Source organism: Anolis sagrei, chromosome 3, assembly GCF_037176765.1.
Source record: "Anolis sagrei isolate rAnoSag1 chromosome 3, rAnoSag1.mat, whole genome shotgun sequence".
NCBI lineage: Eukaryota > Metazoa > Chordata > Lepidosauria > Squamata > Dactyloidae > Anolis > Anolis sagrei.
Window position 1 is genome coordinate 249355694 of NC_090023.1, and position 144179 is coordinate 249499872.

The window sequence follows — 144179 nt, forward strand, 5'->3', positions numbered from 1 at the left end:
ATCTGAGGGTTAGATCAATAAACCATGACAATGATATCTGGGTTATAGCCAGACTTCGTTATGCATTGAGGAGACCCTCTGAAATTAAAATGGTGTATGTTAGCTAATAGCTATGCCTAGTCTAAGATGTGTCTAATGTAATGTAATCCACCTGTATATTCTGATAGACACAATGTAATATAGGGCTTGTAGTGCTGGTGTGAAAGTATGGTTATTGGTTTAACATGGGGTTTGTAATATCTCCATTTAAGCCTTGACATCCTCTAAATATTAAAATATTAGAAGTGTGCAAAATGGCAGAAATCTAGTTTGATTTCATTTTGAAATTCAGAAAGATTTGGGGAGATTTGGAGGGGGGCATTTCAATTCGTAATTCAAAACCCAGAATTTCTTTTTTCTTTTGGGAAGATTCTGTCCATTAGTGCCAATGGGGAGACTTGCAAGACTCATTTTTCCAACATTTTTATGGCTAATGGGATGACACTTGTCACACTTGTAGAACACATTTATGATTGTAAGCCTGCTAAGTTTCATGATGTTTTGCTCATCCACTGATTTTTTAAGGTTTCTACAAATAAAATTAGTTTTCTGTATTTTTTTAATATGTTTTGAGGGGAGAATAGGCTCAGGCTCTTTACGTGTGGAGAAAACGTTGGCAATGCACAGCTCGTGTGTGTGCACATGGGCACACATACATAGAGAGAAGCCAGAAAAATACTATGAAAATAGATTACAACAGAGTCATCATGCTGAGCTAACAAAGGACCTTTTTGGGGGGTAATTTTTAAATATTTGGGGGAAGGGGGAAGAATAGGCAGCTTGGGTGTGCTGCAGGAGCACACACACAAGCCAGAAAAACTGCAAGATAGGTAGGGCTGGGGAGGGATTAGATAGCTATTAGGGATGTGCCATCCATAAAAATGGTTCAAAGGTCATTACAAAACTGGAGGGCACTGTCATTTCATTTCTAAAGAGCTTCTGAAATATTGTTAGTGAAAAATCCATTTTGTTATAGTAATTGTGCATAATTACTAGAACCAGTGCAAAAGATCTATTTATTTAAACACATTTGGCATATGATTAAAATTGATCTTGACTTGAAAATTTTGTTTCAATTGTATTTTAATATATTTTAAACTTTTAAATATTAGTATAAGTTAATTGTTTTGCTTTTATAATACAGGGAGTCCTCAACATCCACTGGGGATAGGAATGCAGGACCTTGACAATAATGGGAAAAAAAACACAAATTAAGAAACAATATTTTCTTAATTGGAATCTAAAGATCTGTTAAAAATTGAGCATACAGTTGCATTGGGAGACCTAGTGTTCTGTTAACAATTGAACATAAACTCATTCTGGCAGACCTATATATGCCTGGAGAAGTGGATAGTAAAATGCTGCCTGGAAAAGCTCTGGGTTCAATGGCAAAGTAATGTGTTCAGAACTAGGGACACTGGTGGGTGTCATACAAGGTATTCCTTTGTTGATCCATGAATTTGTCCAATTCTTAAATATAGCTTTTATTCATCTTATAAAGCATGCTACAAGCTTTATGCATGATTCACATGCATGAGTTATCTTGTCCAAAAAAAGCTGAGGTCACACCGCTCAAATGTTTTCTTTAGAGCAGATTGTCTCTCCAAGATTGACAAGAGAATGACAGTGAATGTACAGTGCTGTGTGAACTCTCTTTTGATAGTACGTGACCTGACTCAACATAACACCAGCAACTGAATTAGTAATTGAGTAAATTTTGTTTGTCCATTATTTTTTAAGTCAGTCACCGTTTTCCATTTACTTGTCAAATTCTCATGCAAACTTTGGATTCCATTCCTTGCTACAGGCTATTTTTAATCTGCAGGCTCTACCGGTGAAAAATATTTGTTGTAGGTCTCTTCAAGATTGTCCATCTCAGACAGTACATTGTGAAATGGAAGTTGTCGCATTCAAATGCTATTATATATTCCTCCTATCATGTACTGTAACAAAACACCCATAAATCCCTTAGGCAACATTATAAAAATAGCCAGCCTGAGCTTGTGTTGGGAAAGAGTCAGACTAAACTGGGTGATCAGGGCTGTTGCCAGGGCCCGGGGGGGGGGGGGGGGGGGGTTGGGGGCTTCACCCCCCAAAAATATATATATTTCAGGTTAAAAAAACTGGTTTACTCATGAATTTTAACTGTTTAACCCAATCCCCATGCTAAGTCTGAGGAGAAAGAAATGAGTCCCTCCAGAACTGTAAGCATTATCCTTGCTTGCAGCAATAGCTGATACAGCAGAAGCAGCCAAGTTGACCCACCCATAACAGGCAGGCAAAGCCTAAAGATTTGGGGGGGGGGGGGGGGGTTGAAGGCCCTCATGAAGCAGACCAGATTTGGTAGGAGCAGCTGACAGGGGCAGAGCTGCAGGCTATTTAAGGCTGCTCTGCCCCCTGCTGTGGTCTTTGCTTCAGCATGAGATAGGAGGCAGGTTCCTAATCGGAAATTTGTTATTTCCCTCCTTGCCCCCTCCCATTTTCCAGATAGTAGGGTTCTCATTGCTATGCCTTTGCCCCAGGGAGTTTCTGCCCTTTACATTTATTGGCAGGGATTTCCCAGCAGAGCATAAGGGCTGGAGGTTTGGGTAGCTACACTAAGCAGAGTTCCCTTTCTGGGTTGCTTCAAGGAAGGCACACTCTGTAGCAGATGAGGTTTGTCCTCCCTCCCACACTTTAGAATAAACTCTTTAAATACCTCCAAAGAAGAATCCTCTACCACATTCTGAGGCGGTGAATTCCACTGCTGAACCGCTCGTACAGTCAGGATATGTTTTTCCTAATGTTCAGGTAGAATCTCTTTTCCTATCATTTAAACCCAAGTAATAAATAAACAATAGTTTTAAAAACCTCAGACAGCTGGCTCCAGAAGCAGATGTCCAGTACTGATGTTGATAAATGGTAGAACTGTGGGACTTTGGAAGGATGAGGTAGTCCACACCATTGACCTGTCTTTAGGTATTAGCACTGGAGAAAGTTATATCAGGGCTGGTAGGGAGATGGACTCCCTTCTTCCTGCTGGTCACACAGACATCCTGTTTGGACATAAGCAGATGAGATTGTGATGCCCAGGCACTTGAAAGAAGATCCACAGTCAACTAGGAGAGCAGCGGTAGCAAGATGGAGGATGAGATGACATCTTAACAGGGCCAGTGTGGTCCCAGCCTCAGATTCAGCATGTCTAGGCATGATTTACACTGGACTACACTGTCTCGTGAAGAGGAGTGACTCAATGAAACCTTGGTCAAAAGTTTAAAAAAGCAGCTAAAAATGGCAATGTGATTCTAGGATGTATCGATAGGAGTATAGTGTCTAGACTGAGGAAAGAACAGTACCACTCTAGTCTGCTTTGATCAGATTGCATCTGGAATACTGTGTCCAATTCTGGGCACTACAATTCAAGAAACAAGAATGTGTCAGGAGAAGGGCAACCAAAATGGTAAAAAAAGGATAGCCATGCCTTATGAAAGAAGGCTTTGGGAAGCTGTGACTGATTTCTCAGAAAAGAGAAAGTTAAGAGGTGATATGTTAGCCATCCTTAAATAATGGAAATCTTTGCTGCTTTAGAGATTAGAACAAGGAACAGTGGATTTAAACAACAGAAAAAACATATTCCACTTAAATATTAGGAAGACCTTTCTAACAGGAAGAGCTGTTCAATAATGGAATATGGTTCATTGGAGTGTGGTGCAGTCTCCTTCTTTGGAATGTTAAATAGGAGCTGAATGGCAAACTTTCAGGAGTGCTTCGATTGTGTTTTCCTGCCTGGCAGAGAATTGGACTCGATGCTCCCTGTTTCTCAGCCAATTCTATGATGCTAGGATTCTAAGGTGAATGAGAAGTGAGCCATAGGGTCAACCTAGAAAAGAGGTCTATCATAGTTCATAACTAAACTATAGGTCTATGCACTTATTTCAATGCCTTCTCCCTTTTCAAGTGACTAATTTCAAGAGCTGCTATAATATTAAACAATGGTAGCCAATACAGCTATGGCAGCCATTATCAAACCTTCAAAGTGGTTTATATTAAACACACCAGTTTCTAGTATTAGGTTAAAATGGAGCTGTAGTCCATGATAGGAAAGGCTCTGTATTATTTTCTATTCAGGGTTTTTTTTAACATGAGCCAACACAAATGGAAGGATAGCAGAAGCAAGATGATGATTCTGGAAAATCGACATAAAATCCATTTAAAAAAAAAAGGTATATTGGTTTACTTAATCTGCCTTACCAGGCATAAGAAACCTTATAACACATCACTCTCTAATCTCCTAGAAAGTAAAACATCAGTATTTATCTGTCAACACTCTTGAATATATAGTCAGCAGAATCTGAAATCACCCTGCATAAAATAAAACCTGGCAAAGTAAAGGGACTGGTTTCCATCTAGCACTTTCAGATTGTCATGGAGTGACATATTATTATATTTTGTAATAAGGAACACTGCCAAGGACTGTGAAATTTAAACAGTCATGTCATCTTTGATCATATCCATCAGCTAATTAAAGCTTCTTGTTTAGGAAGACCTTAATAGAATATAAGTTACTTAGCCTACCCAAGAAAGGGCTCATGAAGGTGTGGTGGACAGATCAATAAAAATGTCAGAACAAAGCAGAGCACAGTGAAAATCGCATAGTCCATGTTGGAGACCATTAGGGAAAGAATCATCAGAAAATGGATAAAGGAGAACCCCTTCCCAATTTTGGCTTCAATAATAGAAATATAGTGAATTGAAGATAGTAGTTTCTTTATGACCTAGTGCCAGTCCAGATGCCATCACTTAATCTCAGCACTTTGGCACCATCACAAACATACGCCTTACCATTTATAGCAGTTTTGGAAAACTGACCTAGCAACAGCAAGCAACAATATTTGGGAGACCATAGGAGGAAATATATTAGTTGATTATGAAAAAGCAGTCATTAAGCCACAATGGAAAATTACATGGCACAAATCAAGTAAAATTATTCACATTGAACCTCCCTTTGCATTACAGATTATGCTATTAGTAGTGGGGGAAAACTATTCACTGATGATAGGGTCAGAACACTCCCATAATCTTTAATCTACTCTTCCTAGACATTCCTAAAAGCTTATTAACTGTAATTTATTTATTCACAGATTTTTTTTAGCATGCTTTACCATGGCCTAAAGGTAAACCTCTTGCCTTTCCATTCACATGCCACTATCAATCATGGATTTGATTATTACATATCCAAAAGGATATTTCTGAGTTGGAAAATAAGCTGGAAATGGTAAGAAAAAAAATCAGTGGACTCCAACAATCCACCTTCTCATGGACACTTATGAGCAAGTGACATCAGAGGGTGTTTTAGATGGCAAAAGCTATAAATAAGGGATAAGAAGACACAAAGCTTTAGCAGATCACTTTGGCCTGTGCCTACTAGGAATGGCAAGATTCCATGTCCTCTCTTCCCAATGAGTTAACTGAGCGAAAACTGCTTTTACAAATTGTACTCACGGCTTTATCACGGCAGCTTTTTTTCTCGTTACGATCATATTAGTGTGGGAAATGAAAAGATACTAGTTTTAGAGGATTGAGTAGCATACATCTGTGCACACTGGCACTGATTTGGCAACCTATAGTCCCAAAAACTGTCTTCCGTATAGCCTTCACAATCCTGCTTTCCTATCCTACAAACTATCCAGCATACATTTTGTTTTCAATGGTTTTTTTGAGTCACAGTTTTGCAATTATGACAACATGAAACATTTTAAAAATAAAATGTAAATAAATGAGACAGGGAGGAAAGAAATGAAAGCGGCTTCTTGGGAAAAGCAAGAAGGAGAGGAGGAGCTTCATGCCCATGAATGTCGCATGACTGCTGGCATATTGAAACAGAAGTGGAAGATATTTACTATCACACATAAATAAGTAATTGAAAGGCAGATTATTGGAAGACATTGGTGGGTTTTACTCATCAATTAAAAAGAGCTCCATCGTCACTTTCTCAGCTGCTTTTAAAATGTCCTGTTTGACTACTCGCATAGCATTTACGTCAGAATCTAAGGTTTTCTGACATTTATTGTTATTGAGCTGCTGTTGGTTTACCAGGGCTACTTATGCAATTTATTCGTCCAGTTTCCTCACCTGCCCTTTTGTTTGGTTTTCAGTCCCAGGAACAAGCTTTCCTTCAGTTTGACAGTCATGTTACAATACCAGCCTACAAAGGGATAAGAAGAGGCAGTGACGGGCAAGAGGAGGAGAAGGTGCATAGAGTTGAAACCACCAGCTACAGTTTGGCCAGGTAGTCTGCAGGCTGAACTACGAATCATATGTTAATGAATGTGCAAGTCTGGTCAGAAGCCAGTTTTTGCTGCTTCGGTTTGCATGTACTGCAAGTGCCATCAATCAAACCACTTGCAAAAGCAGCAGTGGAGCTTCTTTCTCTATTCTGGCAGTGACCAGGGCACAATTTTATCCCTTCTCTCTTCTCCCCAAAGTGCACACTACTTTTGCACTTTGAACTCTGTTTTCAGAAACTGATATAAGCTGAGTCCAAAGGGGAAAAGTGGAAGGGGGAGAAAGACACTGGGATACAGTTGAACCTCTACTTAAGGGCATCCCAACTTAATAGCATTTTGAGCTAAGAGCTGTCACTTGACTTGGGGTTCACATAAGAGCAGCATTTTGAGTTGAGCTAGCACCAGAGGGAGTACTAACTCGTGAGTACAGGGCTTTAGAGCTTCAAGGGAGCCACCTCCTTGCCTCATGCTCGTGTCCACTTTTAGAAACCATTGGGTTAGTTGATTTTTGTGGTTTTTATTCCTGGTATGTTTGGCTTCATGAAGAGAGAGAGGGAGAAGGAGAGAGGCAGGAATGAGTACAGCATGAAGAAAATCTAAGATGCTTCTGCCTTTTCACTTTGAGGAGGAAGAAGCTTTTCCCACAAAGGAGGTAATTGGGGGGGGGGGGGATGCTTGGATGGATGGCCAGGAAGAAACCCCTCTGCACATGGCTGGCTGAGAGAGAGAGAGGCAGAGACCACTCTCATATTGAGGCTTTAATGTGGGGAGTGAGCAGAATTCTGAAAAAAATGTAGTTTAGGGCAGAGTCTTTTGAATTCTCTGACACTGATGACCTGGAGGCAATACAGCACCTCTGTTTTAAAAGTAACTTCTCCGGGGAAAAGACAAGCATTTTAACATGGGAAGCAAGCAAAATTCTGGGAAATGTAGTTTAGGGCAGGGCCTTTTACATTATCTGCCACAGGTGTCCTCGTCTGCCCAAACTTCATTTTCCAGAATTCTGCTTGCCACCTTGCAACTTCTCCTCATCCTCCTCCATCTCCATGTTTGTTCTCTAAAGGGATTTTTAGATAAAAGAAGGGGATTGTTGGAAGTTGAATCAACCGTGTGAGGTAGGCAAAATTGATAGGCAGTAACTTCAAAGTTTACCCAGTAGGTTTGTTGTTGTTGTTGTTGTTGTTGTTGTTGTTATTTGAAAGGTTGATGTGTGGTTCCATTATTTCCCTCAATCTACACGCTATACTCCTATTAATGCAACCTAGAATCACATTGGCTTTTTAGCAGCCACATAACACTATTAATTTCTACTCAGCTTGTGGTCTACTAAGGTTCCACATATTGGTGTTAAGCCAGGTATCATTCATTCCATTCCTTTTTTGTCTAAGTCTGTTACTTTATATTTCTTCCATCATTGATGGATAGAGGTGGAGGTTTCTCCTTCTTTCTTCCATATCCAAAACAGTGTTCAGTGGATGCCCATCTTTTGTTACTTAGCAAGGGAAGCTGCTTGCAGGAGAAGAAACCTTTGGTGCCTCCTGCATGTATACTGGTAATGATGTACATTTTATGAGTGTGATATATTAACTTTAGAAAGACATTGCTTGGTAACACAACATATTATTTCAGATTCAGATCCTTAGATGTCCACACATACCAACACATAATCATAGGTAAGAGGAGTAAGAACACTTAGGTGGTAGCACAGTTGTTTTCAACCCGTGGGTCCCCAGGTGTTTTGGCCTACAATTCCCAGAAATCCCAGCCAGTTTACCAGCTGTTGGGATTTCTGGGAGTTGAAGGCCAAAGCATCTGGGGATCCACAGGTTGAGAACCACTGAGGTCTCAGTGAAACAGAGAACTGATTCCATATATAGCACCATTCTGCTTTGTAGTAAAACTAAAACAGTGGGTCCTGCCAAAGGTGCACAATCTAAAATACATGTATGCATGTACACACATGGGGGAAGGAGGAATAACAAAAACACAAAAGTATACAATACAAATGCAAAACAAATAATCCAGACAAGATATTAAAATACACCCAATACAGTGCAAAGTACACTGATACATAAATCTTATCAAAACACAGAAAACTACAAAAAAGATGTTAAATCAAAATTCAAAAAGCTTTAGAAACCATCATTGGATGGACAATGGCATGGGTCTTCAGTTTCTCAGCCTTCTATTGTGGAACAGGGACCCCATCTGCCTCAATCCAGGGCTCATCTGACTCAGACTATTTTCATCAGATGATGCAGATTCCTGGAACTCTGTATCCTCCTTTCTATTTAAATTGTCCAGTTCTAGAGAGTATGTTTCAACACTGATATAACAACAACTACTCCTACTCATACTCCTAATATACAATTCATATATCTAGTTTCACAGATGCAGCGATCTGTAGGTTTCCATAGCACAGTCCAACAGTGTTTTCTTTGGAGCACACATGTCAAATCTGAAAAGGATGATTTACTAGCTGTATGTAAGAATTTCTAGACCAAACCTGAACATGTCTTCCAGAGCTTCAGGTAGTTTGTCATGTCACACTTCACTGCATGAGCAGCACATTAGGTTCTGTTTGCTGCACAGATCTGGCACATATTCACCAGGACATGCTGAGCTATGGAATCTGAAAAGCTGCAGTTTGCTGATGGCTGCAACTAAAAAGCATGATCTTGCTGTCTTTTCTACTCCAGCCCTTGAAATATATGTAGAATGCAAAAAGCTGGATTCCCAGCCAGTTTGTTCCTGTGAGGTTGGCTTTTTTTCAGCACTTGCTGTTAGTTATTGATCTGGGTCATGTTATAACTACTTTAAAGTTCCATTGATTTCTATGGCAGAGATTTTAAAATGCACTTAACTCTCCCATTGAAGTGAGTGGGGCTTAGAAATGCTTAACTGTGTCTGACTTGAGCACCCAGATGTTAAATAAAGTGAGAATAATTACATTGTGTCCTTGGTTTCAGGCTGAGAAAAGTGAGGTGGCAATCATTTGTTGGCACAAGGGTTTCAGGCACACACAGTTTTCTCTGCCACTGCCACTGCCACTCTCAATTATTATTAACACGGAGAAATCTCCTTTCACCAATAGCAAAGAGTATGCTCACTGACATTAGTTTTGCAAGAGGGGCAACAGCTCTGTAGTAAGGTATATGCACCAAATGCTAAAACTCAAAATTAATTTGTCTGCCTCTATGTATCTATATATCTATCATTTGCCTAATAATTGATCGATTGACTGAATAATCGATTTTCTATCTCATATATCAACCAATCCTTCAACTAATGTGGGACCAAGGGTAGCTAACAATTTGCATTATAACAGTTATAACACTTGACAGTAAAATGTAAAAAACAAAACACCGTAATGATATTAACTAACAAAACAGTAAAGGGGCAATATATTTCTTAACTTTATTAACGTTTTTTGCTTTTCTCAATATATATATATAAGTATTAATATAAAAACATCCTGAGGAGTGAGGTTGAATGGGCCTTAAGAAGCATTGCTAACAACAAGGCAGCAGGAGATGATGGGATCCCAGCTGAACTGTTTAAAATCTTAAAAGATGATGCTGTCAAGGTGATGCATGCCATTTGCCAGCAAATATGGAAAACACAAGAATGGCCATCAGACTGGAAAAAATCAACTTATATCCCCATACCAAAAAAGGGAAATGCGAAAGACTGCTCAAACTTCCGTACAGTGGCCCTTATTTCTCATGCCAGTAAGGTAATGCTCAAGATCCTGCAAGGAAGACTCCAGCAATACATGGAGCGAGAGTTGCCAGACGTTCAAGCTGGGTTTAGAAAAGGCAGAGGAACGAGAGACCAGATTGCCAATATCCGCTGGATAATGGAGAAAGGCAGGGAGTTTCAGAAAAACATCCACTTCTGCTTCATTGACTATTCTAAAGCCTTTGACTGTGTGGATCATAATAAATTGTGGCAAGTTCTTGGTGGGATGGGCATACCAAGCCACCTTGTCTCTCTCCTGAGGAATCTGTACAAGGACCAAGTAGCAACAGTCAGAACTGACCACGGAACAACAGACTGGTTCAAGATTGGGAAAGGCGTACGGCAAGGCTGCATACTCTCACCCAACCTTTTTAACTTGTATGCAGAACACATCATGCGATGTGCGGGGCTGGATGAATGCAAAGCTGGGGTGAAAATTGCTGGAAGAAACATTAACAACCTCAGATATGCAGATGACACCACTCTGATGGCCGAAAGCGAGGAGGAGCTGAGGAGCCTTCTAATCAAGGTGAAAGAAGAAAGCGCAAAAGCCGGGTTGCAGCTAAACGTCAAAAAAACCAAGATTATGGCAACAAGAATGATTGACAACTGGAAAATAGAGGGAGAAACCATGGAGGCCGTGACAGACTTTGTATTTCTAGGTGCAAAGATTACTGCAGATGCAGACTGTAGCCAGGAAATCAGAAGACGCTTACTTCTTGGGAGGAGAGCAATGTCCAGTCTCGATAAAATAGTGAAGAGTAGAGACATCAGACTGGCAACAAAGATCCGCCTAGTCAAAGCCATGGTATTCCCTGTAGTCACCTACGGATGTGAGAGCTGGACCTTAGGGAAGGCTGAGCGAAGGAAGATCGATGCTTTTGAGCTGTGGTGTTGGAGGAAAGTGCTGAGAGTGCCTTGGACTGCGAGAAGATCCAACCAGTCCATCCTCCAGGAAATAAAGCCCGACTGCTCACTGGAGGGAAAGATACTAGAGACAAAGTTGAAGTACTTTGGCCACATCATGAGGAGACAGCAAAGCCTGGAGAAGACAATTATGCTGGGGAAAGTGGAAGGCAAAAGGAAGAGGGGCCGACTAAGGGCAAGATGGATGGATGGCATCCTTGAAGTGACTGGACTGACCTTGAGGGAGCTGGGGGTGGTAACGGCCGACAGGGAGCTCTGGCGTAGGCTGGTCCATGAGGTCACGAAGAGTCGGAGACGACTGAACGAATGAACAACAACAACATTAATATAAATATTAAAAAATATTGGTGTCATAAAGCATAAAAATTAAAATACAATTAAAATTACAGTTAAAATTAAACAACCCCCGCCCCCAGTTCTACTCACACTATTCCCATTTCTAAAGGGGCATGAACTTGATGTGGATTAAGCCTAGGCAGTAGCCATCTAGGACCTACTCCTCAACCAATTTGGGCATAACACCTGGGTACCTGGATGCAATAAACTGTACTATTTCCAGGGCAACCACTCAGGGAAATGTAACTGAGAATTTTACCCAAACTCAAAAAGATTTACTGAGGCAGTACTCTTCCCATTCCAAGGCTATTTCTGTTGTCTTTAAATATATGCTTTAAAATGGTGTGTTAATTGGTGTGATGGTTTAATGCTTTTCAAATGTTTGTATTCCATATTGATTCACTTGTTCTGTTTGGGAGAAAGTCTGGAAAGAAATTAGAAACATAAATGCAATCATTGCCATCCCCTATGTGAGTATCTTTTTGTATAGGTTTCATTTGTTCTTATTGCTTTCTTGAACACTTTTGAGCTCTCTCACACACCTTTTGAATTAAAGAGTGTAAATAAAAGTAAATTTTTGTGCTTCTGAAATGTATTCATGCACTGGAAGACCATTGTAACCTCCTCCAACTCTATGATTCTATTCATATTCAATCCTGTCAACATGACGATCTGGACAGAAATTACCTCTACTCTGTGTATACTAGAAGAAGTGCAGACCAAGACAAGCTCTTCAAGACTTGGCCTGATGTCAGATTAGTTGTGTCTCTGGTGCCTCAGACAGAGGAAGGTATCATTGCTTCAGCTGCCATTAACCTAAAGGTATGACTTCCATCCCCACTGACAATCACTGCTTAATCAGAGTAGCAGAAAATAAAACTCTGGTCCTGAAAGCTTGTGAAACTTTGATAAGATTATGGTCAAAACTGTACTACTCCTTCAAAGATTCAGCTTTATATCCCAATATTTGTCCAGGCAGGTCTTGGCCTCTATAAACATTTTTTTCCATGTAGCTTCAGCCTGAAGGTGATTATTCTCTGATCTGGTATGCTAATAATCTGGCCCAATTGGATGCTGAAAGTCATAGAATGGTGACTTTGGTCACATCTTCTGCTTGCTTCCTTTTCTTCTTAAAGTGAGACAAATGCTGCATTTTCATGTACAGTAAAAGTAAGCCATCATTAAGACATGAAACCTCTGGGTTGGGATTAAATGTGTTTCTTTGAAATGCTATAGCTGAAAATATCATACTTGTTCTCCACTTCTTTACTCCATACAAGATCTTTACCATCTATTTGACAAGAATTCTTGTTCCTATATGCCTTCAAGTCAATCCTGATTTACGGTAACCCTGTCATTAGGTTTTTATAGCTATTGCTTTCCTGTTAGGCTGAGAAGATATAACCATCTTGACTTTATAAGTTATCTTTACCAAAACAAAATATCCACAAGGATTTTGCATGCCACTTGGAGGATTTGTGGAATGGTGGGTCAAAAATAAACTTTCCCAAGCTTTGTTTTTGCCTTAAGAGGCAGGAATAGGGAAGGTATGGCCTTTCAACTATGGTTGGGTGACAATTCCTATCAGCACTATCAATGATGAGGAATGAAGAGAATGAATATTCAACAATTCTCAGAGGACCATATATTTACCATCCCTAGTATACATAAAGTTAGGAAGGCTGTGTAAGTCCAGCCTTAACCATGACCTGAAAGAGTCAAGAATGAAATCTTTTCCCTTCCTTTTAAGTTTTGAATGTTCAAGATTGTGAAAAACTCTCAGGCACAGTGGGATGGACAGAGAATCCCATTCCCTAAGCACTGATAAGTGCTGCACTAAGACATATATTCTAAGTCTTGTTGCATCTTCAGAAACAACTGTAAACCTGTTATCTAGCTCTGTCTTCCCTCACTTATCACTTGTGTACTAGAGAAGACAAATGTATCCCTAATAGATATTGGCATGCTAACACATTAATAAAATTAGCCAGAAAAGAAAAGGGAGCTAGCAAACTTTCAAGTATCTGCTCTGGGAGTCTTTGTAATATTAGAACATATGAATCCAAAGTGACACTTCTTTCCAAATGTGTGACTCTTTCTATACTGCTATAGGCAACCTCTTATGAACAATGTGTGATCTGTCAATCAGCATCAATGGAGGTGGCAATCAGAGCTTAGTGCAAGATGACTGCTGTCCTAACCTAATTCTTCTTCGTATTATTAGAGGAAACGGGGCACATTTCCTCAGTTGCCTCTCTTGGCTGCCTCCTAAGAAAAGATGGCAATATTATGGTGGAAACAATGGGAGCCCCACTGTAAGATTGAAAGTCAAAATACTCCGCAAATGGATTAAAAAGAAGCCCAATAATTCTGGGAAGGGTAAATGAAAAGGAGTGGAGAGGCCAGATGTGAACCGTGGAAAATAATTTTGCAATGTAGAGCACTCCTTTTTGGGATCTCATGCCCATTCCATTCCATTCTGCTTCATCACACCCCAAGTTTCCATTCCCTTTCTGCTTTGGTCAACATTACCTACCCAACCTTCATAGTGATACTTGGGGGTATTTCTCCATTTAAATTCCTCTCTTTAAATGCGTATGTACTTCTGTAAACTCTTAATTTTCACCCAGGATTGTTGATACCTGGGTGTTTTATATGGATGGTGCCTATTTGTCTGCAATCACTTAAATACCTACACAATATTATTGTTAGTTATTAGGAATGATTTCTAAAGTCCATTTCAAAATCAAATGGGTGACATTATGTCTGCAAAAATTGCCTGGTAATTATTTATATTGTATTACTTTATGTTTGTTATTCATTTATAAGAAACATAGGAAGTGCATTTTTAGGAACAGAGGAACAACAGCCCTGGGTTCAGTGCAAACATGCCAGTTCCAAGGCTTCCCCGGAGAATAGTTTCACCAGTCTAAACTGTGTAAATAAGCTCTTAGTCTCTAAGGTCTTACAATATTCCTTTGCATACTGTTATTTCAGATTAACATGGCTATGATTTTAAATAAAAAGTAGACAACGTGTTGTCAAAGGCTTTCATGGCCAGAATCACTGGGTTGTTGTAGGTTTTTTTCGGGCTATATGGCCATGGTCTAGAGGCATTCTCTCCTGACGTTTCGCCTGCATCTATGGCAAGCATCCTCAGAGGTAGTGAGGTCTGTTGTAACTAGTAGACAGTTCAAAGTAGACAGTTCAAAGTAGACAGTTCAAAAGTAGACAGTTCAAAGAGCTAATCTGAAACAAAAAAATTGCAATTTCAGTTCAGAAGGAGATATACAAAGGTAGAATTTAAAAGTTACAATTTAATATTCAGAATGATTGATTGCTAAAATTTATTGATTAGGTTTGGTATCTTTTTCCACTAGGTATCTTTTTCCACTTCCTCACTAGTTCAGAACGATTGTGTTGGTGTTTATGACACCTGTGTGTAACCATTAATCTTTCCTTAAAGAGTATATTAATGATATCATCCTAATAGGTGGGAATCCATCATCTTTGATTATAAAAATCTGCCTGAAAATAAATGGAGCCAATTAGCAGTAAAGAGAGCACTCTCAAGTAATGTCAAACAAGGACAATCTATTATACGTATGAACCATGTCCTTAAGGCAACTAACAGCAAACACGTAATTCTTCTCAAGTTAAACAAGGCAAACATTTCCACAAAGTTTTATGGAGTTTAAATATCAAGAAGACTACTTGATTGGGCAAATGCCATTCAACAAAAAGATAAGTTTCTCACAATGACACACTTATATGGAGGAAATATTTCATGAAAATATAAGGTAACACTTGTATCTACAATGGGATACATATCCAGACTTCACACTGATATTTGAAATTACAGATAGCAAACCATATTGAAATGAATGACTTCTAGCCCAAGAATATCATAAAGTTATGCTGGAGAAAATGGATAAATTATATTGGGAATACAGGCTTTATGTATGGGAACCATAGCATGGGAACGTTTATCCCTTGCCTAAGGGATAGAGTGGTATATTAATATGTGTGCTTGTAGAATTCTTACAGTATTTATGTGTTTTTGATTGTGCTGTGACCCACTCCAAGCCATGAGGAGAGAAGGTTAAGAAATAAATTTATTATTATTATTATTATTATTATTATTATTATTATTATTTCTACATGGTAAAGGATTGGACTAGATGGTCTCTTTCATCTCTTCCAACTCTAATGATTCTATGAATCTATAAATATCAGGATGAAAAGAGATCTTGTAGGATATTAAGTGGTAGCATAAGCTTTCATAGACTAAGGGTGCATTTACACTGTAGAATTAATGCAGTCTGGCACCACTTTACCTGCTATAGGAGTTTTAATGTTCCAAGGTCTTTAGCCTTCTCTACCAAAGAGTGCTGATGCCTCTCCAGACTACAACTCCCAGGGTAGATGCACTCCAGAACCACTTCTTCAGATGAATTTGAGGAAGTAGATTTACAACTTCATCAAATGGGGCTTTTTCTGGTGGCATATACTGGTTGAGTACTACATGATCCATGGAGCACACTGGCTTCATGACCCATGTCTTTTGCCTAAGTTACCATACAGACTATTACTTGTTCTTCACTTGTTCAATATGTCAATAAAATTGATAAATCCTTCTGATAACGTTTATTTCTTTCTGGCAATATTTGTTCCCACTCGGTTATTTCCTTTTCAAAACCATACTGGAGATCCTCTTTAAATTTCTGTTTAATCTGCTCATAAGTGAACCATCCCATATTTATTGCTTCAATTTTTCTCTTGATTTTTGTTGATTTAGTAGGAATCGAATCCACTGATACTATTATAATGTTGTCTGCTTTTCTATTTGTCATTGTTGTTGTGTACCTTTACATAATGTCTGGCTTCCATTTCATTTTCTTTGTATGTCCTTCTATTTTGTCTTTCTATAATCTTCTTTGGTTGATATTTACATTATAAGGTCACCAGGACCCAAATTAGCTTCACTTCCTCCTCTCTACTTTAACTACACAAAATGGTGCTGTATCAATCTTAATATGTGTAGAAATCCTTGCACTCCATGTGCTGTGACTCCATGCTAGTGGGCAATGTTCCAGTTGAAGATTTTTCACAAGCTTATATGATTTTCTGGGATCCTTCTTTCTGGAACAGTCTGATTTAATGAGCACTTTCATAGAGATGAATCCTACCCCACCCCCTGCCCTAGTTCCTTTGATTTGTTTGTCCTTGGGCAGGAGGACAAGTTGCATGGAACAAAACAGAAACTGCAAACAAACAAAATCCCCTTTTTGCAGTTCATTTCTTTTTGATGTTTTTGTGTGGAAAATTGTAAATAGTATACCTTAAAAAATGAAAGGGGTCCAAAGCACATAGATGTATGAGTTTGGCATGATACCATTTGCTGAAGTTATGCCTGAAAAGTGTATGAAAGAATATTTCCCCAAGGAAATTGGAATCTGTGGACATTTTAGAACTCTGATGGTTTAATGAAAAGCAGAAATGTCATGGTAGTGTGAGACATTCTTAGCACGCGAGTACAGAGTAGATTAACAGGGAAAGTTGTTCATAGGCATGTCAGGCACATCCTGCTTGACCACATATCCTGCTTGCTTCTCCTTGTTATAAATACATTTCATAACTGCTACCTGACAGCCAAAATGGGGGCCCATCTGTGCCGTAGTCAAAGCTGCATTGAAGGTCAAAATAAGGTTTTGCTGACAAGTCATGTTTGGAGCAGAGTCAATTGCAAAGCTCTTTTCATCTTCATTGGATTAGGACATGGCATTGGAATTGAAATTCTTTGGGGGAGTAGGCATGGGGGAGGATAATACTAAGGGGAACTTAAAGAGACCTAAATGGAGACCAGCGCTCAGTTCCAATACAGCTGTGAATCCTGTTATACGAACTGCTGATGGCAATGACGAGGTCATGGATAAGGTCTTGGAAACCAGAGTGCAATTGAGCAGTTCTGCTTATTCTAAAGGTTTAAACAACAGGAAAGAGAAGTCTCTCTGAAAGATGTTTGCGCACAGCTGAAGCCCACGTACTGGCAACTGCTATGGAAAATTGTTTTGCCAGCTTTTCATTCCCCTTTAACTAGATAAAGTACTAATGGAGGAAAGGGATTTTGAGAAGTGTTGCCAATATCTTACAGTAACATGATCACTGATTGACAATGTAATGAAGGGAGGGAAAAAAACAATCCTGCAAAAAGGAAAAATAAGAAGGAAGGAAGGAAGGAATTAGGAAAACAAAATCACTTCTATTAAAGTGTTAAGAGAATACAAAATAGTCATTTCTGAGTAGAAATTAGCACTCTCTCTCTCTGTGTGTGTATGTGATGTACAAGACAGAAAATTAATCAACAGCTTTATTTTCTAGAGATACAAAGAAGAAACCGTTTGTAACTACTGGCAACAGATACACTGTTTATAGCCTTTAGGAAAAAGTGGGGTTGAGAGAAAGAAGAACTGAACTATTTTGGCCAAGGGGAAGCTAAAAGTCTGTTGATCTTACAGATCCCTAAGAGCTACTGGCAGAAAGAAAAAGTATTGGAACTGCCCTCCTATTAAGAGAGCCAAGACTTGCTGCATGCTAGATTTTAGTTACTAAACAATGGGCTGGGAAAGCCACAGTGCCAAGAACTCAAGGGACAAAACCTTATTATTGACTCATTCCACTTCAGGCTGCAGGTGGTCATGGTGAATGTGAGGGCTTACTAACCGAACATTCTCTTGCAGAGGTTAGTATTGTGAGTTGTGCAAAAAGTGTAAGACCTTTTCTGTTGTTTTGTGAAAGCGTACAATGACATTTTTCAATTAAACATAGTTGCCACAGAGCTCTCAAGCCAGCTCAGAGGCACTCAATGAGCCTCCAGCAACACTGATCCAGAGTACTCCACTCTTGTCAGCATCCCTGTTTCTGGCCAATGTAAATGGGGCTTTGTCGGGGGTGGGGGGGGGGTGTGCATTTTTAAAATATATCTAAAATAATTATGTGACTGTTAGAGACAGGAGTGTTTGGAGGGACAAATAATATGTCTATTGAACAAAGAGGATTCAAAACAGAGATCTTTGGAATGGAGTTGGGCAAAACTGATTTGAAGCAGGGATCTATTAAAGGGGATTAAAACAAGAGGATATAAATCAGGGATCTGGTGCTCCATTTCATACGATGGATCATTCCTCAGATGCCTCCTTTTTTCTTTAATTACAGATTTCTGTAATTAGAGAAAAATAGGTTGAATGATTTTGTGAGGTGTGGTAGTGATGATTTGATTTCAGCCATCCTGTTGCCACCTGGACCCTCTGTGCTATTGCAAATATGAAATCTAATACATCCTGTAGACCAGTGGTGACCAACCTTTTTTTGACCAGGGACCACTTTTGCCAGGGACCACTTGACCAGGGACCTCTTTGACCAGAGACCACTGTCTACTATTATTACCAAAAGGTTTATGAATCAGTTTCTGGTCAATTTTAGATTTGGTTTGGTTATTTGAGGGTGCTGATTCAGAAAATTGCATTGGAAAGACCACATTAGCTCTAGTTTCTGATACAAAACATATGCCATGCAGTAGTCACCATCTGCTTGCCCACAGAAAAACATTTAATAAGCCTCAATATTATAAGAGGGTTTTGCAGGACCAGTCACTCTCGTTATAATGGTATAGTAATGGTGAAGCAGAGGACTATATTTTAGTCCTTGTGGACCATATTTCAGTTCTTGTGGACCACTGGTGGTCCATGAACCACAGGTTGGGAACCACTGTTGTATACCATGAGACTATAGGAACACACCAAAAACTACATAAGATTTCTGCATTTTTTCTTGGCAAAGGCCTTTCTTCCTCCCATTCTTACATCTGTTTTATTTCTATGACTCTCCCTTGTGTCTCAGAGAAAATGAAAGTGTCTCTATACTAAAACAGGTTATCCTTAGCATGTGCTGATAAGTAGACTACCTATTCTATTTATATCTTTATGATGCTGGTTAATTATAGGCTTTTCCAAACAATAAGACCCTGTTCTTTTTGTTGAAGTCAAAGGCAAACTTTTCACTCATTTAAAAAGGGAGAGGAAACTAGAGGCCATGGCATAAGGTGATTTGCAAAGATAATAGATGACTATCAATCATTATAATTGCATTATAATTAGAGATTTTGAATAAAACACCTCAGCTTTTTATTTTGTCTGTAATCTTCAAGACACTTTGCACTTGAACCCCTCAAAGAGAAAAGGCACAGGTTTTAGAGTTTTAAAGGGGCAACAGATATATTTTACTATAATAGATCTACAACTAATAAACAACTGAACATAAGTTGAGTATCCCTTATCTGAAATTATTGAAATTGGAGTATTTTGGGTTTCAGATTTTTCCCAAATTTTGAAATATCTGCATTTGTATAAACTTACATAATGAGATATCATATGGTGTTGAAGACTAAACATAAAATTCACTGATGTTTCATATGCACCTTATGCCATAGTCTGAAGGCATTGTTTACAATATTTTAAATAATGAAGCAAAGTTTGTGTACAATGAACTATCAGAGGGCAAAGGTATCACTATCTTGGCCCACCGATGTGGATAATTATGTGTTTTAGAGTATTTTTTATTTTGGAATTTCAGATAAGGAATACACAACTTGTAGCTTCGTCTCCAATGCTATCAAACCCAGCTGGGAGGAGTTTTCCCCATTTTACCTTTGTCTTATGCTGGATCTACATTACCATATAATCCTGTATCTGATCTCGAATTATCTGCTTTGTACTGGAGTATAAGAGTCTACACTGTCATATAATCCAGTTCAAATCTGGGATCAGAAACTGGATTATATAACAGTGTAGATGGGGGCTTAGTGGATTTCAATGACAATTCTTTCACCTACTATGGCCCTTGATTGATTGATTCCATTCCACCATTGATTCCATATTATAGCATTTCTAATCAGTTACATGAAAAGCATCTATAATATTAATACACAAAATGTGAAAGTATAGATATTTTTAGATCCCCCTTCCTAAATTTATGACAGAAAACTGTGATACTTAAAGTTGGGTTATAATGCTATAATTGTTGTGTAACATCCCCCACCCCCCACCCCGAAATATTTATCATCTTATAGGAACATCTCAAAAACCAAGACTTTTATGGACACAGTGTAAACTGGTGTTTTTCTTTCTTTCTTTCTTTCTTTTTAAATGATTGGTATGTTGTTTTATTTTCAAGTTACATATACATAAAAACAATTAAACAAATGTATATACATGTATATATGCATGAACCAATACAATACAATATCATCTATTTTGTATTTGTGTGCTGGTACTGCTGTACCAGGAGCTCCAACTTTATTTTCTTTCTGTTATCTGTTTTGCAGTCGATGGACAGGCCTCCTGTCCATCATAGTTAAGCTTTGGTTCCACCCCCTGTTCTGGGCTCTGGGAGGGCAAGGAGCCATTTTTTGGTCAGTCTCACACAAGGTAGCTAAGCTATAGGATGTAGACCAGCTCGTCCCGTAGAAAAGCTTCCTTTCTTAAGAGCATCCAGGGAAAAAGGAGCATCCAGGGGAAAAGGAACATCCAGGGAAACTGATCATCCAGGGAAACTGACCATCCAGGGAAACTGATTCACTGAAAACAGCTGAAATATCTTCAAGCCTCAGCCGGTAAGGTCTGCTCGATAGCCAGATGCACTTGGAAACGGTAGTAGCACCCACACTGATGAGGCATAGATAGAAAGCAGCCTGGGAGAGGTTAAAAGGGGGTTTTTCCTACAGAGAAGATTCAGTTGATCGAAGTCAGGTGCCAGTCCATTGAAGACTAGACTAAGAAGGCCTTGAAGTGTTGTTTGAACTATTGAAGATTTGTTGTTTGTTACATAATAAAGACTTTGTTGTATCTTTAAAGACTCTAAAGACCATCACTTCAGAAAAATCCCTGAGAACCTCTCTTTGAGGTGCCCCTGGCTTCCCGCTGGGCTTAAAGTATACGTCCTATAGAAAAGTACAGCTATTATAGGCCCAGCGCACGACAGAACAATTTGTATCCCAATTTAGTGACTTCTTGTCCCTTGAGTTAGAGGCATAAATATATAATTCAATTCTTCTTCCTTTCTATTATATTGTTTTTCTATTCTTCCTTCTAGCTTGATATTATTTATACACAGATTCCAATAGGTTAAATTATGAAGCCTTCTATAAAAAAAAAACCTTTTCCTTCTACCATTTTATTACAAAGTTTAGAAATGGTTCCCAGACCTTGATAAAGAGGATGGAGAGCGAGGGAGATTGATAGAGGGGTAGGGGCATATGGGGCACAAGTCTAGGGGACTGTGGGGGGGGGGGGGGGTATTGATTTATATTTCAGTTAACTGATATCTGAAAATTAAATTGCTAACTTTTGGAGCCAGCCATGGGGTTTTCCTTTCCTCCTGCTTTCTAATTGTACAAAACTTCAAAAATATCCTAAAATCAGTTGATGGGTGAGACATTCTGAAACTGGGAGGGTTTTGAGTAATAAAAGTATGCTACAATTGTACCAAGTTTCATAGCAATGGCCCTAAAACTGAGGGAGGGAGGAGTCCTGTTAATGTCCCCATTGGCCCAAATGGGCAAATATTGTAAGGAAAAACTAATTACCAATGGCCATGCTTTCAAAGGGAGAGGGAGAGAAGGAGGTAGTGTTCCTATTCCTGCCATCCCAACAAAAATAAATTGGACCTCTCTTGCTGATGCTTCTGCTCCTGCTTTTGAGGTGAGGGAACAGTCTCACAATCTGGGCTGGCAGTGCCGATTAGTGCCCATGGGTAGTTAGAGGCTAAGAAGGAGGCAGAGCTGGATCAGGCCCTTGAGCTTAACACAGGAACAGAGGTCTGAGGTGGATTTTCAGAGGGAGTCCTCCCAAAGCTCTCCTACATGTGGGCATGCATCCACAGCTAGCAGTGGGCAGCTGATGTGGCTGCACCTGTACCCCTGGAATCTGGAAGGCCTAGGTCCATTGTCTGGGACCACTTCCAGTTACTGTGGGATGATCCCACGTATGTAATGTGCAATCACTGCAAAGTAAAAATCAGAAGGAACAAAGACCTAAAACATCTGTCTACCACTGGGATGCAGATGCATCCCAAGAGGCACTAGCCCCTTCAAATTAGCATGGCTCCTTGGGCTGGAATGTTGGCATCCTATTTGCAGGCTGTGGTGATGTGCTTGACTGGTGCCATCATCAAATGCCCGGAGTTGATCTTCAGCAGCTGGGCACACATGTTTTCTGGCATGTGCGGTTCATGCATGAAGGGCACCATCTGTCCAGAAACACTGCACACTTAAAGGCAGAACTGGTGTCAGTAGTAAGGGTAGCATATCTGTGCAGGGCAAGAGAGGAAGAAGGTGGCACTAGCACCTTGCCACCCTCATCTGCACCAGGGACCCCAAGTAGCACTGCCAGTGGGGAGGCACCTGTCCCCATGGCTGGCAGACAGCAGCATCAGGTTCTTTGCCAGGGCCTTGGCAAAGATGGTTGGGCCTGAGTATGCCCAGCCACCCAGGGCAGACTCGGCTGAGGTTTTTATCAACCAGTACCTGGAGAGCCAGTGGTGGGTCAGTCATGCAACCTGTTGGCCAACTGGGCATCCTGGATCCAGATGTGGCAGGATCTCATGATAGTTGCCAGGAACACATTAGCTGTCCACCGACAGGCATGCCAAGTGAGAGGGTGTTCGGCATGGCTGGAAATATTGTCACCCCTCACCAGACCACAGTGGGCCCTGCCTCAGTTGAACAGCTGGTGTTCTTCAAGGCCAATCCCCACCTCCTGGGCTTCCCAAAGCTAGACCTCCAGCTAAACTGTGAATGGCAGGGACTCACTGCACTGCTGCAGCAAACGTCTCACTCCACCAATGAGGTTGGCTGGCCTCCTCTTTTATTCCCCCCCCCCCCAGCTTTAAAAAAAACACTACCCTTTCCCTGAACTACCTTTCAACTCTGACAAGTACCACCTAAACTATCTCTCAATTGACATACCAGTGAGCCCTCTATTCCCACACCCAGATCTGCAAGATCCCACTTACTACTTATCTGACTGATTCCACTGACAGGACCAGCATTTCACTTTACAATTATGCTTATTGCTGTCTTATGAGTCTCGTTGATATGGAAGTGATTTAGATTAATCACATGTGCTTAAATTGAAAAAAACACCTTAAAATCAGTTGAAAGACTGATTGTTCTAAAACTTGGTAGGGTTGCTGCCCTACTCATGTTGTCTCACTATGCCACAATTTAGGGGAATATTTAATTTTTTAATAAACAATTCCCAAAACATTCTGAAACTTGGCAGGCTTAAAGTCACAAAGGTTGCCTACATGTGTGCTAAGTTTCATCCTGACAGAGAAATGAGGATCAGAATTTTCTCCATTGCCACTAATGAAACTAATCTTATCAAAGCAATTATGAAGCATCTGAGATTTGGTTACAAAACGAAATGGGACCCTCTGAATCTTTACAAAAATGAATTGGGGGCCATCCAAATATCTGAAACGAATTACTAATCGAATTTCATCTGCTTCACACACCTCTAAAAGTAATTATCCACCTGTACCCTTTAGTACTAAATACTAAATGTTTCACATTTATTTGTTATATCTTGCTGCATTCAAACAAATATATTAGCAGCCATGTACCTATCAGTGTTGTTTAATCACTCCTAAACCTGAGCAAACATGTATATCTAAAACGTATAGCTGTATAATTAGTCAGCGAAAGATTTAATATTTCAGAAATATTACTTTGGATGTTTAATTTTCACTGGTTCCTTGCAGACCTAAATAAGAATCCATGTGAATTATTTTCTAAACAAACTCTGATAGATGATCAGTCATATCCCTCGGTGTTATCTCAGGTTAACACTTTAAGTTCATCCAAGATGAAATGATAATATCAGCTCAATCCAGGACCATTTTTCAAAGAAAAAAATCTAGTTGTAATAAAGAGATTGGTGATGAGGTGCCTTGAAAATGAGTAGACATGCAGTAAAAATATATTTAATTTGGGAGATTGAGAGGTGGGAAGATAACTGATTTCTGCCTACACACTTCTGCCATTGCCATGTATAACTAAGACTTGAAATAGTTTAGAAATTGAAGAAACTAAACACAGAACGCCTGAAATGAAGGAACCACCTACACCATTTGTGCATTTGTTCTATTAATAGTGTGCCACACATTAGCTGTGAAACCCTGGAATAAATTTCAGGAGAACATGAAGAGATGAGCTCTGGTCTTTTTCTTGTCCATTTATGTATGCTAATTAGGAAATACCAGAAAAAGAATATGATAGGTTCTTTTTAAAGGTCTCACTGATGCATGCAAGAAAATTAGAATAGATGAAGTAAGTAGTTTTAACAAACTTGGAAGCATTACTTTTTCAGATGACAATTCACAGAGTTACATTTTTGCCAAGTGCTGCTCCTCTGGTAGGAAAATATCTTAACCTTTGAATAATTTTGTGAGAATATTGTGGAGAAGATAAAAATGTTTGATATTTGTATTGACATGGGGGAAATGGCCAGATCCTTGTACTGAATGGCTTGAAGTGAAGGGCACCATAGTAGTACAGTTTGTTAGCAGATTGTTTGCATGTTTTAAGTTTTGCATTTCAGGTAGGTGTGCAACGGGCATATACTAAAGCACAAGTGAGAAGAAAGGGCACTAGTCATCCTATCTATCCTTGCATCCAGTCATCATGGTGATGGCAAGAATGAAGGAAGCCATGTGTTGGGGCTGTCAGGGACCATCTTAGCCAATCTTCATTGTGGCACAAGATGAAATTTGGTGTTTGAACCTGTCAGTATCGGAATATATGAGGTTATTTATATATATACCATGTTTCTTTTCATAGTAGACGCAGTTAAGCATAGCATAATGTTTTCATAGAGATATAGTTTCTGTCTGAAGTAGGCTTGGTTGATCTGGTTCGGAAGTTTCTAAAATCGGAATGAATTCGTATTTAAATGACTTCTAAAACAATTTCGAGCCATGCTGGAATAGTGTGAGGAGTAATAACGAATTGAAACAATTTACCCATTTTTTGGAATTATTTCCGTATGTCTGGTCAAGGTTTACAATCTCGCAGTTTCCCTGGCCCCGCTGGCAACAAGCGGCGATGCGGAAGGGTGAGGTGGGTGTGGCCACGCCCAGCTCTTCCTGAAGGCCATGCCCCCAGTGCCTGCCATCCATTTCCCCTGCCTGCCATCCATCGCCCTTTGCAGCCACACAGAGAAGGGAAACTGCAAGATTTTAAAAGTAATCTTGCAGTTTCACTTCTCTGTGTGACTACAAAGGGCGATGGATGGCAGGGGAATGAGGTGGGCATAGCCATGCCCAGCTCTTCCCCTGCCTACCATCCATCGCCCAGCTCTTCTTGACGGCCACTGGGGGAAACCGCATCGCCACTTGTCGCTAGGGAGGCCAGGGAAACTGCAACCTTTTAAACTAACAGGGGAGGGCACCTTCCATTAACGAAGTAAACAAAGTTATTCAGATTTTTCCAATCTTTTTTTCAAGAAAATTTTAAAAATAATTTTGAAATCGAAATGACAGCACCCTATATATGAAACGAGTTTAGAACCATTTTTTTTCTTGATCAACCAAGCCTAGTCTGAAGTCATGAGTGAGAACAACAATACTCAGTCATGGAACAATCAGCAGCCCTGAATCAATACTTATTCCTCCAAAAATCTTAAGTTGGTTAGTTGTAAGATTTCTTTAGCATTCCAGTTTTCATTTCCTAATGTAGTTAATTATTCCTCAAATAATGTTAAAGATTTATTTGTAGATGTTCTTATGAATTAGACCTCTGGATGGACATTCAGCATATTCTTATCTTAGGACATTGATTCTGCTCTAAGGACCTCATCACATGAGGAATTTTTAGCATCTTAGGATGCTTCTGCCCCAATTGAGGGATGGATGAGCACATAGCCACATTTTTAATCTACCCACAACTGGCAATGAATGTCATTTCTGGGAAATTTCTAGGTCCTCCAGAGGGGGGGGGGGGTTCTTATGCTATGCTTCTGCCATGGAATTATACTTACCCTGTTTTAACTTCTGTTGGAAGTCATTAGTTTCATAGGATTTGAAGTTGTGGGAGTTGTTTTACAAGGTCTTTAGTCTTCTCTATTCCAGAGTGCTGGTGGCTCATCACACTACAAATCCAATTCCAGTTGCAGTGTGAGTATTAGCACTGCCCCACCACTGTTCTTATCAATGGCCAGCTACAGACTAAGGGCCCTTCCAGACTGGGTATCAGTATCACAGGCTGTACTCTACTTTTTTATGTACCTTAACTTCCAACAGAGTCTCCCCAGGTGCCTGCCATTTCACCATACTTGCTAGCTAAATGGCACTGGTGTGTGTGTGTGAGAGAGAGAGAGAGAGAAAGAGAGAGAGAGAGAGAGAGAGAAGATCCTAAGAGTCTGCCTCAACTTTGATATCTTTAGGGGACATCTGTTTTTTCCACCCCGGAACAATGGCTTCAAACTACAAGAGAGGAGATTCCATCTGAACATTAGGAAGAACTTCCTGACTGTGAGAGCCGTTCAGCAGTGGAACTCTCTGCCCCGGAGTGTGGTGGAGGCTCCTTCTTTGGAAGCTTTTAAGCAGAGGCTGGATGGCCATTTGTCAGGGGTGATTTGAATGCAATATTCCTGCTTCTTGGCAGGGGGTTGGACTGGATGGCCCATGAGGTCTCTTCCAACTCTTTGATTCTATGATTCTATGTTTGTTAGGCATGAAATAAAATAATTTTAGAAAATATTTTCTTGATGTCTTTCCCAGGCTCTAGATCTCACTGGACTGTCCCCTCTCTGTGGTTTTTCCACCAAAACCCAATGCCTTTTATGTAGACAGATATTTGGCAGTTAAGCAGGGTTGTTATAAAAAGGGCTTTTAATGTTGCTATGTTTTGCAATTAAAAACAAAACAGAAACTGATTTGTTTCATGACTGCATTAAAATTGTTGTTCTCATAAACTATTCTGTTTTATTGTTTTAATCAATACTTGTTGTTTCACTTTATTGCTAGCTTTGCTGAGTCCCATTTTACAGGGGGAAAGGTAAGATAAAAATCTAAGTAACAAATATGACAGGAAAAAATGAAACTGGTGTAGTAGAATCCTATTTGTTACTTTCCCCCAGCTGCTATAATACAGATATGCAATGTTGTACATGGTGAATGAAAGAAAAGGTATCGGACATTGGGAGAGGAAGTTGTCTCTGACATGTCTCTTTGGGATTATTGCCTCCTTCCATTGGAATATATGGGACCCACTTTGTTCTCATGCACTTCCTGACTATTTATAAACTGCAGTGTAGGATAGCCAGTTGTTATAGTGGCTGAGCAGAAGTTTTTCAACTTTTACCCATACCCAAAGATGGGTGAGAATGGAGCTGCAAGATCAATGTTAATGCTCAGAGCTTTTTGTTGTTCATTCGTTCAGTGGTTTCCAACTCTTCGTGACCTCATAGATCATCCCACACCAGAGCTCCCTGTCAGCCATCACCACCCCCAGCTCCTTCAAGTTCAAGACAGTCACTTCAAGGCAACTATCTATTCATCTTGCCCTTGGTTGCCCCATCTTCCTTTCTCCTTCCATTTTCCCCAGCATCATTGTCTTCTCTAAGCTTTCCTGTCTTCTCATTATGTGGCCAAAATACTTCATCTTTGCTTCTAATATCCTTCTCTCCAATGAGCAGTCTGGCTTTATTTCCTGAAGTATAGACTGGTTGGATCTTCTCATGGTCCAAGGCACTCTCAGAACTTTCCTCCAACACCACAGTTCAAAAGCATCCATCTTCCTTCGGTCAACCTTCCCTATGGTCCAGCTCTCACATCCGTAGGTTTCTACGGGGAATACCATTGCTTTTACTATGAGAATCTTCGTTGTCAGTGTGATGTCTCTACTCTTCACTCTTTTACCAAGATTGGTCATTGTTCTCCTTCCAAGAAGTAAGTGACTTCCAATTTCCTGGCTGCAGTCTGCATCTGCAGTAATCTTTCAATGCCAGTTTGCCAGTTTGGAGGCTCAGAGCTTAGATCTCCTTCATTGAGGTATAAGGGAGGCAAACTGGCATTGAAAGAGGTTTGCATGATGTGGTGTGAATCCCACTGCTGATCTCTCTCCTTCCCAAGATTAAGCTGTCCCTCACTATTGAAAGGTAAAACCAATCCCACAATGTTCTCATCACCTGCATTCTGTGGTGAGGCCATTCTACATTTCTCCTAGTATTTCTCCTAGAATTCCTTTCAGAAGCAGAAACTCAATGAAAAATTAGGACCAATAGAGATGTAGCACAAAAGGGGGCAAAATGATGAAGAGAGAATTAAAACAAAAACAACTGGTGCCAAGCAGCAATCCATAAAGTTATAAAGTTTTTAAAATGAGTGGTATGGAAATGGCTCAGGAGATAAAAGACCAATGAGCCCTGTTTGCTCTGTTTCTACAGGGAGGAAGTAATGCCACTTCTCAATTTTGTCTCTGATTCAGCATGGTGGAGTATTGTGTGAGTGTTTACCTGGTCTAGGAAGCCTTTTGTTAGAATTATTATAATGGTCCTACTTTCTGTTGTCTCATTTCTGTCTCTTTCTGTTCTGTAATTTTGGATCCAAAAGCAACCAAGGTAGAATTAAAGCTAGTTTATACAAGTACATTATGCAACCTTTAAAGCTGTAGGGACACAATTCTTCACTAATTCATTGAAGGAAACAATAAGTAAATTTCTAACTTTCTTCCTGCTGAAAGAAAACCTTTGAAAACCACTGAGTTTTGGAAGCCTGTTCAAAGTTCAAGACTTCTGTGTCAAATTCTCACATGGTTGTGTGTGTGTGTGTGTTTGCTTGTTTGTTTTTACTGAAGAAAACTGCATTTTTCATGCAGGAAAGTGCATTCTATGCAAAAGAAACATGTTTTTCCCCTTCCCACACATAATGAATCCCCAAATTACAGCAGTTTTCTGTTTAGGAAATAATATTTCTAAGTGTAATATTTTTCCCCACATAATATTTTATTTTCTGTGTATGCAATCATATGTGTGTTCGGTACATTAAAAGTCCTGACCTATGAAGATTCCCATTAATCCAGGATTCCCTCACTTGTGTTTCTTGATACTCTGACACATTATCTTAACATTTTTTTGAATATTTTCATCTCTAGCAATTTGCTTAATATTGAGCCTTTGTAGGGAAAGTAACTTGGTGTATCTTAGATCTTGAAAACTAGTTCCCTTTCACTAGTTTGTCATTACATTTTTCAGTTGTAAAGATATACTTGTCTTTATGACCTTGTTTTCTCTTTCTATTTTTAATTTACATTCAGCCTCTAGCTGATGGATTCTGTCACATAGTTTTATGTTCTCTTCCATGTCTAAGACTTCCACCCTTATCTGTCTTTTGTCCAGGATAAATGTTCTGAATCTTTCTGTTCAGACAAGTTTTCTCTCTCCATATTTCAACATCACTCAGTTCCTGTTGAGTAGGCTTTAAATCCAGCTTTGTTTACAAAGGAAGGACTTCCATTCCATTTTATCCTTCCCACCTCCTTCAAAACACATGCACAATTTGGCTCACTTGATTTTACAGATGCTTTTGACTAAAGTGATATTATTGTTGCTGTTGTTGCTGTTATTGTTATGCTTATTCATACCCCACTTTTTTGTTTCCCTTTTATTTTTAAAGTAAATGCCATCCTTTTTAACTAATATAAATAATATACAAAATAATAGTCCAATTTATTTGGGTTTTCCCCTCTACCTGGAAAACAGCTGCAAATTACTTCTTGTGCGATGCTAGTGTTCATGCACAAAATTAAGCCTCCCTGTCTTCCTTTGGCAGTTTCAATGAAAATCAACTGCATGCATGCCTTTTAATTTTTTTTTCCAAAAAGCCACCAATTTCAATGCTACAGGACTAAGATGGCATCATAGCTACAGTGGCGTTTCTTTCAATTCCTCAGAATCTCCTGTTTTTTCTAATCTTTTGAGATGCACAAATGAAGAGGAGTATCAACAACAGTCTGATAAGTTTATGATAAGTTATCATAAGTGGAGCTTTGAATCTAACCAGCAACATTATTAGTAATCAACTCTTAAGAGCAAAAGAGGTGGGAGTAAGAAAACTAAACTAACTCACTTCAACTTTCTGAGAAATGGGAAGCAGATACAAACATAGGCCTAAAATCACTGTACAGCAAAAAATATTTCTACTACCAGTAGTTGTTTGTGATTAGTCCTCCCTGCTGATGTTTATTTATTTATTTACCTGATTTATACTCCACCTTTATCTACACCAAAGGGGACTCAAGGCAGCTTACATATAGGGAACTATTCAATGCCTTAAAGCACATACAATTCCAATAACACTAAAATGAAAATTAAATTAAAATTAATACATATTAAGCATTTAAAACATTTTAAAACATTACATTAAATATAGATCACACCATCCATAGTTGTAGTCCAAAGACATTCTGTAGTCATTGCACATATTCCAAATCTGTTATTGCACTGCACTATTATCTGAAAGCCTGATCCCAAAGTCAAGTTTTTACTTTCTTTCTGAAGGCTAGGAAAGAGGAGACTGGTCTAATATCACTGGGGAGGTAGTTCCCTAGCCAAGAGGCCACCACTAAGAAAGCCCTGTCCCTCGTCTCCACCAGTCATGCTTGTGAGGAAGGTAGGACTGAGAGCAGGGCCTTCCCAGATGATCTTAATCTCTGAGGTAGTTCATAGGAGGAGATACAGTACGTTCAGACAGGTAAGATGTTCTCAGTTTCATGGTGGCTTTGGAGTCAAAAGTTTTTGGTTGCTGTGAGCTTTATCCTAAAGATGTGGAAGAGTAAGAGGAAGGAAAAGAAGCAAGATGTAAGGAACAACCAAGCAAGCCTGATCCTGAAGTTCGGTGGATACTTACAACTTCAAACAAAGTCGACATAAAGTTTGCTGGTTTAGTGAAATCATTCATTCATTCATTCATTCATTCATTCATTCAAAGACTGGATATTCCTGCTACAATTAAAGGAGCAATATAACCCAGATTATCACATCAGATAATCCAGATTATCTGATTTGAACTGGATAATTTTTGTCTACACTGCGATATAATCCAGTTCAAAGTAGATAATCTGGTTTTTATATGGTGGGAAGGTAACGGCGCTCCATGCAGTCATGCCGGCCACATGACCTTGGAGGTGTCTCTGGACAACGCCGGCTCTTCAGATTAGAAATGGAGATTTGCACCAACCCCCAGAGTCAGACATGACTGGACCTTTACTTTTACCTATGGCAGTGTAGAAGAGCTAAATTAAAGTTAGAAGACCTCTAATCTGGATGGTGTGGTATATATGTGGAGGAACAAACAATTTTAGCATCCTAATCTGGACTAGTGTGCTTGTGTTCATGTCAAAGCAAAAATAAATAAACCTGGAGTGCCATAGCTGTTGGTTACTGGTTTAAAGTAATGTTTATGCTGGTACATAGAAAAAGGGAAGAACCCAGATAAGCTCCAGTAATGGAGTGACTGGATCAGCAACTTTTACAAAGTTTGGAGCTAAATGGCAGTAGTAGTTGGAAGGGTGTGGTTGCAAAATGTGGCTGCGAAATGATCTATGTTCACCTAATCTATGCATTGAGATAAAAATAAGGGTAATCAGAAGAAATTATCCTTGTTTTATCTCTGCCTTCCTTTCTGGGATGAAACATAGGGCGCATCCACACTGAGTGGAAAATGAGCACCCTCATGCTTTTTCCCTGGGGTCTTCCTCGTTGTGGGCACTGTGTGGATTGGGTCCGGGGATAACATTCTTCTGGTCCCAATCCACATAGCTGTCCTGAAATTTTTGGGCTCCTAGGGCCCGGAAAATCCAAAACAGACCTCACCCCCTCCCAAAACCACTTTAAAAAGCCTTTATAAGGAAAAAACATACCTGGCCAGCATTTCCCTACTGCCAGCCATCTCATGGCATGTAGAAGTGATATGCCAGGAAAAAGAGGGGAGAAGGAAAATCACTCCTGCCCCCCTTCTCCTGGCACATCATTTCTACACATAAGGAGAGGGCCAGTAGGATAATGCCAACCAGGTAAAGATTTTTTTTTTTTTACCTTTTAAGGCTTTTCTGCGGAGGAGGGTTGTTGGTGTCTGAGTGCCCTCCTGGAAGGTCCGGCAGGGCATGTGGAAAGCGCAGGGTTTTTTTTAGCAGTGTGAGAACAGAAGTTTGGTCTGATCCAGGTATTTTAAACCCGGGTAGGAACCAGATTTTTCCCCTGTCTGGAACCACCCATAGATTACTTCAGATAATCCCTAGCCAGAAGAATCGCCATGAATGGAAAAATGCCTTTATGCTAATTGGAGGCAATGCAAGAGAACAACCCTGACACTGATTTGAACAAGACAACAAAATATTTGAATTCTGCCTAAAATTAAGGAATTGTTATTAGACCGCATAATTTCACTTTACCTCAAAGGAGCCTAAAAGAGGTAAATGATAAGACTATTCAAGAGACAAAAATAGGGTGATAGAGAAAGAAATGATTGTTAATTATTCCTTGAATCAAATGGATTCAAGATCTCATTCCACCCATCACAAACCCATTGGCATGTGGCCTTTACTACAGATGGATCTGTCTTCCTAAGCGTGCCCAGCTGCAAATGTCTGTACCACAGGTACTTGAGTTTGTAGCTATGAGACATCCAAAGGCAGATGGGCTTATTGGCCTTTCGGTTGCTTTTCACTGGCACTGTGAAGACGGAAGCATGGTGATAAAAATAGATGTGATATCCTGCTTTGCACGTGTGTCTCTCCCTTCTCTCTCTCTCTCTCTCTCTCTCTCTCTCTCTCTCTCTTACTTTTCCTTTTCCCTCCCTCTCATTCTGTCTGCATGGTGTGAAGTGTGGCATGCAGACAAAAGAAGCTCTGAAATGAACAGCCACTGTCAGTACATGAGCTAATTTGCAAAAGCCATTTTTAGTTAACCAACAAAAAGTACAGCTATTACATGACAAGTTGGAGCAGACAGGCTTCTTTTTACATGAGATGTATAGAATATTTTAGAATGAGTTTTAGCCTCCTCCTCCTCCTCTTCCCTCTTGATCCATTTTGTGTGTCACTCTTGCAGTAGATTGTGGTTATCTGCACATCTTTCAATCACCAATCAATAAGATAATGATTATATTACTTGTCATGCCATTAAGGTACAATTCTAAAATTTGAATTATTGGCTTTTTTCTTTCAGATTTTTCTTCTATGGCCCTGAGAAAATAATTGTGCCTATTCTGGGCTTCTGATGTTAGACAGGGAATCAAGAATTCATACAGGTCAAGAGATGAAGCTATAGATCTACAATTCCATGGAATCCACAGATAGTATGTTGTTTAAAACAAGTGCTGGTAAGTGAGGCCGTGTATACAAGATGCAGAAATGACATTTGTATATTTTTGCTTATGTTCCAATTAGATGATGGGTTTCTGCTGCTCCTGGGGCAAAATAATGATTTTTGGAGGGCAAGCAAACTCTGGTCTGTCTCTGGTCAAGTTAACCCCCCCCCCCTGCACACACACACAATTCTTCATCATGCTTTCTTATTCTGACTTTGCATGCAGAATTGGGTTATTTTTACAGACTTAAAGCATGTGAAAGTGTTTTTAAAACCTCAATATCATCATTGTATTATGTGTGCTTTTGAAGTTAAAAGCTGAAATGAAGTCTTCTGATGATCTTGTGTGCAGGTAGGATGAAAAGGACTGCTGTCACTGACATTTCATGTTATTTATAGCCCACTCTATCTCCCTGGGAGAGATAGGGTGGGTTATTACTAAAGTATTATTATTATTATTATTATTATTAATAATAATAATAATTAGGTTCTTCTGGGTTTTTCCGGGCTATAGAGCCATGTTCTAGAGGCATTTCTCCTGACGTTGTTATTATTGTTGTTGTTGTTGTTGTTGTTGTTATTTGGAACACAACAAAATTGTGTTATTTGGAACACAGCAGACACTCTGCTGGCTGTTGAATTGGATCACACTTTGGACACTTCCCAAGTGTCAAGGACTGTGTGATGTACCGGCGAATAATGCGTGCAGATCCCAGTAAGGTGGCCTTCTGCAGCTGGCAGATGATAATTTTGTCAGTGCCGATTGTGTTTAAGTGCAAGCCAAGGTCTTTAGGCACTGCACCCAGTGTGCCGATCACCACTGGGACCACCTTGACTGGCTTCTGCCAGAGTCTTTACAGTTCGATCTTTAAATCCTCATATCGTGTCAGCTTTTCCAGTTGTTTCTCTGCAATCCTGCTGTCACCTGGGACTGCGACATCGACAATCCATACTTTGTATTTTAACACAATTGTGAGGTCAGGAGTATTATGCTCCAAAACTCTGTCAGTCTGAATCCGAAAGTCCCCGAGGAGTTTGGCATATTTATTCTCTGTAACTCTTTCTGGCTTTTGATACCACCAGTTCTTTATTGCAGGCAGATGGTATTTGAGGCACAAGTTCCAATGAATCATCTGAGCAATGGTGTTATGCCTCTGCTTGTAGTCTGTCTGTGTGATCTTTTTGCAGCAGCTGAGGATGTGATTTATTTTGTCATCTGCTTCCTTGCAGAGTCTACATTTGTGATCTGTTGTTGACATTTCAATTCTGGCTTTGATGGCATTGGTTCGAATGGCTTGTTCTTGGGCTGCCAGAATCAGGCCCTTCATTTCCTTTTCAAAGTTCCATTTGTGATCCACAGCCACATTTTTTTCTTTGTCAATTTGGCTCTCAATTTTTCCAGGAACAGTCCATGGAGAGCTTTCTTCCGCCAGTTTTCTCTTCTGCTCTGGATTGTGTTTATTATTATTATTATTATTATTATTATTATTATTATTATTACAATATGAGTCCACAGCAACAAAATCACTCTGCTGGCTGTTGTATTGGATCATACGTCTGACAGTTCCCAAGTGTCTAGGACTGTGATGTATTGGCAAAAAAAAAAAAATACTCATACCTTTTCTTTTCCTCAGTTAGAAATGGTGTCTCAGCACTCCAATTTTAAAAGATCATTACCATTATTTTGTGCTAACATTCATGTTTTCATGTTTAGTACAAAAACCAGTGACCTAAATATTTTTGATAGTCTCAATTAAAATAGACTCACTAAGTCAACAAACAAATAATGAATCAACAAATACATAATGCCTGCAATTCAATGGGACTTTTGAACTCTACCTGGGACTAACTAGGTTTCCAGCTAGTGCTTTTTGTGAAAAGTGGCATATCAGTGTAATTGTGGAGTATGTGGGGTTTTTTTTGTTAATGCAGAGGTAGGAATTCAACTTCTTTTTATTCATTGACATCCAAACTGCTCAAAACTCACAGGACTCATGATGTCCCCTCAAACATGATAATTTGATGGTGGGATTAGGGTGGAGCACAGAGAAGTAGCAATATCTCTAATAGCTGATGTTGCATTTCTCTGCAAAACAATATGATTTTTTTCAGTGACATCATTTTTTTTCTCAGGGTTCCAAAATGTATGAACTCCATTCTTCATTTCTGTATATGAGTATGACAGAAATTGAAGGTTGACATCCCTAAACCACAATGGTGTGGACAATTGTTGGTGTACAGTAATCCATTACGTTCATTCACCATTTGATGGGACAAAAATGGCAGATGAAATCTGTCTTCTTATCACCAGAGTGTGTACCTTCTTATCACAAGAGTGTGTACCACATCGATATCTTCACGGTCATCCCTGAAGGTATTGATGTGGACCCACAAAGACATCCAGCAGAACTCAACTCTTTGATACTGAATGCTATCTAATGGGAATTTAAGTCAAAACAATTAACTAACAACTATTCAACTAAAAGTCTGGATCCCACCCAAATTATGTCACAACTAGATCAGATTCCAATAAAATTATATAACTATAACATTGTCTCTTGTTTGAATCAGTTTGCTCTTTGTAGCTTCCTTTGTTTCATTTTTCTATGATCCATTTAAAATAAAAAAAATATTCTGCTTCTACAAAACTTAGATGTACAAGAAACAAAAATCACTAGATGAAATCAATGAGGCAGAGGTGCATGATATTTTGTTTTCTAAAATGCTCCCTGATGCATGGAAAGGTAGAACTACACAATATACGCAGATCAACAACACTTACACATCAGCATCTCAGCTGAATGGATTTATGTTGAATTTTATTGTGGTTATTTGTTGCTGTTCTTTTTGTTCACAGCCTATCATTTTATGAAGTCTCTTTTCTACATGAGATTGCCTATAACCTTTGTAGAGTGTCATTCTCAAAATAAACTCCCTTATACCTTTTAGCTTAAGGGAAAAATAGAAATAAAAGTACACAGGGTACTGAAGTAGTAATATGAGGGATGCAATTTCCCTGCCAACAAGCATTGGTAAAATGCCTAGAGGATTTAAATTTGGCATCCGCTCCCATTGATGTAATGTTTGATCCAGGCAAGAGATCTGATAGAATGAATAGACTGTGAGATTTAAAAGTCAACTCCAAATATGTAATCAGAGATGCCACATTCCCTGCAGGAATAAAGCCACAAAGGTTTCCATAGAAATCACTAGTATATTCTGAAAGAGTGTTGGCATGGATTATGGATGCCGTGGCATTCAAATCTTACATTTTTTTTAAGCCTCAGGAAAGCCATATTTAATATAACCTAGAACAGGAAGAGGAAATGTGTGGACCTCTAGATGTTTTTCCTTTCTATCCTGACAATGACTTTTAGAAGCTGAAGTCTGAAAATATGTAAAGGACTGTGTGGGGTATAACTACAAGGAAAGCTATATGAGGGCCTTATTCCCCAAATGCACATTTTATTTTCTCTTTTTGAAATATAATTTAACTCCTCACATTTCTATCTTTATAATAATTTAGAATTTTAATTGAACATTTAGACATACAGTTTAGGCAACCAAAGAAAGGGGCCAGATGAACATACCAAGGGAATGTAAAAATAGGAAATAGAAGAGTTCTTGAGCTGCAGAGTCTTACTCTCTGCAAGGCTAAGAAATGGAAGGAATCAGGATTCTTATTAGAGAGCAATGTTGCATGCCTGGCTATATGTTTATCACCCTGAGCTAGCCTATGTCTATCTAGGACCACTCTCAATCACTGTGTATGGAAGTCATCCCCTGAATTTTGGGATATTATTCCCTTGCATTACTGTATCATGGCCTATTGTGTGACAACTTGTCCTTTTCATATTTCATTTTTTTTTGTTTATTTCACGAGGTCTTTTCATCTTAGATAGAAAGTTATTTTTGAATTTTGATAAATGCTTCAAAATATGCCCTGACCATATTAAATAATGGCATCTATCCCCAGCCTGGAGAGGAGCATTTGTGTCTTTGTGAAATGTATGTATTAAAGATGAGGAGTGCCTAAGAGCAACAACCCCAATTCACCACTAAAATGATTGAATACACAGAATTTCAACATAGTTTTAAACCTGGATGAATAAATAACTCAGCTATGGTCTTCCCAAATTGAATTTTAAAAGCTTTAAATGTGGTAGGGATTATTTACATAGGCAACTGAATGGAAGACAGGGGGGTTAGAAAAACACCCAGCATTACTTTGAAACTCTGACACAACTAAGGACCTCATCAATACCCAGTTGTGTTTCAGCTGCAATCATAGGCGAAATGGAAGGTGTATGTGGCGCCTCACGGTGACCTGGTGCACCTTCCCTCCTTTCCCCATTACATGGGGCATCAGGACAAGGTGCATTAGCATCCTGTAACTCCCCCCATCAGACATGGGGAAAAGGCCAAAACAACAGAAAGCTCTGTTGGAGTTACCCAAAGGACAATTTACCTTGCGTTGTTGGTGAGAAAGCATCTTGCAACACTTCCTGGCCACTTCAGACATGAAAGGGGCTGGGGCACAGCCTGCTTCATGTGACACCACCCGACAGGCTTCACACCTGAAGAGGATCAAGGGGCCAAAAGCCTTTTGTGTGATAAAATGATAGATTATGTCCTGTCACCTTCAGACTGTAATCCTTTGCACATTTATTTGGGAGTAAATCTTACAGGAAGTATTAAAAACTACTGCTGAGCAGGCAGATCTAGGATTATGCTCTTAGTCCCCAAATGCTACAGTGATACTATAAATGGTCTATAAAACAGGGAGATAGCAAGAACAAATAAACTGATGGCTGCAAATTAGGAATATTGAACAAAACAACTGGTAATAAATATATGGACCCGTAATCTACATTGCCTCTCCTGGCATAGCAGTGTCCCACAAATTTATGGAATTGTGATTCAGTCATACTTTCATTATTGGCAAAATGAACTTACTTCCCTCAATACAGCTTTTGTCCAGTAAAGAAGGGTGTGGGGAGTGGTAATAATTTCACAGTTGTGACAAGCACATTATCACACCAAGGCTTTAAAGGGAGCACCCACACATTTCTGCCACCTGCAGAATTCTGAGAAATGTAGTTTGGGAATGCAAAGACCTCTGCAGCTGAGAATTCAAAATGCTACATCATAATCTACATTTCCCAGAATTCTGCAGGCAGCCTGCTTTAAAGTCCTGGTGAGATAACAGTCATTTAAAGATACACAAATATTTTCATATGAAAGTGGAGGAAGAATTTACTCTTGAGGACAATCACATTTCACTCATTTATGAAAATATTTATATCTCACACAAAATCATGACATTCCAGAGTAGCGTACAAGTAAAATTTATTTAATCAGAATCCCTTTTGCAAGTTTTGCACAAATCTCTTAACCTATGTTTCTCTGACATCTCAATTATGATATCAGAGGTGGAGTGGTATTCTTCAGATATACTGAGAAAGGGAGTTGAATCAAAGGAACAGCAGCTTTTCAGGATCCTAATAGTTCTCCCCAGCAGCACATCTTCATTACCATATACCTTCCCTCACCCATGCAGCCAAGAGGTGAACTATATCAGATTTTTATCAGACCCCACCCCCCTTAAAACTAACAGATTGATTTTAAGGATCCTTAAAAAGTCGAGAAATGTGCAAAATTATTACTGTTTGACTATTGGCACAAGCCCAGTGGGGCCTTGGGATCTTTGATCTTTCCAATATTGCTCTACAAGTTATTTTGTGTGTCCTGAAGCTTCAAAGGGTAAGAAATGAGTTATAATATTTTTGTCATATAAATAGCAATAGACAAGGAAGACCTGTATATTTGTGATGTGTCACTGAACTTGCATAACATGTTTTATTGCTGGATATGCTCCATTATTTATTTCTGTATATTTCTTGATCTTTGACAATACAGGCATTCCGGAAAGGCTGAAAGTTTTAATTAGAGACTTGAACAGCTTTCCCTCTTACTAGTGTACTCATTAAATTGATTTTTCCAGTCCATCATGTAATTGTTCCAGCGAAGGATTCCTGCTTTCCACTCTTGTTCTGCTTCATCAATTGTTTCTGTAAAACATGAAATGGGTGGCATTAATCTAAATTTAAATCTCTTTGTATATTAATTGAAAAATAATTCTGATTACCAATGCCATTTTTTCTCTAAATAAACAGCACACTTTTGCCCTCCCTCTTGTCACCTGATTTATTGCAAATTCAAAGGGTATTGTTTTATCTTTAGATCATTGGATAACCAGTTAAAATGGGAGCAGAGGGACTCTTTATTTTCAGGCCAATATTCAACATCATATTGGAAGTGTGTTTACAGCTTTTACGTTTGACATTTGCTAAGTAGCTTAGGGCGCATGAGAAAAAGGCAATTAATTAGTCAACTGGGGTACAAATATAGACTTCGAACTAGAGGATGCAATGAAGTGCACTAATTTTTATTTCTGGGAGTTATCAATCAATCAATCAGTCAGTCATAAAATCAGTTGCAGACAAATACACCAAATGTAGTAACAGGTTTCCCAGAAGGGGAAAAAAGCCCAAAGGATTGAAAGGAGACTGATGACTTATTTGCTCAGTACAGAATCATGAAAGATGACAAGAGTTGCAAGAAATAATCTATTTACCAACAACAATAGTAAGCCATCCTGCAATTTTATTATGGAAATACAATAATTTAGCCTATTTTACCTTAGCTAAGATCTAAACAAGGAAGCAGCAACATAGTTGCCATAAAAGCCTCACTCCACAAGCTGTCATTTGTATGGACAACCATTCTAAGCATGTAAAATAAGCCTGAAAAACCCACAGCAACCCATATGAAGTAACTTTTTACTGAGGCAAAAAAATATTCACACAATTCAGAGGATAGAAGCTAACTTTTTTAACCTCCTCCATGTAGGTACACCATGATGGTGATAGAGTTTCATAGAATCATAGAATAATATAGTTGGAAGAGACCACATGGGCCATCTAGTCCAACCCCTTGTCATGCAGGAAAAGCACAACCAATTTTCCATGACAGATAGCCATCCACCCTCTGTCTCTTGGATGATCTTCATCTTGAGCTAGGATCCAATGGTATTGGTTGTCATGCAGCTTCTATATGTCCAAGTGGTTGAATGTTTCCAAAATTTGTGTTAGGAGACATCCACAATGCACAAGTGGTTCTCAATTCCCTGTTTAGGCCAAGCATCTATAAATTGAGATGACCATTGGTTGGTGCAGAGGGTAATACTGGATGCATCCAGGCAGGTCTCTAGATTCCAGAACAGCCAATGCTGTTCTAGCAACAACTTAGCACATCTTCAGTGAACAGAAGATTCAGTGCAGGCATGCTGGCAGGGTTTATTGCTCCCCAGTGGTATACTAGATTGTAACCTTAATGTTGAGTGCATGTCAAGGAGCTGGATTGGATTGCCCTCATGGTCTCTTCCAACTCTATGATTCTATTTATAATATCCTATCACCTTTGTTTTTAGATTAATGGCTAAATATTCTCCCTTTTTTCCATAGCTCTCCAAATAGAAATATGAAAAATATGAAGTGAAAAAATTCATTTAGAACTTGTGAAACTGTAAATTGTGTATGCAATTAAGATACGCTGTAATTTTTATAATTATGATTAATGACTTTATTCATACCCCACCTTTCTCGCCATTGGAACTCAGGCTGGCTAACAATCCCACATGTCAATTTTTAAAAAAATGAAACACAAAAGTTAAAAACAAATAAATAGTACAGTGTGGTAAAAACAGATTAAAATATAATAAATACATTTAAAATAGACTTTAAAACTCACAGTCTCTCTCACCCTCCCCCCTCACTCCATCTCATCTGCAAACTCCCCAAAGCCTGACCCTTATCCTTCCCCAAATGCCTGCGGCAGAAGTAGGTCTTAACATGCATGTGGAAGGCCAGCAGGGATGGGCCCATCCTGATCTCTTTCTCTCTAATTTGGTTATTTGTCTGAAATTTCAACTGGTGTTTTTTCTTCAGATTGCACTTTTTCATGTTTCATTACTTCATTTAAAAAAGCTTTAGCAGCAACAGCCTTTGGAATCACTTATTTTTGACTCGGCTGTATACTAAAAGATGCCACTGCACTACAATCTCCCTACTTGAGCTAGCAGTGGTGGTCTCAGGCCTGGCATTGGAGTCCCAGTGGCTTTTAATGCTGGGGAACTTCAATGTCCATGCAGAGTCCACCCTTTCGGGAGCGGCTCAGGACTTCATGGCTGCCATGGCAACTATGGGGCTGTTCCAACTAGTATCTGGCCCTACCCACTGTGCTGGACAAACATTGGATTTGGTTTTCTGCCAGGGATGGGAGAATGGTGGCGGTGTGGAGGAGATTTCTATTGCCCCATTGCCATGTACCAACCATCATCTGATCAGGTTTAGGCTTTCTGCACCTCCCAACCTCTGCAAGGGTGGTGGACCCATTAGGATGGTCTGCCCCAGGAGACTTATGGATCCAGACGGATTCTTGACGGCTCTTGGGGAATTTCCCATCACCTCGGCAGGTGATTCTGTCGATGCTCTGGTCTCTCTTAGGAATAGGGAGTTGACTAGGGCAATAGACACGATTGCTCCAGAGCGCCCCATCTTATGTAGCCGAGCTAAACCATCTCCCTGATTCAACGAGGAGCTGGTAGCGATGAAGCGAACAAAGAGGAGGCTAGAGAGCGTGTGGTGGAAAAAGCCTAGCAAGTCAAACCGAACACAGCTATGCTTTTATCTAAGGGTGTATGCTGTGGCAATAGAAGTCGCAAGTAATTTTTTCTATTTGGCTAATATTGCATCTGCAAGGAACCGTCCGGTGGAGCTGTTTCAAGTAGTCAGAGGGCTGTTGAACCCCACCTCTCAGGACGGGTCCCCTGACGATTCGGCAGCCTGCTGTGAAGCATTTGCTCAGTTCGTTGCGGAAAAAGTTGCTTTGATCCGTTCAGGGTTTGACGGCAGTCTCTGAGGATGTAACACAAGCACCTGCTCTTCCAGTTTTGATGGATTTGTTTCAATCTGTTCAGTTCGAGGATGTGGACAAGATTCTTGGAGAGGCGAGACCTACCACATGCATCCTAGACCCCTGCCCATCCTGGCTTGTAAAGGAAGCCAGAGAGGGTTTGGCAGAGTGGGTAAAGGTAGTGGTTAATGCCTCCCTTCGGGGGGGGGGGGGGGGCAACATTCCAGCCAGCTTAAAACAAGCTGTCTTAAAACCACTGTTGAAAAAACCATCACTGGACCCCCCTCAATTCGTCAACTATCGACCAGTTTCCAATCTCCCCTATTTGAGCAAAAGCCTGGAACGTGTGGTGGCCTCGCAACTCCAGGAATTCTTGGTAGACACAGATTATCTGGATCCGGTGCAGTTGGGCTTTAGGCCGGGACATGGTACTGAGACAGCCTTGGTCACCTTAGTTGATGATCTTTGCCAGGAGCTCGACAGGAGGAGTGTGTCCCTGTTGGTTCTGCTGGACTTCTCATCGGCCTTCGATACTGTCAACCACGGTATCCTTCTGAGACGCTTCGCAGGAATGGGTCTTGTAGGTACTGCTTTACAATGTTTCCCGTCTTTCTTCGAGGGTCGCTCCCAGAAGGTGTTGTTAGGGGACTCCTGCTCGGCCCCACAGCCATTGTACTGTGGGGTCCTGCAGGGCTCAGTACTGTCCCCTATGTTATTCAACATATACATGATGATGTTGGGGGAGATCATCCGGAGTTTCGGGGTATGGTGTCACCTGTACATAGATGATGTCCAACTCTGTCACTCCTTCCCACCTACTACTAAGGAGGCTGTTCAAGTCCTGAACCAGTGCTTGGCTGCTGTAACGGATTGGATGAGGGCGAACAAATTGAAACTAAATCTAGACAAAGCAGAAGTACTCCTGGTCAGTTGTAAGGCCGAACAGGGTATAGGGTTACAGCCTGTGCTTGATGGGGTTACACTCCCCCTGAAGGCACAGGTTCACAGCTTGGGAGTGATCCTGGACTCATAGCTGAGCCTGAAACCCCTGAATCAATTGGATTTACTTATGCATTGACTTCCCATATTATTATTTTTTTGAATTAATGTGTTTATACTGATAAAAATAACAATTGAATTAAGGCCATGTAGAGTAGGAATGCATGACAAATTGGTTGCTGTGATGAACTGAACTGGTTAGATTTCAATTCTCAGACTAATGTAAATGCTTCATGCAAATCATTTGCTTTCAGCTGAAGAAGCATCTCATTTCAATTTATTTTTAACCAGAATTTATTCAGTAAACTTTTTCTAGCATTGAAAATCTATTCAATGAAAATTTTCAAACAGGAAAAGAATCCATTTCTAATTATTAACACAATTATTAACAGCAAAACTGGAAAGATTTAAGTAGAATATATTAAAATGACATAGGCTGGAAATAAAAGTCTGCATTCCTTCCTAATTGGAAAGTACATAGGTCTGATAATATATGAATGCACAATGTATGTACATGTTTTCTGAATGATTTCAGTCCTTTGCCCCATGATGGAAAATCTGGCTTATTGTGTTATGCAATAGCTGATCTATTGTTACTGGTTATGTCGCAGAACACTTGATCATATGCAACACATTTGCTTATTAGCATCAACTTCAGACAGTCGGTGTCATTAGTCATATTTTTTTTCCCTGAGAAATGTTGTTGTTGTTGTTCATTCGTTCAGTCGTCTCCGACTCTTCGTGACCTCATGGACCAGCCCACGCCAGAGCTCCCTGTCGGCCGTTACCACCCCCAGCTCCTTCAAGGTCAGTCCAGTCACTTCAAGGATGCCATCCATCCATCTTGCCCTTGGTCGGCCCCTCTTCCTTTTGCCTTCCACTTTCCCCAGCATAATTGTCTTCTCTAGGCTTTCCTGTCTCCTCATGATGTGGCCAAAGTACTTCAACTTTGTCTCTAGTATCTTTCCCTCCAGTGAGCAGTCGGGCTTTGCCTAATAACAATTAAAAAGAATGTTTCACCAGCTTCATGATATTTCTGCTTCTTTCCTGAAAGTGATTTGAATTCACATGTATTTTGAGGCTGTTTTCTGTTTGTTTAGTTTGAGGTTTTTTATATTTATCCCCACACTGCCCTTACATATGATAGGATGACATGAAGTGAGAAATGATAAAGTTTCTCAAACATCAACTCAGGTCAATGCATCAAAGGAAGAATATCACATTGTTTTCCCCTTGGGAAGTGTTACAAAGAGAATTATTTCAAGAAGCGACCAAACCCAACTTTGGGGGATCTGCTATTCTGACAATCCAGATCATAACTTAAACAATGTGACAAATGCCATTTCATTGAATACTACACAAGAGAACTGAACCATGAACAGGTGAAATATGCTGCATAAAAAAGGTCCCAGCAACCCCAAATAGGCACTAGGAATCATCCTTATCTAACATCCTGGAGAACTGCTGCCTGTCATTTAAGCTGGCTTTGATGTAATATTTTTAGAGTGAGAATAATAAAATGCCTGGAACAGGATGGAGAAAAGTGTATTCTTTCTTTTGCTTATAGCATTCCTCACCATTGGCTATGCTAGGTGGGTTTGCTGGGAACTGCAGTCTAACAAAATTTTGAGGTCCACATTGTTTCCACCCCAGTTTAACCTACACCAGGGCATTGTCCTGAAAAATTGACACTTTACATGCCATTTTGAGCTCCTTGAAGAAAGAGAGTCAAATAAGAAGAGCAGCAGCCACAATTGCAGTAATGGAAGGAAGAGATTGAATCAAGGCTCAACTGTATAACATAGCTTCACTAAATTAGAGTTCCATTTGTTATAAGTAATTTTATATCCCATTCAGTCAGTGTATTATTTTAAGCATGCTGAAGCTCTGATCAAACTCTACATTTCTCATTCCTCATCTCTGAATTACTGGATATGTGAAACCATGTATATTGGTTCCCAGAAATATTATTTATTGATTATTTATTTGTATACCCCCCCTTCTCCACCCCAAAGGGCACTCAGGGTGGTTCAAGTGCTGGCAACAATTCAATGCTATCAATAAAAAAGGTATAAAACATCATAATTGATCCTCCCTTGATAAAACATTAAACATTATTAAACACAACACATACAATAACATCACATATCACACAAAGACACAGGATGTACTGTAATCCCCATTAATTGCAATAGTATTTTTGGTTCCATGGTCCTGTTTCCTTCCATGCTCCATCACGGTCATACAACTTAATCCAAAACAAAAATCACAAGAAACAGATCTACTGAAAGATATTAGCCATGACAGTACAAGCAATTCTATGGCTAGATTTTTTTTTCATTCAGTAAATACACGCATGGAAGAAGACGAGGCATTTTAAATGTGCTCCCTTTGTTTAATCTCTGTTTTATGTATTTTAATATGTATTTTATAGAAATACATTCTAATATTTATCTTTTAGAGAAATACATTTTAATATGTGTATTTGTGACATTTTACAATGTTTTTTTAAATTAATTTTTATTGGTAACACATATAGAGATTTTACCATATAATAAAAACAGAAGTTTGGTTATATAAAATATAATAAGAAACATCACAATGTTTATGTATTTCAATTCTTCTGTAACCTGCCTTGAGCCACAAGGAGAGGTGGGGAAGAAATACTATTATTATTATTATTATTATTATTATTATTATTATTTTACATCAGCCAAGCTGGCTGGGACTTCTGGAGATACAGTTCAAAGTACCTGGATGACCAACATTTAGGAATGATTTATTTAAGCAATTTTCATTCTGTTATTTACCCCAAAGCTGTACTTGTTATATTTGGACAGAAAACAGCATGTTTGTGTATTTTTGATGCAGAATACTTTTGCAGAATGCACTGTTTTCTGTGCAAATAAGCATGCAGTTTGCACAGAATAAGTCCTGAATCATGAATATTTGGGTCGGTCCAGTTTTTTCTCATACTGAAATAAACTTATTTTAAACAGACATATTTTTTAAATTATGCAATTATAACTCTTTTCCCCAACTATCTGACACTTTTGGTGTTGAATACTTTACATTAATTGTGATTTTTTTTAAAATTTTGGACAGAGATTCTGGACTGATATTAGTTCTGTCATTAGCTCACCTTGTTGTTTTCATGGAGACATTTTTCCAACTTGCTGTTCTTTTCTCCATTATGTAAATTTGTGTACCACAAATGAAAATTGTTTGTATTGTTTAGAAGTTTTCAGAATTCTATCTCTGCAAATTTAGTAGGTCTTGCATTCCAATAAATAGGATCCTCTCCTTCTCATGTTTTGGTTTTGATATAAATGAGATCCCTATAAGATCTTAGCTATTTTCTTCTGTGGGTTTCATGCAAAGTCTCTTATTCACAGATTGCACTCATCCAGTGGATAAGAAATATTATATTAATAAAGCCAAAGAAAGAATGTGGACTCTTTCTCTCTTTCTCTCTCTTTCAAGACAAATTAATTTGAAAACATACTCTTTGTTTTCTTAGACACCACACACCACACTGTCCTAGACACGCAGCCCATATCGCACCAACATTACGGGGAGGCTCAACAGAACAGCACCTCAGTTGTGGACAACCCTCAGGCTTGGAGAAATGTCACCCTTAGAAGGACACATAGGACCCGGAAGCCTCCTCAGAATACTTCCACTCAGCTGCAGTTACACAATAGATTCCAAATTCTCACACAACTATCACCTGACCAAGAAACACAAAATATTGGGGAAGACCAGAATGGCTTAGATACTGATCAGTGGCTCATCCTTGATCAGTGTGCAGGGGATAGCCCTGACTGGGACAACACTTCACAACATTCACACTTGCGCAATCGTGCAGGTGTACCATCCCCAACCGTAGACCAGGTGCAACAGGAACACATACAGGACAACCATAGGCTCTTGGACGAATCTCAATGGATTGTCCTTGACGAATGCACCGGGGATGTCGAGGAGGAGGACAACACTTTTCACCTACACAATTCACACCAACAGGATCACTTTTCTGGAGACCTACACACTACAATGCACAAAAGGGGCCCTGTCATTCCCGAAAGTAAACAGGTCTTGGTAGTAGGCGACTCTCTCCTTAGAGGAACGGAAGCTGTCATTTCCAGACCAGATGGGATGGCTCGAGAAATATGCTGCTTACCGGGGGCAAAAATACACCATATCACTCAGAGGCTCACCAGGCTCCTCAAGCCCTATCACCGTCCTCCCCTCATGTTGATTCATGTAGGAACCAATGACACTGCAAGGCATACGTTTCAAAAGATCACAAATGATTTTCGAGCTCTAGGAGCAAAGCTAAAAGAATGTAATGTACAGGTGGTCTTTTCATCCCTCCTCCCTGTTGTAAGACACAAACCCACAAGAGCCAGAAAAATAGTACAGGTCAATGACTGGCTTAGAAAATGGTGTCAGGAGGAACGCTTTGGCTTCCTCGACCATGGCCTGCTTTTCCAGGAGGATGGCCTACTGGCAAGGGATGGGGTGCATCTCACACAAGTAGGAAAACACCTTTTTGCTCACAGACTCGCAAACCTCATTAGACGCACTTTAAACTAGGTCCACCGGGGGAGGGGGACAACAGCCTTGCGAACACTACTTTACCCACAATATCTGGGAATCGCCAGAAGGCTAAACGGAGGGCTGCACAAACACAACAAGGACCAAGTACCCAAAGCACAATAATCCCAATTAAACAGCTCAGGGGAAGATCTCAGGGGCTCACATGTCTTTACACTAATGCACAGAGCATGGGAAATAAACAAGACGAACTCCAACTTTTAGCACAACACCACAAATATGATATCATAGGGATCACTGAAACCTGGTGGGATGACTCCTATCGCTGGAATGTAGATATCGAGGGGTATAACCTCTTTCACAGAGACCGAACAAAGGGGAGAGGAGGCGGAGTAGCCTTATATGTCAAAAACTCTTATGCTACAGAAGAGATTCAAGACAGCAATCTGGGAAACCAGCTTGAAATCATCTGGATAAGAATCAAGGGAACTGGGACTCAAAAAGATGTCGTTGTAGGCATCTACTACAGACCCCCAAGCCAGGAGGAAGAACTTGATGAAGTCTTCTGCCAACAGTTGACCAAACATGCACAGAGAAGAGATGTAGTAGTCATGGGCGACTTCAACTATCCCGATATTTGCTGGAAAACAAACTCGGCCAAGAGTACAAGATCCAACAAATTCCTCACTTGCCTTGCAGACAATTTCATGGTCCAGAAGGTAGAAGAAGCAACAAGGGGATTGACTACTCTTGATCTCATCTTAACAAATGCGGAGGACCTGATCGATGCGGTCGAAGTGGTAGGATCCTTAGGGGCAAGTGACCATGTGCTCCTGCAATTTGAGGTACAAAGGAAGGCCGAAACTAAGACAAGTCAAACCCGCATTTTGGACTTTAGGAGAGCTGATTTCCAAAAAATGAAGGAAACGCTGAGCAGCATTCAGTGGACACAGATACTAAAAGACAAGGGAGTTACGGATGGATGGGAAATTCTCAAGAGTGAAATACTCAAGGCGCAATTGCAAACTGTGCCAACAAAGAGAAAAAATAGGAAAAGTGCAAAGAAGCCAGAATCGATGTCCAAAGAACTTCTAACTGTGCTAAGACACAAAAGAGTCATGCACAAGAAGTGGAAAAAGGGAGAAATCACCAAAGAAGAATTCAAACAAATAGCCAACATCTGTAGGGAAAAGGTCCGCAAGGCTAAAGCAAAAAACGAGCTCAGACTTGCCAGGGACATTAAAAACAATAAAAAGGGCTTCTATTCTTATGTCAGTAGAAAAAGGAAAAACAAGGAGGCAATAGGACCTCTTCGAGGAGAGGATGGGGCAATGCTGACAGGGGATAGGGAAAAGGCAGAACTACTTAATGCCTTCTTTGCCTCGGTCTTCTCACAAAAAGAGAGTCTTCAACCTCAGCAAGATGGAGTGGATGAGGGTTTGGAGGACATCCAACCCCAAATTGGGAAAGAAGTCGTCCAGGAATACCTGGTCGCTCTTAATGAGTTCAAGTCCCCAGGGCCAGATCAACTACACCCCAGAGTATTGAAGGAACTAGCGGAAGTCATTTCGGAACCATTGGCAACCATCTTTGAGAGTTCTTGGAGAACGGGAGAAGTTCCAGCAGATTGGAGGAGGGCCAATGTGGTCCCAATCTTCAAGAAGGGAAAAAAGGACGACCCAAACAACTACCGTCCGGTCAGCCTCACGTCGATACCGGGCAAGATTCTGGAAAAGATTGTTAAGGAAGTGGTCTGCAAACACTTAGAAACAAATGCAGTCATCGCTAATAGTCAACATGGATTTATCAAAAACAAGTCATGTCAGACTAATCTGATCTCTTTCTTCGATAGAGCTACAAGCTGGGTAGATGCAGGGAATGCCGTGGATGTAGCGTACCTGGATTTCAGTAAGGCCTTCGACAAGGTCCCCCATGACCTTCTGGCAAGGAAACTAGTCCAATGTGGGCTAGGCAAAACTACGGTGAGGTGGATCTGTAATTGGTTAAGTGGACGAACACAGAGAGTGCTCACTAATGCTTCCTCTTCATCTTGGAAAGAAGTGACAAGTGGAGTGCCGCAGGGTTCCGTCCTGGGCCCGGTCCTGTTCAACATCTTTATTAATGACTTAGATGAAGGGCTAGAAGGCATGATCATCAAGTTTGCAGACGACACCAAATTGGGAGGGATAGCCAATAGTCCAGAGGACAGGAGCAGAATTCAAAACGATCTTGACAGATTAGAGAGATGGGCCAAAACTAACAAAATGAAGTTCAACAGCGACAAATGCAAGATACTCCACTTTGGCAGAAAAAACGAAATGCAAAGATACAGAATGGGTGACGCCTGGCTCGAGAGCAGTACGTGTGAAAAAGATCTTGGAGTCCTCGTGGACAACAAGTTAAACATGAGCCAACAATGTGACGTGGCGGCAAAAAAAGCCAATGGGATTTTGGCCTGCATCAATAGGAGCATAGTGTCTAGATCTAAGGAAGTAATGCTACCCCTCTATTCTGCTTTGGTTAGACCACACCTGGAATATTGTGTCCAATTCTGGGCGCCACAATTCAAGAGAGATATTGACAAGCTGGAATGTGTCCAGAGGAGGGCGACTAAAATGATCAAGGGTCTGGAGAACAAGCCCTATGAGGAGCGGCTTAGGGAACTGGGCATGTTTAGCCTGAAGAAGAGAAGGCTGAGAGGAGATATGATAGCCATGTATAAATATGTGAGAGGAAGCCACAGGGAGGAGGGAGCAAGCTTGTTTTCTGCTTCCTTGGAGACTAGGACGCGGAACAATGGCTTCAAACTACAAGAGAGGAGATTCCATCTGAACATTAGGAAGAACTTCCTGACTGTGAGAGCCGTTCAGCAGTGGAACTCTCTGCCCCGGAGTGTGGTGGAGGCTCCTTCTTTGGAAGCTTTTAAACAGAGGCTGGATGGCCATTTGTCAGGTGTGATTTGAATGCAATATTCCTGCTTCTTGGCAGGGGGTTGGACTGGATGGCCCATGAGGTCTCTTCCAACTCTTTGATTCTATGATTCTTTAAATGAAGGAGCTTCTTTTTGGAAGAACTTCTAATTTTACACAAATAGTTTGCATCCATAAAAGCCTTAAAATTGAAATTAAAATTTAGTAGCAGCAAAGTGACCTTGTATTATCCAATTTACTGTACATACATACATTTACCACCAAATTACCTGTCATCTCCAGGACTTTGGGAAAAAATATATTCCAGAACCGGCACTGCTGGGCACGTAATTTTGTACGAATCTCAGAAGAGTTTGTGCTTAATGTTAAGTATTTTTGTTCAGCGGTCGTGAAGACTGGCCATCTCATCCCATTAATCTGAGTCCCATTGGGTGTTCTAAAGGATTAAAGAGAAGTATTAGATTCCTCATGGGAAATTACCTGTGCACATCAGTAGTGTAAAAATTATTCTCTTGAAAAGTTATTTTATTTCAAAGATTGGTAGGTTTGCATGGAATTACCTCTGTACTTTGGAAAGTAGATAAGAATAAATATCAACAGCCTCAAAACTTTAAATGGAAACCTATCAAAAATTTAATTAAAATACAGCAATATGCACTTCTTTTTAAAAAATAGCAGGAAAAGAAAACCACACTTATCATAATAAAATCATGGCTCATCAGTTCCATCAATGAGCCCAAGAGGTCAGGGAGAAAATGTAATCTTGTAGGTAAAAGTAAAGGCAACAAATATAATAACTTGGATTGCCCGAAGTGCTTAATAAGAAAGCTAATATCTTATTCAAATATGCAAGAATATTATATTGGTTTTCTTTGATGGAGAAGAAGGTTAGGTAGAATTTCTATATAGGTGTACCCATATCGAGTTAAAATGAATAAAATTGTGTCTTGGTAAAAGCTTGCTGAAAGAGGACTAAACCTTGGAAGAGGAAGGGGGAGGGAGAGATCATTCAAAATAGCTGGAATGAGGATGAAAGCAGACTGCTGATAGTCTAACTCAATGAGATTGCAATAAAGCTGTTGTGATCTCAGACACAGGTTGAACATAACTCTCCTAATACCCCAATCTGACCCGCTGAGGTTCCCCAAAGGCCACATCCACTTCTTCATGCTAACACCATTTAGTGCTTTCCTAACTTACGTACATTTTAATCTTTCTAAAAAGCTGGATTGCCTCTCTGAATGCTTACTTGCCAGCAGCAAGATGTGTGTGTGGGTGCATGCCTTCGAATTGCCCATTGACCTATGAAGAGTCCATGACTGTCATGGGGTTTTCTTAGGCAAGGAATATATCCAGAGGTGGTCTTGCCAGTTCTTGCTTCTGAAATATAGCATACAGCTCCTGGTATATTCCACCCCTTTTAACAACCTTTGAAACACAGTTGCTCCAGAGGTTCTCTGAAATTGATTTTGGCCCTCAAGATGAAATAGGTGTTTCACTTTTGCTGTGAAGGAAAAATATTGGTTCAAGGAATGCTTGATTCACAGTGGATGTGCTTAAAATTCTAAAATTTTATATACCTAGATACTGTGTTATATTGGTTTAGGAATTGAACTAGGACATTGGGAGAACAGGGCTCAAATCCCTGCTTGCTCATGGAAAACTACTTGGTGATCTTGGATAAGTCAGACCCTTTCATCCATAGAAGAAGACCACGACAAGCTCCCTCTGAAGAAATATTGTCAAGAAAACTGTGATGGGTTTGTTTTATTGTTGTGATAAATCAGAAATGACTTGAGAGTACACAACAACAGCAACAAAAGCATGAGAGTGGGAGAGAGGGATTGCAGTGGTAGGATCCTTTTTCTGATGTCATGAATGTATACTAGCAAACCTGTAAATCCCTGTATTGCCAAACAGAAAAATGACACTCTATAAAATGGTTTTTCTAAGCTCAAGGGTAAACAAGGTACCATATGTTCCAGTGTATAAGATGACTGGGCATATAAGACAACCCCCACATTTTCCAATTAAAATATAGAGTTTGGGATATACTCACCGTACAAGACTCTTCCATACCCAGCTCTTAGGCTTAGAAATGGAGATGAGCACCAAACCCCAGAGTTGGACACGACTGGACTTAATGTCAGGAGAAAACATTTAACTTACCTAGAGTGAGTCCAGGGCCACGTCCAACATCCGTTCCCCAACAGCAACAACAACAACAATAGAATCCTAGAGTTGGACGGGACTCCAATGGCCAGCCAGTCTAACCCTAATTCTGCCAGGCAGAAACACACATCGGGATGATAGGTGGCCATCCTGCTTTGCTTAAGAACAACCATAATAATTGAATTCTAGAGTTGGAAGGGACCCTAATGGCTATCTAATCTGACTCCAATTCTGCCAGGGAGGAATACATATCCAAGCCCTCCCAACAGGTGGCCACCCAGCTCTGCTTGATAATGATGATGATGATGATGATGATGATGATGATGATGATAATGGAAGCCTTGGAAGGGTTGGAAGGGACCCCAGTGGCCATCCAGTCCAACCTCACTCACTCCTGCCAGGCAGGAAGACACCAGACAGCAAGACACCATCCAAGCCCTCCCCAAGTGGCCTTCCAGTTCTGCTTGAGAATAATAATAATAATAATAATAATAATAATAATAATAATAATTTGACCCTTGAGTTGGATTTATTTATTTATTTATTTATAAATAAATAAATAAATAAATAAATAAATAAATAAAGGGACCACAATGGCTATCCAACCCAACCCCACTCACTCCTGTCAGGCAGGAAGACACTCATGGAGCTGGGAAAGTGTAGTCCTGCATAGAATAGGAAATTACAGTCCTACGAAATACCAAGTAGGGGCGTTTCATAGATTGGGAGGGGAAATGAAAGCAGAATGAGGAAGAAAGGCAAGCTGAGGAGTTTGGGAGGGGGTTACCTATTCCCTCTGGAATGAAGACAAGAAGGCTAAGCCGAGGAGGAGATGAGAGAGGACTTTGAGGCATTTGGTGTTGCGGGGGACATCCCTGGGGATGCTCTGCAGTGCCAGCACATGACAGTCCACAGTGCTGTCTGAGCAGGAGCATTGAGCCAGGCATGGCTACGGCGCCACTGTCACGAGATGGAGAAGCAGCACCGAAAGTAGTATCCCCAGAAGAAACAGAAAGCCAACTCCCAAAGTAGTTGCTTTCCTTTCCCTCCATCAGTGACAAAAGGAGTGCATGGAGCTGCCTGCTGCACCTTCATGGGGCTTGATGCAGGCCGGCATGCAGCCCTCATGGCTCCCGTGATAGGCGGGCCTTGGTGGCAGTTACAATGCTGTTCCGCGAAGGCGGCAGGCAACAGCCAGGACTTTACAGAAAAGCACAGCGGCATGGCAAAAGCGTTGGTAGAGGAGGCGCCAAAGGTGGTGGAGGAAGCAGAGGAGGGGCTTCAGGCTTGTCGGCAAAGGAGCTGTGCTGAAGGAGATGTGAGAGAAGGCTTCTCCGGGCACAAGGAGGAGGTGGTAGAGGAGTTCTCCTTGTACCCGCAGCAGGCAGCTCCACGCACTCCTCTCACCACCGACAGTGAGAAAGCAAAGCAAAGCAGGGCACCTGTTAAATGGCATCCTAAGTGAGGAGAGGAGGAGGAGGGGAGAGGCTGTGCCCCACAAACAAACTCATGCACACTTCTCCCGCAACCAAGCAAAGCACCCGCTGGAGCAGGGCATGCGAAGCAGAGACCAAAAGGACCCAGTGATACCCGGTGCACAAGATGACTCCCCATTTTGGAGATGATTGTCCTGGGTTCAATAGTTGTCTTGTACTCCGGAATATACGGTACATGTGCCAGCCTTGTGTATTCATAGGGACTGTGTGCATACAGTCTAACAAACTGCAGAAGTGAATATTATGTCCAATTGGTTTCCCCCCAAATTCAGTTCTCTGTACAATTCATGAAGAGAGACTTATGAATTTTAGTAAGTTCATATGAAAAAAGGAAACATGAATTTCTCAACCATCTGCACTGGGCAAGTTCAGTAGGCATAGCAATTGTTATCAGAGAATAGTCCAGGTTGTAGAAGTATATTATGTAGTTAGCAATGAAGATCTCTCAAGGGTGGAGTGGGGAGTAGCAGTTAAAAATATCAATGCTTGCCTATTTCATGCCTGAAATATTTTTCCATTTTTCAAAAGTATTTCATGGGGTGGGATTGAGAAGAGTGAAAAATGTAATAGTATAAAAAGGTTGTTGTTGTACAGTCCACAATGTCTTATGCATTAAAAGAAGTCATTTTTGTGCAAAATGTTTTGAACTGGGGAAGAAAGATCTCATGACACTTCACCCATTTTTCCCCAATGGTGTGTCTTGATGTGCCAAGATACTCTTCCCTTCAAGGATGAGGAAAATAATAATAATAATAATAATAATAATAATAATAATAATAATCTTTATAATCTTTATTTCTACCCCGCCACCATCTCCCTGATGGAGACTCAGAGTGGCTTACATGGGGCCAAGCCCAGACAACATAATACAGCAATAAAATCAAAGCATATACAACAGACAACAACAACATTATCAAAATGACATTAAAAAAGAAAAAAGAACATTCCAATAAACACAATCACAATAGAGATGACAATGGGTGGGCCACATATTCCAAATACAAACAGTTAACAAACTATGATGAAATAAGATGGGAGCAGGACGTTTAAATGGAACTCATAAAACACACAGAGTTGATAGGCAGAACATCCTATTTGGAGGGCGCAAACTCAATTAGCAGAAAATGTTGAGGGATGTAAAATATAATGCTGTGCACCTACTCACCAAAAACGCAGTGGAAAAGCCAGGTTTTGAGATTCTTTTTAAATGTTTCTAGTGAAGGAGCTTTCCTGATCTCCCCAGGTAAAGAGTTCCAAAGTCGGGGGGCCACAGAAGAGAAGGCTCTCTCCCTTGTGCCTACAATACGAGCTTGTGAGATTGGTAGAGGCGAAAGGAGCTGCAAGTATTGTTTTCATCCCTAGTCGCAATAACATATATGATTGTGTACACAGATATTCAAAGAGTTAAATGCTAATAGGTCTTTGCCTGGATGGGCTAATTTTCCAGTTTTGTTTTCTCCCACACATGTATGTTTTTAAACTTTATGATGCAGCTGTTTTGGGAAACATTTTGTTCAACCTTATAGCTTTCTGTAGTTGATTCTAAGGCAGGGGTTTAATGTCTTACTTAGCCAATCGAAAGGTTCAGGTAGACCAGTGTTTCAGATTTTCAGTCTTGGGCAGATTCTCATATTTTCACAATAGAATAGACAAACTAGGGACCTTATCAAATGGCATAGGACATCTGGGGAAATTGTGGGGCAGCGGAGGGAGCCATCACACTCTGTTGCCTACTGTTGGAGTCTCTCCTCTGCCTTCCCACGATGTTTCCCCTTTTGTCCCTGCTTCCTCTTTGGTTCCTGTTGCCTTGTTTAATGAGAATGCAGGTGTACACCTGACTCTTTGGGGTTCCACTACCAAGACACTGCCAGCACAGAGTCCCACATAGTCCTGGCAGAAGTAGACCTACAACATGTGATGGGCACTGGGGGACTCTGTGCTAGCAGCAGAGATAAGCAGGCAGAAGATGCTTCTCTCGCTGCATCTGATGATGTCCTAGGCTACACGGAAAGCTTGATTTATGGCTTCTTCCTGTGTTCTTAACACAAATGTATCAGATGGAAGTTGGGGGGAGTTTGTAGGAAGAAGTACTGGAATTCTGTTTTTTTTTAAACTGTTCAGTTCTCTTTCTGGATAGAACTCCTTCCAAAATGATGCTCAGCAAAATCCAAAAGCAAATTCTTCTAGCAAGACCAGCATGCATTAGCTTCTCTTAAAGTGGTTTACAAAATTTAACAGCACTCAGAAAGAGGAATGCAGTATAAGACTTAAAAGTGTAGAGTTGATTTGAGTAATTTGATGTCTTTCTCCATGGTTTCCAGCAAGAAAAACTGGCAAGCAAAAGCCAATTCTTGTTGAAGTCAGTAGGGGCTCAAGATTGTTTACCAGCATAGAAGAGGTCAAGATCGGCCATTTGAGAAAAGATTGGAGGATTGCAAATGTTTACTTCAGGCTTTTTCCTTGCCTTCACTTTGGTGGCACAGTTGTTAATGAACACTACATTTAGCAGCTGGATGGCCTCGATAAAAGGGAATTGGGTTTGCAGTTCATGTTCAGCTGAAGAACATTTTCTCTAACAGGAGGCTGTAGGGATCAAATCGTTTGATTTGTACATGGCCTGGTTTGTTGTATAACTATTTTAACACAACAAAGATGCTACAGCTAAATGCATTAAACGGGTAAACATCCAGCCAATGCTAAAATAAAAAGGACACCAGCTGTTCTTGCTACAGGCCACTGGCTCCATGCCTGGTATATCTCAGTTCTATGAACTGACTACCCAGATGTAACAATAGAAAGAAACTTTCACATATTACCTGCAGCTGAATTTCAGGTTAGAGTGGGGAATGCTTGAAATTTGATGTGGAAACATAGGTTGATCTCAACCTGCACCCTATTCCAAAAGGTTACCAAATCTTACATGGTTTGGATTCAGTTCATAATGGTTTTCACTGTTGTTACATCCATTTCCCACACAAATATTTTTATGTTTGTGACAATAGTTGAAATGATTTTGGGTGTTAATGGTGCCTGAGCATAATTTTCAGAATTCAACATGGACTGGAAACTATGTTTCCAAGAGCTTATTATGCCCCCAAATCTGTAGTCCCAAGGCCTTCTGACTGCTAGGAACTCAAGGAACCTTGAGAACTACATTTCCCAGGGTTTTCAGTGATGCTGGTTTATTGAATCCCTTCTCAAATCGAACTACCAGAAACTTGGTCATTCTTGGCTACATTTTGTGATTTCATTTGTATCCTGCATGTTTTCTAGCACCTCAAGAACATCTTAAGCACGATCCTAAGAAAACATCTCAAATAATATGCAGTCCTGTTACTTTTCTGCTTCTCTATGATTTTTAACAACTTTGCCTGATGAAGTAGCAAGTGAGCTACAAAGCTTAAGGAATGTATTTCATACCTTTTTGTTGGCTTAATGTCAGAAGCCTTGATCCCAAATACTAGCAGAGCAGTAATCAACACAGTCCAAGTTCAATCCGATAGCCCAACAGAGGTGCAAATATAACAGGATAACATAATAGAGATGCCAAATGTCCAATCCAGGCTCATTAGCCAAATGTCAAAATGTCCAGAGTACATGGTTGAACTAGAATCCATAGCCGAAGTCCAATGTAAGTTCAGCATTCAGGAAACATGAGATAGCAAGAGTCCAAGGTTGTAGCTTCTAGAGCCAACATTGCGCCCAACTTCAAGGTGTCAGGCTTGAGTTCCTTAAAACTTAAGTCCACGTGTGTTACCTGTTGCTGGTTCTCTTCTCATCTAATCTTGAGGATCTGTGTAGTTTAGACCCGTCTCTTTGTAGGTCTGTGAAAGCTGGAACAGTTAACTTTTCCTCAGCCTACTCAGAGGAGCATGCTTGGACTTGTTCTGCAGGCTAAGAACTAGTAGCTTCTCTCTCTTTGCAGGTCTATGAAAGCTGGAACAGTTAACTCTTCCCCAGTCTGCTCAGAGGAACTTGTTTTTACTTGTTCTGCAGACTGAGTAATAGTAGCTCTTTCCACGTGTGTTTCCTCAAAGTTTGGCTGAGGGAGCTGATGGGCACCACTGAGCCTTCCACTAGCATCCCCTCATCCACACTTACTAAACTGCCCTCAACAATAAAGCTGCCATGGTGCCAGCATGGTGTAATGGTTTGAGTGCTTCAGAAATCTATGCTTCAGAAATCTAGGTTTAGATTCCCTGCTAGGACACAAGGAATCTACTGGGGGGCTTTGGGGAAGTCACACACTCTCAGTCCCAGAAAACCCATGATAGGTTTTGCTCTAGGGTTGCCATAAGTCAGAAATGACTTGAAAGGCATGCAACAGCAAGCAACAACAAAGGTGTCACAGTGATGAGAATTTTGAGTGTTGTTGTATGTTGGGAAACTCAATACTTGACAGATCTCACATTGCTACTGCCTTTTAAGTGCTTAGCTTTACCTCAAGCCCCACTGGACAGACAATAGTGAAGTCAAACGATTAGTCTACAATATCCCTTAATCTGATCTGGCATAGCAATTGCTAAGCTCCTCGATTGCCCACTTCTTTGCTAATTCTGCTCTGATTAACTTATGGCACCCATTTAATTGCATGTTTATTTGTGGCTCCAGAGAATAGTGACTTAAGCAGAGCTGACTAGTACTTCAGTTCAAGATCAGAACACTAATAGCACTGTCAGAACTCATTTGAGTGCCTCCCTCCGATTAAACAAATCATGACATTCCAAATTACAATTTATGTGCAGGAAGGGGTCTGTGCTTATGGATGCAGATATCACTTTGCTAAAAGTGATTGAAAACATTATTCTTTTACTGTAACTCAGTGTTATGTGAGGCCTTGGTATTTAAAAAGAAAAATGTAAGGCTGGAGAGCAAGAAATGTTTTAACAAGTGATATACAAAAATACACTTTTATTAGTTACCAAACTACTGCTTAAGCGACACCACAATCCTATGCATGTCTGTTGAGGAAATAATAGACTATAATCATTTAGAACAGTTACAAGTGTTTGTGGGGGGCTGGGAACTGGCTACATGAGAGATGAAACTGGTTCTTTTTAGATCTGTAGATGGGATATTTTCATCAGTGCACCTGATTGGATTCTTTGTAAAGTTTTATTTTAAGTTTCAGAAGGAAGGAAGTTGTTTTGACATCTTGCCAGTGTTTTTCTCTTAACATGCACGTCTTTATCCTTGTGCCTTTTCAACCACTTTATATGAAGTGTCTTAATCTGAATTTTCTATCTTAATCTGAATTTTCTAAATTCAGTCTTAAAATAGAAAATAAAACCATATTTCACTTGGATGTCATGTTTACAGAGAATGTATAACTTAGGTATGAATCTATGGCACAGACTTTATATTTTGTCATCTCTCCATATTTGCTATCTACTACATTTGTGTAAGGTCCTGTTAGACCATCAGAGAAGTGTTGTACTGTGACCTTGAAAAATCTCAGTTAATGCCATTGGTCTGACTTTATGCAAGCATGGGATCAATATAAGACTTCTGGGAAACTGAAAGTTCCAGAGAAGCAGTAAAAATGACTTTAGAAGTTGTTTTAATAAATATACTTTTTATAGGCAAATGCTGATTAGACAGTGTCCTATAAGAATCTGTTTACTGGGTGCTGCTTTTTGTGGATTAACTGCTAAGTATCCATTTGAAGCTTTTAGTTCAACAAAGTAACTTTAGAGGAAGTCTCTATCTGGTAGGCAAAGGTTCATAATTAAAATGAATGCATTGCTCATTATTGCTTTCTCACTAATGTGATTGATACAAAATGAAATCACAATATAAATAACCACTGACCTTTTATTAAAAGCAAAATGAATATAGTTTATCAATCAGAAAAAAGCCATAAATAGAATACAAGATGGTAGAAGTAGGAGATAATTCAGACATATTGCCAGATCATGACTTGACATTTCATAGACAGACAGAAAATGATTTCAGGTTTATGAGCCTGTCTGCTCTCTTTCCTTCTTATCATGATTTCAGTCAAATGATAATTTCAAATTTCCATCAAACTGGAAAAATAAACTGTGCTTAACTTGCATATGAAGATCATAAAGTAGAGTTTTACCTGAGATTAGGACAAAATGTGTTGTTCAAGCAGTAGTATAGTTAGGAATGACAAGAGCAAACATACTATTGCTTACACAACTTGAAAACAAATTATAATCGGGCAGCAAAAGACTATCCTTTGTTAATTTTTACTCTTTTTATGTATTAGTTGCAATTATATCTCACCTTTTTCCCAACAGCACAAGATGGTATCCATGGCTCTCCTCATTTCCGATTTGTCTTGACAACAAACATGAGGTAGCTCATGTTTAAATACAATGGCTGACAACCAGTAAGTTGCATATATTACAAGAACTTCCCAAATTCCAGTACATTTTAACCTTTAAAATGTACTGGGATGCCACATATAAAGGTATTGCATAAATATATCTGAGTGAATTTTTCACCAAAACGTTCTGAAATGCAAATATTTATTTATTTATTTATTTACTGTACTTGTATACCGCTGTTTCTCAGCCTAACTGGCGACTCAATGTGGTTTACAACAAAATACAACAATCAACAGTATACAATTTAAAACCATACAAACATAATACACAGTATTAGCACATCAATAACAATCCAATGCATTTCCTAACTAAAATCGCGATCCAGTTTCGTCGTCCATATTACCAATCCTTTAATCATCACATTCAATTGCACCGAATTAACCAAATGCCTGTTCGAACATCCAGGTTTTTAATCTTCTTCAGAACACCATCAGCGAGGGGGCTGATCTTACCTCCATGGGAAGGGCATTCCATAGCCGAGGGGCCACCACAGAAAAGGCCCTGTCTCTCATCCCCGCCAGCTGCACCTGTGAAGCAGGCGGGATAGAGAGCAGGGCCTCCCCAGAAGATCTTAGGGTCCTGGTGGGCTAATAGGCCGAGATACGTTCGGATAGGTAGGTTGGGCCAGAACCGTTTAGGGCTTTAAAGGCCAATATTACCTGCATTGCCCTCTTCCAATTCCATCCAGAGGTGAAAATGGGACATTCTGTCTCCTATATCTCACTCTATCTCTCATATGAGAACTCCTACTTACAAAAATGAAATGAGTGAAGATTTACATCCCTAGGCCACAAAACAGATTTTAATGATGTTTGAAATGGCATAAATGGACAGACAACGTGAATGCTGCAACAACAGAAATCTTATTCAAAGTATTAATTAAATTAAGTGTATAAGAGAAATGAATAAAGTACACATGAATGACATGGAAGTAGGGAAATAGGTGAGATTGAGAACTTTTTTTCAAATAACAAATCCTAGAATCTTGTTGATAGCAGATAGCATCTTGATTAATATTTAAAATTGCAAATGAAATATTTCTGTCCACTTTCTTTTATTTGAGGCATATTGATATGAAACCCTGAAAAGACAACAAGTACAACTAACTCCTCCTTGGTGAATTATCTAACATAAGTTAGGCACAATGGCATTGAGCAAGCAATCCTTCATACCCTTGAGGAGATGATAAATGACTAGCTAAAGTGAAGAAATGTTCTGAATATTAAAAGAAATCTAGATTAAAAGCATGTTATACAAAAACACACATTAGCAGTCAGTAATGATAGTGAGAGTGACTTAAAATGTAATCTGAGCATTCACAAAGTGTGGGTGCTCCAAGATTTCCATTTTATTCATTTGGGCATGATAATCCTGTTATTTTAAATGACTTTATTTGCTTTCTTGACTAAAGCAAATGACATTTAGTGTTTTTCTTTCCTTTTCTTGGTGTCAGAGAATCAGAGCCTGACTGAATTTGTTGCATATCATTCTTTTGACACCAGTGTGAAAAATTATCCATGATTATTGGTTTCAACGGTGGCTTAGTGCAATTACTTTGGGTCTGTTCACACTGCACAATTACAATAGTTTGATAGCTGTTTAATTGTCATCATATAAAATCCTAGGATTTATAGTTGAATTGTGTCCTTAGAATTCTTTGCAAGGCGTTTTTAATCAACATTCCAGAACTAAATCTTCACAATAGGCCAATGTGGTAGTGGAAATTGGGTTCACAGGATTGAAGCACCAGGATTTTTAAAAATTAGTTTAGATGATAATCTTTTTTTTTTTTTACCAACAGAGATTATCCTATGTGCATGTGAATATCCTCTCCTCAATGCAAACCAGGTTTCACTGTTCCCTAACTTCCACGGCCCTTCCACTCAGCCATATAATCTAGAATATCAAGACAGAAAATCTCATGACACGCCTACACACTGGGGCCCCTTCCACACAGCTGAACAAAATACCACATTATCTGCTTTGAACAGGGGTATCTGAGTCCACACTGACATATAGTCCAGTTCAAAGCAGATGAGGTGGGATTTTATTCACCTGTGTAGAAGAGGCCCCAGTGTGTAGGTGTGTCATGCATATGTAAGGAGGAAAACCAAATGGTTAGTACAGGTGATAGAAGGACAATAGCCAGCAATGAAGGAAGTGTGGTGCTAGGAAGCATGGAAGTGAACAGGTGAGGTCAAGAAGAGAGAGGAGCTAAAGGGGGGGGGGGACTAACAGAAACAATGGTGTCCGATGGGGCAGAAGTGCAAATTAAATAGGGGAGGAATTGCCACTGCCCCCTGTGCTGCTTTGCCACAAAGTCCTGCCCCATCCAAATGTTCTTCATATCTGACAACCCAAACTATAGCTACAAACATCAGGTGTCTCCTGCCCCCCCCCCCCCCTTCCGTGTGTGTGTATCTAGATAGCTTATTGATCTTTCAAAGTCTGGCAAGTCTCCATCCACCACTGCCCAACTTGATGGCCAAATTCAAGAGTGGTGTGTCTGGCCTCCTTGACTGCCAGCTCATGCTGCCACCACCATGTGGTCATGTAGGTGAACACCCATCACGTAGTATGCCTCTTCTTAGGCTGAACCTCCTCACTTGGACAGTGTCACCCAGTCTGGTCACCAATCTAAGCAGTACCCTGCTTGTGAAAGTTTTGAAATGCCATTGTCTGCTCTAGGTCAGGCAGCCATGGGAGGAGACCCCTCCCAGCCACAAAGGCCTACAGCAAGCAGCTATATGCTTCTAGCCCACCCCATCTATGGCCAGGAGCAAAGGCAGCCCAGTGAGCCATATACAATCCTAACAAAAAATCTCTGTGTCTATGTGAAAGAAGCAGTATCAACTTGCATTCATTTTTATGCAGCAAAGATGATGATTAGTATCGTGCATTTGTATATTCCCCTTCCATCATATCCATTATGTTCTGATACATTTTCTATGTATATGTCCATATTCATACCCACTGCACCTCCGGTGGGTTAAACCACCGAGCTTCTGAACTTGCTGATCAAAAAGTCACAGGTTCAAATATGGGGAGAGGGGTGAGCTCCTGCTGTTAGCCCCAGCTTCTGCCAACTTAGCAGTTCAAAAACATGCAAATGTGAGTAGATCAATAGGTACCGCTTTGCAGTCATGCTGGCCACATGAGCTTGGAGGTGTCTACGGACAACGGCAGCTCTTTGGCTTAGAAATGGAAATGAGCACCAACCCCCAGAGTCAGACATGACGGGACTTAATGTCAAGGGAAAACCTTTACCTTTACCCATGTCCATATCTCTTATAAGAGGTTGGTTAAATGTCCAGTTTGCTAGTAAAACCGAATTAGTTTGTCACCAAAATGAAATGTTTGGAAAACTCTGCTTTAGAAACTGAGAGAATGAAGTTGATGGCATAAGCTTTTGAAGACTGGGAAAACGTTATGCTTACCAACTTCATTCTTTTAGTTATTTTCTAAAAAGCTCCAAAGTTTCTTAGGATACATTCATTTTAGTTTTTATTATTTTATTATTATTTATTTATTATTTGCACTTGTTAACTGCCACTCTCAGCCCGAGGGCGACTCGTGGCGGTGTACAGAACATAGAACATAGAAAAGACAACAGTTTACAATAGATCAAGATCATAACACAACATCTTACTAATACACAACTAATTAAGCTAAAAATCCGCTTCGTCTTGTTTGGGGTCATAATCAATCTCATAGTGTTTGGGTAGTTCCAAATGAGGATAGTACTGCAATTGCAATAGTATTTTTGTGTCTGGAGTGACTTGAGAAACTGCAAGTCACTTCTGATGTGGGAGTCATGTGAGTATAATGACTGTTTGTCAAAATCATCTTGGTAATGGGGGAAAAAGTTCAAAATAGTATTTTTTTTTTCCAGAAAGCTTGAACAAGAATGAAAATAATTGAACTAAGAAGAGCTACCAGCAAGTCATAGTTATGAAGTGCAGCCAAGACATTTAATCAGTAGTAGTGACAACAATAAATTATAAACTTTTTTTGAAAAAATACCTCCATACAAACACATTACCTAATGTACTTCTATATATCAAATGGACAATTTGTAGCCAGATTTAAGTCATTCTTCACATTTGTGTTGATAAAATAGACAAGCATATTGATAAAGCAATGCATAAAAGCAATCCTGATGCAAATGTAGCTGTATACAGCATGAACCCTGTATTTGCAGAGGATACAATCCAAGACCACTCATTGACACCTGGAACGGTTACAGGCCAGCTTACCTATCAGAACGTATCTCTCCTTATGACCCTTCTAGGAACTTAAGATCGTCTGGGGAAACCCTGCTCTCAATCCCGCCTTCTCTGCAGGTACATCTGGTGGGGACGAGAGACAGGGCCTTCTCAGTGGTGGCCCCTTGGCTGTGGAACTCCCTCTCTAGAGATATTACATTGGTCCCCTCCCTCCTGACATTCCAAAAAAGAAAGTAAAAACCTGGCTCTTCAGACAAGCCTTTGAAAATACAGTGTAATACATAAACATGGAACTATGAAAGAGTGAACATGGAATGGCTGAGATGATGCTACTGGAAAATGTGTTTAACAGGTAGACATTGGTGATTATATGTTTTTAATGGTTTTTGTATAGATTTTTATAATGTGTGCTAAATGTTCTAAATGTTTTTATGACTGCTGTGGCATCGAATTGCTGCCAATTTGTAAGCCACCTTGAGTCACCTTCAGGCTGAGAAAGATGGGATACAAATAACATAAATAAATAACATAAATAAATAAATAATTAAATAAACGGGTAGTAGTAATTATATAAAGACAAATATTTATGGGCTGGAAGCACATCATAGAGGCACACTGGAGGACCTAGAAACACCGACAAAACCTTCCAAAAGGGATATTTATTGGAACATGTAAGTAATGGTGTGGCTATCAAGTTGAAGAAATAGCATGCTTTTTTCAGTTTCTCAAGAGACTAAGGGCTTGTCTGCACTGGCCAGACACCCTGTACTGTCCCCAATGCCACTATTGGGTGTCCAAAAACTAGTTAACCTGATTTTACTTCAAATTAGCAAAAGTTTATGTATTAAGGGAGGGGACAGCCGGGCTGGTTCAGATTTGAAACTAGTTTCACTGTTCACAAGAGCCAGTGCTATCACTTTGTTTTTCTCATACCTGCAGTGCTGGGAAAAGGGGATAATATGTAATTGGTTTGTGCATGGATTCATTTTGGCTGGTTCCCTCCGACTAATCTGGCTGGTCTGATTTGTTCAGGTGGCCATAATGGCAAGGGCTCAGCCTCCATTTTTTTTTGTGGCCCCAACAGAACAGTGTCTGTCGAATACTGGCTGCTTTCAGTTACAAGTGGAGCATGGGAGGGAGGCAGCCACTAGTATGAAAAGAGAGGGCTTTTTATAGAAAGTCTAGGGTAGAATAGCTACAGGTCATCACTCTTCCTTACCTGGAAGTGGGAAGTCTCTTTAAAATGCCTTAGAAGACTGTGTGGCATGCTGCTTAAAATGACGAGAAGGAGAGCCCGAGAAAAGTCATCTCCCCGCTCCTATCCCATATACTGTAATATATATATATATATATATATATATATATATATATATATATATCTTCAATTTCGCCACACAATATTTAGAAATATAGACAAAGAAAACTATGTTCAAAGGCAAACAAAGGGAAACACTGCTATCTTGAAAAGTTTGAACCCTCGGCATCTGTGCTCCATATGTGTTGAAATTAATATTATCTTTGAATTTAGATAAAACCAAACTTCCCAGCTGATGTAGCTGTTTGGATGCAACATCTGAAGAATTCCAAAGGAAGGAACAAGTGTTAATGGCATTCCTGAGGGAGATCTGTACATCTCAGAATTGCCATCGAGTCCCATCTAGAGTTACAACTTAATAAAACTTTGGAAAAGCTCCTATTGCTTTTGAGGTAAGACAAAAAAAGGGAGAGAATTTTGAGAAGAATGATAAGGAACTTTTCAAGGAGATACCAGATGGTCCTCATTAAAGCAACAATCAATTTCCTTTGGAAAGTCTTCCAAACTACATTTTGATTTGCTCTCTCTTCCCCATGACTAGAAGTGACAGAATAAACATAGGCAAACACTTGCACTATCTATATAGTCACCAAAATCAATTTTCTTTGCACTGTATTTCAGTCTCATTCCACATCAGAACTCATTGTTTCCCCATTGGGGAATTGTGTTTGGATCCAGCATCCAAATAGGTTTGCATTGCCAGTGTAGCCCAAGGTCAGTGGGGCAGTCTGCCAGTATTTAAGCCTGTGCTTAAATACTGTACATTTAGTCTTCTTTCTTCATCAACTGCACTCTCACAGTTAGTTTTGCACAGAATTGTCAGGTGCTTATGGAAATCACAACATTTTTAATTGATGTTTATTGCTTGTTTTGTTTTTGCTTACTCTCCATGGCTGATCTGGGAATTTGTTTGAATGTTTTGCAGAGCTACCATGATATGAATAGGTTGATTTGATTGCATTGATTTCAGATGTTCAGGTTGGTTCAGTAAGGGGCATCTCTTAAAGCATGGTGCTCTTAGGATGTGGCTCCTGAGGGTTGGAGATGGATGACTACCCTATATACTCATGAACACGTGTAGAAATTTTAGTCAAAAAACAGCCCCAAAAAACCTGGCTTGACTTATCCATGGATCAATGCGAGTTCAGTACTAAAAAGAAACCATCCTCTTCTCTTGGAAAAGGCAAGAGCTTGTTCCATTCCAGGAGAACATAAAGAAAAGCACCAACGTCCTCTACTCTCTCTGCCACAGAGCTCCTTCTGGCCTTTGTCAGGATGTGGCAAATCAGGAAATGGCAGTGGTAGCCAGGGGCAGTTTCCCCTCTGAGTTGGCATTGCTGATTTCCTCTCTCCGTGTTATAACCTTTGACCTATCCATGGGTCATATCAAAATCCATAATCCTGGCCCTCAAACCTGCCCTTGACTTATACATCAGATTAATTTATATTTTTGTCTGTCAGTATCATCAAAGTCGTGAGGTATAAGGGCTATTCTTTGCATTCATGTGGATATGGCTTAGCATAGAGATGGAATTATGTACTTTGACTAGGGAACCTTCAGCTTGTTTTTTTTTTTAAAAACTGATGTTAGACTTGGAGACATGTATTGTTGTTGTTCATTCGTTCAGTCGTCTCCGACTCTTCATGACCTCATGACATGTATTAATCCTATGCTACTTTTCCTTCTGAAAATCATATTTCAGTATAACTATTGTGGGCCATTATTAAATCTTCTACTGTTATTTGCTTCTTTATTTTTGCATTCTGGGTGCAGTTACCTTAGTGTGTACATAGACGTGTCTAAACCATGCTCCATTTGCTTTCCTGCTGCTGAGTGAGTAATGCTGAAGTACATTTAGACTGTTCAAATTCAGTAATAAGATGTCAGCTCAAAAAATTAATTACTTTTCACTGCTGACAAACAAACTCATCTACCAGGATTTACAGCCTACAGAATGAGAAATGTCACAGCATGCGATAAATAAATAAATAAATAAATAAATAAATAAATAAATTTGTTGATTGTGTATTCCCACAGGTAAACCAATGAGCATGTATTCCAAACTTGAGGCTATTAACATCAAGGTGGACGAGGCATCTGGGACAAGTGTCTCTCAAAGATTTTTAAAAACCCACTATATTTCTTGTCTGGCTCTATCTGGCTCTAAGAAAATCTTTCTGCTTCCTATTTCACTTATGCACATACAAAGGAACTCTGAACTCTGATTATAAAAGCAAATATTATGCCTCCCTCTGATCCCTTGAGACATGTCCATAATTTATTTGGCTCTCATCTTAACAACTGGAAGCCTTATACATAGTGTTACACATCTCCTTTTCTAATGCCCTAAGCATACTAGATAAGGTTCAAGCTAATCTGTCTGGATTCCTGTCAAGTGACAACAAACTTGGCTATGCATTCTTGTGGTATATATGGTTTCAAATGGAAAATGAAATGGCATCAGGTTTCCTTGGTCTAAGATATCAGATATGTATATTAAGCTTCTTTGTCCAGTTGAGATATAGTTCCTTTAATTATATCCCTTTAAAACATATTTGTATTTTCCTCTTAACACATATCTGAAAAAATGTAATCTACCATATTAGACAAAATCTATATATTATATAGACTATAGATTAAAAAAAAAGGAGAGGGGATGTTTATACCTGTGAAGAGATGCAAGATTTCAATCCTGGAAATCAGGTTCAGAGCATCTGGATAAGAATGAGGACTGGAAAAGATGTAGTTCTGGGGGTCTACTATAACCCTCTAAGCCACACTGAAGAACTGGATGAAGCTTTCCTTGACCAGATGACCAAACATGCAGAAAGAAGAGATATAGTAGTAATGGAAGATTTCAACTACCTGATATTAGGTTGCTGTGAGTTTTCCAGGATGTATGGTGATGTTCCAGTAGCATTCTCTCCTGAAGTTTCACCCACACCAGGAGAGGTGCTTCTGGAACATGGCATACAACCCAGAAAACTCACAGCATTGACCATGTGCTCCTGTAATTTGAGGTACAAAGGAAGGCCGAAACTAAGACAAGCCCAACCCGCAGTTGGGACTTTAGGAGAGCTGATTTCCGAAAAATGAAGGAAACACTGAGCAGTATTCCATGGACACAGGTACTAAAAGACAAGGGAGTTACGGATGGATGGGAGTTGTTCAAGAGTGAAATACTCAAGGTGCAATTGCAAACAGTGCCAACAAAGAGAAAAAATAGGACAAGTGCAAAGAAGCCAGAATTGATGTCCAAAGAACTTCTAATTGTGTTAAGAATCAAAAGAGACATGCACAAGAAGTGGAAAAAGGGAGACATCACCAAAGAAGAATTCAAATAAATAGCCAACTCCTGTAGGGAAAAGGTCCGCAAGGCTAAAGCACAGAATGAGCTCAGGCTAGCCAGGGACATTAAAAACAATAAAAAGGGCTTCTTTTCTTATGTCAGTAGAAAAAGGAAGAACAAGGAGGCGATAGGGCCTCTTTGAGGAGAACATGGGGCAATGCTGGCAGGGGATAGGGAAAAGGCAGAACTACTTAATGCCTTTTCCCTATCCCTATCCGAAAAGAAAGTCATCTTCAAATCTTTGAAAGTCCAAATGTTTTTTCTCCTGATATAGAATATATTAATCAGATATATTTGGCCTTGTTGCTGTGACACTTCAAACTCTAAGGTCTGCACAATTTCCCAGGGGCAAGGAGGCAAAATTAAAATAGGCTAAACTTCTTTGGGCTGCAGATAGGGTTTTAGTGCCTCACTCATGGTTTTTAAGAAGGTCCTTTTGTCTCAGAAAAAGCAGCACAGTAGAATAAAATCAGTTTCCCTGCTTCCCCGCAATGTAGTAGCAGGCTGCACTTTCTCTTTGATTCTGGGTTTCCTCTGTTGTCTCCTTCTGAAGACACACACCCAACAACTTCATCGCAAAGCTAAGTTTCTCCCTCAGAAGCAAGGGAAATGAACAGTGTGCAGATGGCGGGTTTTTTCACTGGGTGAGAAGAAGACAATGGAGGCAAAAAGAAAAGAATGTCAGAGGCAAGAATTGAGTCACTTCTTTCCCTCTGAAACAGCCAATCTAATCTAAAATTTTAGCATAACCTGGAGCCCAAGATTTCAGCACCACTTCAAAAAGGTCCGACACATGTTAAAAGTTAATAACTTCTCCCTACTACTCCAACTTGAGTCCAACAACCTCCCCAAATTGAGACCAATACTTCCAGAATGCTGACCAAATCTATCAAAGGTACTCCCTTTGCAGAGGCAGTCCTACGTAATTTTCAATGGTAAGCAAACTATATTTTGCTCTCCCCCCCCCCCCCAACCAATCACTGATATATATTTTCTGTTCGTCGTGGAAGTTCTGTGTGCTATATTTGGTTCAATTCCATCATTGGTGGAGTTCAGAAAGCTCTTTGATTGTAGGTGAACTATACATTTCAGTAACTACAACTCGCATATGTCAAAGTCTATTTTCCCCCAAGAGCACCTCAAGAGCACCCCTGGGCAAAATCAACTATACTGCAAAGGCTTACTTTGCGTAATGGGTTGAGCCACCCCTGCCCCTTTGCCACGGATTAGTTTGATAACTTTGGTACTCTGCTGTAGTGCTGTGTGTGACCTCTCTCTCGAAGGCCTTGACTCACAGCCTCTGCGGGTCACACCACGGCCATATGGGGATTCTGCAGGCCTACTCTAAGGTTTCTTTTGAAAACAGTACTCAATGTTCAAGATTTGGAAATTGAACAAGGCATTGTTGTGATGTCCTCTGTCATGTTTAGCCTTGATTGAAACAATCCATCCTCAATAACTCCAGATGCAGTGTGAGACACTTTCGAATTGTATTCATTGCATGCCAATTCATTAGTCATGGTTAGCCAGGAAAAAGAAGAGACCAGTTTTTGAGAAACTGCACTGCTTACAATGAAAAGTAACAGGTTTGGAGTAACACAGGGCAGTAGAAGATGTTAAGTTGTGTTTTGAGGTTAATTATGGAGGTATTCAACAGACAGTAATAGAAGCAGCTGTTTGTGGGGTTTTTTTTTTCATACCCCATAGAAATGGCTGATATAATTCCTTTAGCAAAATGTCTCCTTAGCTAGGTTTATTAAGTGGAAAAAACATCCAGACTAGGAGAGGCTGTAATATTTTGTTTTTTGGGGGGTCAATTGCGAAAGTCAAAATTCTGGCCCCTCCTCTCTTTTCCCCTTGCTGAATTTAATGTGATCTGTTTTTGCATCACTGAAGTAAGTTGGAGACAAAGAGGGAATATGGGTTGAGGAAATAGAAACAGGGACATTTTAAAAAAATGAAAAAACCCAGTAATGTAATTGAGATTGTGCCCAGTTGGGACACTTGATGTAATTATGGCTGGAAGCTTACAGACCAAAGGAAAATAGTAACAAAGGAAAGAGAGAGGAGGAAAAAGATAAGGGTAACCAACAAAGAAAACAACAGAAAGATGGAAATTTTTTCCAAAAGATCAGCATGAGGAAAGGTGGATTCTGTAATGCAGGCTACAGCTAATGCCTCAGTAGAGGCAGTCACTCTGCTAAATCACTTTGACAAGAAAGGTCGACATGTAAGGTGAGTATTAAGAATCTGCCTGATTTAAACCGAACTGGTTCTTTGAAGTTGTCAGAAATTACCATGATGACAAGGCAAAGAGTGGACAATGTGTATTAAGGGGAAAAAACATCAGATAAGATCTATCAATATCAATGAGACACTGAAGTACATGCTTAAGGTTGGAATCCTAAATACAGGAACTAGAGAGCAGGGACTTGAAGAATATTTGTAAAGTTTCTCATTTTTGTCAAGAGTGGCTGACTTAACACATTGTTGAGAAATCATCAGCCAGCACATAAGAGTTCTTGTTTCAATGCAAGAATGGGATGGAGTATTCTGCTTTCTAATGATTCTGTAATTTCCACATGAATCTCCCTTATAAAGGTACTTTCTTTACCCCCTTTACCCCCCCCCCTGTAATATATATATTACAGAAACAGTGTGACCAATCTTTGGTTATGTGGTGAAATTCATGGCTGAGCCTGGATGCACTTTGAAAGTGACTCTTAATATACAGGGCACATGCCAGACATAAATAAACATATCTATGGTGTGGTAGTGATGGATCTGTTTTATTTTGGTTTTGCAAATATCAGAGACAGGATACAGATATAAGGGACAGGATACAGATGAGCATGGGAGTAAAATAATGCAACTGCTTGGGGATATAGGGCCCATCAATAGGACAGCAAAATCTGAGGCTGGTTTGGAGTGGTAATTATCTGGCCTGGCTCCAAGGATGGTTACACTACCTGCTTCTGTTCTGCTGTGGTGGCAAAATGGAGTCTTGACTAGATAGTCAGACTGAACCCAATTTTGTTCTGCTGGATGATCACCATTACCATTTTTGCTGTTTGTTGCTACAAAAACATTTATGAATATTTGGAGAGCTCCTAGCCATGGACAGGCATCTTGGCTGATGTCAGAGTTCACACTAACCTCAAATTGTAAATGCTGCTCCGAAGTTTCAGGGAACCTCTGTAGCATTCCTTTAGCTTCTGCTAATGCAAGTTAAATTTGGGTTAATAAATTTTAACCTGCTTTAGGGCCTGGAAGTCAGTTGGCATCTGGATGCCCAGGACTGACTTCTGTTCTCATTTGCAATATGTATTTTTTATAGATAGACTTTTAGTCTCAGATTTAAATGAGCAATCCAAGGTTAGCCTTCCTCCTTGTACTGTTTCCTCCACAAAACTCAATATCCTGAAATCTCTGAGAAGATCAATCCTATACCTGCAGATATATTGCTCTAGCTTTGTAAAGCTTGTGCAACGGGAAGCGCAATCTTTGGGACAACAATTAATTCTCTTTCCAGTTCTCCCAGTCAAGATTAACTTTGCTGAAAGCATAGTAATTATTTTTTAAAAGCAGAGATCTATTCATACAATTCCAAAATAATGACTCATTTTCCACTGATCAAACTAGCATCTCTTAAAATATGTCCTCCCTAACTCTCTTTTTGTCGTGATTGTTACAAGAGTACATTTTGTTATTTTGACCCCTTGGTAAAGTCACAGCTGAAAATTATCACATAACTTCACATGAGTGTAACCTGTAATTTTCAGAAACAAAGAAATGAAGGTCATTTAAATGACCAGCTATGGAGATTAACCATGTACAGATGGTTCCCCCCTCCCTATAATGATTTTTACCCATTATCAACAATTTGGATCCCAAACCCATTTCGTAGAACAGCAGCAGGATCAAATATGTTTAATTCTGAGATTCTGTGACAGCTTGTCAGTATACTAGCCAGAACTTTATACAATTGCCAAACATTTGCCTCCAATTATTGGTTCCATGCCTAAAGTCCTAAATCCAAATTTATGAAATAGCTAAGTGGTTTTTTACTACAGTTCTTCAGCATTAAATCAATGGGAACAGCCATTCTGTTATGAAAAGGCAAGGAGTTTCCAAATAAAGCAAAATAATGTTTTTCTTTTTCTCCTATCAGAGCAATGTATCCAAGGATGTAGCCTGAGAAGTCACATATCTGACCTATTTTGACTAACTTCACCATTCAAGTTGTTCCCACTAGATGAGATGAGGTAGAGGCAAGAGAGATGGGCTTTAAATGGTTGCAGTCCATATATAGTATTCCTTGTGCAAAATTATAAAATTTTCACCACCAAAAGGGAATTGTTTTCATTTTAGAAGAAAAAGCATTGCTTAAATCTTAGCAGCTGACCTTAAGTTATTGTTGAAGGCTTTCATGGCTTTCATGGCTTGTTGTAGGTTTTTGAGCTGTATGGAAATGTTCTAGAACATGGCCATACAGCCCCAAAGACCTACAAAAACCCAGTGAGCTTAATTTGTTTTTATATGATGTGGGCCTTTTAGTCCTTAGTTTTATCTTTAGTTTTGTTTTGTGCTGTTTTCCAGAACTTTAATTACTGAGTAGTCTAAAAGTGGAAAAATGCATTTTATTGAACTAATTGTTAAACACCACTAGCTCTTCATTGTCTTTTGTAGTCTCACATTCTCAAGTGATCTGTAATTTTGGCATTTTACCATTCGTTTTATTTTGTACTTAGTTGTTTGAAGAAATGTTCCTTAAGACAGTTGTGATATATATATATATATATATATATATATATATATATATATACACACACACACACACACACACACACACACACACACACATATACATATACACACACATACATACACACACACTTTTAATCCAAGTAAATAAGAATATGCATCCTCATTGGCATAATCAACACTTTCTTAGACATTGAACAAGGAATAGATTGTTGGTCAACACTACTCCTCTAAGCTGCTCAAGGACAGCAACTAAAAACTTGGATTAAGCTAATGGGTGCTTGTCCTGGTGATTCTGTTTGGTATTACAAAGGCAATAAAAAGGAGCACCTTCTGTCCTTGACAGTTCCTTCTCTTCCTCATTTTTACAGTTGTTGGCTGAAGCTTGCTGTAAAAACACATTGACCACTGATAGCCTATCCAGATTCAAAACATTTCACTCATCCACAGATTTTTGGGGAAGTTTCAATTTTTTTTAATGAACAACTTAAAAAAAACTCACAAGAGATATCTCCTTGAATTTTCTATGCAATGAGTCAAGATAACAGGGGATCTTTCAGAAACATTCATACATCTACTCATTTTAGGGTATTTTTTAAAGTTTTAACAAAAACTTTTAGAAAGGTGACAACAGCTATTTCATTGAATGTCTCTCAAGTTAACCAACAGGACTTTCATTTAGGGATTTCTTCCCAGCCCAGCACTAGAAGTATCAGTCAGCCCTCCTCTTTGCATGTTCAACAACTCTGGCTGGCTGCTATGGAGGGACAAATTTCTCACCTATCCTCATTGGGGATTTTTGATGCTGAGCAGAATTCTGGGAAATGTAGTTTAGGACAGGGCCTTTTGAATTCTCTGGCACAGGGATCCTCACCTTCCCAAACTACATTTCCCAGAATTCTATTTCTCAGTCTCTTTTACAGTGAACTCTGATTTCTTCCTACTGCTTCCCTCCCCTAATGTCAAGAGGACATTAATTTTAAGAGGATCGCAGCCTTTTTGGCTTTGTTTGCTTGCTTGTGCATAAAATTAAACTGACTTTGGGAGGCTTCCAAGGTTTACAAAATTAAAACAAAAAAATATTGAGTAAGTTTTGATTCTTCAGTTTTTGGCACAGGTCACACCCACGTGTAGGATATCATATCACAAGTATGAATTTAATGAATTTGATCAGACTTACAAGGACTAATTATAATTTTGCACAGCCCTAATAAATATGCTGGAGAATTTTTAAATTTTATTTGCCTCAACTAAGCTTGTGTACTAAATATCCTTCGCCAAAAAATAAATAAATTACACATATATTTTACAGAGAACCGTAAAATATACTGGAACAATTAACCAGATTCTCCAAGGCCAAAAACTTTATTTACAGCTGAATATCCTCCATCTTGGCAATAGACATATTAACACGGAGATCAACCTATGTGGGTTTGGAAAACTACTTTGTACTGTCCCCTGAACTAGGTACTTGTGGTAATTCCTTAACAAATAAGTGACTACTGTGATAACAAAGCTAGGTTGATATTCACAGCTGGTTTGGTTAAAGACATTTAATGAGATAGCTGTTTTGGCATTTTTCTTTTTAAAAAACCAATTTTGTCAAAACTTTAAAACATTCCCTAAAATGAGTAGATGCATGAATCTTTCTGAAATTGATTGTGTGTGTGTGTGTGTGTGATCTCTTTCAATAATGAGTATTGAAACATTTTTTCATTGATCGCACAGGCTGTATAATCATTATATAAAATACACACATTAACTTACTGTGCCCAATGAAATTGATTGTATATATTTTGATCCCCATGTGTTTACAAGAGCTTCCAGTTACATAGTTCTCTATGGATGTGTGTTATTGGCTCCATTCTGTCCAAGATTCATCACTGCCAAATTTAAAATATTTCTTAACCCTACTCTATACTGTAAAAGCTACAATATCTCTTTATGAATTTCCATTTTTCTTACATCAAAATTAGATGGAACAGGCTTTTGAATAAATACATGCAAAATAGCTGTACACCATGTACACACTGATTGTTCCAGCTCTGCATTAGATATGAGTCTAGGTTTCTTTCTGTTAGCTCTTACCACCATGGACATTCCTATACTTAGCACAAGTGAACTTCACTCAATGATCCTGTGGGTCCTTACATTTTCATAGAATTTCTCTCAATACCATTCCTCACAACACAATGAATTCTGAGAATGCTTAAAATGCTCTTCAAAAACTTTGAAAATTTGTACTCCAAAAAGTAACATTTCCATGTTCTAAAGTATACAGGAATTACATCTGCTTCTTGTTTTTTTCAATACACATTTTCTTGGGGAGTGGCAATTAAGATAAGCAGGTTCCAGGGTTTATCAGTAGGCCCTCTCTTGGGATGTGGTCCTCTAAATGCGTGTATTGAATGGGTGTGCACATCTATTTCTTTTTTTGTTGTTGTTTTCTTCAAATTCTGGGTGCTCCATTCTGTTTTCAGGAAGATTCTGGGATATTAGGAGGTGGGGGGGGTTTCTTTCAAATTTGTAATTCAGAACCCTGAGTCCTGTTTCTGTTTTGGGAAGAATTTTTCCAAAAACAGAACCAGGTGGGGCGGGGGGGGGGGGGGGGGGGGATAGATGACCTGAAAACAGAATGGATTATGTGCTGTTTTGCAATACTATGACCAGACATGTGACAACTTCTTAAAATACAAAAAAGAAACAATATAACAAACTCTTGGATCCCAATTAAAGTCTAAAAAAGGATTTATTTCACAGAATGGAAAGGAGACAAGATTCTATTGGTTCTTCTAAATGAGGCATTTCTCCACAAACTCAGCAACCATACTTTTGTAATTTCTTTCAGTTCCTTTCTTGTAGCTTTCATTTCATCTGATTTGTCCAGTTTTTGTCAGTCTTTCCTTTTTTTAAAAAAATACACACACTCATGTCTGGAAAACAATGTTGAATAAAGATAATGAATAAAGTAATGAAAAAGGCATAACCTAGCAACTTCTGATGTTAGTTGACAAGCATTTTCTTCCATGATAAATAAAGCTTCTCCTTACAAGGGTTTCGCTGAGCATACAGCTGACGGTGATTAATAATACCACTTAGTGTCACTCATTTACTTCCAAAACCTTTCTGAAGAACACCAAAAGTCAAGAAGAAAATTGAGGATAAAATGTATTTTTTAATATAAAAATGCAACTATGTTGTCATCATGGATCTAAACTTAAAATAAATCACATGAGGGAAACCATAGTCAAAAATAGCCTTCCTCCAACAAACGGTCTTTGATTAATATTCATATGAGTAGTAATGGGAAAAATGGATAGGCTTCAAATTGAAGTCACATATACATGCTAAGAAACATTCACAGGGCGACTATATTAGTTACAAAGTGGGACACTTCTGTGTTTACACGTATGCCAACTGCCATTGTTTTTCAATTAGTGCAGCAATTAGAGATACCAGATTTCAGAGCCTGATCCTGATCCATTAGCTTCCGTGGCTTATTTCCAGACAGCCAATTCTCCTATTTTGTTAGGCTCAGTTTCAGGCAAGAAGAAGGGACTGCAAACCTCCAGTACAGATTGCTATAATTCGAGTGACTTAATTGATTTGTTGATGCAACACAAAAAGACTCTTTGAGGGAGTATTATGTTACACTAGCTCCTTTCAACCATTGTGATGAAGAGGCACACCCTCTACTTTCCTCTGTATTCACTTTGTTTTGAAAAAATGGACAAGATTTTAATCTTCCTTATGACATATCCCTATATTATAGAGAAGGTCTAATTCCTTCATTCCACCTTGATCTGGGATATGTCTATTTAGCTGAGACTTTTATCTTAATTTCCAATCAGGAAAATATTTTATCTCTCTTTCTTTATATTCCTGTATGTGATTGAATTATATGATGTTGGTACCTGATGTTTAACGACATCACAGGTGCTATCCCTAGATATCAGATTTTGGCTTGAAAACCTCAGGTTTTGGGATTAACCTGATGGCAACCACAGCAGCCACTGCCTTCTAAAGTGCTATAAACCACTTGGCCCACCTGCCTAGCAAGGCCAATTGTGAGACAGACATTTTTGCTTCATGCTGTGGCTTAGTTTGCGTTGGGGATGATGAGGGCAACTAGCACTGTTTAAACAGAATAACACGGGGTAAATTTTACACTTCACCTTAAATCAGAAATAAAGGTCTTCAGACTGACTCTTCAGATTTGATGGCCAAAAGACAAAAAAAGGAAGAATTCAGTTTTTGGGGCTCACTCGGACTACTATGCCACTGCTTTGAGTCTTGGTACATATGAAGAAGGTGGCCTTGTATGCTCTTTCTTGGACAATTTAAGGTATAGCAAGATTAATACACAAATACCCTATGGCTTGGGTAGAGTGTGTCATTCATGATCAGTATCTGGAGGAATCATGCTTAGATATGCTGCTTACATTTTTAATATCTCTCTGCAAACTATGCATAGATAAGAAATCCACACCTGTAGTGCCATATTGGTGGGACAGCTACTGCCACTCCCTCTCCCGTCACTTTTAGACCATATGTGTCACTTTTATCACATGGAGACTGATATGAATGCAGCTACTATCCAAATAGAAGCTCTCCATGTGAGCAAGATGATTGATCTTTCATGGTTTAAGAAAGCCTCAATCATAACAGGGTATCTTTTCAGATATATCACTTTATTTTTTAGAAATGTTATGATGGATGAGGCATGGCTATGTGCTTCAATATTCAAAAAAAACATACTGAGTAATGCCTGAGTGAGACTTCTATCAGATTCTCAGAGCAAGACAAAGGGCAGATTGTTTCTATTTCTAAAACAAAAATAGCCCTGATATGGTTTGGGCTCCCAACATAATTGACATGATAGCTCAAAGATTTCACATCCCTACTCTGATATAGATCAATCCACTTCATTGAATCTATAATATCCAGAAAATTCTCATTTGACCAAATAAAAGATTGTAAAGAGGGTGGTGAGGAGTCAATCCATACTGACAACACAGCAGGGACCAGAGATGAAAACCTCCTACCATTGATACCAAAGGCATGTTCAAGTTTAGATCACACATACCCACATGTTGTAATTAACCATGACACTAAGTGCTTGTCTAGTTATTAGGCCTGTGCGATCAATGAAAAAAAATGTTTCAATACTCATTACTAAATTAGAGGAAGGGTCTGTATTGCAACTATAACAATATAATGAATTTTTCTTTACTTTTTCATTATGTAAATATGTGGGGCAGAGGAGTTTCTTTCTCCCTCATTTTTAAAGCTATTGGGATGAAACTGGTAACAATGGTAGAACCAATTTATCGCTGCCCCCCCCCCCCCCCCCACACACACACACAGTTTTAGAACATTTCACATATCCACTGAGTTTTGGGATTTTTTTTAAAATGATTTTTTTAAAGAATAAAAACAAAAATACAACAGGTCTTTCCTTGAATTTCTATTTTCAAATGTACAACCTAACCAGGGTATCATTCCTCTCAGGTTTCAGAAATATCTTCACATCCACTGATTTTTAGGGAATTTTATTCAACATAAATGTTGACCACAAGATGATTTTATTGCTGCTATTGTATTAATTTGATTGTTTTAACTAGTTATAATTGTTGTTGTTATATTGTATTTTGTATATTGTATTTCGTGAACTGTTAGGCATCAAATTGTGCCTTTTGTAAGCCACCCTGAGTCCCTTTTGGGGGTTGAGAAGGGCGTGGTAGAAGCGCTCTAAATAAATAAATAAATAAATAAACTATTTCACTGGAAGAACCAAGGGACCATCCAGTCCAATACCCTTCTGCCAGGCAGAAAAAGCACAGTCAAAGCTCCTCCAATAGATGCTAATCCAGCCTTTGAAATAATAATAATAATAATAATAATAATAATAGGAAACCTGCTATGTAAACTTTGACGTTACTGCCACTCAACTTCACCTACTTCACAGGGTTGATTCAATTCTCAACAATCCTTTTTCTTCTCAAAATTCCTTTAGATAATGAACATGGGGTTTCCCCCATTAAACTTTCAGGGAGGAGGAGGCGACACAAAGTGGTAAGCAGAATTCTGGGAAATGTAGTTTGGGTAGGTGAGGACCCTTGTGGCAGAGAATTCAAAAGGCTTAACCCTAAATTACATTTCCCAGAATTCTACTTGCTTCCCACATTTAAAACTCAATGTGATTGTAGCCTCTGCCTGCCTCTCTCTGGGCCAGCCATGTGCTGGAGGGGCTTCTTCTTGCCAGGCATTCCTCCTTCCCGGATGCCCCAGGCCACTCTCGCTGGGGAAAGAGCAGGGCTTTGCTCTCCATTCTGGCCTCACCATCCTCCTCAGGGCACTTTGGGGGAACCAACCCCAGACATTTTGGGGGAGAAGTAGTGCCCGCAACAGAGATCTGGAGCAATTTACAAGACTTACATAACTCTTCCAAAAGTCATAGGTCAGTGTTTTGAATCTTATTTTTTTGCCTGGGTGCCCCTTGTGTTTCTTAAAATCAAGTCATATGTATGAATCTTATGAAAAAGATATGACAAACGGGATTTTTTTTTTTGGGGGGGGGGGATTACAAAATTCTTAAGACAAATACTCATTTGCATTAGACTTGGTTTTTTAAAAAACCTCCAGAAAACTGTTAATGCTTGATTGCTGCTCAAAGCAAGGAGGACAGCACTGACAATAAACACATTATAGCCCGTGTTCTTGGATTTGTGGCTCTGTTCACAGTGGAATCCTCCGGGTCAAGTGACAGCTTCATTTAATTGCCAGATACAAAAGAGCAATTGATTCTATATACCGTACCAGAGAGTAATGTTTCAATGCAGTCATTTATCATTTATGTGATGCTTTTCTTGGTCCATTTGTTTACATCATTAGTTCAGATATTTAATGGGTATCTAAAGAGCCCCCTCTCCACAATTCTTCTATTACCTGTCTGTAATGTAATATATTAATCCATTGCCTCTGAACAGGTAACCACATTTTAAAACAATACAGCTTCACATAATACTTCGTCAATTCTCCAACGCTAAAGATCCATGTTTACTCAAATATTCAGACCAGCGTGGATACACTATGTTTGTGAGAGAAGTACACATCTCCCCAAATAATTAGATCATCTGGAAAAGTCAGGATTATGAGAACATTTTGTTTACAAAGAATATGCCTGTTGTATACACATCTGGTTGTTTTTTTTTTCCAAAATGGGGGCACAGGGGAAAAAGAACTATCCCATTGTCTACAGAGACACAAAGATTGTATCATTTACATGATACAGAGCCAAGTTTCCATCTGGGTAGCTGTTAACCATACAGCTGAATTTCATTTTGCCTGGGCATTGCAATTCTTAAAGAAGGACAAGGATGGCAAATATTGTTTCTCTTTTGACAGCCTTTAGAAAGTTGACTCTTCACTCTGCTTGAAACATTGTCTTACTGAGCAGGTTGCAGTTATCTGTGATGAAAAGTCTAACATTAACTATCAGGGCACTATGAATGCCAGGTGCTCACTCCCTTTGCATCCCAGGAGGGCAGATAAATATTGTTATTCAAGTTACTATAGAATTCAGCATTTGGAGACAGATATAAAAATTCATTCCCAAACAGGGGAAACATCTTCCACAAAGTTTACTAATATCTAGGTTCTTGTGGGTTTCTTCGGGCTATAGGGCCATGTTCTCGAGGCATTTTCTTCTCTAGAACATGGCCCTATAGCCCGAAAAAAACCACAAGAACCTAGTGATTCCAGCCATGAAAGCCTTCGACAATACATTTACTAATACCGCATCTATTAAGTAATTAGTTATGGGTATTTGCATGCTTATTTGTAAATAAATAGATATCTGAATCTCCATGAGAAATCCAGGCTCATCTTTTGAGTTTATTTGGATGTTGCTTCAAATTTCCAAACTTGTTTTGTTACCTTCCTTATAGTAGGATCCAAAGTGTTCTTCTTCAAAGGCAACCAAGATGACCAAGAGTGTGGTTTGCAAAACAACTGCTGAAATAACTATACAATGCTAACTTACAAAATCATAATTGGACAGTTACATCTTACATTTCAAGGTCAGAGTTGACTGCTCTGACCCATAAGACACATATCAGTTAGTAGGTGGAAGTAAAAAATACAAGCTGCAATCATTGAGAAAATGTATATAGGATTTCTCATTTGTTGGATTTTTTTCTCATTACATTGCACATATATTTATTTATTCAGCCCTAGCATGAGTGCTGGTTCATCCAACCATGTCATGCTTGTCTTTGTGAAGACTGGAGTTAATGTCGCTCTTTGGATAAAGAACAAGAAAGGCATGGTGAAGATGGATTTCTGGTGCAGGATTGCAGATATAATACTTTTTGCAACTTGAAACCTGTGTCCTTCATTAGCAATAGCTGCTTGTTGTGACAAATTGAGGTTTAGTTCTCTTTTAAGGTAATCAACAGATGAACAACAATGCTAAGGCATAGTCCATCTTGTTATAAACACATCTGATACAATAAGCTCCTAATGGGAACAGTAGGTATTCAACATTGCTCATTCCTTGCCAAAAACAGCATTCCTAAAAGGAAATCCAAATGTGAATGATAACTGTGGCCCCTTCTACACTGCCATATAAAATCCAGATTAACTGGATTATCTGGCAGTGTAGACTCCTATAATCCATTTCAAAGCAGATAATGTGGATTATCTGTTTAGAACATCTAGATATCTGCCAGTGTAGAAGGGGCCAGAGAGCCCAAAATTTGGAGAAGCATGTAGTGTTCATACATCATGAGGAAGTTATTTGTACAGAAATACACATAGCTTGTTCATGTGAAAGTTATGGGGTCATGTGCCAACTCCGTGTTCGTTATCCATTTAAAAAGTCCACTGTTTCCACTGATTTTGATTTTTAATACAAAATCAGTATTTTACACGTGGGCTATTCATGTGAAATATATACAAAATTGACCATTTAGCACAAAATCATATGTTTCTAGAAATAATAGTGTAAAACTCAGGTGTTTTTTTCACACAGACATATACAAAACTTGATTTTTCCACGAAAGGAGACACCTGTGCTGAAGACTATCCTGACATATTCTGAGATCTGTGAAAATGGGAATACATGTCACACACAAAAAAAAAACTATGAAAAGTTGAAAACTATTCATCCTTCTTTGTAAGAATAAAATAGTCAAAGATTTATCTCCAGAATAATACTGGACATCTTGCCAAGATATTTAACCACTATTTCATGCACTGTTATTCATTCCTACAACAGATGCCTAAATACGCTTTACCCCAAGTGCTACCACAAATATTTGTTACCATCACTTCCTCTTGCTGCAGTGATGGCCATTATCACTGCAACTTATGCATGCAGACAGTCCTCCATTACAAACATCTGACTTTTATATGACTCCTAGTTAAGAATAGGAGTGAGACAACAAAAAGTGAGAGGAAAACTACCCTTAAAAGGGCAGATTCACTCCTGAAAGGGTTATCATGGGGGAAAAGGTGTCTACTGAAACTTTATCACCAATACTTGTTTCTACAACAAGGATTTTTTTTTCAAAATCTAATTCTTAAAGGGCCAGAAAGTGAGATGAACTATTCTAAACAGGAGCACAGAGAACAAAACAAATTTAACCCCTCTCTATGCTATTCAAAACTTGCCCTACTTATGAGCTTTTTTGAGCTACGAGCCTTTGCTCGGTCTGAGTTTCGCTTTCACATACAAGCAGTGTTTTGATTAAGGAGCTAGCTTTTTCTTCGCCCTCTCTCTCCTTGCTGAGGGGTTTCTTCAACCTTTTTTCTTTCATAGCTTTTCCCCCAATGCTTCCAAGTAGCACCTGCACTTCCCACCTGCTGTGGCTCCTACTACGCCAAGGTGGTGTATCTCCTCAATGCATCTCTGAGGGAGGTAGGAATGGAAAGGGGAGGAAGATGAGGAAGAAGCCATCTTCCCTGAGTCCAGCTCAGCCCCACATCACCTGAGGCCTGCCTAGAAGACCATGGCTGGGGCCTTTGATGGGTTCTTTCCCCCGCCTGCCCCTTCAGTTTCCTGGCGGAGTGCTTCTGCTTCTTCTCCTTCTCCTCAGTCACCTTGGGCAGCAGCAGGGTACAGAACAGCCTTGCCTTTGATGGGGAGACAGAATGCATCCCTTGAGCATGAGTCAATGAAGCTGCACCTCCTCCTGCCTGGGCTTCAAGCGGGGCTTGCTCACCATCCACCTCCAGTGGAATGAATATGGTATGAAGAAAATGATGCTTCTGTCTCTTCACTTTGTGTTTCCTTGCCACTGCTTTGTGCTTCAACCATTGTGCCACAACTTTGTGCTTCCACCATTTTAAAGGTGATCTTTCTTTTATTATTTTTCCATGGGAATGTGCAGGTTTTTTTCTTGCTGTTATACTGGCTAACACACACAATGTGTGGCTGGATGAAACCTAGCACTGCCTACCTCTAAAAAAATGTTTTCCTTACCAATTTTCATAATAGTCTCATGATTTCAATGTTATTTATGAAATACATTTTCTTATTTAAGAACACATAACAAAAATGTTTGGGGGATTTGAGGGGGCTGTAATGGATTAATAGCATTTCAATAGGAAAATTCACTTTGAGATGAGAACAATTTGGGTTAGGAGCTCAGTTATAGAATGAATTAAACTTTTAACTCAAAGTATCAGTGCGTGTGCGTACATGCTTGTGTGTGTACGGCTGGAGTTAAAACTTTAAAGATGCACCTGTTCTGAATTACATATACATTCAACTTAAAAACAAACCTAAGGAACCTATCTTGCTTGTAAACTGCTTATATATGTTAATTCACTATGATAGAGCAATATCACTATTGGTGTAGGAGAGTTATAACACTGATGTAAGTGCCCCATTTTCATATGCAAGCATTGAGATTTTTTTTCCTGGAGGAAGTATGAGGAAACCAAAAAATAATCATAGAATGCTTATAAACTATAAAATTGTAAATTAACGAAAACACACACACACACAAAACCACAAAGAAAAACTTACCCAGTTTTTGCAAAAGTTGTCCAATATTTCAGAATAGATCTACTCAGTGTTTCCTCTGCTTTTGTATAATTGACTCTTCTCTCTAAAGGTAGTCCAAACACAAACTCTATTTCATAACCATGTGGAACCCCCATCCATTCTGGCCAGGCAAGTTTGGAAGACCTGTGCTCGAAGAAGTATAAGAAAGCACTGTTCCCTGTCTTGACAAAATATTTTAAGAACTCGAGCACAGGGCAGACAAAATTGTAATCCCCAAGGATCTCACCCATTACATTGCGATATCTGAATGGGTCCTGCTCTTCTTCCCAATTAGTATAGTGAAAAACAACAGCTTCCAGCCCAATTTCTTGTGTTTCTGGAAAGGTTAACTTCAAACATGCCCGGAATTCTGTTTCATTGATAAGGCTGCTGTTATCTTTGCTGAAGCCTGGTGCTCCATAGGCAAGAAAAGGTGCACCTTCATCTTTGTTCACTCCCATCAAGATCTGGGTTTGTTTAAATTTTCCACTCTTCAGCAGTGCTGCTGGTGTGTCAGTGAGAAAGTCATTGTCAACTACTGGAGTGAAATAGAGTTCCAAAATGGCACTGTGTTTTAAGACAGACACTTGTTTGTCAAGGATATCCCGGGGATCTTTGTTCTGAAGACAAGAAACAATCTCTGTGTCATTGCTGCTTGTACAGTGAAGGAGTTGGGCTAGAGCCAGAGTTCTTCGCCTAGCTTCAGAGGGAGGGATTACACCCCAAGGGGCATTTCCAGCTCCACTTTGTAAGATTGCTCTAGTGAAGAGAGGATGACTTTGAGGAGAAAGCATATGGTAGCTGATACAACCTGCTCCAGCACTTTCTCCAAATAATGTCACACTTTTAGGATTCCCTCCAAAGGCTACTATGTTGTCCTGGATCCACTGAAGTGCCAGCCGTTGGTCAAACAATCCTGCATTTCCAGGAGCTTCTTCATTTCCTGGCAAAGCCAAAAATCCAAAGGCTCCTAACCTATAATTCATTGAAACAACAATAACTCTTTCTACTCGGGCTAGAAACTTGCCATCATAAACATTCAAGGAGGATGTCCCAGACTGGAATCCACCCCCATAGATCCACACCATGACAGTTGTATTTTTAGGTTTAGGAGAAGGAATCCAAATGTTGAGGTAGAGGCAATCTTCACTGAGGTCTGTGTTTGGGTTCCACATTTCTGATCCTGAGAATCCAGGGAAAGAGTCATCAATGATCTGGAAACAAGAGTTTGCATACTTGCTGGCATTCCAGACCCCATCCCATTCTTCTCTAGGTTGCGGCTTCCTGAACCGAAGCCGGCCAATAGGAGGCGCTGCATAAGGAATTCCAAAGAAGGCAGTTACTGTCCCACCTAGCACAGGTAAAGTAACTCCTTTGACTCTTCCACTCTTAGTGTCAATTATTGTGTCATCTTCAGGGATCACCTTCTTGACAAACATATAGAGCAAAAGAAACCACAAAAATATTCTTGGTTGGCCACAATCCATAGCAAGCCTGGTGATTTCTGAAAGGAAAAAGGGGGTTTTCAGGCAATCTGTTTGGGTACTGCAGTTGTTCCATTTGTAAAATAAACATTCTAAGATATAAAACTTCAGTAATACAAACATGTGCATTTAGGCCATATAAAAAGGAAAACAATTTACATCAGTTGCATAGTGGAAGCAGCAACTGTGATAGATCTGAGGGGAGGATATTTTGTATTTATTACAGGTATTCAGTTCACCTATGCCCTAAAGGACCCTGGAAATATTTGTCCAATTATTCACGGGGGACAATATGATTGCAAAAGAGGGAGGAGGACATTTGGAAACAATCAAAAGTCAATTTCTATTCTGAAGAACAATATGATTATTGTGAATTTAAAGGGTACAACACAATTCCTGGAAGTCTCCAGAAAAGGCAATTCACTTTCTCTATTTTTTCTAACAGAAAAGGGAAGTATGAGATGTCTGGAGAAGTCAAGGACCACAAAAAAATGCATTGAGACCACATGTAAAGAGACCTAAAACTGATTTTTACTCATTCCCACAGCTTAATGCTTTTGTTTTTTCACAAGTCTAGGAGTATATCTGTCATAAATATGATATGTGGTTTGAATGAAATTGAATAGAATTGTATGAAATATGCTTGGTTGGGGAGATGCTATCCTAAGAGATGAGGCCTGGAAAACTACAAAAAGATGTGAACTGCTGAACTAATCAAAAGTTTCAGAACTGCTGACAATGATGACCAGAGACAAATGATTAACTCTGTGGTGGAAAATACCATGTTTACATTATCAGAGACATGATTCTTTTAAGTTAAGGAAGTGTTTACAAGGCTCCTTAAGAAGAAAAACAAATTACCAGTTAAGGAAGAAAACATCAGTCTGGAATCTGACAGTAAACATATTTTAGCTGGAAAACAGTTGTCATTCATTCACAACTTTTTTGGAACAACATCAGCTTGAAATATGGTATATAAGAGACACTTTACTATTCCAAAATAGTGCCAGGCAGGTGGAGGCTGGTCCACCTGCTATTTTCTCCAAGGGACAGAATGGCAGATTTGCTAGGAATGCAATCTGGCCTACTTCGAGGTCTCTTTTCCAGGAGAAGGAAGAAGAGATGGTAGTGTATGCAGTGCACGATGATGACTGAATGTTATGTGTGTGTGAATGTTGAGTGAAATTTAATTCCCCTTGTTTCTGTACCCAATGTAGCTATGGAGTTTGTATGTATCTACCTTCTTTTTGTATAAAGTGCTGAATACGCTGTCTCCTTGTGAACAAAATAAAAAAAAACCCTTTTTAATGCTTTTAAAGATTGAAAAGGATTTATGACACATCTACACTGTATAATTAATGTAGTTTGACACCACTTTAACTGCCATAACTCAATGGCACTTTAATATTATTCTAGAAAGTATTTCAGAACTTATCACTGATTCCTGATTAATCAGTACCATCATCATCAACAACAAAAAAACACAAAAGATATATTGCCCATTGCCATTGATTTTTCTTGTTTGCAGACATGGATGGATTCTAAATCTAGGAAATGTTAAAAAAAAGAAAAGAATGGACCTCCCTTAATTTCCTCATTAGCATGGTTCTCTCACTTGAACAAGAAGTGAGAGGGAGGTTCAATGACTGTACTGTTATTTGTGTCTAGCTCACAAAGAAAATTCAAGACATAGAGCAGAATGCTTCCAGAGCATGGCCATACAGCCCAAAAAACCTACAACAACCCATATAGAAGAAATTCACATTCTGCTAGAAACTTGCATTGCATAATGAAAACTCTGTTACCAGATGTCTGATATGTTATTTACTCCACAGCAGGAAACTAAGCATTAGACATTTTCAGTACATTCCAACATGTCCCAGAATTCTCTGTAATACTTATCATCTTTCTGTTGGGTTAATATAATTTCAAGAAGATAAAAAAAAATCTGAAAAAAACCCACAAGACTCAAGCTGATATCTAGTAATTATACTAGAAGAGCACCATTGTCCATTATCTGGGGACATTGTCTGGGGAGTGGACTTCTTTTTCTTTTTCCTACCCTAAGTGTTCAAGGTGAGCAAAGGATCATGGATGAACTACCACCCTCCTCTATTAGCAATAGATGAGCTCCAGAGTACTTCTGGAAGTTATCTGGCTGTCTATATGTACTTGAGAGTAGTGAAGCAGCAGCCATTGTTCTCAAGGCAAAGACAGAAGTTGTTTCTTTCTAGATAAAAAATGTTGAACAATCAGATATGGGAACCTTCTTCTACACTGTATTTAATCAGCCAGTAAAATAATGCCAGCCACTTAGATCATTCTAACCTTAACTAATGGTTATTCTTGGCTTTACATGCACATGCCAGTTAATTCAGAGAGAAGATAATGATGCATAGGAAGGAACACAATAAATGAGACCAATGCTCAATTTCTGGCAGAATTATATTGCATACTTCAGACCAACTAGCAGTAGTCCACCTTGGGCATTTCATGGGAAAGGAGCAAAAGAATAAATAATGGCATTTTAGCATTGTCATTTGCTAGAAATTATTATCGTTGTGTGTCTACTTGAGCATACATATATGGGCATGGGTCTCATACAGACACAGTAGAGTATTAGAGTGTATTTTCCTATTTTATCAATCTGGAGCCATCCTATTAATAATTAACCTTAATAAAAATACTGAGCGTGCCCTTGAAATAGTATTGAAGCCACTTGAATATGCCTAGTAATTTCTCCTTGAAGAAGGAAGAAAGACACAGAAAGGGGAAAGAATTCTGTCTCCTCATTACTGTCATTTTAAACATTCTTTTCTCAGCTATTGAGGAGTACTTCTGTCCTTAAAAGGAGTGGAGTTAATTTCTGTTGAAAATACAGCTGTGCAGCTCATTTAGGACTGGTTTGCTTTTTGCCTGCCTGGAGTTGAAAGCTGAGAATAGAAAATAGGAACATTTTTGCTTGAAGTGCTTCCTAAGTATCTGAGAGCATCAAAGGAACCGAGGGACAGAAAGGGGATTATCATAGGCAACATTTTACAGATTCAGTTGAATACAAGAGCAAATAAAACACCATAGCATATGGGCTGAATATTGAAAGAAAGGATTTAAAGTAATAGTAGACTTTATGTAAAGCCTCTTGAGGTGATTCATAACAAACCGAAGAGCATTATCTAGCATTAATCTAACCTTAAACTTTATTCACCTAAGAGCCTCTATATCATCTGTGAATTTTATGCTTTCCAGGTGATTTGTGAACATAAAAATGCTCACAAGTTTTGGCACAAGCAAAGCTCAAGGTCCTGTTCCATAGATAGGGTAGCTATGAGTCCTATTTTACTAAGGAAATGCTTCCCTTTGAAGCAATATTAGCAGGTACTCATAGAATCATAGAAGAGACCTCATGGGCCATTCAGTCCAACCCCCTGCCAAGAAGCAGGACAACTGAATTCAAAGCACCCCTGACAGATGGCCATCCAGCCTCTGTTTAAAAGCTTCCAAAGAAGGAACCTCCACCACACTCTGGGGCAGAGAGTTCCACTGCTGAATGGCTCTCCCAGTCAAGAAGTTCTTCCTAATGTTCAGGGTTCTTTCTAATGTTCAAGAACTCATATTCTTGAAGGCATCATTTTGGTGGGATTTGAATAGTTGTCCAGTCTAAGTCTGATCCAAACTAGATCTGAATCAAGTGTTTTTCCAAATCAAATACACCAGTCTAATAAATACATATAGAACCCCAACCTTAAGAATGCTTTTTAGGATTATAAAACATCAACAAAGATGAAGGGCATAATCAAGTAAATGGTACACTGTTTTAAATGCTATTATGTTCACGGATAGTGAGTTAAATGTTTCTCTTCCTGCAGTTGACAAATATGGTCTTAACCATGTTTACTTGCAGCTGGACTGTGTCCTATTTTGAGATATATGATCAAAGTATAAAGTTTAGAAAATATGAGTGTAATATATGAGAAGTGGGAGTACACTTCATATCCAAAGGTAGATCTTTCTTGCACACCCCCACACACATAACATAACTGCCCTTCCTCTTATAAAAAGTGTGAGATTTATGACTCTAAAAATATCAGCAATGATTGATATGTACTGTAATTAATGGATCAAACAAAAAAGTGGAAGAAAGCACTTCATATCAGAATCCATGTGCCGTCGCGCCTAGGGACTATAACTCTTAGTAAAAGAGGCATGGACGTGGAATCTTTCCCCAGGGGATTGCTTCTTGCCCTCCTATAGGAAACTGGAAATCCCAAAGACCAAAACACAACAGATAACTCGAAATGGTATTTATTGTTCACAATGAGTTATCTTTCTCAGGCATAAGCTTAATGTTCCAACAGGGATAAAGGAAATATACTTTACAATCTCTGAAGTCCAAGGAGTTTGCAGCTGAGAATCTTTTCCTGTTTCCTCTTTCCTCAATGGCTGTGAATATCGGAATAAACACAACCCCAGTCCAATGGCCTATGTTGAAGGGACAAGACCTTCCTCTGGTGCCAAAAGAGCCGGTTTGAAGGCACTTGGGTCTCCTCAAAGTTGTCCAGGACGATCTGGACATAAAGCATGAGTCCCAAGGGTAAAAACCTTAGAATTGGTGCTGAGAGGTAATTTAAGCATGGGCTTTTAGAGCCAAGTCTCTTACTCACGTCCATCTGATAGAAACTGATGGCAGATGAAAAAAGGGAAGCACTCCCCTCCTCCAGGAAGAGGTGGAGCCAAACAATTGAGCTTGTGGAAGCAATTTAACTGGTGCAAACAACACTGATTGACAGCTATAAATAACCAATCAATCCAACTATACATAAGCAGGGTAAAAAGGCAGGATTAAGCATGATAAAACAGTTTAAATCTTGCAACTAACAGTTCTACACATAGGTGGCACCACTCGCACCGTCACAATCCAAATTTGTGAAATCAATACACCACCCAAAACAAGTATCACTGAATTCAGCTGACTCCCAAGGAAAGATGCAAAGGACTTTGTCCATATTGTCTTTCCAATACTCTGTCACACACTACTGTTCATTTCAATAGGATGCAATGTATAACAATGTGGTCACCTAAAGCCAACACCAGCTATGGAGCATGTACATTGGTATTTCTAGTAATGACACTATATTTATTAATGACTTGGATGAAGGTTTAGAAGGTATGCTTATCAAGTTTTCAGAGGACATCAAATTAGAAGAGATAGTGAATATCCAGAATACAGATTCAGAATCCAAAACCATTGTAACAGATTAGAGAACTGAGCCAAAATTAACAAAATTAATTTCAACAAGAAGAAATGTAGGATAGTATGCTTAGTCAGAAAAAAATGCATAGACACAGGATAGGTGACACCTGGTTCGACAATAGTACAAGTGAAAAAAATCTTGTCTTAGTGGACAAAAAATTGAACATGAGCCAATAATGTGATGCAGCTAAAAAAGCCAATGGGATTTTGGGCTGCATCATTAGGAGTATAATGTCTAGATCAAGCAAAGTCATGGTGCCTTTCTATTCTGCTTTAGTCAGATCTCACCTAGAATACTGTGCCCAATTCTGGGCACCACAATTCAAGAGCGATATTAGCAAATTGGAAGGAGTCCAGAGGAGGGCAACTAAAATTTTCAAAGATCTGAAGACCATGCCCTATGATAAGTGGCTTAAACTGCTGGGTATGTTTAGCCTGCAGAAGAGAAAGGTGAGAGGAGACATGATAGCAATGCTTGCATATTTCAAATGATGTCATAAGGAAGAGGGAGCAGGCCTGTTTTCTGCTGCTCTGGGGACTAGAAGAATGGGTTAAATTTACAGAAAAAAATATTCCACCTTAACATTAGGAAGAACTTCCTAACCATAAGCGCAGTTCAACAGTGAAGCACACTGCCTCAGAGTGTGGTGGAGGCTCCTTCTTTGAAGGCCTTTAAACAGAAACCAGATGGCCATCTGTTGGGAATGCTTTGATTGTGCTCTTCCTGCATGACAGGGGATTGGACTGGATGGCCAGTGTGGTTGCTTCCAATTCCACAATTCTATGACAAAGGTCATATAAATTATCAATATAATGAAAATGAGCCATTGCATCACTGTCATGTAATGTGGTTTGAGCACTGGACTATGTTTGGAGACCAGGTTTGAATCTCCAGTCAGCTATGGAAACCTATTGGGTCATATTCACAAGCCATGCACTCTCAGCCTCAGTAAAAGGGGAAAAAATCCCCTCTGAACACAGTATGTTCACCTTTGTGTTACCATGCATCAGAAACAATTGAAGGCATACAACAATAGCTCATGTGTTGACATTCTTTTTTCATCAGTCTGTGACTTCATGTCAAGCTACACATGAAGTCCATCAAGGGAAAAAAAGCTGCTGCAAACTAATTTCAACTTACTTTTAATACTTTCAAAAATGCTAGCTACCAGCCCAAAGTTAAACTGCAGTTATTTGGATTAAAACATTTCATTCTGTATTTAAATAGACTCAAGTTAACAGAAAAGAGATTGAAGCAAATATACCTTAGTTTGTTATTTCCAGAATAAAAGAGGTCAGAGGATTCCTTTAGGCTGTCACCCAAATGGAGATACATTGTTAGATACATTTACATTTAAAAAAAAAATATTTCCATTTGGCTTAGCCATGAAAGTTAAACAAAACGTACTTCAGTATTCTCATTCAGTGAAGCAATGCAATTCATTTCAATGATTGTTTCCTCTCTTTGCAAATCTTTAGCCAACCAAGAAATCTATACACAAGGCTATGTAATCTCTATTTAAATTCAGAAAATGGTTGAATTAATAAATGATTTTTCAGTTCAGTTTAATTTACTTAGCCCAGAATCCGTTGAATAATACTATGGTTCGATACACATGCTTGCTTATTTGTTCCATCAGTTCCATTTACAGAATAGACTTTGTATTCCCAGCAGAGCAACAAATGGCCAGAGCACAACACTTTAGCAGACTGCAATTCTCATACAAATCGAGCTTAACTATAACTTATGCTGATAGAGAGAAACGTAAACAGAGAATCTCTTACCCCAGCTTCTATTACAGAGATGCCAAAGTTTTGGGTTTTTTTAAGAGCCAAGCTCTTTGATAGTTCAGCAAAATGCAGTGTTCAGCTGCCTCTTTAAAGCTTGCAAATTGGACCGTGCTGGCATTATAATCAACTGTTTAAGACAAAGCTCGCGAGACTTGGCAACAGCAATTTGATCTGAAGGCAGGCGGTCTTTGTATCTGACATCTGCTCAAAGTGGTTGAAAGGCTTCAAAGTTAACACAAAGAGGGAATTGGAGTGTTCCAAGTTTCCAACCATTTCTCAAAAAAAAAAAAAAGGAAATTGAAAGAAGGAGATATTAATTTATAAAAGCCATTCTCTTAAAATTATCAAGCAGTGCAAGTGCCAAGCAAGTGCAAGTGTAAATAAACACTCTTGCCCCTTTCTCTTTTATATGTTTGCCTTCTGTGTCATTTGCAAGTACATTTTTGTTGGTCTTTTGGTAGAAAGTTGAGATTTAACTACCAAGTGTGGCACAATAAGGATACCACCACTTTATCTTGTATTTATAATATTTTTTGAAGTAATGTTATAAAAATAATTTTAATTGGAAGAATGAATCAGACAAAAGAATAGAAGGCAGAATGGCAGAATACTGAAGATGGATCCCATGTTAGGGCTAAAACCATTGGGTAACTGCATTATGACCCTACTGCATGTTTTTCTTACCATTCTCTTCCTCTGACTCTGAGAATGTGTGACTTGCCCGGGTCTCCCAGTGGTTTTCTTGACGGAGTGGGGATTCAAACCCTGGTCACTCAGAGTCCAAGTGCCAAACCACTACACTATACTATCTCTCATCGAGTTTAGATTAAGAGATAATCTGAAGTGGTGAAACAATTTCAAGTTTCCATGCTATAGAATGCTTTCTTTTTTTAAAGGCTTTTAAAAAATACCTCCTAAATAAAATGCAACTACATGCTTTGCCACATCATGGTGATTATTTACGTCTGTTTAGTGCTTATAGTACCAAGCAATTAAATATGTGAAGGAAGAATGGTCTACCATATCTCTTAAGGTAACAACTATTTTTTTAAAAAAAAATACCACCCCTATTTTCTTAACCTAGCCTATTTTTTCTTTTGCTATGGGATCTATTTTAACATATCCAAAATAGATAGAAATAGATAGACCAATAGATTATAATGTACCTGAACTGTATTGCAACATTCAAGATTCAAGTATGTGCTGACAGTTATCAAAATTAATCAACATATCTGTAGTGAAAACATATTTCTGACACTGGGATACACTTTACCATTAGTGGGTTTTGCTAATGCATGAGGCATACAGACTTATATTGAGTAGTTAGCACATTGTGATAGTGTTCAACGTTAAGCTTGGGAAACGTGATGTTAGTTTACAATGAACATTCATTGTGTAAGGTGTTGTTTGTCTGGAACTAGTAGTAATCACAAAGCCACTTCCCTCCAAAGCAGAAGGGGTAATGGTACCTGCCAAAGGGTGGGTAGCAATACCCCTTGCCATAGGAATAACTGTCCCCAGGAGAACTTCTGAGTGGCGCACACTGTGATCTGAGTGGTGCACACTGTGATGCAGCCCTCGAGGCACACAAGTGTTAGGAATGGTGGTACTTCCAAGGTACAGTAAAGGTGCTGCAACATTATGCTAATACTGAAAATGTGATCTTTTTCACTGACCTGAGCATAATCCACTTAATTTGTGAAAAGCAGAGTATACCTACTATTCAAGAAGTAATTGGCCCTGGATATGTTAAGGATATCAAGCTCTCATTATCCAAGTTATGCTGACAATACTGTTAAAACCGTAAATAACTTTATCTTTCTGCTAATTCTTATAAACAGAAAATGAGCTCAATGTAGTTGATACTACTAATGCTTGCTTGGAAACATCTGGAGATTACCTTTTGAAAACCGCTAGTCAAGGAAAGATATGACTTTGTTAGAAGTCAACCCTTTGAAAAAGTGATGTTTATAAGAATTCATGTAATGGCACACAGGTAATTCAGCTGTTAAGCTGATAAACTATGTCACTGAACTGCCAGGGACAAAGTCCACAACACATTAGAAAATGAATCCACTTTAAATTCAGTTGCTGCCTCCTGCAGAATTCTAGGGTTTGTAGTTTAGGGAGGAGTCTCTAACAGTCTCACTAAACTACAAAACCCCAGAATTCTGCACTAGGCAGAAACTGGATTTAAATTATATTCATTCTCCAGTGTGATGAAGTGAGAAAACGTGCCACTTAAAAAAAAAACATACTTAGCTAGCAGAGTTTTAAAATGTTTCTTTGAAGTAGAAGATGAAATTGCAATTCCAGTTGGCCAAAACATATACTCTCCCTTGAAACCTCTTAGTTCAAAAGATGCACTCAGAGATAAAAAAAAAAGTCTTCTTTAAAAAGTAACGTATCTTTTTTACTCACAAACATCTTGAATTAATTTAGCATACAGACACATTTATAGATAGGATGTAGTTTCTCTGTGTTGAAAACAAAGGGCATCATTCTTAATCAACAATCGTTCATAGTCCAAAGTCTTTAAGAATATATCTTATGAAAGTCCAAACTGTATAATTGTACTCACTGCTTTTCAAAACAAATATATATTATATTGTTTCTGCATAAGTCTAAAAGACATCTGCTTCTACTGAAGTCTAAAAGCATACTGCATCCACCTCCACTGAGGGCTAAAGTGAACTGCTAACATAAAATCTTACTGGTACATTACTGGTACATTACTGGTACATTATTTAAACTGTACCTTACTGGTACATTATTTAAACTGTTATGTTTATTCATATCATGATCTGATCACCATGCTCAATATATCCCATATGCATGGGGGTATTGGGGTAACGATACAAAAGGTTTGCTAGGGTAGACCCTCTTTCACTCAGACTCAGCTCCCCCCCCCCCCGAAACAAGCTCAGCCCCCCACTCCCGAAACAAAATCCTGGCTATGGGCCTGCTCAGTATAATCACATGTTTGTAGCACCTCCTACACCAAAGTGGTACACTTAAACTGGCAAATCAATATATACATACAATACAGGTTAGCAAATATAAACATTAACAAGCAATTAGTGGAGTCTTGGAAAGTTACTGTTTTCAACATAAACAATTTTTTTTGTTATCACAGAAACAGTGACTTTCAAGTTACTCAAGAAATATAGGATCTTAGTACTCACTACTGGTGGGTTATTTTCTCAAGTTGGAGACCCACCACAAAAAATGTGCTGAATTTGGTGTGACATTCTGTAATTATATTCTTATTTATTGTTGCAATATTGCTTATCATAATATGTATCAATTATATTAAAGTTACATAATTTTTTGTAAAGGTTGAAGAGAAGGTGAATAAAACTTCGGTTTTGGAGAGACAATCATGCCATACTAATGGGTGGAATGTAGAAAAAACCTGTGGAAGACCACTGTATATCAAGAAAATAGGTCTCATGGTAGGAATCCTTTGGTACCTATATAAATAGGTAGGTACCATTACTGTGATTGGTGGGGTTAAGAGAGAGGGCCTTCTCAGTGGTGGCCCCTTGGCTGTGGAACTCTCTACCCAGTAATATTATATCAGCCCCCTCCCTTCTGGCTTTCAGAAGGCAACTGAAAACATGGCTTTATAATCAAGCCTTTGGAGAATAATTGTAGTGCAACAGATGGATACAGAGTCTATGCAATGACTATTGGAATGGCCCTGGATTACGATTGTGGATGGTGTGGTTTTAATAGTGAATGTAATGCTTTAAAATGGTTTAATGCGCAATAATTTTAATTTTAATTAAAATATTTATTTTAATTGTACTTTGTATTAAGTTATTGCATAGTTGCTTATGTGTAAAGTTGCCTTGAGTCCCCTTCAGGGTTGAGAAGGGCAGGGTATAAATATGCTAAATAAAATAAATAAATGTGCCACAATTGTGCCATCCACTGGGCTTATTAATGTTTTGATTCATCATTCATCAGCTCATTGACTGAATCTTTTCTAGTTAGAATTAACTAACAGGGATACAGTCTTCTGCCTGTCTTCTTCAATTCAGACATTGCCTCCTTTACAAAATATTTGCCTAGATAAGCTGCTATGGCATTATTAAGACATTAGCTGAAACAAATTCTCACTTATCCCTTGTGGTAAGACACTCTGTTCCTATGTGTATTGAGGAGTAGGCAAATTAAACAATGCAACAGCATGACAGAGTTGATATACTCACATATTGTCATGGAGAGAAAACTTATATTTCCAATGATATGTATGTTCAACTGTACTACTTACATTTAAGCAGAAGATGTTACTGAGAAAACTGTGGAACTGGTGATGGAGCAAAGTTTGGCAAAACATAAAAAAACTGCAAGTTGAAAAAAAACCCATTAATTTTTAAACCTGAGAGAACACCTGCCTAGAAAGAAACCTCTAGGTTAGTGTTTCTCAAATTGTGCTTCTCCAGGAGTTTTGGATTTCAGCTCCCAAAATTCCAAACACCTGGAATTGTCTGGGATTTCTGGGAATTGAAGTTCAAAACGCCTAGAGAACACAATTTGAGAAACACTACTCTAGGTCCTTGACTTTGACTCTATGGTCACCTTCTCCTAGAGTTGTACCAAAGGACTCAGAGCAGGGCTTCTTATATCTTTTTTTTCCCATGATTTCTCTCTATCAGATTTTTTTTCAGGTCCCATAATATATAAAAACAAAAAATAGTTGTGCAAATCAAATATTTACTGATAATAAATCATAAAGAAATTTAATTTTTCAACAAATGTTTGGTATAAATATAATTTTGCTAACATGGTCTCATAAAAATATAGAATCACTGAGTTGGATGAGACCTCAAGTACCATTCAGTTCAACCACCTGCCATGCATTAACACATAATCAAAGCACTCTCAACAGATGACAATCTCTTAAAAACCACCAGAGAAGAAGATATCCAAGAACAAATATTCTACTGATGTACAACTCTTGCCATCAGAAGCTTCTTCCTAATGTTGAGGTGAAAATTCTTTCTCTGCAACTTGAATCCACTATTCCATGTGGGTCTCAAGAGTTTTAGAAAATAAGCTTCTGAATTTGCAAAGATTGCTAAAAAGGTAAGGGGATTTTCTGGCTGCCCTCCTCCTCAAAGGAGGCTTGTACAGAATAGCTTTGGGCCCTTCCACACAGCCATATAACCCAGAGTATCTGCTTTGAACTGAGTCCACACTGCCAAATATCCCAGTTCAAAGCAGATAATGTGGGATTTTATTCAGCTGTGTGGAAGGGGCCTTTGTTGTAGAAGAGGGGAGGGTGGAAGAGAACAAAAGAAAGGAGGAGAAAGTAGAAAGGGAGAAGTGGAGGATGACTTTGTAGTTCTGGTTCTCTTGCTTTCTTTTTGCCCATGTAAGAAAAAGGCTCCAATGGGAAATGGGGAGGGGGAGGAAATTTGCATGTGGTCTGACTTTCTGGTAAGCATCAGGAAAAAAGAGATGAGGCAGCAGAGGTAGGACAAAACAAAAAGCAGCAGTAGAGGAAGAGGCACCACATTAAGTTATGTGATCCCAAAACGGGTGCAACTCCAGATTTAAGAAGGTTATAGAAAACACCTCTCTAGAAATGTCAGTGTTCTCCTGCATAGCTCTATGATCAGTGTCTGTTGTTAGTTGACCATAGAGTCTCAATAGAGGGCAGAGAGATTTCTAGAAAGAATATAAAATCAAATATGTGAATAATCAAATGCACAAAAATTAAACCTGAAAATATGGAGGGCTGCTTGTATAAACTGTTTTTTCCCAATTTTAAATGGTCAAGATTAAAGGGAGGTCTTTCGAACTTAACTATTTCTGCAAGTGGAATGAGGAGAAGGATGCCCTCTTTCTGATACAGCCCCCATCCCAGGACTGCTCCAGAGGGCAGAAAAATCTTCTGGAATCTGTTGCTGGATATTACAGAGATTCCAGGGAAGGAACGTTTAGTCATATCTGCAAACATGATGCTGAATCTTTGCCTTTGCTTTGAAGTTTACTTTGTTGCTCAATTTCAAAAGCTCAGTTTGAAGCCTAAAGAATTTTTGATTAACTGAAGAGTAATCCAGCTACTCCTCTACCTTTCAAAGTCGTCAGAGGGATACTCATTATATCTGAAATATCACAGAACTTACAACAGAAACAACAGCCGATACAAAATGAAGCCCTCTAACGCCAACACCATCACTCTTTTTTTCTTTTCCTGTATGAGCCAGCTTGGTGAAGTGTGTTGACTATGATTCTGGAAACCAGGGTTCAATTTCTTGCTTGGTCATGGAAACCAGGTGAGTGATCTTGGGTTAGGCACACACTCTCAGCTCCAGATTGTTATTTGATAGAGACACTTTAGGATCATTCTGAGTCAGAAATGACTTGAAAGCACAAAGCAGAAATAATTTTAAAACGTATTTCCCTATTGCAGCAAATGGAACTTCAAAAACTAAAATGTTGGGCATTTTGGTTGACCAATAAAAATATCTCTCTTTTATGGACAGCTAGTTCAGCTTTCAGATGCAATTGAAAACCCATTTCTTCTGTCAGGCCTACCTAGTCAATATTAAATTGTGAATTTCAATCTGGACTTTATTCGTGGATTTTAACATGCGTTTTAAATCTGTGTATGTTGTTGTATGTCTTTAAATAGTGTTTTATGTCTTGTTTAAATAATGTGGTATGCTGTCTTGAGCCACAGGCAGGGGTAGGTAATAAATTCATTGTGATGATGATGGATTTAGTTTTATCTGGCAAGTAGATCTTAATCTGTATGTTCAAGTATGGAGAATGAACATGCAAAACATATAATGAAAATGTTCGATACTTTGGCATTTATAATCTAACAGGCTTACTGTTTCAGCAACAGTGGATATATACAACATGGCTAAATATTATTTATTTATTTACCATATTTATACCCAGCCCTGCAGGGGACTCAGCGCGGCTCACATATATAGGCACTGGCAGCAATTTGATGTCATACAAACATACATCAGAAAAAAAACCATATACCTTAAAACAATCATTAAAAATTATCAAACATTAAAACCACTTATTTAAAATCACACAAGCCAATATCATAGTCCAATATCATTAGAATAGTATTGCATAAATTTGGTGGATACATGGATAATTATTTGCCTTTGTTTTGGCAGTCTGTGATGCTCTTTCTCTCCCTGAACCCTTAACTAGTTTAATTAGGTTTACACAAAACTTTTAACAAGGTTTTCTTTTCTGAGCCTTATTTTTCTTAAGGCCCTAGTTTATAGAAAATGGTGCCAATGCTGTGAACTAGTGAAAAGTTTGAGTTCAAATACTTTTTGCCTCTAGCTGAGTCTTTAACTATATTTTGTTTGCTGCTCTCAATGCATCCTTAGTGCATTTAAAAACTCTCCAGTGAGCAGTTTAACACTTCCATGCTCCCATGAATGCAAATGATGCTGCAGATAACATTTTACCTGAATAAAGTAGTAAATTTAAATGCTTGGAGAGGGAGATTGGAACCCTCAACTGGGACTCGGTTGCAATTATTGTTGTGATTATTGCTTGTTCCTTTGAGCCCAGTAGTGCTGAGATTGGTAAAATTTAAGCTTACAGCAACTGCAGATAAGAAATTGTACTATCTACTTTCTAAGAAGAGACTCACTGCAATCCTCAGGGTGTCTACTCAAAAGTAACCCCTATATAGTTTGTTCAGTCTTCAGGTTACTGAAGGAAACAGATTATTTGGCTCTAGTATAGTCTTGATTTAGACCTGGTTTGAGGACAGGATCAGCCTTGACTCCCCGCACCCCCAAATATATTGATATAAAGATTTAAGCATTGATTTTGGACTGTAACATGGTCCCCTTGCAGCTATGCTGTAGTGTGCTACCAGATGATATCCTGTCCCCACTGCTATTACCACTTCAGCACATTAATTAAATTCTACTGAGCTAGCCACTTAAGAAACGGCAACCCACTGTATTCATTACATGACATAGGCTTCAAATATAAGGTAGAGATACCTTCACATTTCTAAATTGTTTTGAAGGGTTAAGCTTTCTAAGCTGGTTGGCAAGTTACTTTTTTGTACATTATCCACATTTTTCCTATCACAGAGATGTGAAGTGATGATTCTCCCTATTCTCTGCTTTAAAAGGAAACAGTTATTGATTTGTGGGAGGAGCTGAAGTGCCCTTTTGAGAAAAAAGCTTACCACTCTGTTTTGCTCACCTTCGTTCTTTCCACGTAGGGAAGGAAAGAGAGAGAGATGTGGGGAGGATGGCTGGCCTGGCAGCGGAAGGAAGGAGGACCACTGGCTTCATCCGGAGACAGAAATCTCCTCCTCATTTCTTTCTCTTATTTCCCCTTTCTTTTCATCTTCCTCCTTTTTCCCTTCTTTTCTCCTTTCTACTCCCCCTTCCCTCTCTTCTTTCTTCTTTTCTTCCCTTATTTTTCCCCTTTCTTCTCTTCTTTATTGTTTTTTCTTTCCCTCTTCTTTCCCCTCTTTCTTATTTCCTTGCCCTCTTTCCCCTTTCCTTCCCTTCTTCCCCCCTTCCTTCTGTTCTATCTCATTCCCAAGCTTTCCATCTTTTCTCCCTTCCCTCTCATCATTCTCCTTTTCTTTCTTATCCCTCTTGCTTTCTCATTTATTTTCTTCTTTCTCCTTCCCTTCCCTTCCCTCCTTTTCCTCCTTCTTTCTCATTTCCCTCCTTCCTTTCCACCTTTCTTCCCTTCTTTCTCCTTCCCTTCCATCTCTTCTTTCTCCTTTTCTTCCCTCCTTCCATGCTATACTTTCCACCTTATTTCTCCTTTCCATCCTTTCCACTTTTCATCCATTTTCTCTCTTCCCTCCCTTCTTTCTCCCTTCCCTTCTTTCTTTGTCTCTTTCCCTTTCTATGCCATTCTTTCCCCCTCCCATCCCTTCCTCCCCTTTTCCTCCAATCTTTCCCCTTTCCTTTCTATTTCTTCTTTCTCTCTTCCAACCCTTCTGTCATCCTTGCCTCCTTTGTTTCATTACCCCTTGTCTCCCTTCTTTCTTTGACACATTCCCTTCTTCCTTCTACTCCTTCTTTCCTTCCCCCATCCCTTCTTTCATCCTTATATCCCTTATCACATCCTTCTACATGACTGGATCCCACAACAGTGCCATTCTAGGCATTCACTTGTGCTTTATTTTAATATATACACATTGCTTCACTTGAGCATTTCCATTGTCATTATGTTGCATCTGTGAGCTTTGGTTGCTATGCAGAGAAATGGCTGAGGGTTGAAAGGAGCTTCAGGAGCTATTCAGAAAAGGGATGGAGCCAATGTAGGTCTAAGGTAGGAAGGAATGAGGGAGATCAAATGGAGGCTTCTCAGGAGCTATGGAGGGGTCCAACCACACTAAGTGAGGGCAGAGTTTCTCAAAACCCTGATCTATGTGAACCCACTTAGAAGTGGCCCTTTAGGGATATGGAGACCCTCCACCATCGATCTGCTGGTTGGACTCAAATTAATTATCTCTGTTACGTTTGGTTCACATTACGAAGATTCAAAATTCAGTCTTTAAAAACTACTTAATTAAAGCAACTTCCTGGAAGGGCAATTTTGCCAGTCCCCCCTCCCCCCCCTATAACTTTCAGATTTTTTTTAAAAAAAATCAAGTACTGTTAACTAAATTTCTGAAAATATTCCAAAATTGTCCTTAAGTGGGGCTGAGATAGTGAACTTTTCGGTGGTACAATGCATACAAACTTTGTTTTATGCAAAGCATTATTTAAAAATACTGTATAAAATTACTTTCGGGCTATATAGTATGTGCAAGGTGTCTATAAAATATACATAATTCCCCCAGATATAGCATATGTATGTATATGCAAATATGTGTATTCCTCAGTATAAAATTCTTCCAGAACAGACGGTACTGTCAATATGTGATTATGCTAAGGGTGTACTCATGAAGATATCATCATGAACATCTGTGCAACATTTCCAGGAATAGGTCACAATTCCTTCACACTGTGGAACACATCATGGCACCATCTGCTTGAGCAGCATGAGTTGTCAGAAAGGTGCTTTAGTGTTTTATGCATTTTAACAGTGCTTCGCTTCATTTTTTAACCATGTTGTAAGCCGCCTTGAGCCACAAGGAGAGGCAGATAATATATAAATAAATTGTTTTTACTATAGTTTGTTGTAGATTTTTGGGCTGTATGGCCATGTTCTAGAAGCATGCTCTCCTGATGTTTTGCCCACATCTATGGCAGGCATCCTTAGAGGTTGTGAGGTCTGTTGGAAACTAGGAAAATTGGGTTTATATATCTGTGGAAAAAACTCTTTTCTATTGGAGCTAGGTGTGAATGTTTCATTTGGCCACATTGATTAGCATTTGATGGCCTGACACTTTTTATGGTGGCTTGTTACTGACTGGGGGAATCCTTTGTTGAGAGCTGATTAACTGTCCCTAATTGTTTCTTGTCTTGAGTTCCCCTGCATTTGAGTGTTGTTCTTTATTTACTGTTATAATTTTAGAGTTTTTAATACTGGTGGCCAAGCCAGATTTTGTACATTTTCATGGTTTCTTCCCTTCTTTTGAAATTGTCGACGTTTGTGGATTTCAATGGCTTCTTTGTGTAGCCTGACATGGTAGTTATTAGAGTGGTGCAGCATTTCTGTGTTCTCAAATAGTATACTATATCCAGGTTGGTTCATCAGGTGCTCTGCTATGGCTGACTTCTCTGGTTGAAGTAGTGTGCAGTGCCTTTTATTCTCCTTGATTTGTGTTTGGGTGCTGCATTTGGTGGTCCCTATGTAGACTTGTGCACAGCTTCATGGTATATGGTAGACTCCTGCAGAGGTGAGAGGATCTCTCTTGTCCTTTGCTGAACGTAGCATTTGTTGGATTTTCTTGGTGGGTCTGTAGATACTTTGTAGGTTGTGTTTCTTCATCAGCTTCCCTATGCGGTCAGTGGTTCCCTTCATGTATGGCAAGAACACTTGTTCTCTGGCTGGATCTTTGTCTTTACTCTCATGGCTCGTTTTCGGTCTTGTAGCTCTTCAGTGATTCTGGCCATGAAAGACTTTGACAATATATTATTACTATATTATTATTATTATTATTATTATTATTATTATTATTATTATCATTATCATCATCATCATCATCATCATCATTATCATCATCACCCTCTATGGTGTTTTATGGTACACTTTGTTTAGTTTATATGATGGGAAGAACATGAATGTGAACATGGCATAATATGCATGCTGTGAATCATTGATGCCCAGTCTGGCAAAGAACTAGGAGTTCACTAAAAGCATGGCACATTCCATAATTATCATAGCATTTTCAAGGGACAATTTTAAAATGCCAGAATTTTTTTTACCACATTGAGTCATAATTTCATATTAATAATACACAGTGGAAAATGTGATTTAAACTTCAGGAAATTTATGTCTACGGTTACAGAAGGTAACTATGCAATGAAGAAGATATCTGTTGTTATAATGTGTGAAATGGAGTGTCAGACACCTTTGTTTTCTTGTCATGGATCCTTGATGCACTGCTTTTATAACTCTAAAGACTAGAGATGTTGACAGAATGATTCCTAACGTTGCATTATATATAATGTCAATAATAACTATAGAACTATTAACTAGTAAGGCAGTTTCCCATGAAGCCTTCAATCAACGTGAACTTTTTCGTTATTCACATATCTTCCTTTGACATGGGATTAAACATCTTCACAGAACAAAGATATTACTCAACTCTTGAAGACCAATATTTGAAGAAAGAGAGAACAATGCATGCTATCCTGATTAAATGCATTCTAAATTTATTTAGAATGCATTTTATTTATTTATTTATTTACTGTATTTGTATATCGCCTTTCTCAACCCGTAGGCGACTCAAGGCAGTTAACTGGGCAAAATTCAATTCTTACAATGTCATAAATACAATTAAAAACATAACATATAATAAAAACTAAACAAATCAATAGGATATAAATTCATAGTGTCTCCTCATTAAAAACGTTGGTCCTATTCCCAAAAATGTGAAGTAATCGTTAATAATAATATTAATAATAATACTTTTATTTTTTACCCGCCTCACCTCATGGCTCGAGGCAGGTTACAACATTGCTAAAAACATACAGTCTTCTAAAACATTCTACAAAATACACATTTTAAAATATATTTCTACAAAAATATATTAAAATACACAGAACAAATATTAAACATAAGATGCGAGTTTAAAATTCATGATTAAATTTGTCTGGGTAGATCTGCCAGAAGAGATAGGTCTTTAAATGTGTTTTAAATTCTGACAGCTCATTTAGCTATCAGAGCTCTTCTGGCAGGTAGCTCCACAGTCTTGGGGTGGCTGATTAAAAGGTCCTCTGGATGACGCCAGTCAGATTTTAGCAACCTGGAGCCCCCCCCCCCCCCGAGGATCTAAGTGTTCAGGGTAGATTGTACGGGAAAAGGCAATCCTGTAGGTAAACCTGGACCCAAACCATGTTTAGGTCCATTTAAGATGGTGTGGCAATGAATTAGTTAAGTTGATGGAGCAATGAAATATCACAACAGAGAAAGACTCTAATCTTCCATAATACTACAAGTAGCATTGCTTGGGCCTCTTCTTTACTCTCTGAATAAGATGCACAAAGAAAAGTGATACTTATTTCTTCTTTCAGTTCTTTATTTCAAACATAGGTCACTATCTTTCTTGTCCTCCTGCAGAAGGAAAGCAGAAGTTGGAAAGATTCCTTTTAGGGACTACAATGTTAAGAGTCACCTTGTCAGCACAAACATCCCAAATGGATGATTCCCCCCTCCCCCCACGATGGTCTGCCTCCAGGGGCAAACTAAGAATGGGCAACTTGGAAGTCCCTGAACAGACTCAGAAGTGGAGTGGGCAGATCAAAAGACAACCTGGAAAAATGGCACTATATTAAAAAAATCCTCCACCTTGTGAGACTGTAGAGCAGAGCAAACAACTCTGCACCTGTATGCTTGTCTACAATGCCCTGCCTCATGCACAGAAGAAGAATTGGTTAAAGCTACAGACAATGCAGTTGCTTTTGCCCCTTTTTGGTCAAAAATTACTTAGCCGTGTGTGCTCCCTCTATTTTATCAGTCTTTATACTTATTTATGTAATGCTTTTGACATGAAATAAATAAATAAACATGCATATTGTCCAAGGCACTGATTTCCAACCTTTTGTCCTTCGGATGCTTCAGACTTCAGCTTCCAGAATTCTAGGCAGTTGGCCAAATTAGAGCTTTTGGAAATTGAAGTCCCAAACACCTGGTGAACCAAATACTGGGAACCACTGATCTAAGGTATTCTGATAGTACAAAAAGTAATTTCCTAAGTTTTGTTATAAAGGATGCTATGGATCTCGTCACATGGCCGGTGGTGGCTGACAGCAGTGCTTCTCTTAAGGACAAGCCATGGAGACTTTGATTTGCTGGCCGGCAGGGCAATCATATCGAGGGAAGAGAGGAGCGCACATACTGTGCGACCTCCCCCCATGGATCTGACATGGATCTGGAAACATGGGAAGCCTACTTTGTTGGCTGATCTGGGGAGGGGGGCTGCACATACTACATGCTCTCCTTGCTTCCTTTGATTTAATTGTTCTGCCAGCCAGCGAGGCAAGACAAGGGCCCCATGCCTCACCCTTGATAGGAGCACAGCCACTGGCCATTGCCAGCTGTGTGACGAAGTTGTAGGTCAACAAAACCAATAGTAGAGCGGATATTTGGGAGGAATATGCACAGCACTCGTGTTAACATCACAGCCTCTGAATAATGTGTATAAAGGATCCTGATATGGCATATTCTGGATGATAAATAAATACCTTTTCCCTCCCTCAGAAGAAGTCACTTTCCCCTTTTATTTTTGAATTAGCAGATGAGCTCCATTGCTGACTTTCATCCAATGGACTGCTGCAGTTCAGCACATTTCTCCAAACGAGCTAAGAAAAAAGATGTTATTCTGTTGGGTAGATGCAGCATGAAGGGAACTTTGTGGGCATTGCAGAACCTTTTTACAGTTACAGGTCTGTATGTGGAGACTCTCCAAAGTCGAACTGGATTTCTTTAATCCACTTCCTGATTTGGATTGTGTGGTTGAGTAGAAGCAGCACATGTTTTCTCCATAATTTTTCCTTCCAGGCTTTAGGGAGCAGCAATAATCACTAGATTTACTTGGCTAAGATTTTTGTAACCCCCACTTTCCTTTTCTAAAACTGCTCACAAATTTGTCATCATTTTTGAACCTGTCCTTTTTTAAAAATAAATAGTTTTGAATTTAAGCTTAAACACTCCTCCTAGACTATAGAGAGGGGTCAGTTTGCAGTTCACATTTGGCTCATCCTCTTCCTTCTTTCTCTTCAATCACAGCGATTTGGTATCTCACCAGAAGCCTGCAGCTACCCGCAGCTAATCAGTAGCTTGTATAGATGGGATGGTTACTCTGTGGACCTCAGGAGCGCAGTCTTCACTGAAGTCCACCAGAGGAGTATAAATTGGATTTCCTGATGACTCTCTGTCAATCTGGCTTCAATATCCTTTTCATTCTCACTCTCTGGTATGCATTTCATGTCTCTATTTTTTTCTCAAAACTTTGACAGTATGGTATGGGACCAAGTATAGATTTAAAGGGATATAGGGACTGAGTGCCCAAGATCACCTTGCACTCACTATGGGGTCCCTAGGAGACCTTGGGTGTGCAGGTGAGCTAAATCATACCCAACTTAACATTTTTTAATCTGATACACACCCAGGTGACAAGGATGATACACACTGACTTTGCACCCATGTGGATTTCAACAATATCATTCCATGATTCCTCAGCAACTAAGTAAGGGTGGTGGTTTTGGTCAAATAGGCAGATTATCTGATTTTGGAATCCTTGCCTCATGTTTGCCCAACACAACTACTTTGTTTTAGTTAAACCATCTCATTAGTATTTCAATTGTTTTGGAGGGGATTTCTTGAGGTCTTTTGCCCGAAGCAGCATTTGATCAGTCAATCTACACATGCCACAACTAGGAGACTGATGGTAAAAAGGGAAATGTTACAGGGAGAAAGGGATTTGATCTTCCGATCTTTTTGATATCCCTGTCTGTGGTTTCAGGTCACTGACTCTGTAGCTCCAACCAAAAAGGAGGAGACAATAAATCCCAATGAATTTGGCTTCCTTGATTGAGTCTATCCACCTGTAATGTGTTCTTCCTCTTTTCCTACTGCCTTATACCTTACTAAATATTTTTTTCTAATGAATCATGTTACTCTTACTTGCTCTAAAATACTTTTTATGTGGTACAAGAGTGATAGAAGTAATGGAAAAGGCAATGATGACTGATCCTTGGTTCCCCATCACTGGGAATTTTATTCAACTACATCTATTGAATTTTGAGAGTTCATGAACTATTGCCTCATATCTTCAAATATTTTTTTAATTTAATTTTGTTTAAATAAGGCATATTCCTCAGGAAGTTAACAAACACGATTCTGGATTTTTCTCCTCTGCACTCCTGTGGATACATAATCTTGATCCAAAAGTTTCTTTGAACTGGATCTAGATTGATATAATAAAAGATATATATACATATACATATACATATATATATATATATAGAGAGAGAGAGAGAGAGAGAGAGAGTTTATCTATGCATACATCAGGTGCTTCTCAAAATTCTTCAACACCGATTTTATTCCTAATATCAGCCTTTTGGCATAGTACACCAACATGGGCTTTAGTGTTTGCCTGGACTGAGAGGTGCCCAGAGCAGGTATATCAATTATGTTTATGCATAATTCATATTGCTTAATACCATATAATGCCAATGGTGACAAGACATAAAAGGAGATGAGGACTGTAGGATTTAGTCTGTTTGCAATAAAGATGTCCATACTCCTCCAGGCAAAAGGAGAAACTTAACAGCAGCAACAGCATGTTGACTCATTGGCTTAAACCTGACAGACGTTAACACTGTCAAGTTGATAATTAACGTCGTCTCTGCGAGGGTTAGAGAATGAGAAAGTAAAGCTCCTTAGTGCAAACAGAAATAGAATAATAAAGACAGTTGGGCTACCTAAAAAAGAAATTATATGTTATGGTTGTTCATTGGAAAACTGAAGGAAAGGACAATTGAATAGAAATGCCAACATCAAAGTGTTGTTGCTATGCCCTAATTCTCAGAGTATACCTGGATTCAAGTATCTTTTCAAATGAGGTCACTGGTTGCTAATAAATACGTGTTTTTAAAACAGTCACGTGAGATATTCCATGGTTTGATATCCCCTCCTTTCTTTTATTTTCTTCTTGTTGTTGATCATTATTTCATATTTTTTTCTGTATGAAGATAAAAATGAGTGAATAGAAAAGCATGCTTCCTTTCTAGCATTTATTCATGTATACCCAGGTGTGGAAAATACAACATGCAATAATTTTCTTCACGGATATTCATTTGTCAAAATATGGCCTTCTTTAACAGAGTTTTGTTCACACTTACAGAATTTGCAGGATTTGGGCATTCCTGGAATTCATGTAACAATGAAATCCATGTGGAATCAAATATTCCTAGTCTAAAGGAAAATTGCATAGCTTTGGGAAGTTAGATGAAGGCAACATTTTCATTTTTATCATTCTGGCCGTTTGGTTATTGACACATTTGCCTGTCAAGGGAGACAGTCTTTCCTTCTGCCCTCTTTGTTCTACAGTATTGCCAAAACAAAACAATATGAACCACATCTTATCTTTTTCAAAATGACAAATGTAAAGAAAGTACTTTATCTATGGCCCAATTCTTTTCCTTACCTTCTTGTCATGAATATTATTGATTTGTTTTGGAATGCCAAAGATTTCTCAAGAAGAGTCATGAATCTAAATTCAAATTTTGAAGATCAGTGGGGAAAAGCAATATCTCTCTGCCTCACCAATATTGCAGGCTTGGTGGAACGTTCAAAACCTTAGTTTTTGGAGTCAAAATTATGAATGTTGATATGACCCATAGATAAGTCAAGGGTTATTCCACAGAGACAGGAAAACACCATTGCCAGGGAGGCAGCTACCCAAGCCCTACTGCCATTTCCCTATCCAAGCATTCAAAAAGGCCAAAAACAGAGTCATGGTGGAGAGCATAGCGGGAGCCATGCTTATTTTTGGTTCTTCTGGGGTAGAGTAAGATTGTGCCTTTTACCACTCAACTCAGAGAAGGGATGGTTCCTTTATTGATAAGAGTCAAGGTACAATATACATACAGACCTGCAAATAAGTATACCCGGATTTTTGAGGTTGCTTTTTTTGACTAAAAATTCTAGGCTTATACATGTTACTTGCAATTGGTTCATTTCCCTCATAATGAAAGCAGTTACACTGCATAATGATTTGAACAAGAAAGAACATCACACAGTCTGTAGAACCACTGCTGTTTTATTTATTTGGTTTCAGTTTGCTTAATTTAGTAAGTATAGGGATGTGTAAAAAGAATATTACATGATTCGAGCAATTGCTTGAGGAAGTGCCTTGTGTTCAGTTGTGGCTGCTTAAGGAGTGGTGATCAGATGGATGGGACGAGAATGATACACAATCCAGAACCTACAGCATTTGCGTTCTTGTTTTGGACCGGGTCTAATACTTTTGAGAAACTGGAAAGTAGTGAGTCCCTTTATAAGATGTAACTATAATAGAATTCACAACTATGGCCTTAGATTCAACATCATCATAGTACCTGTGCAATGGAATTTCCCCCCTATTATTTTCAGTTGTCAGCTGAAACGTGGTCCAAGAGAAGTTATATGGAGGCTGCAGGAAAGAGGAGAAATTTCTACACACCACATTTGCTCACAAAAGCATTTATTTCATCAGATATCCATTATCATAAGGTGGAAATGATGGTGCTCTTCAGATGTTGTTTGACTACAATTTCCAACATCTCTATCCAGCATAGCCAATGGTGAGAAATGTTGTAGCTACCATTGAGTAAAATCTGAAGGGCTGCATTCTACATCTACATCTACATCATGCCTTATTGGATTTAGGGATATGAGTCTCCTTATGGAGAGAAAAAACGGGATATAAATAAGCATAATAATAATAATAATAATAATAATAATAATAATAATAATAATTGCAGATAATTAGTGCTGAAAGCTAACATTTCAAAACTGCATTGTTGAAAGAAAAAGGTAGCATGGAATGGGAGAGCAAACATATATATTGGCTTGAGTTTTGGGAAAGAAACGTAGGATATATTTCCAAGAGTTAGCATGTTTTGACTATCAATGAGGGACCTCATCACAGGGCTACACTGAGTGAGTCTCTGTCCTGACCATCTTGAAAGCACCCTAGAATGGAGCCCTGAGGCTTCCTGTTCTCATAAAATAAGCTGGGGAAAACTCAGGTGGAGCTGGGCAGCAACAATTTTTCCCCATGGGATGGGGAAGGGGGTGATGCAAGGTGCGAAGCAATGGTTTCCCCTGCTACCCAATTTGCTCCACCACCCCATGGATGTCCCCACTTTCCTCTGGTTTAAGGACCTCAATGTGATGAGGTTCTAAGACTCCAGGGGAGCAGAGTCTGAAATGCTAATCAGCCATTAAAGCCCATGAGGTGATCTTGGGCAAGTCACATTCTTTCTGTTTAAGCAGGAGCCAATAGCAATCTCCTCTGAATACACCTGGCCATTAAAATTTCTGACAGGGTTACCATAAGTTGTAGCCAGACAACATCAATAGCAATATGCATGCAATGAACAATATTCAGCCAAACATATTTGGCAATTTCTGTGAGTTTAGGAAATATTACTTCAAGTGTCAATTGTACACTCCTTGGATAATCAAATTTATATTTAAAGAAGCAGGAAATTATTGTACCACAGTACTAGAATGGGGAATAGCAGTTTGTGATCTGTAGTCACTGTACCTGGACTTTGCCTCCAAGGCTGAAACATGGTAAGAGTTGTATCCTATGCAGGATGCCTATCTTAAAGGTTTTTTAGGACAGCAACCAACCTAGGTATGATCTCTTTTGATATAATAGGAGATTGGCCTATTTATTGATATAAGAGGGAATCTTTGGTATTATACAATGCATGATACCTTAAGAATCAATCACAGTTGCAGTTGCATTCAATTTAAAAATGCAAAATGCAAGAAATGAGAAATAAAAACATATCCATACTTTTCCAAGCTTAATTCTTGCCCCAATTCCTACTTCTCACCTTGAAGATCACAAAAGAGACAACATCTTGAAATGTGTCAGCCCTCAAGTACATCACTTACATAGTTCAACAAATGCTTCAGATCCATGTTTTCCTTTGTGAAGAGCTATCCAAAGAATTATATTGTAACCTCCTCCTATCCATTTTAAGTGTGGCCTTTGGTGTAACAAATAGTCCATCCTTCAATTCATCATTGTTCAGCTTTCTCAGAAACTACCAGCTACCATGGTGATGATATTATTCATCTATCATATCACTTGCAGATGCATTTGTTCAGTAACAGAAAATTCTCCAACACCAAGGAAAACAAAATGTAATTAATTGGACTTTTTAAAAATCCCTCTGAGCCCCATTTTTCCATTGTTCCATTCCAAAACACAGTCCAAGTAATGACAAATGCCCTGAAGAAATATATTGAATACAGACATGCTCAAACCAAATGTATTTTGCTTTGTTTCATTATGACAGCAAGAAGCGCCTCGTAAGATAAACTTGGGTGTTTTCTTCCCCACTCTACACTTGGTACATATTGTGCATTTTATAACTTATTGCAGCTTTTCCATTCTAGCCAGGTGCCTCAGGCTAATCATTTGGAACAAAGCTGAGCTCCAAATACATCCAGTCCCCAATACGCAGTAAGCAATTGGCAACAGCTATACCTCCAGGCCTGTGGATCCATGAAAGGTTTAAGATAGAAAAGTCCAATTAAATCAAAGTTAACATTGCTCTGTAAACAAACCACCTTTAAAAAAGCTGTAGTATTTTAGCCACTAGAGCAAACATGCAGTAAACTGTTGTCCTCCAACACAGTTAATTAAAAACTTATTTCAATCTCCTATAAGGAAATGATTGGTCAGATCTTTTTAAAAATGTATAATAACCAGATAATATCAGATCATGATATTGTACTTGTGCTTGGAACACGTGGAACTATGTTTTTCTCTTTCCCTCATGTAGAAGGTTCTCCTCTGAAAGATACCTCTCAGAAATCAAGCACAAGAAAAAGTTTCAGAATAATTTTCTGATCAAGATTTCCACATTCAAGGCAAACACATGTCTGCTTACATCAGTCAGCAAGGCAGATAAAACTACTGTTGGCTGAGATGAACATATAGTTAAAAAGAATATATCTTTCGACTCAGTTATACACTTCTTTTAATGAACAGGAATAAAGTTTCTGTCTTGATGTGCATCTACAGTCTATCTTTGGGTTCCCATGAGCTTCTGAAGTGGACACTTGAGCCACCTCTGAGCATTCCTCATTTAAGGAAACCCTATAAAATTCATGAAGTTGCCATGAATCGACAGACTACTTGATGGAACACACAGGTAGATCAACAAGGAAATCTTCCTCAGCATTAGGAACCAGGAAAATTAATAGACATAAGAATTGCTTGGTTTTTTCAGTATATATTTCTTACTGCTAGAATAGTACAATGACAATTTGGAATGGCTATGGATTATGATTTCAGATAACATGATTTTTAATCAGTGTTTTAAGGGTTGATTTGGTTTTAATGACTGTTTTAATGTGTGTGTGTGTGTGTGTGTGTATCCAAGATTATGGCAACAAGAATCATTGACAACTGGGAAATAGAGGGAGAAAACGTGGAGGCTGTGACAGACATTGTATTTCTAGGTGCAAAGATTACTGCAGACGCAGACTGCAGCCAGGAAATCAGGAGACACTTACTTCTTGGGAGGAGATCAATGACCAATCTTGATAAAATAGTGAAGAGTAGAGACATCACACTGGCAACAAAGATCCACATAGTTAAAGCAATGGTATTCCCCATAGTCACCTACAGATGTGAGAGCTGGACTATAGGGAAGGCTGAGCGAAGAAAGATAGATGCTTTTGAACTGTGGTGCTGGAGGAAAGTTCTGAGAGTGCCTTGGACAGTGAGAAGATCCAACCAGTCCATACTTCAAGAAATAAAGCCTGACTGCTCATTGGAGGGAAGAATAGTAGAGGCCAAGATGAAATACTTTGGCTACTTTTTGCAAAGTGATAGTGCCGAAGCGAGCTTTCTTGCGTAGGCTCTCTCAGACCACTGAAGGGGTCACAATGCCTCACCATCGCATTAGGATAACCAGAGCTATTAGGGCAGATCTTTTAGTTTGGCTTCAGTTCTTATCTCACTATAATGAAATAACCTTTTGGAGGCATGACAAATTATTGAAGGACGCTCTTCAAATTGCATCAGATGCCTCAGGAGCCATAAGCTTCAGAATATACTTCAGTGAGCACTGGTGCACAGAGCCTTGGCCCAAACAGTGACACGATAAGGGCATAACATCTGACCTGACGTTTCTCAATTTTTTTCCCATCTTGGTAGCTGTGACTCTGTGAGCGCAACAATTCCAAAATGCCACCATACATTTCTGGTGCGACAACATGTCAACAGTGCAGGTTGTCAATTCCTGCACATCTCGGTTTGCCCGAACAATGGAGGTGGTCAGGATTTTTACCCTCCATTGTATGATGCATAATATAATGTTTAGGGCATTTCATATTGCAGGGACAGATAATTCCTTAGCAGATTCTCTGTCCCATATGCAGATGGAATGCTTCAGGCAACTTGCGTCCATCCATGCAGCATACCGGTCCATCTATAGGGAACTGGAATGCAGAACTAGTCAGGGGCATCAAGTTGGCTCTTGTGCCAAGTTCCAGAAAGACTTACGTCAAGGCTGTACAAGAATTTCTTGATTTCAGAAAGTCTTATTCCCTGAGCCAGATTACTCCAATTCCTTATGATCATGTGGCACAATTTGCCATTTTCCTCCAGAGAAAAGGTCTGGCCCCACAAACAGTAAGAGCCAAGTTATCTGCCATAGCTTTTTGTCTTAAAGCCCAGGGTTTTCCCGACTTCACGTCAGACTTTAGAATAAGAAAGTGGCTGGAAGGGTTGTCAAAGGAAAAAGGTAGGCCCTATGATGATCGGGTTAAAACAAATCTGACCACAAATATGCGACTCACAATACAAAGCTCAACTGTTTCACGCAACTGCTCTTATAGCATTCTTTGGCGCACTTAGAGTAAGTGAGCTGGTTGCTGGTTCAAAGACTGATATCTCTCACAGAGCCCTTACATTCACGGATTTGCAGTTCTACCAAGATAGCATACAGCTCTACATACGTGCCTCAAAAACGGATCAAAAAGGGAAAGGTTCAGTGGTGACCCAGATCTATGCCCTGTGACTGCTTTAATGCTTTACATCACAGAAAGGGGCTCAGTGGAGGGACCTTTGTTTTGCCACCAGGGGGGATCCCCATTAACTAAATATCAATTCTGGTCAATAACGAGCAAAGCGCTTCATATCTTGGTCATAAAAGACCAGAAATTTGGGACCCATTCCTTCTGCATTGGGGCAACTTCCACAGCATCTGCCATGGGTTACCCAGTTGAGAGGATCAAGACCCTGGGACGCTGGAGATCCGGAGCTTATCAGTTGTACATTCATAAAGTTCAATTATAGTTACAGTTATTATCTTTTCAGATCTCGGTCGGTTGACACATAGAAGATGGGTCCTCATGTGTGGCCACAGCTACGTGCACTGGGCAGAATAGCAGGCGCATAGAGGCCCCTATGGTCAACACCTCGGCCTTTCAACCCTGGCTTTGGTTGACTGGAAGGGCTGAAGAGGCATGGAACATGTTTTCCCCCTGACATTTTGATTATTCACCTTGGAGGTAATGACCTGGGTTTGCTTAAAGGCAGGGCTCTGTTCCTTCAAGCATTGAGTGACATCCACAAAATTAAGGAGGCATGGCCTCAGGTACATAGAGCATAGTCAGCTATTACTCCTCGGCCCAACTAGCCCGGTGGTGATGCCAAAAAGTTAGATGGGCCTCAAAAGAGAGTAAATAGAGCCATGAAAAAAGAGATGGCAAAAGGCCTTGGTTATTACATCTCTTGATGAGATAAAGCACAACAACTAGGAGTTGTTCAGGATTGATGGTATACATCTATCAGAAAAAGGCAACAATGTTTTTCTTCTTGATATTCAGCAAGCCATCAAAGCTATTATAAGGGATTTGGCGAGGAACAGGGGCTAAACAGACATTTGCCCCTCATCTGTGGTGGAAAAGGTAGGAAAATAACACATCTGGTGTACACCCTGGCACCTGATTTTTGGTGTAGGCCAGAAACGAATTCCTCAAACAACCCAGGCAAGGGATGATGTCGATGGCCTAGGAACAAGAGATGTTTGACCACAATTCCTTGAGGCAAAAATTCTCCGCTATGTTTTATCCGGGTTTAATTTCAACGGAGGCTTGGTGTTTCGCCCAAGTTGGTTACCAGGGATAGGTCGGGAAGGATCACTACCTGGTACTTAGCTCTCACCAAATTCCTATAGACACACCAAGTTATGATATAGTTAGTAGTTACAATTTTTTTAAAAAACTTGGTAGCAGTTAAATAAAGTTGCCCAGATTTGATCCCAATACATTGTGTGCTCTTCTTATTTCGGAGGGTGGGATGGCAAAAGTGGGGAACAGATAAGCCTATTTTAGCAGCATATTAAGAAAAGCACAGCCCCATGTGTTTGGCCACCAGTGATGAAAATCATAGGAAAAGTAGAGATGGGTGAAAGAAAAAAGCATTCCTAAATATTTGGGAAGGAGCTTTCAAATGGTTTCTAGAAGGTTCAAAAGGTTTTTCATAATGCAAGGATTACTTGACCTAGTTGTTATCTATCACATGGATGTATGTTTTGAACAAAACATTTGCTGAAACATGTTGAAATGCTCTTCTTTTCTGTAATATTATTTGTATTCCATCCATATAATTTGCCCATCATATTTTCTCTTATGACCCATTACAATAACCTACATCAGTGTCCTATGACGCTTCCACCCTGTCTTGGGGATGGAGCTGCACACCGACCATCACACCACATTGGGTCACTTCTGGCGGAGGCCCTGCCTCAACCATGATGAGGCCTTTAAACAAGTAATGTCCATCAAAAAGCCCAAGCACAGCATCCTACTTCACCTGGCTTCCATGAAGAAAGAAGAAGCAATGGAGCAAATCTGTTGCCCCGTATGTAGTTCCCTCTCTGCAATGCTTTCCCATGGGGAAAGCAGCAACCTCATGGAGAGCTCCTGTGATGGCTCCATTAGAGCCAGCACAACATGGAAAGCCTCCGATGTTGGGGGGAAAGCATCCAGTGATGCTTCCAATCCCAGCTGTGGGCAGGGCTTCTGGCAGATGTCACACAACATCATGTAATGTCCAGCATCAGGTTCAGTTCATCAGACAGGGTGAAAGAATCCTTTGATGCTAAATTCATCCCATCTGATGAGATCACTTTGTTAACTAAGCTCTGTTTCATTTTCTTCTTCTTCTGGACAGTTCAGACACAGTGCTCTTCTAGTCCAGTGCTTGCCAAACTCTGGTCTTCAGGTCTTTTTGACTTAAGCCCTAGAATCCCTGATTTTCAGCCAAACAGTTGAAGTCCAGAACACTTGGGGAATTAGAGTTGGGAAATCACTGTTCTTGACATAGTCCCAGCCAGGTAGGAATGAAACCGGTCTCCACTTAGCTTAAAAGTATAGTAGCAACTAGGCTTGTTTGATAAAAAAAAAATGGTTCAAAACTCGTTTCGGCTGTAAGGGGCGCTGGCGGTTCGATTCTAGTCACTTACTTTAAAAATATTTTTTTCCCCAAAACTTTCTGAAACTTTCGAAACAGCTTTGTTAATGGCAGATACACATGTGCAGTAGGAAAAAACAGAACTGGCACTGGGGAAACTTCAGGATGCTGTGCAAGGCAGGGTGGGAAATGTAGTTTAATAACAGGGCCTTTTGCAATCTCTACCATTGGGGGCCTTCCCTTCACAAACTACAATAATGGCTGTGCTTAGGCATGCCCACCTCATCCCTCCTTTGCATCGCCTGGGAGGGAAAGCAAAACTTTGCAAAAGTTACCGAATGCTTGTGAAAATTAAAATTACCTTGGGAAAGTTCTGAACATTACAAAATATTTATGAATGAAAAGTATAAGTTGTTCAAATCGTAATTACACCTCTTACTTTTCCTGCATGGTTCAAAATTGATTCAAAAGACCAAATTCAATAGGTCTTAACAAATTTAAGGTTTTAACAAAGCGAACCTAACCAACTCTAGTAGCAACTGTTGTCCCCTATCTATTTTCTGTTCTCAATTTTTCCATTACCCAACATAATAACTTTCACATGCCTACAAAGGTTGCTGAACACATTATTTAGATATCACTACCAGAGAAAAGATCTTAGGTATATATCTAGGAGATAATACTTGTTGTTAAGGGAAATAACTTTGGGGGGATTACAATGCAATTGGCTAAAACCTACAAAAAGAATTCACTAGCAAAATAGAAACTGTGTCTAGTGCGCTGGCATTCTGCAAAAGAGATAACAACACAGAATGTGATTGGGGAAAATTATTTACAGTTTTAGAAAGCTTATGATAAAAATCTGCCACTAAAGCTTATTACAGGAAATCAGTAACCATAGACTAAAAAGCAAATTTCCATCATGTATTAAAAGGTATGCAAAAATTAAGATGAAAGGGTCAATGGAAATAAATGGCAAACTTTCAGAATATAAAGAATTGCTTAGAAAAAATCCCAAAGACCAGTATATGCTGTGGTCAATCATATACTGTATAAAACATTGTTTGTAGTCCTCCTTGGAGATTAGGGTTGAAATCCTTGATCAGACATGGAAACCCATTGAGTAACCTTGGAAAAGTCACGATATCTCAATTTCAGAGGTATGCAATGGCAAAGTCCCTCTGAATAAATCTTGTCAAGAAAATCCTATTATGCGTTCACTCCATGGACACCATTGGCAAGCTATGTCTACCTATGTGTATTCACGACTGATATAACACAGACAGTTTTGTATCCAGTGTTTCTGGCTGTAGCCTGTATTCATTGTTGATTCTCTTGGTTGAAGCACACAGGTTTTTCTGTTGGCTCAGAGCAGAGGTTTGGAATAACATGGCAGTCAGCAAAGCTGGTGATTTAATTTAGATGTTGCAATAGTGGAAAGAAATCAATTTAAAACAAATTCACAATGTTACCTAGTGACCAGAGAGATCACTCATTGAAGCACATTTGTCTTAAGTGGTTGAAAAAATTTCTTCCTCTGGTAAGATGATCATCCCTTTGTGGCTATTTGTGGCATTTCCCACAGCAAACTACTGTTTTCACATAGTGTTGCCAGGAGTTGTTAGGAATAAAGGACCATAAGACATGTTGTGATGAAGATTATATATATATATATATATATATAGAGAGAGAGAGAGAGAGAGAGAGAATGTGTGTGTGCGTGTGTGAAAGAGTTTGTGCGAGAGAAAGAGAACCATATATTATTTTAGCAAATGATCAGAAAAAGGGTGAGAGAAGGTGAAGGCTCAAAGAAGTTCTGAGTGGATTTACAAAATTGGGAGATCAAATTCCTCATTTGGTTCTTGGAGGACTAAGCTTTGCCTGCCAACCCCCAAAGAAAGACACGCACCACGGTGATGGGATTAAATTGGGCAACTTTATTAACTGTTACCAAATAAGCTAAGAGCCAAATGATCCTATTATCATAAACATAAAGCTGAGGTGGTGTCCATTCCCGGACTACCCCTCGGCTACAAGGGCGAAGCACCCAGTTCCCGTGTGTCATAAACCTGGTAACCTTAATAGGCAACTATGAAAGAGGCATCTTCCTCAAGGAATTGAGATAAGTTCCTCTTTAAAATGAAGCCATTTAATTGGTACAGCTTTTAACATTGTAACCATAGGTGAGTTTTTGTTAATGGCCTCAAACCTCAAAAGGGAAAGGGGTGCCTAGGGTGCACACCAAATATAACTTTCCAAGCTGTTCTTCCTTTTCCACCAATAATAAAGTGTCGTCCCTGTTATAAGCCCACATGTAACAGTATAAGGTAGGCAAAAAACAAAACAGTAGTGTGTGAGGGAAAAATTCTTACCCGGCTCTTTAAAGTAACCCATAGAAAATACTGTTAGCGGGCGGGAGTGGTGGAAAAACAGCCGAGAGGAAACTGAAAGGAACGGCCCTACCTAACTCCTCCCCCAAAAATAGTTCCGTTGGAACTATTTTGGGTAAATTAACTTTCTTGGAGGAGGGCGGCAAAATTCTTCACCTTCTCCAGCTGCACCTGGATCAGGTAAAGAAGATTCTGGATCTCAGTAGGGGCTATATCTTGGGTTAAATACATATGGCAACCCTATCTCAACACCTCTCCTCTTGTAACCCACATTGTGCATGCTAAAATACCAGTGCCTACATTTTGTCACATTTTTAAACATGTTATGTCCATCTTTTAAATTTGGTGCTTCCTAGCTTCAAAAGGGTTCTGTAAAAGTTAAAAGCTTATACACCTTCATGATATTTTAGTGATGTTAATTCAACTAACACACAGCCCTGAAATGTCTGCCTACCCATGGAGCATATAGCTATCTTTTTCTTAACCAGTTATATACTGGCTCTCTGAGAAAATGAAAAGATGATATGCCGGAGCCAAACACAGACATAATAATAATTTCTACTGTGAAATACACAGTAGAAATTATTATTGTGTAGGATGTGTGAAATCATCTCACATCTCTAATTACAAGACTGGAAGTTTTTCCAAACCACAGAAAGCATCTGGACACAGCAAGATGTTATATATATATAGAGAGAGAGAGAGAGAGAGAGAGCAATAATAAGTTAAATTAACAACCAGATTATTTTAGGTAATTTTATATGATGTACAACTGGCTTTCCCCCACCTGAATATGTCAGATAATTTGAATTTTGCAACAAAAAAGGCATTGACTGTGATTCAATGGAATTTAGGGATGGAGTGAGCAATGCTTTAGAGATGAAGTGAGTGATGGAGTGAGTGACACTTATAAATGGAAGGGTAAAGAATATGCCCTCTTGCTTTGCATCTTTTTAAGTCAAAAATTCAAGTATCCTTCCTTTTTAAAAACTGAGTATAATAGAATAAAGCTTTACATCCAGATTCATAAGACCAACATTATTTTAATATCATGTTGAAATGTGTGGACCACTGTTTTCCAAAAAACAAGCAAACATCTCCCTCTTCCTGCAGGCAGAAACAACTTCATGGGTTTTAGGAAAGCTAGCTCTTTCTCTCCAGAAAAAGCATGGAAAGTCTCCTTTAAGAGGAATATAAGGACATATTGAAGCCAATTATTATTCAGAGATGGTAAGACAGTGCTGCCAATTTGGGTGCATAAGCTCTGAAAATGTTTTAATATTTTAACTAATCTGCTGTTAATTCCTATTATGGGTTGCTGTGAGTTTTCTGGGCTGTATGGCCATGTTACAGAAGCATTCTCTCCTGTCATTTCACCCACATCTATGGCAGGCATCCTCAGAGGTTGTGAGGATGCCTGACAAAGATGTGGGTGAAACGTCAGCAGAGAATGCTTCTGGAATATGGCCATGCAGCCCAGAAAATTCACAGCAACTCTGTGATTCCAGCCATAAAGACTTCGACAACACATTGTTCTATTATGTGTTATGTTGGCCATGTTTTGTTTTAACTTATATTATAAACCCCCCTTGTACCTCCTATAGGAAGAAAGGCAGGAGACAAATGAAATTATCTAACTGAATAGTAACCTTGATCAGAAGTAAATCATAGTCATTTTGGAAAAAGTACAGCACAAGGTCCAATATATGTCCCACAAGCAAGATGTATTGTCAGCGAATCTGTTCTGAGTTTTAGTCTGAACTTGAAAGAAACCATTAAAAGTGTTCAACTGTATTCCCAAAATAGTTTCAGTCCCCTAAATAGTTCCTTTATAGTTCAGGTGAATACACAGAGTGGAGTCAATGATCGAGTGATTCAGAAACCCAGAGAAGATACCTAGATAGAAGTCTAGCACAATGGACAATGCCTGCTGAAAAAGCATCACACACAATACAGGTCCTAATGGTGAGTGCCTTTCACAATGCTCCTAGCTCAGCATGCCCTGAGTAATGCCATTTCACACATCCATTAAAAATGCCTTACTGGCTTTTTGCATCTTCTGGTCTCTCTGATTATGTCTAATTGCCACAAATCTGTGGTTTTTAAAGCATAAGTTCATTAAGAAATGCCAACCTTTTCCTTTTATCTCTGAGCTGGCTCAGACTGGCTTTCCCTTCCATCCCTTGTGAGCAGCACAGACTTCAAGGGTGGGGTGGGGGGACTTGTCAGTATTTTTTTTGTTCAACCCAGTTCAAAGTAATCAAGCATACAGCAGGGCAGCCGACAGGTGAGTCAAACATGGAACTAACAGCTGACCGGAGAGATAAGCTGATTTATTTGCATCTTTGAAGAAAAGTTTGGTAATTCTTAAAGAGAGAAAGAGAGAGAGATCTGTGAGTGGTAATTTAAGAAGCCATAAAATGAAATATTTTAGTTCCTGGAATTGCAGGAGGCATGAGAACATTATCTATCAGTTTTACCCTTGGAATTTCAAAGAAGAGGGCAGAAATGAGGAATGGAGGAATATCCAAGTTCATATTACATTGTGTAGAGGTGAGATCCCATGATAAGCTTTAAGATATAACAGAATAGCAGATTTTTGCACTTAACAAAAATGCTTTAGAGATTCAGTTTATAATTTATGAGATGGTCTTTACAATTGAGTTAATAATTGGATTTTAACTTAATTCACAGTTCTGTTGTGTTGAGCAGTTTTTTTTTAAAAAAAATATAGATTCCAAAAAAATGTTGTCAAGAATGCCTACCCATTTTATTAAAAACTTCTGGTCAGAATTTTGCTGGGGACTTACATGCTTGCAAGTGAATGTACAGATGTGGGAATTAAAATTGGGCAGTTTCATAACATTCACATCCAGTAAAATGCTGCTGCTACATTACTACACAGGGGAACAAGCAAAGTGACTGATGTACATTGAGACCTATGCACAACAGGATCAATGTAAATTGAGACTGATGTGCATCACTTTTATCGTACATCAACAAAGCAGCTGGGGATTGTCGATGTACATTGGGATACTCTTGCTAGTGTGTGATTATACATCTTCACAATTCACTAACAGGGTTTCTTAGCACCTCTGCTACATAGCAAAGTTTATAGAAATTTACATAGCATATACTATGATAGAAGATTCCAGCCCGTGCATAAGAGACATACTTACTTTGAACTGAGGTGGAAATTACTTTGATGCAGAACTGGTGGAGACAAAAACTGCAACATGACTCAAAGTGAGCTTGACAGATTTGACTCTCCCTAATTGAAAATGTCATCAAAGGCAGGATTTTTGCATCATTTGATCACCTGGGGTGTTCATAAGAAGACAAGCAATCCATTCCGGTTCATGTCAACAGTGTTAGCTGGATGTAATTTGGAAGTCTACAAGCAGGCTTTGAAGACTACCAAAAGGAGTACAATCCTAACTCAAATATGTACCAAATATGTGGAGTTAGGCACATATTTTTTCCTCGCAGAAAATCTCCTGAGAATAGAATTTTCTTCTACTAGTTGTTTTCTATCTTCTGGCAAAACTACTTTAAGATTTGCTGACAGAAGTCATAAAATGGCAGAGAAGACCAAACCAAGACCTCAAATTCCTTTAACCCAGGGACACAACTACATTACTGGCATGAAATATTGCTAAAAAAAGAGCAGCCCTAAGTAATTTCAATTGAGTGGACTTTGCATTCTGCACAGCTTCATCTCCCAAGTGACACTTGCTGTCTTGGTCAACTAGGATTTCATTCCCAACAGCTAGTTGTCTTCAGCATATGGTTCCTTATTATTAATTATTAACTCAATTGTAAAGACCATCTCATAAATTATAAACTGAATCTCTGAATATTCACAAACACACACATACACACACATTGTATATCCTTTTTTTTCTTTAACAAGTCTTTATGCAATTTGTGAACTGCAGAGTAGAGATTTAAAGCTCTAAATACAATTTGATTCATGATTATAGAATCATAGAATCATAGAGTTGGAAGAGACCTCATGGGCCATCCAGTCCAACCCCATTCTGCCAAGAAGCAGGAATATTGCATTCAAATCACCCCTGACAGATGGCCATCCAGCCTCTGTTTAAAAGCTTCCAAAGAAGGAGCCTCCACCACACTCCGGGGCAGAGAGTTCCACTGCTGAACAGCTCTCACAGTCAGGAAATTCTTCCTTGTGTTCAGATGGAATCTCCTCTCTTGTAGTTTGAAGCCATTGTTCCTCGTCCTAGTCTCCAAGGAAGCAGAAAACAAGCTTGCTCCCTCCTCCTCCCATTTAGCCTCCCTTGGGGGGGGGGGGGGGGGTCATATTGAAATTTGAGTCTCTTTTAAAAGCAACTAAAATGATGGCAACTGCCCCAAAAGGATTGTGAAGGCCACTGGCACATCTTGAAGTACAGAGTCCCATAGTTTTACTATGCACTATGTGAAGAATGCAATTCTATTTCATCCTGAAATCCTAGCCAAATGGGTAGAGATTTTGTGAAGCAAGTTTAATCATGTTGCTGATGTTTTTCTGAACAAACTTTGATTTGGAATAAAAGTGACTCTTAAATATTGATTCAACAAGAAATAATGTAAAGGCATCTTGTAGCTGTTGCATCATTTTTTCATAGGCTACTAACAGGAGTAGAATGGCTTGTACAAGTGGATGGACAAGAAATATTTATATATAGAATTTAATAGGCTATCTGTGGTCTATGATACACAAGTGCTCTAATAACACTGATATATGATAGGACTGTTGTGGACTATCCATGACAATTAATCTCTTCTAAAGCACTACACCTGATGATAAAGAAGTATGCTTGGGGTTTGCCTTAAAATCTACACGTTTTGAGAGCAATAAATAAATTTTACAAGCTAAAAGGCTAGAAACGTGACATGCCTGCAGAGGTAGGAAGATAAAGTGAATAGAAGACAAAAAGATATGAAAGGCCATGATACGTGATTTATGGCAGCTAACTGAAAGTAAGGGTGCTCAGTGGTGGAAGGTATTTATTGATGTTCCTAAATATGTTGTCCCATTTACATATGACAGTGAGATGTGATTACTCAGATTCTGAAATTAATTTTGATATTTTTTATCAAAACACTAAAGTCGTATTAGTTTTCAGGGCACTTATAAGAAGTCAGATCTAAATCACAAAAAGCTTACAAGCTAAAATTCAGCAAGGGTTGGGGGCTTAGGATGACCAAAATAAGGGATCCAAAGGGAAGGAGCAAGGTGTGGAAAGGTGAAACATGTGGTGCCTCTAAATACGTTTACTGCTTCCAATATGTCCGTTTGCGGTAGTGCACATTGAGCATCCAAAATATTCCAAAATTGTTTCTATGGGTGACCATGATAATGACACTTTGACATTTTGATACTTCAGTTCACACAGTTTCGTGCACAAAGCTTGGTATATATGAAACATAAATGAATTTTTGTGTTTAGACTTGGGTCTAATCTGCAATATTTATGTATATTGAAATACAACAATTTCAAGATCTGAAAAGAAGATCGAACATGTAAAGCCCTTTGGGTCCCAAGCATTTTAGATAAATAATTCTCAACCTGTATATGCCTTGAAGTTATGTTAACAGCAGTGTCAGGATATAGAGAAAGAGCTTCAAGGTCTCAAGATTAACAATCAAGATTTTTTAAAAATGTAGTGGTATGAAAAAAAATAGCCAGAATTGATACAAATCTTGTCTCTGACATTAACTGCAACTGACATCAAAATGCTTCCAAGAACAAAATTCACTGAGAACTAGTGTCTATTAGGCCTGGGTAACAACGGAAAAATTTGTTTCTAAAATCGATTTGTATTTGGGGGGTTTTTTTGTTTCGATATTTAAAATAATTAAAAAAAATTCCCTTAAAAAAGTTCTTTACGAAATTTCGTAAATGTGAAAAAAATTACAAAACATTAACAAATCGATTTCCGAAACAATAACGAATCGATTCGTTAATGGCGGACGCGACCGCGAAATACGCTAAAAAACCTCCAAAAACTTCTGAAGCTTCCCTCTCCCTCTGTTGTTGACTGTTGGTGTGATATTATAATTTTTTTTCACTAATTAAACAAAAAACTTGCCCCAGACATTTGGAAATAATAACGAAACGACCTCAGAACAATAACGAAACGAATACAATAACGAAATACGAAGCATTTACAAAACGTGTTTAAAAATTCGGTTTTTTAAAAAATTGCTCCAGAATGGTTCGTTATCGTTTTGTAATTGAAAAAATTAACGAATTATTAACGAATTACGAATTAATGAAACGAAACCGCCCAGCCCTAGTGTCTATGGAAGGTTCTTCTGGCATTTTGGTGAACTGGGAATAGGCTTTCTAGATACAGCTTGATCAACCACTGGGAAAGGGGAGCTGCCAACAATAGGTTCTGAGCTAAGGATAAACACCTGGGGATGCTCTCTGTGGGTACATGTAAAAGTTGACATAGCTACCGTCTTCAATTTTTCTGGTAACTCATTGACTCCATTACTCACTGCTTTTTAATTCCTCCTTAATGTGTAAAGTTGGGTTAACTCAGGCTGGTTGAATAATCTACTGACTTATCAATGAAACAGTGAATGATTCATATCCTCTGTGTGGCAGCCATTACTATGAGTTATTGCTTGCCATTATTACTCAAAGTTCTTGGAGCCGAATTCATCCATGACTTACCATCATAATGTGGCAAATACCACAATTCCACAGGGAAGACAGAAAAATTGACAATTTTCTCAAATCCACAATAACCTAAGCCTCCCATCTGCAATATGGGGATATTAAATTCACATAATTTGCTGGATGATTGTAAGGGTTAACTAGAAATAATGGGATGGGCCCAAAGCTATCTGTCCATTCATAAATAAAACACACACCCCATTTCCAGAAAATGCTGCCTTTTTAACAAGAGACTTCCAATGTAAGACTGGCTTCTACAGTGGAAATATGCCAATTGTGTGTTTATTATTATTATTATTATTATTATTATTATTATTATTATTATTATTATATCAGTTCATCCAATTTCCTGGAGTCTCCTAGCCCCTACAGGAATTTTGAGGCTTGCAATGGGGTGCAGGGAAGAAGAACCAAGACTCAGCTTCATCACACTCTATGAGAAGCTGTCCACATGAATCTAATAAGTATAGAAAACACTTTGAACACTTGACACAATTGCACTAGTGCAAAATACTATGAGAATCAAATCTTGAACAAAAATATTAGGTCACATGACAGGTGCCATTCTGGGAGAAAGGCATAAATAAAGGAAATGATAAATAAATAAATAAACGCTGACTATGGAGGAGGGTTGATTTCTGCTGCCCTGGAGACAAGGACACATAGCAATGGATGCAAACGGCAGGAAAATAGATTCCACCTAAATAGTAGAAAGAACTTTCTCATGGTAGATCTGTTTTACAGTAGGGAAATTTTATTTGGAAGTTTTAAAACTGAATGCCTATCAGTCAGGAGTGCTTTGGATGTGGATTTCTGCATGGCAGTGGGTTGGTCTTGTGGTCTTTTCCGTCTTTATGATAATTAACAATAAACCTTTTAATGATCCTAAAGATGTTGTCCACAAATATTTTCTAGAAGGCAAACTGCACTTTAAAGAAAAAGCATTGAACTTTCCCTACCAAAATTAGCATGACTGTCCCTTAGCAGCCTGTGCATGGTTGCAGAAACTTGGAAAATACATCAAAAGGATGCAATCAGTTTTTCAACAGCAATCCTATTTGATGTTTAAAAATTAGTGGGGCGGGAGGGCTTTGAATAACAAAAAACGAGTGCTGACATCAGATAAACCTGGTACTTTTTTGTTTATTTATTTCTGATAGTAAATATATTTTAAACCTCATCAAGAATTGTGAGTCCCCCTCCCCACTTTTTTATTACTTATAAAAATGAAGTAAAACAACAGTTTATTGTGGCAATACTTCATACTGCCCTACTTCTGTAAATTGTCTCTAAGCTCTAGGGTAAATACAAGAACATTCATGTTTTTAAATTGGATACAAAAGTGCTTTCTCTGTCGCAGCATAAATTGCTACATGCAGGCTATCAGATATGTTTAAACATATTGCTGTTCTGCAAATTGCAAACAACATTGAGCTTTGCTTTAACTTTGCTTGTTACAGTGGGTGCTTCTGATAAATATTTTACAATGCTCTTTGGTCAAAGGTATATCAGTGAAAAGGTTCTTTATTGCCAGCTATACCTTATATCCAATTGCTAGTCCCAACTAGAATTATCCAATCAAATCAATGGGTTTCACATTAGCATTGATTTACCATTTAGCCATTGATTTAATGGGTCTACTCTGCTGAAGCTAGCAATTACATTTAGGCTGATGTTTGCCAGGCATTATGATCCCTTTCACACTACACATTTTAGCATTATATTCCACCTTAACTACTACGGTTTAATTCTATGGACTCTTGGGATTTGAAATTTAGGGAGGAATAATCATGACCACCAATTCTGAACACTAGCCATTCTTAACACTAGCCAACACACATATTGGTGCCTCAATATGAGTTAAAACCAGTTAACCCAGTTTTATCATACATTCCATGAAGTCAGAAAATGCTCTAGAATTTCAGCCATAATCTAAACTAGTCCTCTGTCCACATGGGCCAGTGCTGCTATTTTCTTTCCCTTGTGCTTGGTGGCATTTGGATAAGTATATGGGCTATCAAGGCAGCAGCTCGCCAGAGCTCCTGCCCATCACTGAGCACCTTTATCATGGAGCAGATATATATCTTTCTTTCTGTTATAACTAGGGATAGAGATCGGAAGAGAGTTCAAAAATAGCTGCCGTGGCACCAGTTACGACAGGGCTGGTAAGCATCACCATCCAGCAGGGCCAAACTGCTTTTCATAGAATCATAGAGTTGGAAGAGACCTCATGGGCTATGCAATCCAACCCCCTGCCAAGAAGCAGGGATATTGCATTCAAAGCACCCTTGACAGATGGCCATCCAGCCTCTGTTTAAAAGCCTCCAAAGAAGGAGCCTCCACCACATGCCGGGGCAGAGAGTTCCACTGCTGAATGGCTCTCACAGTCAGGAAGTTATTCCTCATGTTCAGATGGAATCTCCTTTCTTGTAGTTTGTAGCCATGGTTCTGCGTCCTAGTCTCCAGGGAAGCAGAAAACAAGCTTGCTCCCTCCTCCCTGTGGCTTCCTCTCACATATTTATACATGGCTATCATATCTCCTCTCAGCCTTCTCATCTTCAGGCTAAACATGCCCAGCTCCTTAAGCCTCTCCTCATAGGGCTTGTTCTCCAGACCCTTGATCATTTTAGTCGCCCTCCTCTGGACACATTCCATCTTGTCAATTTCTCTCTTCAATTGTGGTGCCCAGAATTGGACACAATATTCCAGGTGTGGTCTAACCAAGGTGGAATAGAGAGGTAGCATTACTCAGAGGTGGCCCTATGTAATTTTCAATGGTAAGCAAACAGTATTTTGCCCCCCCCCCAAAAAAAAAAACACACACAACCAATCACTGATATATATTGTTTGAGTCCACAGTGATCTCTGGATGTAGGTGAACTAGAACTACAATTCCAAAACCAAATGACACTGCCCACCAAACCCTTCCAGTATTTTCTGTTGGTCATGGGAGTTCTGTGTGCCATATTTGGTTCAATTCCATCATTGGTGGAGTTCAGAATGCTCTTTGATTGTAGGTGAACTATACATCCCGGTAACTACAACTCACATATGTCAAGGTCTATTTTCCCCCAAGAACGCCTCAAGAGCACCCCTGGGCAAAATCAACTATACTGCAAATGCTTACTTTATGTAATGGGTTGAGCCGCCCCTGGCATTACTTCCCTAGATCTAGACACTATGCTCCTATTGATGCAGGCCAAAATCCCATTGGCTTTTTTGCCACCAGATGACATTGTTGGCTCATGTTTAACTTGTTGTCCATGAGGACTCCAAGATCTTTTTCACATGTACTGCTCTCGAGCCAGGCGTTCTCCAGTCTGTATCTTTGCATTTCGTTTTTTCAGCCTAAGTGGAGTATCTTGCATTTGGCCTGATTTGATGGTATAGACAAGTGGTTCTCAACCTGTGGGTCCTAAGATGTTTTGGCCTTCAACTCCCAGAAATCCAAAATCTGGTAAACTGGCTGAGATTTCTGGGAATTTTAGGCCAAAACGTTTGGGGACCCACATATTAAGAACCACTGGCCTAGATCAAACTCTGCTCCTCTAGGTGTTTTGGACTTCAGCTCCCAGAAATCCCAGCCAGCTTACCAGATGTTAGGAATTATGGGAGCTGAAGTCCAAAACATCTGGAGAAGCAGTGTTTGAGAAACATTGGCCTAGACCATGCCTGCACAACTTATTTATTTATTTATTTATTTATTATTTGCACTTGTTGACCGCCACTCTCAGCCCGAAGGCGACTCATGGCGGTGTACAGAACATAGAACATACAGACAACAGTTACAGTAAATCAGGACCATAACACACATCTTACTAACACACAGCTAATTAAACTAAAAATCCGCTTCGTCTTGTTTGGGTCATAATCAGTCTCGTAGTTATGGTCCTCCAGGTGTTTCAGACTTATGGTCCTCCAGGTGTTTCAGACTTCAACTCACAAAATTCCTGAGCATTGGATAAACTGGCTGGAACGTCTGGGAGCTGAAGTTCCAAACACCTGGAGGGCCACAGCTTGTACAAGCCTGGTCTAGATTCTATTCCCACTGCTGTCACAGATTGAGGGCAGAGCTTCTGAACAGCTCTGTGGAATCTAGGACTGAGTTGGAACATTTCTTCTCTGGACCTGTTCTAGATTTTGGTGGACTTGTAGATAAGCCCCCCTAGACCAGTGGTTCTTAACATGCAGGTCCCCAGATGTTTTGGCCTTCAACACCCAGAAAGCCTAACAGTTGGTAAAGTGGCTGGAATTTCTGGGAGTTGCAGGCCAAAACACCAGGGGACCCACAGTTTGAGAACCACTGCCCTAGGCAATGTTATGTTTCTAGGAGACTAGCTAGATCTATCCTGATTATTGGAATTGTAGATATGATAGTTTTAGCCTTTCGAGTTTCTAGCACTATTGCTATTCATTTTGGGAGTCTTAAATGCAATCACATCAGACCCTTGGCATTGCTGCATCACTATTTTACCCAGTTTCAAAGCAATGTGCATTTTTATTTCCCCCCAATGTGGCAAAGAAAGAAAAAGGAAGAATAGAAAGCAGGAATGAAAAGGTGGAAGCTTCTTCAAAAGGTGTACCCCAGACATTTTCATTTCCTCCCTTTCATAAATTATTTCTTTTGCATTTTACTGTGATACATTGTGGCTTGTATTATATAGTGCTTTGTGTGTGCGTGTGTTTGTGTATAAGAGAGAGAGAGAGAGAGAGGTCAGTTCAGCAAGAAACAAAAGCTACCACTATGCTCTATTTATATTTAGGATATTCTCATTTTTCTTGTGTGTGTTGAGTGAATGAATGGAGACAATTAAAACGAAACATAAAAATCCAGTGATGGAAAGCAAAGAAAGCTAAAATGATCACAGTGATAAGATTCAGAAAACATTAGAAACTAATTCTCCAGTAGAAGTGTCAACAGTTCAATGCAACAACAATATTACCAGGATCACACATGAAAGTGTACAGAACATATTACTCCATCAGTACAATTATCCGCTTCTCCCTGGTCCGAGGCTGCCAAGGGTGAGCAGAGGTGACCAGGCTGCAGGAGAAATGATATTGTTTTTCTGGATTTCACATGAGTTTGAAAATATTTTGGAGTGGTTTGGTCATGAATGACAATTTTCATTTCCTTAAAATAAAACTGATTTCTGGCAAAGGTAAAACAACTCTTATTAATGCTTTGTTAATATGATTTTGGATTCTTATTGCCCAGACAAATGCTTGCATTTCAAAATGTATCAATGCACTGCAGTGTATTCATTTAAGCAGCAACATAAGTGAGTTGCCAGGACTTCACATAATTTCAATAGAGTTGTGAAAACCAATCCATTCCACTATCTCTTGCATCTAATTTTATTTGAACCTGGAGTACTTTCTGAAACAAATTTCATAAAGATACAATTTGCACCAAACAGCAGCATTGTAAGAGTTTTTAATGGGATTCCAGTAGAAGATAATGTATTCATCCCCCCCCCCCCCCACCTCTCTCTCCTTCATTATCCGGATGTCTCCTAATTTCTCTCTGGAATCCTGATTGTTCAGTCTCCCCACTCCCAACATCTACTACTGTATTTGAATTAAATATGCATGCATCTAGTCGAGCCTCAAAGATGGGATTCAGAACAGGCACAATTTCATGGTCTCAATAAGCACTCCCAATCATGTCTGTGGAGAGGGAGGTTATATGGCAAGCCAATGGCTGAGTAAAGCTGGCAACACAGAAGAGGGTCCTACTGAGTGGAAAGGACCAGAATTCCATCTGGTGGCACTTTATCTATACTATGTCAATTGTGCTGAAATAAAAGTTTTAGTTCAATCTTCACTCAAATATAGTGGAGTTTTATCCTGTAGAAGATCTGTCTGTACTTTCAGCTCATGAAAGAATAACTTTTCATCTATGTGGGAGAGCTAAAGTTTATTTTGAAAGTCCTCACTTTTTGTCAAGCTTCAGTCAGCAGTGCTACTTTGGATAACAAGGGGAAACTAATGTCCTTTGATGCTAATGTTCTGCACCCATTTCTTGCTGTGGAAAGAAAAATTAAAGCAGACTCCAAGTTTTCCATCACTTTCAACTCAAAGTTAAAGGGTAGGTGATTTTGTTTAAATGTAGCTATATTTCAAAATGTCTTTACATAAAGGTATTGTTTTCCGTCATCCGTAGCAAAGCTTAATTTGTTTCCATTTTTCTGATTAGCATTTTTCAAATCCCAAAAGACATTATTTGTCTTTTGCTCAATGATAGATCTTGCAAGCGAAAGGGATTTTACTGTATTCAAACCAATAATAATGCATCTCATGGCAATGGGATTACTGATGCTTATTATACTTATTTTCAATCCTTTACAGTCCTACAATTTCATTAACAGAACATGTACAGGATAGTGGTTAATAGTGGATTCTCAAAAAATTAATAGAAAAAAGTCTGTCTGAATAAATATTAGAGTGTTGACAGGAAGATAACCCATACCTGTACAAAACCCAGTGCTTAGATAGAAATGGACTCCTTATGTGAAGTTTCTTGTTCAATTGAAACAGATATGGCACATAACAAAATAAAATTTTAGTTCAGAAAAAGAGTTCACCCAAGGTTGTGATATGTGATATGTGATATGCTGGCACATTCCCCAACTGTCATCACTGGCAATAACCTTTTCCTGGATTACACCTCTTCAGATTGCAATGGGAGAGTTGTGCTTTATGGATTCATATACAGGCATTCCCCAAGTTAGGAACAAGATGGGTTATGTAAGTTTGTTCTTAAGTTTAATTGGGATGTAAGTCAGAACAAGCACATTTTAAAAGTGCAACTCTAGCTATTTTTGGATAGCATAGGGAGGGTTTTGAACATTTGGCTTGTGGAAACAAGGTCTGGTGATAAAGTTTCAGTGGAGATACGTTTTTCCCATGATAACTCTTTCAGGAGTGAATTTCTCTTCCTAGGGGTAGATTTCTTTCACTTCTTGTTTTCTCATCTCACTCTTAACTATGAATCATTTGTAAGTCAGATGTACATGGTCCTCTGGATCTGTAGAATCTAGACCTGTGATTTCTTACAACTGTGGATCATACCACTAATTCCTATGTGTCTGTATGTGGAGGAAAAGATATAACTTCACAGAATAGATGGTCACTCAGATTGGCCACACAGTTTCTTTTCCTAAAGACATAACTTGGTAAGCATTTTTTTTTTCATGAAGAGAAGAGAGTTGTATTTCAGGAGTAGGAAAATGACTGCCATTTTTCTGTCCTGTTGTCTCTTAGGTTCTAGTCACATTAAGTGATAGTCAATTTCTGACCTCATTTGCATACAAATCTGGATGGGTCCTTTCAAATGACATTTGTCCCCCGTTATCATCCCATTGGAAACCATGTGCACAAGGTGGCAGAAATGGATAATTTGAAACTGATAATTTGAAATGAGCTGTTTTTATGTGTGATCACCAAAACAGTAAGCATTCTATCCCCTTTGCTATGATGTTTCATTTGGGGGTATGTATGTAGCTGGTCCCTACAGAGCCCAGAATTTGTCATGAAGGGAGCCATCACCATTTGTCTCTTAACTACATGACCTCCATAACAGCTACTTTGAAGCCTTCTGTCCATTTTAAAATGTGTTTACAAAATCATTTCACAAGAAAATAGTATACCTTAGAATATCTTTGTACAGCACAAGAGTAATTTCTATTTGCCAGTTTGTGCTACTTGTCACTTGAAGTACAAAATACCTGGAGGACCAAAGGTTGGAAATCAGTGATCTACATGAGCTGTGATGTATGCAAAAATTACAACAAATTCAAAAGAGCAAATCTTCCATGTTGTGATGAGTCAAACCAGATTACTTTAAAAAGTAAGGAATTAATGTATTGGGGGGAATATTCATCCTGTCAAGAACATGTATGCATCCTGTTGTAAAAAAAATGTAGGAGTTATATTGATTTAGCATTTTAAAATTTAAATATGATGAGGTCCTTAGCAGTATTTCCCCACCAGCAGAAAATTGGGTAGCTTTTCAACTAAATATGATACTTATTCTTCCATGTGGCTCATGGAAAAATCTATTTGAAAAGATAAAGAAGAACCACCTGAGCAAGATGGTGTGAAAAACATAACACTCAACACAACCTTTGACCTTTCAAAGAAAAGAGCTGAGGAATCCTACCTGACGAAAAGGTGAGGTCTTCGCTTGAGTCAGAGGCCATCTCACAATGGCAGAGATTGCCATTTTCTTGAAAAAGTTGTCACTTGTTGGAAGCCTAGTAGCCATCTGACAGACCATGTCTTCACTAAGGAGGCTGAGCAGGAGAAGGTTGCCTTAGTGAACCACAGGGTACCTCTCTTCTCTTCATGTAGAGCATGAGGTTAGCACATCAAATGTGGCCAACAGGTTGCTAAGGTTCCCTTGCCTTAGTATTGCTTCTTCTGGCTTTTTAGATATGGTTTATTTATTTGTCATGTCAGGGCAACCAGTCAATTTAGATATGGTGAATGAAATCGAGTAGAGCAAGGGATACAGAGTTTGCTGCTATTTGCAGTATATGGTTCTCTTGGGCTATCAGTCTGCGAGGGAGATAAACATGGATAAGTCTTGCTACATGTGCACAGTGAAATTATTCACTATACCGTAGTAGTATGATGATATGTACTCTACTGACAGTGACAGAAGCAAGAGTGTGTGCATACATCAAGATTGTGCATTTGTGGTTATGTGCTGTGAATTGGACACTGAAGTTGCACATTCAGCATTGAACAATAACCCAGTTATTGACATGTGTTTTACAATGCTGCATGGGGGTTGTGTAGCAGTGGAGGAACATATCTCTGCATGTGGATATGTATGAGGTGCTAAGGGGATGTTGCAGCCTGTGTATGTAAAATCATCCATCATTAGTATGCATAGTAACAATTTACTTTAGGAGAAAAAAATGGCAAATGGAGGAATTCTCCAGTTTAACATTGAAAATGTGAGATGGATTTCCATTTCTCACCTCTAATGCTGTTACCAAGCTCAGTTCTTTATGATTGGCATTGTGATTGTCCCCATCTGATGCTTCTTCCTGGGTTTATATTGGAAAAAGTAGCCCTTCATTTATCTCATCTCTCCACAGTGATGTGTTTGCATTTGCCAAATGAGAATCCCGTCAATTCACCAAAATTGTTTTTGTAATCTCGGATGAGTGATGCAATGTCTCTGACATTCCTCTTGCCTTATTTCTCTCCACCATATGCTCTTCTGCTGTAGCCAACAGCATCCTAACTAGTGATATCTCTCTGAAAAATATGACAACATATCACCCAGCAGCAGATTTTTGAAATGAGTATACATCATTTTCACAGATTGGTGGCATCCTTTGATCCCATCATATATTACTGGTAGCCATAGAGCTACATTAGAATCTGTGCCAAAAAAGAGAGAAAACTATATGATATAATTGACAATTTGATCAGAAATAAATTGTATTGGGCGAGAGGATTGGAGAGAAAGAGAGAAGCAAAAGGACACAGTAAAACATTCAAGGTGATTCTTTTGTTGATAAAAGGTACTTTTGAGGGTGGATAGATAGTCTATTCTTGGTCAAGATCAGTTTTACTTATCCTCATTCGCCATACCAGTAGTTCTCAATAGTTTGTCCTCCAAGTGTTTGGGACTTCAGTTCCCACAATTCCTAACAGCTGGTATGATGGCTGGGATCTCTGGGAATTGAAGTCCATAACAACAGGACAACAAAAGCTTGGGAACCACTGAACGATAATATCAGTCCAGTTCCCACATCATCTGTAGTTGCATTATTTTTTACAGATATTTTCACATTATGTATTGATGCACATGTGGATGTAGTATACTACATGTGGATGTAGTATATCTTGATATTCTGTAAGCCTTCTGACAAGGTCCCCTGTGATATTCTTGAAAGCAACCTGATAAATAGTGTGCTAGGCCAGGGCTTCTTAAACCTTTTCCAATCAGTCCCTTTCCTCCCAGGAAATTTTTATGTGACCCTAGGTATACAGATAGATAAAATTGGTATACAAACTAAACATTTACTGATAATAAATCAGCATTAACAAGGTTTGCTAAACAGATTGATTTTCCTGTTTATGAAGTACAGTTTATTTATTTATTTATTTTATTTACTTTATTTGTATACCGCTGTTCTCAGCCCTTAGGCGACTCACAGCGGTTAACAACAGTAGCAGCAAAAATTCAATGCTAACATCAACAAGATATTTAAAAACAATTAACACAATAACAATAATAACAAATGAGACAATTAACATCAATAACCACTCATTGGCGTCTCATAACTGAAAACATGATCCAAACTCGTCATCCGTTGTTCCGTTCCTATATTCATTGCACTGCCTATTCAAACACCTGTTCAAATAACCAGGTTTTCACTTTTCTCTGAAATACCATTAGAGATGGAGCCGATCTAATGTCTGTGGGAAGGGCGTTCCACAGCCGAGGGGCCACCACCGAGTAGGCCCTGTCGCTTCTTCCCGCCAACAGTTGAAGTTGCCACCAGATTTATGTAATGTCTAAAACTGTCACCTGGATTTACCTAAAGGTGGGTAACCGGGACAGAATAGGGATCCTGTTGGTGTACCACTCACTCTGCTGCTCAACACTCTCCCTTCCTGAGCTAGCTGGGGTGGTCTTGGGGTTGATGTTGGAGTCTGAAAGGGTAATAGTGCTGGGAGACTTCAACATCTAGGCTAAGACTATGCTGTCAGGAGAGGCTCAGGACTTCATGGTTTCCATTACAACAATGGGATTGTCCCAAGAGGACTGTCCCATGCTGCTGAACACATTTTGGACCTTGTTTTCTGTGCGTAGTGGTGTGTAGGAGTTCCGTTGTCATGAACCAATCACTACCAGGTCAGGTTTAGACCTGCTGGGATTCTTCAGGGGTGGGGAACCAATTAAGATGGTCTGCCCAGGAGGCTTAGGGATCCGGATGGTTCCTGATGGCTCTTGGGGATGTTCCTGTCACCTTGGGAGGTGATTCACTCAAAGCTCTGGCTGACCTCTGAAATGAGGAAATGGCCATGGCTGTGGACACAATTGCTCCTGAACATCCCCTCTCATGGAGCAGAGCCAAACCACTCCCCCCCCCCCCCCCCCCGGTTTTCCAAGGAGTTGGTGGCAATGAAGCTAGTGAGATGGAGACTAGAGCAAGGTTGGTGCAGAACTCAAAGCAAATCTGAACGAGTATGGGCTAGACTGTATTTGAAAGCCTACTCCAAAACATCTGGGGACCCACAGGTTAAGACCACTGCCCTAGAGGATGGGAATCAAGATTCAAAATGACAATTCAAATATGAAGGCTGGGCAAAACCTAATAAAACAAAATTGATCCAATAAAAATGCAAGTGTCTACATATAGGCAAAAATAAATAAATGTGTAACAAATGATGTTCAGAATTCCAGGCTTGAAAATAATAAATATGAAAAGGCCCTGGGATCTTAGTAGACCAAAAGCTAAACATAAGTCAACAATGTAATGAAGTAGCGAACAACAACAAAGAAAGAAAGAAAAATGCAAGCAGTGAAATTCTAGGCTGCAAACACAGGATGCTTAGATTAAGAGAAGTAGTAGGGCCACTCTATTATGTTTTAGTCAGCACTTACTTGTAATATTGTGTCCATTTCTGGACATTACAATGCAAGAAGGATATTGGCAACCAGAAAGTGTCTAAACAAGGGTGCCAATGATTATTTTAAAAAATATAGAAACCAATAGCTTAGGAAGCTGGGAATATTTAATTGGTAAAGAAGAAATTGTAAAGTGATAGAATAGTTACAAAATATTGAAAGATATGTTGTGGAGAAGATGAAGGAAATTTGCTTTCTGTGACTCCAGACATCAGAACACGTACCAAGAAAAGTGAGGCCACCTAAGTTAACATATTCCAGAAAATATTTCCAAAGAAACTGTACATTATTATATAAATTCCTTCTTTATTATTGCAAAAAGAAAAAGAAATCAGATGTTTTGACCGCTCTCCATTTAAAATGAAATAAAATTAAATACAAGCAATATCCGTTGCAAAATTGGAATCTACTAAATTTCATAGGTCTTGGTTTTATGTTTTATTCAAAATTCCTAAACATAAAGTCAATGTTGATTTGGTCAGTAAAACTGAGAAATTAATATTTTATAGGGACAATTGTGTATCTTGAGTATGTTTTACTTTATGATCTACACAGCATGTAATTTTAAAAGTGGGTTTAAAAAAATAAATTGGTGACATAACCATTCAATTGCCATTTGTGGGTTTCTTATATTCTCTTCTACTGAAGTTTTTTTTAACTTGGAAAATTTCATAAATTTATTGATGAAGGCTTTCACTGGAGCGTTATGTGGTTCCCAGGCTGTATTGCTGTGTTCTGGTAGCATTTTTTTCCTGACATTTTACTTGCACCTGTGGCTGACATCTTCAGAAGATCAGATACTCTGATTATATGAAAAAAATTCGTAAAAAAATGTAAAATTGTAAAAAAAAAATTGTAGTGGTGGTAGTGGAGCAATGTACAGGGATTTGCAAGGAGATGTTTTCTCAAGCAGCAACATTATACAAGTAGTTGTTTTCTCTCTGTGTATGTAGCAACAGTAAGAAAACCACACAACATTTTTCCACAATGAAATAAAACATTTTGGCGTCTGTGTCATTGTTCTGCTTCTGAAGAGTTTTCATAACTAGAAAACTTTTGCTATCTTATGTATAAATATGTTCCCAGATGAAAGTAGGTATACATTTTTAATCTGATGATCAATGTCTACATTCATTTTAAGATTGTGAAAGCATAGGTGTGCATGAAATGACAGACAGATTTGTGTTCTTGGACAATATATATCTTCCCCTGTTGTAATTTGCTTTGACTTCTTTAGTTATAGAGCCAGATTGGTATAGAATTTGAGTGTTGAATTGCAACTCTGAAAGTCAGAGTTTGAATTCTCACTTAGCCATGGAAACCGATTGTGTGATCTTGGCAAGTCATACTTTCTTAGCATCAGATGAACACAAATGAAAGATCAATTTGAATAATTATTGCCAAGGAAATCCAGTGACAGTTGCCATAAGTTGGACACAAGTTGAAGGTGCACAACAACTTTGCCTTGGGGAATGATGCCATTCAACAGAAGGCTCACATAGAACATCTCAGCATGCAAAGATATATACAATATAGGATTTCAACTCTAGTCTCCTTAAGCAAAATTCACACAGCAATAATAGTAAGTCTCTTGTACTTTGGGTACAAGTATCTGTGTAGTCTTTACCTCTTGAATATTTATAATACATCAGTGAATAAACCTTCCTGTCTCATTACATGCACACTGAATTTATTGCATGTTGCCTGGAGCATTTATAATATAAATAATAAATAATAAAAGTGCTAGCCCCCACTAATGCATTCCAGCAAGATAATGAAATGGTTTAGCATACCCATTTATTTAATAGTTAAAGTATCCAGTGACAAGGTACTTCATCTTTTACACAGCAAATTCATGCTGAAGTTATTGTATATGCTTTCCTCCAATATATAATGGATCACATTTTGATTGGTTGTGTGTGTGTGTGTAGGAATGATATTTATTTGTTTTCTGGGTGACAGCATTTACACAAAGGTCTACCATGAAAAAAATAAAATTACACAGAAGTAGTTACTTTACTACTTCACTTGTGATTTCAGAAATTTGATCATCTCAAGATGACAAGATCTATATCTAATATGTATATGTGAACTTCAGACCACCTGTTATTCTTTCAGGTTCTTTTTTTGTTTGAAAAGTCTTCGGCACTGGCTGACTAGATATTCTATTAATTTGATGCTATTGCTTACATGTACTCCATTCTCTATCTAGTCCCAGCCAAAAGCACTCGGTTCGTTGATTCCCTGAAATAATGAAATCGCTGAAGGGACAGCTCAAAGCAGGGGAAGAGCATCAAGGGTCTTGTGCAAAATGCACTGTGAGAGTTGCCCCAATATGGAAGCATAAAGCATAGCCTGGGATTGGGAACTCACTACATTTGGCAGTTTGTTCTTGGAGCTCTCTGCTTAATTCTGGGAGCAGTAATTGATTTGATTTTGCTCTGGGCTTGTGTAGTCTTACTAACAAAGCATTCATTTTTTAATTCAAAACACCTTGTTTCACTTAATAGGTAATATTCATATTTACTTTAAATTTTCACTTTAGATCAAATATAGTGACTATCTTTGTCATGAAAACATTTTACCTAACACATTAAAAAAACCAAAGACTTTTTAACATGCACTGCCTGAATGAGCATGTCTTACTGTGGATTGCAGCTATTCCAGAGGTGCCTGAGCAGGGCTATCGCCCAGTGCCCTCCATCATCATGGCTTTCCCCCCAGCCTCATCACACAGACAGAAGCCTTCTTGAACCAGCTTAACCCATCTGCCACTGGCAATTTTGTGATGGTGGCAAGATGTTTGGGACAGTTCAACCACAGAGCCACACCAGTACTTTTCTAGGGTGTGATGGGAGCCATCAGACTCTGCGGCCAAAGACAAAAACCCTGTCACCAAATTTTGGACCGTGTGAAGAGGTCCTTAGAGTACATCTACACTGTAGAATTCAATGACACCTTTACTCCCATGACTCAATGCTATAGTAATTTTGTAAGGTCTTCTAAGCAAAAGAGTGCTGGTGTCTCACCAAACTACAAATTCCATGATGGCATAGCATTCAGACAAGCAATTAAAATGGGGTCAAGTTGTATTAATTCTAGAGTGTAGATCCACCCCTGAGACTATTCATCCTTTTCCTGTGTCTGCCATCTGGCATGCCAGATGTATGCTACACATGTATACCCCAAACATTTGGTCCAAACCAGAGTCATTTGTGTAGTGCACACAGGAGAAATTTTCTGAAAACCTTTGAAGCTTTGCTGGGTTTTTCATCAGGTAAAGATGTTAAAAATCATGGAGGGCAATAAAAGTGATCTCAGGCCTACATTTTGTCTCTTTTGTCAGAAAAGATGGTATAAAGAGAAATGCCAATGCAGAAAGAAGCTTGGAAGAAAAATCAGTAAATAAAATAAAGAAATCTCAATGGACGTGACTTTGTTGCTAATCATGGATTTGAAATTTGTTTTTTTTTAATTTTGTCTGTCCTTTGTTCCCACATGGACAAGAATAGAACTAACAACAGAATAGAAATATCATCTGATGCAAAATATTAACCTGTCATTCTCTCATTGTCACCTTTTTATCCCTACATAATTTTAACATGCTTGTCTAATGAAGGAGATGGTAAAGTATTGAAAACTTGCATGATGGATTTTGTGCATTTGAGTTGGATCAATAAAGATGTCATTGTTCTGTGGATTTTGGATTTTTTTCTATATGCTCCACTGCTACACATAGACACTTCCATCTTGGCAATTCAGTTTGATTCTTGGTAATCCTGCATAGTGCTGGTTTAACACAGGAGAGACCCAGGGCGAACTTCTCATTTGGCCTTGAAGTTCTCTCATTGGCCTCAGTTACTAGCTCTCAGTCTAACCTACATCTCCAAGTATCTTCTGAGCTCCTCGAAGAAAAAGAGGGGAAACAAATTAGTCAAATAGACAAGTAGGCATTAAAAATGGATTTTTGGTGAAAAGGACATAATCGTCAGCAAAGAGATGGGAAAATTGTTCACAGTCAATTGAAATCCTGCCTTTAAATTTAATTTTTTGAAGAGGCTTTCCAAAATTGCTGCAAACAGTTTTGGCAATATTGTGTCTCCTTGATGCACTCCTTTGTTTATTCTGATATGACACACTTCGGACAACAGTTTTATATCTGTTATACACCATTTTTT

At 39.1% G+C, this 144179-nt stretch overlaps 1 protein-coding gene across 1 annotated transcript; it reads right to left on the reverse strand.

Annotated features, from left to right (window-relative positions):
- Positions 1 to 39066: 39066 nt before the first annotated feature.
- On the reverse strand, positions 39067 to 94595 carry BCHE (butyrylcholinesterase). The gene is made up of 4 exons (XM_060767578.2): positions 94448 to 94595; positions 85910 to 87431; positions 51465 to 51631; positions 39067 to 39804 (listed from the first exon to the last, which is right to left on the reverse strand). Exons 2-4 carry the CDS (start codon positions 87412 to 87414, stop codon positions 39680 to 39682), a joined length of 1797 nt encoding a protein of 598 aa, XP_060623561.2. The 5' UTR covers positions 87415 to 87431; positions 94448 to 94595; the 3' UTR covers positions 39067 to 39679.
- Positions 94596 to 144179: the final 49584 nt, after the last annotated feature.

Bases quoted from the DNA above. Each gene is read 5' to 3' on its own strand.
- BCHE (XM_060767578.2), bottom strand. From the start codon at position 87,414: ATGGATTGTGGCCAACCAAGAATATTTTTGTGGTTTCTTTTGCTCTAT. The intron at 51,632-85,909 runs GTAAGTTTTTCT...TTAATCCTTTAG, and splicing joins ACAACTTTTGCAAAAACTGG to AACACCCAATGGGACTCAGA. The intron at 39,805-51,464 runs GTAATTTGGTGG...CATGTTTTACAG, and splicing joins CAAAGTCCTGGAGATGACAG to AAACAATTGATGAAGCAGAA.